General features: G+C 47.8%; 6 protein-coding genes across 14 annotated transcripts in view; 4 read left to right on the top strand and 2 right to left on the bottom strand.

The window, feature by feature from the left end:
- Positions 1-1,025, top strand: part of DKK4 (dickkopf WNT signaling pathway inhibitor 4) — an 8,748-nt gene extending 7,723 nt beyond the window's left edge. The window contains exon 4 of the mRNA XM_066639632.1: positions 775-1,025. Within this exon, the coding sequence (XP_066495729.1) occupies positions 775-1,025 (251 nt within the window). The remainder of the gene's footprint in view (positions 1-774) is intronic.
- Positions 1,026-4,451: 3,426 nt separating this feature from the next.
- Positions 4,452-32,778, bottom strand: POLB (DNA polymerase beta). The gene is made up of 14 exons (XM_066639335.1): positions 32,661-32,778; positions 28,976-29,033; positions 28,304-28,370; positions 26,968-27,042; positions 24,576-24,634; positions 23,714-23,763; positions 22,428-22,479; positions 20,949-21,003; positions 20,787-20,859; positions 20,078-20,148; positions 19,500-19,586; positions 10,405-10,469; positions 10,015-10,154; positions 4,452-4,659 (listed from the first exon to the last, which is right to left on the bottom strand). Exons 1-14 carry the CDS (start codon positions 32,719-32,721, stop codon positions 4,565-4,567), a joined length of 1,008 nt encoding a protein of 335 aa, XP_066495432.1. The 5' UTR covers positions 32,722-32,778; the 3' UTR covers positions 4,452-4,564.
- Positions 32,779-37,281: 4,503 nt separating this feature from the next.
- On the top strand, positions 37,282-50,207 carry UFM1 (ubiquitin fold modifier 1). 2 transcript variants are annotated; one of them, XM_066639819.1, is made up of 7 exons: positions 37,282-37,403; positions 37,476-37,532; positions 39,914-39,971; positions 40,182-40,221; positions 40,616-40,648; positions 41,311-41,420; positions 49,144-50,207. In XM_066639819.1, coding segments are annotated over exons 1-6 (297 nt in total). In that variant the 5' UTR covers positions 37,282-37,401; the 3' UTR covers positions 41,418-41,420; positions 49,144-50,207. The 2 variants fall into 2 exon arrangements, with proteins under 2 accessions (XP_066495916.1, XP_066495915.1); XM_066639818.1 differs by lacking the exon at positions 49,144-50,207 and having other exon boundaries at positions 41,311-42,234.
- On the bottom strand, positions 43,349-81,422 carry KANSL3 (KAT8 regulatory NSL complex subunit 3). Of its 6 annotated transcripts, none has more exons than XM_066639811.1 (25): positions 81,321-81,422; positions 79,731-79,867; positions 76,717-76,866; positions 75,661-75,942; positions 74,759-74,929; positions 72,037-72,127; positions 71,597-71,782; positions 70,483-70,614; positions 69,843-69,959; positions 68,978-69,079; positions 68,725-68,796; positions 67,762-67,836; positions 66,342-66,499; positions 65,159-65,222; positions 64,447-64,647; positions 63,191-63,347; positions 59,728-59,805; positions 54,435-54,641; positions 49,469-49,553; positions 48,507-48,664; positions 47,912-48,024; positions 46,391-46,616; positions 45,340-45,485; positions 44,604-44,772; positions 43,349-44,082 (listed from the first exon to the last, which is right to left on the bottom strand). In XM_066639811.1, exons 4-25 carry the CDS (start codon positions 75,876-75,878, stop codon positions 43,520-43,522), a joined length of 3,489 nt encoding a protein of 1,162 aa, XP_066495908.1. In that variant the 5' UTR covers positions 75,879-75,942; positions 76,717-76,866; positions 79,731-79,867; positions 81,321-81,422; the 3' UTR covers positions 43,349-43,519. The 6 variants fall into 6 exon arrangements, with proteins under 6 accessions (XP_066495908.1, XP_066495912.1, XP_066495909.1 ...); XM_066639815.1 differs by having other exon boundaries at positions 46,391-46,613; XM_066639812.1 differs by having other exon boundaries at positions 79,822-79,867.
- A 2,424-nt stretch (positions 81,423-83,846) lies between these two features.
- Positions 83,847-106,872, top strand: DUSP11 (dual specificity phosphatase 11). 3 transcript variants are annotated; one of them, XM_066639401.1, is made up of 10 exons: positions 83,847-83,961; positions 87,372-87,447; positions 88,405-88,536; positions 89,640-89,763; positions 90,366-90,426; positions 93,919-93,965; positions 95,090-95,165; positions 96,339-96,464; positions 103,274-103,498; positions 106,744-106,872. In XM_066639401.1, the coding sequence occupies exons 1-10, from the start codon at positions 83,930-83,932 to the stop codon at positions 106,805-106,807; spliced, it is 963 nt and encodes a 320-aa protein (XP_066495498.1). In that variant the 5' UTR covers positions 83,847-83,929; the 3' UTR covers positions 106,808-106,872. The 3 variants fall into 3 exon arrangements, with proteins under 3 accessions (XP_066495498.1, XP_066495500.1, XP_066495499.1); XM_066639403.1 differs by lacking the exon at positions 106,744-106,872 and adding an exon at positions 105,639-106,737; XM_066639402.1 differs by lacking the exon at positions 106,744-106,872 and having other exon boundaries at positions 103,274-104,858.
- Positions 106,873-111,312: 4,440 nt separating this feature from the next.
- STAMBP (STAM binding protein) lies at positions 111,313-134,202 on the top strand. Its single transcript, XM_066639340.1, has 10 exons — positions 111,313-111,391; positions 113,625-113,837; positions 121,497-121,572; positions 122,458-122,553; positions 125,078-125,438; positions 127,147-127,271; positions 129,234-129,371; positions 131,150-131,262; positions 131,463-131,562; positions 132,150-134,202. The coding sequence occupies exons 2-10, from the start codon at positions 113,635-113,637 to the stop codon at positions 132,204-132,206; spliced, it is 1,269 nt and encodes a 422-aa protein (XP_066495437.1). The 5' UTR covers positions 111,313-111,391; positions 113,625-113,634; the 3' UTR covers positions 132,207-134,202.
- Positions 134,203-140,854: the final 6,652 nt, after the last annotated feature.

Genomic DNA, 140,854 nt, shown 5'->3' with positions numbered 1-140,854 from the left:
CTTGATTATGTGTAACACAAAAATTGTTTATTTTGAAGTTTATTGTTTCGTCTATCAGAGGTGCTGATTCCAACCATCTTAAAATTTTATCCGTAAGTCTCCAACTGTTATCTTAAATTTTGTGTTTTTATCTATCCTGTGGCCTGATGCATTGTAATACACTTTGTACTAAACAACTGCATACCATAAATTGTGGCAAAACTATTGATGCTATGACAAAATAGCATTTTTGGAAATTCTTGCACCAAAATTAAGAAAAAAAATCAGGTAAACATAAAATTTTAGCAGTGTTATTTTTAATTCTACCTAAAATTAATGTTTTTAATGCTTCTTACCTGTTATGACTAGTATGAAGGGTTGTAAACCGCCTTGGGCATTTGCCTTGGCGTAGGAAAAGCAGGATATAAATTTATCAAATAAATAAAAAATAAATCTTCAAGTAAATTAAACCTGATACCATGACTCAGTAGAGATCATGGCCTCTGGACTAGGGTGGGAGGGAGGTTTAAGCAAGGCTCTCTTGGTGCCCCCCACCTTCCTGCTTTCTCCATCTGGGCCATAAAGATGCATCATAGGATATGGCTGTTGCTTTTATTGGGTCCTTGCCCCTCCAGCATGAGAGAGAGAAAGCAGTGACAGTTGCACAGAAGTGACATGGGTTGCTGTGCCAATTATATCAGACTTGGTGCTGGCCATATGATTTTGTAGCCCACCCCCCAGCCAAGGGGAAGGGTTTACAGCTGGAGTTAATGCTGAGCTGTCTGTCCTCCCCAGCTCAAGAAGGAGAAAACTGCCTGCGGACTTCGGACTGTGCCCCCGGCTTCTGCTGTGCTCGTCATTTCTGGGCCAAGATCTGCAAGCCAGTTCTGGCCGAGGGACAGATGTGCTCCAGGCGAGGACAGAAGGACGGAGCCCAAGGACCTGAGATTTTCCAGCGCTGTGACTGTGGCCCTGGTTTGACGTGCCAGGTGCCACTCAGCGGGGCGCCCCACTTGTCGCGCTTATGGGTCTGCCAGCGCAACTGAAAGAAGGATACATTGGCACCACTGAGGTACTTTCCAGACCCTCTTTAGACGATGAAAGTTCAGCAGTACAAGATGCACCCAGACCAAGAACAGGACAGCTGCGCGTCCTCGCTCATTGCTCTGCGCTCTCTCTACTGTGACCGGCCTACTAGGAACTAGTCGGGAGGGTGGAGTCACCCTCTTGGTTTCAGGTCTGCTGTCAAATGAAGTGCAAAAGCCCTCAACTCACGTCTCTCACTTGAGTGTTTGATACTTGAACAGCACAGGTTTTGAAGAAAGTAAAAACTCCTGCAGTGCTAATATGGGGTGGACAAGATGCATCAGTCTGAGGGTTTTGCCCCAAGCCAGCCCTCCCTGGAGAACTATTGGAGTGATCAATACAGGCAAAATGCACACGTGCTAAAGCACACCAGGAAAGGCAGGGCCATCGTGCTGTCTGCCTCTAGCCTGGGATAGAGATGCCTTTGGGAATCTGCCTTGGATGTAAGCCTCGTTGTGCATCTGCTCTCTTCATGCCAGGAGACTGCACGCTTACCAGAGGCATCACTAGGGTTTGTGGCACCCAGTACAAGAGCTCATTGTATCACCCCCATGGTGGAACTCCTCCCATACCAGACCAAACAGAATTAATTACAATTATCACATACACGGGCTAAATGCAGTGGAATCACAAGAATTGGTGCCACCCCTCCATTAACTTTATTTTATTCCAGGTCACTCAACAAATCAGCAACCAACCAAAAACCAACTTGATGACACTCAAAAACTGATTAGAAATTCTAGTATTAGCTCTGAGACACGGACACAAGAGCTGACTCATACTAACACCTTATTGGTTCTCTGCTGTGTCATAACAACACTGAATTGGCTCTCAGAACAATTAGTCTCATTGCTCAGTTTTGAGTGAAGGAAATTCACTTTTTGTTTCATAAGGAGTTGTGTTTTCCTTTGCCGGTTATTTGGCTGTAACTTTTCATAGTATGCAGATTTAACTGTGGTTTCTTTCATTGCATTTTGCATTAAATTACCTATTGAATGATATAACATGATGGTAGTATTCATAAATACCAAGGTTTTCACAATTTTGACCACTAGTTGTGTCAACCCTCCCCAGGTGTCACTTGCTGCAGTCCATACCCCCTAGTGATGCTACTGATGCTTGTGTCCCATAACTGCAATACCAGTATAGATGCAATGACATTGCCTGGGTGACCACACTGCCTGGGACAATATGCAAATATCCCAGCGTGCAGGCTGACAGCACACAAGCTAAGCCAGTCTCAATGGGGACAGAGGGGGACTGGAGCTCAGTGACAGAGTACATGTTTTGGGTATAGGTCCCAGGTCTAATTATAGTCCACATCTCCAGTTTAAGGGTCCAGGAGCAAGGGTCCAGAAAGACTGTCATCACTCAAGAGTAGGTAAGGATGCTTCCCCCACAAAAGGCAGCTTCAAATACTCATGTGGCAGGATGAGAGACTGGTTGGACACTCCACCTACACCACCCCCACAGAAATAGGTGGGAAATAGCCAGTGTGAAAAAGGCACTAGCCTTAATGTAAGGGCTCTGTCGGAATTAGTGAAAATGTACAGATGTCTCAGCATCTCACCCTTCATGCAACAATCACTAACAAGGTGTGCAGACACAGGACACCCCGCGTTAAACACAGATTTGCAGTGGTTCTATGTGACTGTTTGAAATAGCTTTATAATTTTCTCAGTACCTAAACAAGGCAGTTGCCATGTTATTATAGGTCTGCCCCCTCCCCATTTGCTTTGATCTACCATCTGCTCTCCAGACAGGAAGCAGGGCCAAGTCTACACTTGAACCTGCTGAGTCAGAGGGAAGGATACAGCCGCACCCGCTTACACCTCTCGGATTGACTTTGATTAATGAAGCTGACTTCTCTGCATGTTATCCAGGAGACCCAGAAGTGCTGTGGAAGCCTTAACTTTTCACTTGGGTTCAGTTACATCTCTTGAAACTGTTAAGCAGCAAAGAGTCATTATTTCTCAGAGTTGCTTCCTACTGTTTGAGTAGCTCATGCTTTATTGCAGATGCTGGGTTCCAGTCCATTTTATATTCACCTTCACAGCAACTCCAAACTAAATAATAGCCATGCACCTTGGAGAGAAGACAAAAAGGCACCACTTCTTAAAAACACTTTTAATTTTAAAATGATTTTTTTTAAATTGCTTCCAAAAACCAAATTGCCAAAAAACATGATTACACTGTCCCCTGTCCCAATTACACTGGACACACAAAAATAGCACACAGCTCTGCTGGAAGAAATAAAGGACCATGTAGGACAATTTTCAGATTGTTTTATTCACTGGATGGTTTAAAACTTTAGGGATTGGCAATTGGCAACTGAGGACTTGTGACTTGACTTAGAATTTTTCTTTTCCCAAATAAAATTTCTCCAGCTTCTGGTGATGTGCTGCCCACAGGCCCAGATCCCATGCTTCTCTTGCCAATCAGTAAATGTCCCAGGAAGATGATTAAAGTTTCATTGTGCAGAGGTTCACAGCAGCTCTGCCAAAAGCCCTCTGGGAGCAAGATTTATTTATTCCAGAGATGTTTTTACTGTTTTTCTGAACTCTAAAAAAGTTTCCTTCCAAGATAGTTCACCCCAATTAAAGTATTCAAATATAAAAGCAAAAATAAGCACAGAATCCTCCTCCTCCCAAGGCAATTCACGTTTCTGTGGTCACAGAGAGGTGCCTGTGCAGAGGGCATGTTAGTACTATTGGGGGGGGGGGCGTGGTAGCATGGAAACAGTGAGGACAAGACCTGATGGGGCCCAGGGTGGAAAATGGCATGAACCCAATGCAGCCACTGAGTTGAACATCACTGCTGGTGCACCAAGGTTTGTCCTTCCAAGGAAATAATGTGGCCTCCTGCAGCAGCCCTCTACCATCATCAAATAGAAGTACTACAATTTTCAAAGTTTTACTTTTCTTGGCACACTAACCTCTATGGTCTTTGCCTAGAGTGCTGTCACTTCTGGGAGACTCTTCCAGGTTCAGCAGCTCTAGAGCAAATGTCTTACAATTGTCTGTCCCTCATCCTCTGCCAGCTCTACCCACAGAGGAAGGCTCTGCTGGCAAAGGAAGAGGGACAGACAATTTGGTACTACAGACAGTGCCACAGAACCTGGAAGAGTTTTTCAGCATTTTTCAAACACTGTGCTCCAAACTCCTGCGGCAGGCCTGGGGACCTTCTGAGGCACATTGGTTGAAAAATTGCACATCCAGTACAAGGCTTGAGGTTCCTCTCTGCAGCCACTTTCTGCACTGGAAGGACATGCTCAAGTGAAGATAGGACACATCCACTAAGGAAAGGTGGGTCAGTTGCAAAAGCACACACCCCACAATACACCGAGTGGTTCTTTAATTATTACAGCACACATATCACTGAAGCACCAGTCACTTTCACGCCCCTCTTTCCAGGACAGAACCAAGCTGAAAGTGTGCTCCCCGGCCAGGCTGCTGCTGTCTCACCCCCATTTAGAGTGCCTGGCTTCTGAGGAGAGCTGTCATTCGCTCCGATCTTTGGGCTCTCGGTACTTCCACTGGATGTAGTCGAAGATGTCCTTCTCACTGTCCACAGGGAGGGGTTCCCCTGCGACTCCTGCAGAGACAGTGCAAAAGAGGAGGGTCACAGGAAGTCACAAAGGTCTGCACCTCCATTTAGGGGATGTCAGTCTTGGGGGGGGGGCTTTGTTGCAAACCCCTGCAAGAAGCCAGCAGTAGTGGGGTCCAACTGACACCTGGGGTGTCAACAGTGGTGCAGCGACATCACCCCCCTTCCCCAGCTTCCAGAAGGGCTCTGATTTGGAACCAATCAGAGCACAGGGTGGGGGGGGGGTGTCATGAATATGTACATGTTAGGCCTAGGTTGGCAGTGGAAGCCTGAGCCACACTAAGACAGTGTAACTGAGAAGCTGCTAGCAGTTCCTAGCTGCAACAATAAACAAAAAGATTGTTGTCTCTTCTTTGCTGGCCAGAAAGGACAGATAACTAGAATTGCAACCCACTGGAATGTTTAACACCTTAGTAGACAGAGAGGCACCTGATCAAGCTGATGGAGTGCAGCTGTGGAACTCCGGTTGGGAGGGGAAAAGAACTATGGGGGAAGGCCGACAGGAGCCGAGGGGCATCCGGTTCGGGACTCCTCATCCCTATGGGATGAGGATGGGGAGGTTAGAGAACAACAAGACAAAGGCAGGGTAGGAGAAGAAATTGGGAAAGGTAGGGAGATGGGATGTGATAGACAGTTTGGCACAATGAGAGGATGCAGGGACAAAGGAGCGAATAAGCAGCCCATCCTGGGGCATTCCGTGTATAAATGCTTTTATGCGAATGCCCGAAGTCTACGAGCAAAGGTGGGAGAACTGGAATGTCTGGTGACAAGGGAAAATATTGACATAGTGGGCATAACGGAAACCTGGTGGAATGCGGAGAATCAGTGGGATACCGCAATCCCGGGCTATAAACTCTACAGGAGGGACAGGCAGGGGCGTGTTGGAGGTGGGGTGGCCCTTTATGTTAAGGAAGGGATAGAATCCAGCAAAGTAGAGATTGAAGGTGGGTCCGACTCCACCGTAGAATCTCTGTGGGTTAAATTACCAGGCTTGAGCAGCGATGTAATACTGGGGGTGTGCTATCGTCCTCCAGACCAGAAATCTGATGGGGACCTTGAAATGAGGAAACAGATCAGGGAGGTGACAAGGAAGGACAGGGTTGTAATCATGGGGGACTTCAATTATCCTCATATTGACTGGGTCAATTTGTATTCTGGTCACGATAAGGAAACCGGATTTCTTGACGTGCTAAATGACTGTGGCTTAGATCAGCTAGTCACGGAGCCCACCAGAGGACAGGTGACTCTGGATTTAATTTTGTGCGGTACGCAGGACCTGGTTAGAGATGTAAACGTTACTGAGCCATTGGGGAACAGTGATCATGCTGCGATCCGTTTTGACGTGCACGTTGGGGGAAGAATACCAGGCAAATCTCTAACAAAAACCCTTGACTTCCGACGGGCGGACTTCCCTCAAATGAGGAGGCTGGTTAGAAGGAGGTTGAAAGGGAGGGTAAAAAGAGTCCAGTCTCTCCAGAGTGCATGGAGGCTGCTTAAAACAACAGTAATAGAGGCCCAGCAGAGGTGTATACCGCAAAGAAAGAAGGGTTCCACTAAATCCAGGAGAGTGCCCGCATGGCTAACCAGCCAAGTTAGAGAGGCCATAAAGGGCAAGGAAGCTTCCTTCCGTAAATGGAAGTCTTGCCCTAATGAAGAGAATAAAAAGGAACATAAACTGTGGCAAAAGAAATGTAAGAAGGTGATAGGGGAGGCCAAGCGAGACTATGAGGAACGCATGGCCAGCAACATTAAGGGGAATAATAAAAGCTTCTTCAAATATGTTAGAAGCAGGAAACCCGCCAGAGAAGCGGTTGGCCCTCTGGATGGTGAGGGAGGGAAAGGGGAGATAAAAGGAGACTTAGAGATGGCAGAGAAATTAAATGAGTTCTTTGCATCCGTCTTCACGGCAGAAGACCTCGGGCAGATACCGCTGCCCGAACGGCCCCTCCTAACCGAGGAGTTAAGTCAGATAGAGGTTAAAAGAGAAGATGTTTCAGACCTCATTGATAAATTAAAGATCAATAAGTCACCGGGCCCTGATGGCATCCACCCAAGGGTTATTAAGGAATTGAAGAACGAAGTTGCAGATCTCTTGACTAAGGTATGCAACTTGTCCCTCAAAACGGCCACGGTACCAGAAGATTGGAGGATAGCAAATGTCACGCCTATTTTTAAAAAGGGAAAGAGGGGGGACCCGGGAAACTATAGGCCGGTCAGCCTAACATCTATACCGGGTAAGATGGTGGAATGCCTCATCAAAGATAGGATCTCAAAACACATAGACGAACAGGCCTTGCTGAGGGAGAGTCAGCATGGCTTCTGTAAGGGTAAGTCTTGCCTCACAAACCTTATAGAATTCTTTGAAAAGGTCAACAGGCATGTGGATGCGGGAGAACCCGTGGACATTATATATCTGGACTTTCAGAAGGCGTTTAACACGGTCCCTCACCAAAGGCTACTGAAAAAACTCCACAGTCAGGGAATTAGAGGACAGGTCCTCTCCTGGATTGAGAACTGGTTGGAGGCCAGGAAGCAGAGAGTGGGTGTCAATGGGCAATTTTCACAATGGAGAGAGGTGAAAAGCGGTGTGCCCCAAGGATCTGTCCTGGGACCGGTGCTTTTCAACCTCTTCATAAATGACCTGGAGACAGGGTTGAGCAGTGAAGTGGCTAAGTTTGCAGACGACACCAAACTTTTCCGAGTGGTAAAGACCAGAAGTGATTGTGAGGAGCTCCAGAAGGATCTCTCCAGACTGGCAGAATGGGCAGCAAAATGGCAGATGCGCTTCAATGTCAGTAAGTGTAAAGTCATGCACATTGGGGCAAAAAATCAAAACTTTAGATATAGGCTGATGGGTTCTGAGCTGTCTGTGACAGATCAGGAGAGAGATCTTGGGGTGGTGGTGGACAGGTCGATGAAAGTGTCGACCCAATGTGCGGCGGCAGTGAAGAAGGCCAATTCTATGCTTGGGATCATTAGGAAGGGTATTGAGAACAAAACGGTTAGTATTATAATGCCGTTGTACAAATCGATGGTAAGGCCACACCTGGAGTATTGTGTCCAGTTCTGGTCGCCGCATCTCAAAAAAGACATAGTGGAAATGGAAAAGGTGCAAAAGAGAGCGACTAAGATGATTACGGGGCTGGGGCACCTTCCTTATGAGGAAAGGCTACGGCGTTTGGGCCTCTTCAGCCTAGAAAAGAGACGCTTGAGGGGGGACATGATTGAGACATACAAAATTATGCAGGGGATGGACAGAGTGGATAGGGAGATGCTCTTTACACTCTCACATAATACCAGAACCAGGGGACATCCACTAAAATTGAGTGTTGGGCGGGTTAGGACAGACAAAAGAAAATATTTCTTTACTCAGCGCGTGGTCGGTCTGTGGAACTCCTTGCCACAGGATGTGGTGCTGGCGTCTAGCCTAGACGCCTTTAAAAGGGGATTGGACGAGTTTCTGGAGGGAAAATCCATTATGGGGTACAAGCCATGATGTGTATGCGCAACCTCCTGATTTTAGGAATGGGTTAAGTCAGAATGCCAGATGTAGGGGAGAGCACCAGGACGAGGTCTCTTGTTATCTGGTGTGCTCCCTGGGGCATTTGGTGGGCCGCTGTGAGATACAGGAAGCTGGACTAGATGGGCCTATGGCCTGATCCAGTGGGGCTGTTCTTATGTTCTTATGTTCTTATGTTCTTATGAGGGGCTAGCAACCAGGTCAACTTTAAGAAGGTTCTGTCCTCAAAAGTTTCTGATTGGACAGTCTAAATAAGTATGAAGTCACCTCAATACTATTAGCATGAGAAGTATAATAATGAGTACCCAAGGGGTGTGTCCGGTTCCCTCTTGGACAGAGTTTTTGGGTGCACATCCTGCATGCTGTGAGCTCCATTGTCCACCATGGGCACCTGGCCTCATAGGTAGCCCTGGAGCTAAAAGATCTACAAGAGTAACTGACCCAGGTGAGAGATAGGGATGAATAGAGATAGCCAGCTAGCTTTATTATTTCATTGCTGGTATGTTTCCTAGATGTTTATGCCTCTAGCATTTGCTGCCTTACTGTAATCTCATGTAACCTTATGTACTTAGTAAACTAACATCTTTTACTAAGCTGTTTCATTGTCTGTTGGGGCAAAGGTTCAGAATCCTGCATAGCTGTTCAGCAAGCTACCAAGTACTCATTGAGGTCTAAGTAACTTGAGGACCAAAGCTTTAATTGGAAAAAGCGCTCAGTGCCTGCAAGGGATAGAATTAAGCCTAGAGAGTGTCCCTGGACTGAGGCACTGGCACATACAGGGTGGTGGCAGTCCTACTGAACAGAGGGGCCTTGAGGGCTTTAGGGTTCGAGAACCAAGAAGTCTGAGCACCCCAAACCCCCTAAGTCTGCAACAGAGAGCCATTGTGCTCAATGCTCCAAGCACTTGCCCGGCAAGTGTAGCACACATACACCCCTGAGGAGAGCCTGGAAAACCCCTGGAGCACCATAAGGGGGATAGGCTGCCCCAGCCACCCCCTTCAAGCTGTGCCACTACAAGACACAAGTTCTGTGAACAGATTATAGAGAGGGCATTTAGTGAGGGATCCTGCTTCAGGATTGTACTTTGGCCAGGGCTGCTAGGAGAGCTTTTGACCCATGAAGAGGAGACTTGCCTTGTATGGCAATGTTCTGCCAGTAGAGTAAGATGGGCAGACAATTCATTACTACGGACAGCTGCCCTAGAAACCGAGGTGAAGAACTCGAACCTGCAGGAGTTTTTCAGTGATTTTCAACCACTGTGCTTCAAACCCCCACGGCGCACCTGTGGACCTTTCACAGCACACTGGCTGAAAATCGCTGCTCACGGTTGTTCTAATCCCCTCCCTGCTGCAGCAGACGTCTGGGAAGAAGACCAAGGACAAGCCCGGGCTGTGGGTGAAACCCCGGCAAGCTACACAGTCGACATACAAGCAAAGCACTTTCCTTAGGGACACAAATGCCACGTGGCATTAGGAGAACTGGCGCCAATTCAGCAGCGGGTAGTGGCAGCCGTGTTCCACAGGGACACACTGAATTGCAAAAGAATGTAAAGGGAAAGAAGATGAGGCCAACATAATGCAGGCAGGCGGCAGCAGGAACCAGGAAGGGAGTCAGTCTGAGCATTGCCCAGGCCATGCCCCCCCAACATCTGGCCACTGTAAACCCATCTCTGCAATCCTGAGAACCAGCCAATTCTGAGGGAAGTTGTTCTTCCAGGGACTCTGAGAAAAGCCGGATCCCGGAACACACCAGGACTGCAGTCTGGCAGAAACGATCTGCCCCCCTCCACTGTGAAACTCCCCCTAAAAGGACAGAGCACTCACCCGTGACCCCCAGAGGCCGGATGGTGTATTCGTTGAGAGTGAAGCCCATCTCAAGGGCATGGGTGCGCATGTTCTTGTTGAAGATGTCGCTCCCAGTGAAGTACAGGACCCCGCAGTAATACTGATCCTTGGGAATCAATCTAGCCGGGAAGCAGAAGCAGGCGTTCAGAAGCAGTAGAAGTGCCTCCTCTCCCCCACTTTCTGACCACTGAAACATCCAGTGGCGCCTGCTCACAGGCGCACAACAATGAGAGGTGGCATCCAAAACTGCTGCTGCAGTAGCCTCTGCAAGCAGCAAAGGAAGGCAGAGGGAGCCAGAGGACAGCAGATCCAAGGTGCTCCAAAGGCCACCCACCTCCCTCCGGGCAAGCATCACAGCTTGAGATTTACCTGATATCAATTCTTCTGTAAGGGTAATCGGTTCCCTCCTCATTGCTTGGGAGTCGACACACTCCCTGCGAGGAAAGAAAGACCACAAACAAAGCAATCAAAACATCATAAGCAGAGCCTTGCTGGATCAGGTCAAAGGCCCACCTAGTCCAGCTTCCTGTGTCTCACAGTGGTCCACCAGATGCCTCAGGGAGCACACAAGGCAACAAGATGCCTATGTCCTGGTGCCATTCCCCTGCACCTGGTATTCAGAGACAGCCTACTTCTAAAGCCAGGAGGCTGCACATACCTATTGAGGCTTGTGACCTATAATGGACTTTTTCTCCAGAAATCTATCCAATCCGCATTTAAATGCATCTAGGCCAGGCACCATCCCCACATCCTAAGTCAGGGGTGCCCAAAACCCGGCCCTGGGGCCACATGCGGCCCTCAAGGCCTCTCAATGCGGCCCTCAGGGAGTCCCCAGTCTCCAATGAGCCTCTGGCCCTCTGGAGATTTGTTGAAGCCCGCACTGGCCCGACGCAACTGCTCTCAGAGTGAGGGTGACTGTTTGACCTCTCGTGTGAGCGGTGGGATGAGGGCTCCCTCCACTGCTTGCTGTTTCATGTCTGTGATGTAGTAGCGGCAGCAAAGGAAAGGCCAGTCTTGCTTTGTGCAAGACCTTTATAAACCTTGAGCTATTGCAAGACCTTCATTCATTCATATGTTAATCTTTAAACAGCCACCGGGTAGATGGGACTCGTCAGCCTAGGAAGGCAGCTCATCTAAGAGAAGGAAACTCTGATCCCAAACCTCCACTGCCTTGTGGCTACATCCAGTTCTGGAAAAGGCTTCAGGAGTCAACCTCGAGGCAAAATCAGGAGCCGGAGTCCCTTAGGCAGTTCATGGCTGAACACAGTCACGTTCTGGCAACTCCTGCGACGCCGCTGGAACCAACCGTATTGGCTTCTGCCTTTCCATTGGACCATTCCAGCGACGTGGAGAGGGGGGATTTGCTGCATGGGTAACAGCCTATCCTCCATACCTTCTTTACCCAGGCTTCGCGCACTGGAGAGGACACTCCAACTTCGCCATACGGCGTCGGCACAACACGGGAAGCAGCAGTTTACCGGTTATAAGTCTTTGCTCGATTGGCGTAGAGCATGACGCCAGGGGCTGCTTCCGACGGTGGGAGAGATCATTGCATCTCATTGGGCAGCTACCGCCCGCCTTAAGCTGGGCAGTCCCCAGCCAGTAAGGTGTTGCCTCGCCACGGTCCGTTAACCTCATGGGGTGCGTGGGGTTTAGGGTGAAAACCGACAAGCGGATCGACAACTCTGCACCATGCAACAGAAAACAGAAAACTACTGCCCTAAAGCTGGGCACCTGGAACGTTAGGACAATGACACCTGGCTTCTCTGATGACCTGCAAGAAATAGACGACGCACGCAAAACAGCTGTCATCGACATGGAGCTGAGCAGACTGCAGATGGACATCGTCGCCCTTCAAGAGACTAGGCTGCCAGATTCCGGATCTGTCAAGGAGAGAAATTTCTCATTTTTCTGGCAGGGAAAACCACCAAACGAAACCAGGGAACATGGCGTTGGCTTTGCGGTCAGAAATACCCTGCTGAAATCCATCATCCCACCTACTGTGGGAAGTGAAAGAATTTTGTCCCTGCAGCTCCAGTCATCAGCAGGACCTATCACTCTCATCAGTGCTTATGCACCGACTCTGTCGTCTCCAGCAGAAGCCAAAGACAAATTCTATGATGACCTGGCCACCACTGTCAAGAAAATCCCTGTAAAAGAGCCATTGTTCATCCTCGGCGATTTCAATGCTAGAGTTGGTGCTGATAACAGTTCATGGCCCACTTGCTTAGGTCAGTTTGGCACTGGGAGGATGAACGAAAATGGCCAACGCCTGCTAGAGTTTTGCTGTCATCACGGTCTCTGTGTCAGCAACACATTCTTCAACACAAAGCCCCAACATAGAGTCTCTTGGAGACATCCAAGATCAAAGCACTGGCACCAGCTCGACCTGATCCTCACCAGACGCTCCAGCCTTCCCAGCATCAAGATCACACGCAGTTATCATGGTGCTGCCTGCGACACTGACCACTCCCTGGTGTGCAGCAGAGTGAAACTGCAAACAAAGCGACTGTATCACACGAAAAAGGAAGGAAGACCTCGCATTGATACCAGCAAGACCCGGGATCAGAGAAAAGTGGAGGAATTTGCACAAGCGCTTGAGGAATCTCTTCCAGGCCCGGCCGACGCAAACGCATCCAGCAGATGGGAACATTTCAAGAATACCGTTTACAACACCGCCTTGTCCATATTCGGCAAGAAGACCAACAAGGCGGCAGACTGGTTTGAAGCCCACTCTGAGGAGTTGACACCAGTCATTGAGGAAAAGAGGAGAGCTCAAGCAGCATACAAGGTCTGTCCCAGTGAGCGCAACCTGCAGGTCCTCCGAACTGCTCGCAGCAAAGTCCAACAGACTGCCAGGAGATGTGCTAACGACTACTGGCTCCAGCTCTGTTCCGAGATACAGATAGCAGCTGACACGGGCAACATCAAGGGGATGTATGATGGTATCAAGCAGGCCCTAGGTCCAACACAGAAGAAAATTGCCCCTCTGAAGTCTGCCACAGGCGAGGTCATCCAGGATCGGGCGCAGCAAATGGAACGCTGGGTGCAGCACTACTCTGAGCTATATTCCAGAGAAAATGTAGTCACCGAAGAAGCACTGAACAACATTGAGTGCCTGCCTGTGCTGGAAGAGCTTGACAGTGAACCAACCCTAGAAGAACTTCACGTGGCCCTGGACTCCCTTGCCTTTGGCAAGGCACCTGGAAAAGACAGCATCCCTGCTGAAGTCCTAAAATGCTGCAAAGAGATCATCGTCACTGAGCTGCATGAAATCCTCTGTCTCTGCTGGAGAGAAGGTGGAGTACCTCAAGACATGAGGGATGCAAACATCATCACGCTGTACAAGAACAAAGGTGACAGGGGTGACTGCAACAACTACCGCGGCATCTCTCTCCTTAGCGTTGTAGGAAAGCTGTTTGCCCGAGTTGTACTAAAGAGGCTCCAGGTACTTGCAGAGAGCGTCTATCCAGAATCGCAGTGTGGATTCCGAGCCAACAGGTCCACCACTGATATGGTATTCTCCCTTAGACAACTGCAGGAGAAATGCAGGGAACAACGACAGCCACTCTTTATAGCCTTCATAGATCTCACAAAGGCTTTCGACCTGGTCAGCAGAGACGGCCTCTTCAAGATTCTCCCCAAGATTGGATGTCCACCCAGGCTCCTCAGCATCATCAGATCCTTCCACAAGGACATGAAGGGCACTGTTGTCTTCGATGGCTCCACATCAGACCCTTTTGACATCCGAAGCGGAGTGAAGCAGGGCTGTGTTCTTGCACCAACCTTGTTTGGGATTTTCTTCGCTGTCCTGCTGAAGCAGGCCTTTGGAACTGCAACAGAAGGCATCTATCTCCGGACCAGATCAGACGGAAAGCTCTTCAACCTCTCCAGACTGAGAGCAAAATCCAAAGTCCAGCTGAAATGTCTGCGTGACTTCCTCTTTGCCGACGATGCAGCTGTCACTACCCACTCTGCCAAAGATCTCCAGCAGCTCATGGATCGTTTTAGCAAGGCCTGCCAAGATTTTGGACTGACAATCAGCCTGAAGAAAACACAGGTCATGGTTCAGGATGTGGACTCACCTCCCTGCATTACAATCTCTGAGCATGAACTGGAGGTTGTCCATGACTTTGTGTACCTTGGCTCAACGATCTCCGACACTCATTCTCTCGATGCCGAGCTAAACAGGCGCATCGGTAAAGCAGCTACCACGTTTTCCAGACTCACAAAGAGAGTCTGGTCCAACAAGAAGCTGACGGAACATACCAAGATCCAGGTCTACAGAGCTTGCGTCCTGAGTACACTTCTGTACTGCAGCGAGTCATGGACTCTTCGCCCACAACAGGAGAGGAAACTGAGCGCTTTCCACATGCGCTGCCTCCGACGCATCCTCGGCATCACCTGGCAGGACAAAGTTCCAAACAACACAGTCCTGGAACGTGCTGGAATCCCTAGCATGTATTCACTGCTGAAACAGAGACGCCTGCGTTGGCTTGGTCATGTCGTGAGAATGGATGATGGCCGGATCCCAAAGGATCTCCTCTATGGAGAACTCATGCAAGGAAAGCGCCCTACAGGTAGACCACAGCTGCGATACAAGGACATCTGCAAGAGGGATCTGAAGGCCTTAGGGATGGACCTCAACAAGTGGGAAACCCTGGCCTCTGAGCGGCCCGCTTGGAGGCAGGCTGTGCAGCATGGCCTTTCCCAGTTTGAAGAGACACTTTGCCAACAGTCTGAGGCTAAGAGGCAAAGAAGGAAGGCCCATAGCCAGGGAGACAGACCAGGGACAGACTGCACTTGCTCCCGGTGTGGAAGGGATTGTCACTCCCGGATTGGCCTTTTCAGCCACACTAGACGCTGTGCCAGAACCACCTTTCAGAGCGCGATACCATAGTCTTTCGAGACTGAAGGTTGCCAATACAATTCATTTATGTAAACTTATGTAAATTTATTCAAATTTTAAATGTAAATTAATTCTTTTTTTTCTCCGGCCCTCGATACAGTGTCAGAGAGATTATGTGGCCCTCCTGCCAAAAACTTTGGACACCCCTGTCCTAAGTCAAGGAATTCCACAGATTAATGACACACTAGCTAAAGAAATATTTTCTTTTGTTTGTTCTAATGACAACACTTGCAGGGCAGTCCTATGTTGCAACAGCCCTGGCTAAGAGTGCCACTCCCAACAGCACAATGGGGCAGGGGCTGGCCAGCAGTTTCTTGAAAGCACAAGTACCAAGATGCAATTTATTTATCACAGATACAGGGCAGGGAAATGGGCTAGACTTAGGGATGGGTCTACACGGGTTACACATCAGGGTATTGGCCATGGATTACAACATGCATTCTTAAATAAAAAAACTGGAAAAGAAAAAAAATTATCCATGCAAATATTACCACATTTATCATTATAATATTTACTAATTTATCTAAACAATCAATATTATTTATCTAAGGCAGGGGTCTTCAAACCCTGGCCCGGGGGCCAGATGCAGCCCACAGCAAGCCTCTTTCCAGCCAACCTCTTGTCCCCTGGCCCACTCAACTGAACATAACCAGAACCGTGCTCTGATTGTGTCTAGAGGGTGTTCTGAGGGCCAGAGAGGTTGAATGAAAGAACCAATTCATTCAAGTTCCATCTCAAATTTATTTATATAAATTTTATATTTAAAACTTTTTTCCGGCCCTCAACACCATGCCAGATATTTGATGTGGCCCTCTGGCCAAAAAGTTTGGAGACCCCTGATCTAAGGTTATCTAGTCATAGGAGGGCTTCCAAAATGTTCTTATTCTACCTGGATCTCTTTCTTTCATTCTTTCTGTTAATACATCCATTTTTGCTATTTCATAAATCTTATCTATTAATTTTTCTCTAATCGGAACTTCTATAGATTTCCATACTTTCGCATATAATATTCTTGCCGCTGTACTAATATGTACAATAGGTATTACTTGTGTTGTTCTTTAATTTCTGATGTCACATTTAAGAGGAATATTTCTGGTTTGAATGGTACGACACAATTCAATATCTTTTGAAGAATTTTATGAATCAAATCATTTTCCAATATTTCTTAGCTTTTTCGCATGTCCACCACATATGATAAAAAGTTCCCTCAATCTCTTTACATTTACAACACTTGTTTGATGAACCTGAATACATTTTTGCTATTTTCTCTGAAGTCAAATGCCATCTATAAAACATTTTATATAAATTCTCTTTAAAGGATACCGCTTTAGGGCCTAATCCTATCCAATTCTGCAGGACTAGTGCAGTTGTGCCAATGGGGTGTGCACTGCATCCTGTGGTGGGGAGGCAGTCAGAGGCTTCTTCAAGGTATAGGAACATTTGTTCCCTTATCTTGGCGCTGCATTTCTGTTGCACCAGTGCTGGACAGTTGGATAGGATTGGGCCCTTAGTTATCTTAATATTTGTATTCCAAATTTGTTTCCAATCGTCAATCGGTATATTGTGAGGCTACCTTCCAAGAGACCATGTGAAACCTGGTCCCTGAGATAAGTTTTTACGCCCAAGGGAGTCAACCATGTCCCTCTGCTTCCTTTTACTCATGACCACCTCCCTCAAGAAATGGCACCTCTCTTCTCTCCCACCCTTCAACATTATGCCAACAACCACCTCATGAGCTAAAAACAGCATGCCAGTTAAGGAAGGTTTTGCAAAGGAAAGCAAACCTGTAACAATTTTATTCCGATACCAGCACTCACACTCTCTCAGTGCAAGATTTGAATGAGAGGAAATCTAACCACAACTGTTTTGTAGAACATAAGAACAGCCCCACTGGATCAGGCCATAGGCCCATCTAGTCCAGCTTCCTGTATCTCACAGCGGCCCACCAAATGCCCCAGGGAGCACACCAGATAACAAGAGACCTGCAAGGCTTCCTGGGAATTGTAGTTAAGAACATAAGAAGAGCCCCACTGGATCAGGCCATAGGCCCATCTAGTCCAGCTTCCTGTATCTCACAGCGGCCCGCCAAAAGCCCCAGGGAGCACACAAGACAGCAAGTGACCTCATCCTGGTGCCCTCCATTCCATCTGACATAGCCCATTTCTAAAATCAGGAGGTTGCGGATACACATCATGGCTTGTACCACGTAATGGATTTTTCCTCCAGAAACTTGTGCAATCCCCTTTTAAAGGCGTCCAGGCCAGATGCCGTCACCACCTCCTGTGGCAAGGAGTTCCACAGACCAACCACACGCTGAGTAAAGAAATATTTTCTCTTGTCTGTTCTAACTCTCCCAATACTCAATTTGTGATGTCCCCTGGTTCTGGTGTTACGTGAGAGCGTAAAGAGCATCTTCCTATCCACTCTGTCCATCCCCTGCATAATTTTGTATGTCTCAATCATGTCCCCCCTCAGGCGTCTCTTTTCTAGGCTCAAGAGGCCCAAATTGCAAACGTAGGCACTTGCAATTAGACTTTGAGAGCAAGAAGTGATTGTGAGGAGCTCCAGAAGGATCTCTCCAAACTGGCAGAATGGGCAGCAAAACGGCAGACGCGCTTCAATGTCAGTAAGTGTAAAGTCATGCACATTGGGGCAAAAAATCAAAACTTCACATATAGGCTGATGGGTTCTGAGCTGTCTGTGACAGATCAGGAGAGAGATCTTGGGGTGGTGGTGGACAGGTTGATGAAAGTGTCGACCCAATGTGCGGCAGCAGTGAAGAAGGCCAATTCTATGCTTGGGATAATTAGGAAAGGTATTCAGAACAAAATGGCTAATATTATAATACTATTGTACAAATCTATGGTAAGGCCACACCTGGAGTATTGTGTCCAGTTCTGATCGCCACATCTCAAAAAAGATATAGTGGAAATGGAAAAGGTGAAAGAGAGGGCAACTAAGATGATTACTGGGCTGGTGTACCTTTCTTATGAGGAAAGGCTACGGCTTTTGGGCCTCTTCAGTCTAGAAAAGAGACGCCTGAGGGGGGACATGATTGAGACATAAAAAATTATGCATGGGAAGGATAAAGTGGATACAGAGAGGCTCTTTACACTTTACACTTCACATAACACCAGAACCAGGAGACATCCACTCAAATTGAGTGTTGGGAGAGTTAGAACAGACAAGAGAAAATATTTCTTTACTCAGTGTGTGGAGGTCTGTGGAACTCCTTGCCACAGGATGTGGTGCTGGCGTCTAGCCTAGACGCCTTTAAAAGGGGATTGGACAAGTTTCTGGAGGAAAAATCCATTATGGGGTACAAGCCATGATGTGTATGCACAACCTCCTGATTTTAGAAATGGGTTATGTCAGAATGCCAGATGCAAGGGAGGGCACCAGGATGAGGTCTCGTTATCTGGTGTGCTCCCTGGGGCATTTGGTGGGCCGCTGTGAGATACAGGAAGCTGGACTAGACGGGCCTATGGCCTGATCCAGTAGGGCTGTTCTTAAGTTCTTAAGAATCTGAGGCTTGCAGAGACCTTCAAGGTGAAGCAGAAACACAACAAGCAAGCACACAGCAGCAGAATTATTCGGGTATACTCCTTCCAAATAATACTTCCCCTTGTTCTTTGCAGCCAAACCCACATCAAACAGAGATTAAGTGCCTGCATCCTGGCAAAGCCCTTTCTGCCGAAATGCAAAACCAGAGTCTCTCTATGGCCAAAGATGTCTTCTCTACCACCCCCCACGGTGGGATCCAGTGGGAATGTTTTAAGGGAACGCACTTCCTTCGGGGGTCAAACTTGAAAAGAGTTTTCTTTTACTTTGATTCAGAAGTGAAGATGCAGGCCCGCCAGCATTTCAAAGAGGAGGCAAGCCTGGGATTTGTTGCATCTGCCCTCAGAGGTCATAAGGCAGCTCCCAGTTTGCAAGAGAATGAGAAGAAGCACCAAGGCCACCAGAGGTGAGAACTTCATTGCATGGGGCTTTTGGACTCCTTCCTTCTCCAAATCTGGCTTTCTTCCAAGGCAAAGAGATAACAAATAGTCTTGCGGCATCATAAAGACAAATGAAATTGTTGTCACATAAGCTTTACAATTTTCATGTGGTTTGCTGCAAAAGGTGTGCAGGTGTGCCAGGGACGTTTCAAGCACAGTGGCTGAAAATCGCTGAAAAACTCTTCCAGGTTCTGTGGCTCTGTTTCTCAGGCAACTGTCTGTAGTAATGAATTGTCTGTCCATATTCCTCTGTGGGATCTGATATTTTTTGTTACTACAGAAAGTTGCCCCAGAAACAGTCAGAGAATCCAGAAGAGTTTCCTGGAAGCAGGAAGTGACATCACAAGAGCTGAAGATCACAGAGAAGACCACAGAGATTAGTGTGCCACGAGAAGAGAATAGCTGGTCAAGAACCCACTGGGCCCAATTTGTCACTGAGTCCATGCAAGTTTAACTGCAATACATTTGCTTGCCTTGCAGAAGCTGCAAGACACTCTGCTGCTTTTGCTGCAACCGAGATGCCCTGACCTGGGAGACGGAACAAGTGCACTCACCATGAACTTGGTATCTCCCTTGGACAACGTGTCTGTGACGAAGTGGATTTCTTCCAGCTGCTCCACCACTTGATGCAAAAGCTTTGGCTGGAGGAAGAAAAAGTATTGGCCGCAATCCAGAGGAAAATTAAACTCGTGTGCAAGTTGTGGGGACAGCAGTGCAGAGACTGTTTCCTCCTCTTGCACAGAGAACTTGGGCATGAGTGGGAGGGTGCTCCTCCAGGGCATTTGGGACAGCAACAACTACGGGTGGCTCAGCCAGAGCCTGGAGGTGGAAAATGAACAGCACCTCCCTACCTCCAACTCCTTGCTAGCCAGGCAGGGTCGCCACATGTGCAGGCTGCACACTGCACAAGGACGTGGTGTGATCTAAGGGGGCGCCATTCACATGGGAAAGAGGAAGAATTCTGGCACTGTCACTCCCAGTGAGAAAGAGGCACCTTTTTCTAATGTGCAGAGAGGTACCATATGTGCTTGTGGAGGCCCTGCTAGCCAGGGCTTTTGGAGAAGTCTGCAATCAAAGCACATGGATGCAGGCTGCTTTCCTCAAGCATGACACAGTCCAGGAAGCATCGCACCTGCTTGGAGGATTCTGAAGTGAAGTTTGGATGGGTAAGGAGGATGTCCATATCCCCGCTCGACTCTGCACCTATTAAAGCAAAGATTGCAGGACCAAAATTAATCCAATTAATGATTAAAGTCAAGTGGTTGAAAGTCAAGGTATTGCTGTATAGAATTGCACAGCTAGTCATCATGACTCATTAAACTTAGGCTACAAATCTCTGGTGACATGTTAAGACAGATCCATCATTAACTACAAACTTCCTTTATGTCTCTTCTGCTTTGCCACGATTTCAAAGCTTCTGCTCATGGTTTTAAGGGTACTAATTATGCTTCAATGAATCGGCTGAGCTAAGCCATTTCTACCCTTGTCCTGCCAGCTGAGTACCACAGAGATTGTGGCAGGAAGGGACTCTTCTCCTGCCCACCGTGGTCTCCTTACTTGGTCAGGCACCCAATTTTGGGAAGCTCCACTCTAAATAAAGCAGAGGGGACAAAGGTGACTCCAGGATGGGGTGGGAAAGAACCCTGTCCGAGGCCTGGAGAGCTGTTCAGCGCAGACAATGCTGAGCTAGAAGAACCCAGAGTGGCCTGACTTGGCAGAAAGTATTTTTCTAGGATCACAAGTTGCAGAGAATCACACCAGGCAGAATGAAGCCCAGGTTTCCAACTCTCAGTTGCAGCAATAGCTACAGGCTGGACATTAACACAATATGGAGCACCAACCTCTGCGGAAACTGCCACACACTGTTGCGATATATTTGGAGTCCACTTTCTTGACCTCGCGCAAAACTATTTCCTGTTGAGGCAAACACAAATCCTATCATGAGGTTTTGCTTTCATTGATTCTTGTGCTGCCCCCTAGTGAGAAAGGTGCCTTTTGCTGACCTGCATCTCCAACATTTCCACCCTTGGGATTCTCTTCTCAAAGTCTTCAAAGTACCTGTGCATGCAAGATAAAGGGGGCAAAGTTGCTAAATTGCAAAGGGTGAGGCCCAAAGCATGCCAATTTGCAGAAAGCTTTGTAGAAATCACATATGCATATTGACTCTTTCCAGAACTGGGTGGTAATAAATTGCTGTCCACTTATATGCAGTGGATACTCGGGCCCAACTGAAGCACTGCCTTTCACACACCACACCGGAATAGCCCTCGGGTCATGAAATAATGTTTGAATCCACTTTTAAGTCTGGATAAAACTGGTACTATGTAGATGCAGCACACAACAGCCTTTGTTCTTGCTGAGTACTTCTTCTAGCGGGCCAAGTGGACAGCAGTTCAGCCATACCAGTGACCAGGCCGCCGCATGGTGTGGCTATGGGTTCAACCCTGGTTGCATCTCTGGGCCAGGCTGGGAATTTATTTACTCCATTTATATCCCACTGTTCTCCCCATAGGACACCCAAAGTGGCTTCTGAACATAAAAACCGCATAATAGAATAAATAAAAACCACAAAAATAGTTTACATATTACCTTAAAACAACCTTAAAAATCATAATAAAACATAAAACCAGCAGTATTAAGAAAGGGCCAAGCCTATAAAGTCTAAACAGCCTGGAAATAAAAGACCCAGATAAAAAAAGCCATGAACTCAAGAGGGCTAACCTGAAAAGAAACATCTTTAGGCTCTGCCAGAAAACTTCTAAGGAAGGGGAACTTCTAAGTTCAATAACTGAATGGGAGAGAGTTTCATAAGGTTGGTACCACTACTGAGAAGGGCCTATTTCTTGTCTCCAGTGAGCTGCTGCCACTCAGTACTGGCAACACAGGACCCAGTGCCTGACTTTGGCTATGGCAGCTTCCTACACATCATCAATTTAGCATCAACAATACCCAGGAGTTGCTCCCAACATCCAGAGCATTTTAGCACCAGCCATTCAACAGGCCAACAGCCCAGCTGCCCCTACAGTGGACTCTTTCACCAGGACTGTCCAACCGAATGAGAAACGAGCATACCGTTTCTGTTAGTAACTTATGAAGTCAAGTCCAATTCTTGGGGTTGAACAGGGCTGGTGAAAACTCCTGGAGAATTCAGCTTTGGTAACAGACAAAAGTTTGATTTTTGTGCTGTTCTGGGATGAATTCTGAGAAGAGGTTCCTACCTCAAACCAGCCGTGGCACACGAATGGTCTGCAAGTGTGCCGAGGGGGTTTGGCGGAGAGTCATTTATGAGTAGGGTCATTAGGGATGTGAGCCCCCCACCAGCAGCATGGTGTGCCTTGCCAATTGTCCAAAACCGATGGTGTGCCTTAACAATTTTACTACCTTATCAGTGTGCTGTGAGACGAAAAAGGTTGAAAATCACTGCCCTAAACAAACACCACATGATCAAAGCATATAACTTAGATGGGGGAAACAGGGCTTACTTTAATCCAATGCGCTGATGATGGTTCAGTTTGGACTCATTTTGCTTTAGATCTAAAAGGGAGCAGAGACATGCAGTCAGTTTAGCCTTTGTGAAAAAGCCACATGGCAGGAACAGGCCAAGGACATATGGGCTGTTTATTGCACCGATAACACGAAAAGCAAAGAGCTGGACCACAAGACTGACTACTGCAGGCCTAGCACACATTGTTATGTGTCACAGCAACTAAGCTGACCTAAGGGATCCTCAATGAAAGGTTACTTTTGCACACATGTAATTGCCCAAAAATTAGCTCCTGTCAAATAAACACTAAGTGCCTAATCCTATCCAACTTTTCTACACTGATGCAACCGTGACAACAGGAAGTACCCTGCTTCCTGTGGTAGGAAGGCAGTCACGGAGGCCTCATAGTAAGGGAATGTTTGTTCCATTACATCAGGGCTGCATTGCAACTGCATTGGTGCAGGAAAGTTGGATAGAATTGGGCTCTAAGACAGACAAAAAAAGTCATCCAACCTGTATAAAACCAAACTGTAAGAAAGTCGCTTGAGGACAAGAGAGTCTTGAGACATGTTCCAAAGAGCAGAAGCCAGGAAGCAGCAATGATGAGAGAGAGAGAGAGAACCAGGTGGGAAAAGGTAGAACAGAGGTACAGAACTCAAGATACCTGGAAGCATCTGAGTTTAGGACTGGGAAAGGTAGACCATTTCGCAAAGCTGAGAGGCACTGCTGCAGCAAACAGAAATGGGGACTCTTGGGGTCATGTATTCAAAGGCATTTGGGAAATACAAGAATTCTTAAGGATGCCACCCTTGTAAGAACAAAGGATGATATTACATGCCATTGTCTGTATGTGCCCACACACCTACCACAAAATGGCAGCAAGAGAATGGGAAGTCAATAAGAAAAAAGTGCCAGGTTCCCAAAATATGTGTGAGTCATTTAGGGACATTCTGCCTAAGCACAGGGCATATATGCAGCACTACAGGTTCTGTATTGTTTGCTAGTCAATTTCACTCAGTTCATTCAATTGCAGGCTACAGACCTATACCAAAGTTGGCCACTAGATGGGGATGAAGGATTGCTTAATGATAGAATCACATCAATAGGGATTGAAGAACATATCCCTGCCATTAAGCAATGGACACCAGTATCCAACACCACTGGGAGGGCAGGGAGGCACAGCGATGGTCATAGCATCCCCCAAAATGTAGAAGCCAACTCATCAGTTTGATGGTAAGCAGTTTATTCTCCCACACCTAGAAAACCGATACACAGCGTACTCACCTTCTAGTGTTTTAATCCCTTCAGCCACAAGTTTCCGGGCAGCAGCAGGACTGCAAAATGACACAAGGTCAGCTCGTCTCCAGATTGGGCAGAATCTTAGCATAGCATCTCACGCTGATTTTGCCTTAACTGTGACACACGTGTGCTGTGGTACTGACAAACTGCAGACCCAAAGCAAAGAGGGCAGTGAATCGAGAAGAAGCTTGATGAAATGGCAGTCAGTCTTGTTGGGGGGGGGGGGGGAGGAAGTTGCAGCCTTCCAAAGGAGAAGAAAGTGCAGAGCACAGAGGCAGCAACAAAACAAAGGAAGTTGGGGAAGAGGAGAGACAGCAGTGACGGCTCACAAACAGCATTAGACTAGCAGTAACTGTGACACTGGAATGCTGGCTATAGAACCTTCAGAAAAAATATTTCAGCCTTTGCAAAGACTGCAGGACAATGCCCTGAACACTGTACACCCAACACCACTGCATACAACTGAAGGGAACAGACAAGGTCTTCTTCCAGAGCCAAGAGTGGACCTCAATCTCAGCCTGAAAATCCCAGTTCTCTCAGGAGACCCAACACACTTGTTTGTTTATCAGACAGTTTAGCTATCCAGATCAGGATGGTGTAATGGTTCGGGAGATGGTCTTAGACCAGGAAGACCCAGGTTCAAATCCCCGCTCAGCGATGAAGCTTCCTGGGTGACCTTGAACCAGTCACCATTCCTCAGCCTCACTTACCTCACAGGATTGTTGTGAGGACAAAAAGTGGGGAAGAACTATGTATACCACCCTGAGCTGCTTCGAGGAAGGACGGCATAGAAATGTGAAAAATAAATCATTCTCTACCCTCAGTTTTTCCTCACACACACTCTCACCCTATGCCACTAACTCTGGTCAGGAAATTGATTGAAGAGCTGGTGTCATCCTGACGAATCTACAGGGTGAAACCAAAAAGGGGCAGAATTACAATTCTCATCTGGTGCAAAAAAGATCACAAAAACACAAGATGAAAGCAAACTGTGACCAAACTGTGGTTGGGGAACATCTCTGAGAGGGCTTACAGGATTATTTCTCAGGATCCAAAATCCAGAGAGCCTCATCCCAAAGAAAGACTGGTGCTTGTGCTCTCCCTCCCCAGACAGATGGGAAGTGGTGGCACTGGAGGAAATGCTGTGAGAATCTCCAGAATGACCATTGGGGTCTTGAGACCAGGGCCTGTGAGATGGGGTGCATGGGGTTAAATTGTACACAGGCCTGGGATCAGAAAGGAGGCCCAGGAGACAAAGGAGGGAGCTTGAACATTCCTAGGGATCTGACATCTTCTGATCATGGACTATGTGCAGAGAACATAAGAACATAAGAACAGCCCCACTGGATCAGGCCATAGGCCCATCTAGTCCAGCTTCCTGTATCTCACAGCGGCCCACCAAATGCCCCAGGGAGCACACAAGACAGCAAGAGACCTCATCCTGGTGCCCTCCCTTGCATCTGGCATTCTGACATAACCCATTTCTAAAATCAGGAGGTTGCGCATACACATCATGGCTTGTACCCCGTAATGGATTTTTCCTCCAGAAGCTTGTCCAATCCCCTTTTAAAGGCGTCTAGGCTAGATGCCAGCACCACATCCTGTGGCAAGGAGTTCCACAGACCGACCACACGCTGAGTAAAGAAATATTTTCTTTTGTCTGTCCTAACCCGCCCAACACTCAATTTTAGTGGATGTCCCCTGGTTCTGGTGTTATGTGAGAGTGTAAAGAGCATCTCCCTATCCACTCTGTCCATCCCCTGCATAATTTTGTATGTCTCAATCATGTCCCCCCTCAGGCATCTCTTTTCTAGGCTGAAGAGGCCCAAACGCCGTAGCCTTTCCTCATAAGGAAGGTGCCCCAGCCCCGTAATCATCTTAGTCGCTCTCTTTTGCACCTTTTCCATTTCCACTATGTCTTTTTTGAGATGCGGCAACCAGAACTGGACACAATACTCCAGGTGTGGCCTTACCATAGATTTGTACAACGGCATTATAATACTAGCCGTTTTGTTCTCAATACCCTTCCTAATGATCCCAAGCATAGAATTGGCCTTCTTCACTGCCGCCGCACAGTGGGTCGACACTTTCATCGACCTGTCCACCACCACCGCAAGATCTCTCTCCTGATCTGTCACAGACAGCTCAGAACCCATCAGCCTATATCTAAAGTTTTGATTTTTTGCCCCAATGTGCATGACTTTACACTTACTGACATTGAAGCGCATCTGCCATTTTGCTGCCCATTCTGCCAGTCTGGAGAGATCCTTCTGGAGCTCCTCACAATCACTTCTGGTCTTCACCACTCGGAAAAGTTTGGTGTCGTCTGCAAACTTAGCCACTTCACTGCTCAACCCTGTCTCCAGGTCATTTATTTCCAGGTTGAAAAGCACCGGTCCCAGGACAGATCCTTGGGGCACACCGCTTTTCACCTCTCTCCATTGTGAAAATTGCCCATTGACACCCACTCTCTGCTTCCTGGCCTCCAACCAGTTCTCAATCCAGGAGAGGACCTGTCCTCTAATTCCCTGACTGTGGAGTTTTTTCAGTAGCCTTTGGTGAGGGACCGTGTCAAACGCCTTCTGAAAGTCCAGATATATAATGTCCACGGGTTCTCCCAAATCCACATGCCTATTGACCTTTTCAAAGAATTCTATAAGGTTCGTGAGGCAAGACTTACCCTTACAGAAGCCATGCTGACTCTCCCTCAGCAAGGCCTGTTCATCTATGTGTTTTGAGATCCTATCTTTGATGAGGCATTCCACCATCTTACCCAGTATGGATGTTAGGCTGACCGGCCTATAGTTTCCCGGGTCCCCCCTCTTTCCCTTTTTAAAAACAGCAGAGGAGATCCTTCCATGAAGCAATGCGAAGTGGTTGTCCAGAAGACTGATGGAGTACCATGGGAGTGCCATGAAGGTGGGAGGCAGATCTGACCTATGGGGCATAGTCCACAGGATGGACTGTATCTTAGCAAGTGGGTTTCCAAGCTCAAACACATTATGAAGTGTTTTGCAGCCCAGGACTATGTTCCGACTGGCAGTGGTTTTCCGAGGCCTCTGGCAGAGAGAGGCTTTTCTCTTCCAGCCCTGCTACTTGGTTTCTTTGATTCTGCAGATGCTGCCAGCGATCAGGTCTGAGACCTTTTGCAGAGACACTCTAGGCTTGGCTGTTCAGTTACAGCCTCTCCCCCAAGATTACATCTAAACACAGTTTAGAAGATAGTTCTAACATTTTACCTTTTCCAGCTTGCGTAGCTTTCCAGTGGATAAAAACTCATCAATCTTCTCAGCAATTTTAGCTCCAACCCCATCCTAAGAAGTGTGAGGAAAGAGGAAAAAGTTAAATGGAACTTCAGGACAAAGCATTTGTAGCATGAATCAAGGGCAGTGATTTTTCAACTAATGTGCTGTGAAAGGTACACAGGTGAGTCCTGGGAGTCTGGAGCACAGTGGTTGAAAATCACTTCCAGGTTCTAATCTCTCTAGACCAGGGGTGCCCAAACCCCGACCTGGGGGCCATTTGCAGCCCTCAGAGAGCTCCAATCTGGCCCGTGGGGAGCCCCCAGTCTCCAATGAGCCTCTGGCCCTCCAGAGACTTGCTGGAGCCCATGCTGGCCCGACGTGACTGCTTTCAACAAGAGGGTGACTGTTTGACCTCTTGCATGAGCTGTGGGTCGAGGGCTCTCTCCACTGCTTGCTGTTTCACATCTGTGAAGCAGCAGTGGCAGCAAAGGAAAAGCTGGTCTTACTTTGTGCAAGACCTTTTATAAGCCTTGAGCTGTTGACTTTCATTCATTCATGAAAGTTCTACCTCTAATATATTCATTTATGTAAACTTATGTAAGTTTATTCAAATTTGAATTGTAAATTAATTCTATTTTCCCAGCCCCCGACAGTGTCAGAGACATGATGTGGCCCTCCTGCCAAGAAGTTTGGACATCCCTGCTCTAGACCATCAATTTCCAACATTTTTCTACTCATGGCACACTGACCTCTATGGTCTTCTCTATGGTCTTCACCTCTTGTGATGTCACTTTGAGGAGACTCCTCTGGGTTCTGCGGCTCTGTTTCTAAAGGCAACAGTCTGTAGTAATGAATTGTCTGTCTCTCTTTCTCCACCAGCTCTGCTAGACAGACAGAACAAAAGAGACATCATAGGAGGCGAAGACTCAAGTGTGCCATGAGAAGAAAAATGTTGAAAATCACTGTTCTAGGGAAAACAGAGGTCAGACATTCCACAGAAAGTGTCTGGCAGCAGGCCTTAAGAAAAAAAGGATGGAGGGCATGGACTCTGCAAGAGAGCCAGTCTTGACCTGTGGGCTTATTGGACCACAGCTTGGGGCATCCCCTATGATCAAGCTCTCCTTGGGGAAGAGCAGCAGGACAAGAGTCTGACAGGTCTGTGCCCCTTGTCTTTTTTTCATGGCATTTCATGTTTCTGCTTTGCCAGCTTAGAAGTTACATTAGTCTAAATATTCTGCCAAAGAGCAGAGAGATGCACCAGAAAAGCTTGACAAAGTTGGAACTATTCAAAGGAAGAAAACCCATCCTCTCACTGGGCCACAGGACTTACCAGCTTCTTTGCTTCAGCTCCACTTTTTATCTTGCTTGGGTACTTGGATATTACTGAAGCTGCTTTCCTGCAAAAACAATGAGGATTGTGCAAGCCGATTCTGGCCAAAACAGCGTGTGACCCTTTACAAAAAATGTACATTGCAGTTACAGTGAGGAGCAGCACTCTTTCAGATACATAGAAAAAATATCAGACAGGGAGACCAAAGGCAGCTCTCTCTATTCCAAGGTTCAGTCGCGATACCCTTGACAGAAGTAATTTGTGAAAACCTTGAGTGGGCTAAAAAGCAGGGTCCCCTCTCAACTTAGCCACACACCACATCACTCTGCTTGAGCAAAGCCTGTTGGCAAAGGACTGCTACATCCACACATCATCTGGGCTCACTCCTCTGGGGCCTTATTTCCCAGACTTGCTACATAACAAGATGAGGTCAAGTTCCATCAGCTAAGCTGTCTCTGCCTGACAACTGAGGAGACCCAGCCCATTTGGTTTTTGACTGATGGTGAATCCCTCTGATGAAACTTAAAGTCTGGGGTGTCATTGAATAAGGCGCCATTGCATAAGAACCACAAGTGTATTTTTCAGTAAGGTACATAATGGAGCAATGACAGCCCTGATCAGAAGCCCCCAATGAGGTCAGAGTGCGATCGCAGCCCCAAAGGCTGGTCTTACCTGTAGGCATTGTATTTGTGGATGGCTCTGTTCACATTCCGCTCGTAGTTGGCCAGTTCTGAAAAGAGGATCAAATTTTGCAGTTGAGAAAACCAGAAGGAAAAACAGCATCACTGTAGCCAAAGATGCAAATGTCACCAACTTTAGCACCTGTTCAAACTCCAACAACCACCAAAATCCACAGGACCGTCAAGTGCTCAGCACAGATTGGCTAGTGCCAATGAAGATGCATTGAGCCAAATGAAAGTGGCTCAAACTGATAGACCAGAGGAAGGGCTGCTTCTATGGGTTCGCTTACCATTGGCCAGCCCCTGAGCCCATCTGGAGCTCTCCCCTCCAGAGGGTACAGCCTGGAACCCAGGCTGTGACAACAAACTGCCTGAAGACTTTCCAGACATACCTCCCCATGCCCTGAGTATGCTGTACTTTTTGTGGCTTTGAACTGCAAGCTGCTTCAGAAGCCTGTATTGGTTGAAAAAGTGGCACATAAATTGAATGAATAAAGGCAAGAGGAAGGAGGATATTAAACAAGCCAAGTCTTTGAATCAGACCCTGAGCAAATCAAAAACAAAACAGGAACACAGCTAAACACTTGTGCAGTATGCAAAAAATGTCAGGGCACAAAAACCCAGTAAGTGGAAGCCCTTTAGACTGACACCTGCACAAGAGAACAAACATCAAGCCCTTGCTGTTCAATTCTGAACACTCTTGCAGAATCAGCAGGCTATAAGCAGGCCTCATCTCCTTGTGTGGTGCGATTTTGATTTTTGTTTGTGTAAACCAAGCCCACCTCCAACCAGGAAAGAGAAGATGCATCATGGCAAAGGAAGAGGTCAAGCTGGAGAATGGTGCAAAACTATTGGAAAGAGCATTAAATGCTCATTATAGTTATAATGCTAATTAATTATCGTTAGCATTACTAAGCTAAGAACAATGTATTAATTATTTTCAAGTTTTATCTCTCACCTCTCCTCCCAGGAATTTTACAAATTATTAACACAGTATAATCATAAACACAGTTAACAGTGTTTATAGAATGCAACAGAGTTTCTTCCCCCTTTTCCCAAGCAGAGGCTCCTGCACTCAGAACCACTCCTGAGATCTTCTCTTCATTTCCCTGGTTTCTTTCGACAGCTGGTGCAATCATGACATTTAACAACCACACAACAGGCAAGGGGACTGGTCCAAGCTGCCCCCCATACACGGTGCCTGAGGCAGTGCATCAATTTACTGCCCCATTTTTCTGTGTGTAACCAGCTCCTACAAACTATTCATTTACTTAAAAGTTTTATATACCACTTTCCCCAGAGCTCAAAGCTGTGTACAATACAATGCTAAAATTAAAAAACACAAGTACAATAAAACAAAACAATTAAAAACAAAAACAATACAGGAGTGAGTTATAAAACCACCAATGCACCCACAAAAACAGCACAGAGTAAAACTTATCCATGCCAATGAAAGAAGAGGCCCCGAGGGGCAGCCCCTCCTTGAAAGCCAAGTGAAACAGACCTACTGTCCACCCAAGAGAACTCCAAGATCCCCAGCTGCCCCTCCTGCACACACTTCCTTGCCTGTTTACCTGCCTCTGCTGGGCTCTTTTATAAACTGGGGAGCAAGTGAGAAGAGGAGGCAGTGGCAGTCAGACTGAGGAAGGTCAGGAAGCAGAGGTGACAAGCAGGGAAAGGGTTACATGGTTGCTCTTGCTGATCCACCACTGCTCCACCCCATCTCACAAACAGGCCAGCCTTGGTGAGAGAGCGAGAAGGAGTTGTTCACCCAGCCAGGCAGCTCTGAGAGACCCAGAGCAGCCTGGCAGGCCAGGTTCAGGCCAAGCTGGGTGGTTATGAGGCATCACCTGCAGGCTGTTGATGTTAGCTCCATTCACCTCCTGCTGCCGGAACACTGAAGGGGAGGGGTACATGGGAGCCAGCACAGACCACAGGGAGCCAGGGGCTTGCTCTGGGCAAGCACAAGAGGGAGGCATTCAGACATCCCAAAGTAGCTGCAGCTCTAAGGAGAGCTGCCCTGTTCCCCTGCCCCAGTTGTGGCTCTGATGCCTTGCGGGAAATGCACGCCTGCAGAGCTGCCCTCTTGGCACAGGACTCTCTCTGCTCCTTCCACGGCTAAGCCTCAGCATTTCTCAACAGGTCCCAGAGCGAAGTCCCAGCTTGGAATTAGCCTCCAATACCAGCTGGGCAGACAAGATGCAGTGACAGCCACTGTCTTAGATGGCTTTCAAAGACAGATTGAGTGGGGGGGGGAGTAAGCTATGGTCAGTTATTTTGAGCACAAGCCTATGCAAGCCTACTAAGAAGTAAGGCCCATTGTGTTTCAGTGGGGCCTACTCTCTCAGGAGAGCATGCCTTGATAGGATTGCAGCCTCCATCTGCCCATTATGAAGGCTCAATGTCTCCAATTCTAGCTATTGGATATGAAGGCTAAAATAAGAACATTGGCCCTGGTGGATCATGACAAAGGGGGTCCATCAAGTCATCCTGGTGCCCTCCCTTGCACCAAGCATTGTGAGGTGGCCCACTACTAGAACCAGAAGGTTGCACATACCCATCATGGCTTGTAACCCATGATGGATTTTTCCTCCAGAAATTTGTCCAGTCCCCTTTTAAAGGCATCTAGGCCAGATACCATCACCATATCCTGTGGCAAGGAGTTCCACAGTGTAATCACATTGGAACTTAAGAAGAGCCTCACAGGATCGGATCAAGGGGGGCATCTAGCCCAGCTTCCTGCATCTCATAGTGGCCCACCAGATGCCTCAAGGAGTACCCAAGATGACAAGAGACCCACATCCTATTACCACTCTCTCACTTCTGGCATTCTGAGGTAGCCTACTTCTAAAATTAGGAAACTGTGTACCTGTTGTGGCTTGTAACCTGTAATGGACTTTTCCTCCAGAAATCTGTCCCTTTTAAAGGAATCTAAGCCAGATGCCATCACCACATCCTGTGGCAAGGAGTTCCACAGATTCCACATGCTGGGTAAAGACAGCTTTTCTTCTGCCTGTTCTAACTCTCCCACCACTCAATTCTAGTGAATGTCCCCTGATCCTGCTGTGGTGCAAAAGGGCCTCCATCACCAGCGGCACATCCTGTGGCAAGGAGTTCCACAGACCAATTGCACGCTGGATAAAGAACTACTTTCCTTTGTCTGCCCTGACAAGCGGCCCCTCCCTTTGGAGCCATTCCCAGCGGGGGGGGGCAAAACGGAGCCATATGGCTTTCTCCCTCCCCCCTACGGCTCAATCCCCCCCCAGCTGGGAATGGCTCCAAAGGGAGGGGCCGCTTGCCTGCCGCGCTGAGCCTCCCTGCCAGGCTAAGTGCTCTGCCCCCCTCAGCTACGCCACCGTCTCCCACCACTCCATTCCAGGGGTGTGCCTGGTCCTGGGGTGGTGTGAGAGGGAAAAGGGCCGGCCTCCCTCCCTCCCTCTGCCTGTCCAGAGAGCCTCCAGCTGCTGAGGCAGTCTACCTCTGTCTGCAGGAGGGGGGTTGTACGGCCTCCAACCCCTGCTTGCTAGGGGGCTCCTGGCCAGGCCCCCCCACTTGGAGAAGGAGGGGCTGTTGGGATGACCCCCACCTGGGGGCCTGATCCACACAAGAGGGCCCTGCAGGGGGCACGACCCCCAGGCCAGGCCAGCGCCCCACAAGGTCCTCAGGGGCAGACCCACCGCTGAGGAAGTCCGTGATGCCCTCGTTGGGGTTCTCCTGCGGCGCCTTCCGCTTGCTCATGGCGGGCCCGACGCTGCAGCCCGGACAGCGCCTCCCCCCAGGGAGCCCAGCACCAGCAGCCGCCTTCCGCTTCCGGTCCCGGCCCCGCTTCCGCTTCCGGATCGAGGCTGCCTCTCCCCCTGTGCAGGCAGGGCCAGGGGTGCGACCCCCGGCACAAGAGTGCGGCTGGGCAGTGTGCCTGGGACCCAATCCTGGGCAGCTCTACTCAGAAGTAAGCCCCTTCATAGCCAGTGCGGCTTACTCCTAGGTAAAGTGTGGAGAGGGGGCAGCCTCAGAGCCCAAGCCCACGCAGGTCTACTCAGAAGTAAATACCACTATAGTCAATGGGGCTTGCTCCCAGGTAAGTGTGGACAGGATGGCAGCCTGAGAGCCCATGCCTATGCATGTCTACTCAGAAGTAAGCCCCGTTATAGTCTATGGGATTTACTCCCAGGTCAGCATGGATAGGATTCTAGCCTGAAAGCCCATGGCTATGCATGTCTACTCATAAGTAAGCTCATTATAGTCAGTGGGGCTTACTCCAAGGTAAAGTGTGGATAGGACTGCAGCCCAACTCCGGATGGGGTTGGCTGGGCTGCAAATGTGGCTCACACACAATCCTAGGCATGTCTACTCAGAAGTAAATCCCACTGAGTTAAATGGAACTTACTCTCAGGAAGACTCTCAGGAAGACCGGGTAGATGGGACTCGTCAGCCTGGGAAGGCAGCTCATCTGAGAGAAGGAAAACTCTGATCCCAAACCTCCACTGCCTTGTGGCTACATCCAGTTATGGAAAAGGCTTCAGGAGTCAACCTCGAGGCAAAATCCGGAGCCAGAGTCCCTGAGGCAGTTCGTGGCTGAACACAGTCACGTTCTGGCAACTCCTGCGACGCCGCTGGAACCAACCGTATTGGCCTCTGCCTTTCCATTGGACAATTTCAGCGACGTGGAGAGGGGGGATTTGCTGCCTGGGTAACAGCCTATCTTCCATACCTATTTACCCAGGCTTCGCGCACTGGAGAGGACACTCTGTTCCAGAACCACCATTCAGAGTGTGACACCATAGTCTTCCGAGACTGAAGGATGCCAACAAGACTCTCAGGAAAATGTGCATGGGATTTTGCAGCCTCGAAGCCCAATCCTATGCATTACTGAGAAGTAAGTCCCATTAGTGTTAATGGGGCTTACTCCCTGGAAAGTGTGGATAGGATTGGGCTGTGAGTTTGCACCCTGCCTTTCCCGTTCCGCAAGGGACACTCAAGCAAGCTCACAACACATAAAAAAACACCCACAAGAAGACAAGCAACAGTTTGTAACAAAGGTTTTTTGGTTACAAAAATGCACCAAACAGCGTAGACACCAACACAAAGACTGGAAGCCGCACAGGCTGGACAGGACAGACTGGAGCAGCCCTGGGAGCAGCAGTGGCTTTGTGACATGGGGGGGAGGGAAGGAGCCCCTGGAAAGGAGCTCGCCCCAGAGGAGGGCCCTGTCATGGGTTACCATCGAACGTACCTCTGGCAGTGGACTTAGGAGACAGCAGGAACTAGAGGGAAGGCTGAAAAATCAAAATCAAGGAGGAGCCTTGTGGGGCCTTCTCACACATTTAGCGCTGGGAACCACGTTTTAGAATGTCAGGACCCGCTGGAAGTGATGTCATGACCAGAAGTGACATCATCAAGCAGGACAATTTTTAACAATCCTAGGCTGCAATCCTACCCACACTTACCCAGGAGTAAGTCCCATTGACTGTCACTGTTAAAAGAATATGCATAGTAGCTTGTTCAAAGTACAGGCTGTAACATTTCCCCAAATGCAGTAACAGACCAGGGTAGTATCAAGTCTAATATATGAAAAATAAAATATTGAAATGCATGAGGATCCACCTGAAATTGGTTTGTGACCCACAGTTTGAGAAACAGTACTCGGGAGTAAGGGCCCAATCCTATTCAATTTTCCAGCACTGGTGAAGCTGCAATGCAGCCCCAGGGCAAGTGAACAAATGTTCCCACTCCTGGAGGAGGCCCCTGTGCCTGCCCCCCACCACAGGGGAGTGAACGCCCCACCCACAGGAAAACTGGACAGTCCTAGGCCCTGACAATCCAGGCAAGTGTGTGTAGCAGTGTTTTTCCAGAATTGTCCCCATTGCAGCACTTCACGTGGTTCACCTATTGGAAGGACTGCCAGTAGTGTCATCGCCAGTCACTTCTGGATCGGGAAGCAGACACAGCGCAGTGAACACTGGGAAGAGGCTCAGGGCGGAGGGGAGAGCGTTTCTGAGCATGCAAAGAGTGCATGCTGGAGCGAGCCTTGACGGATGCTTCTACCACTGCATTGCAACACAAGGAGCTGCAGCAGCAGGATGCTCTGCTCCAGGGCAAAGCTCCAGTGTGTACGTCTTGTATGCTTGGAGGTGCTGCCAGGTGGGGAGTCTGGGTCCCACGTGGACCATCGGGCACCACCTCAAGTGCCACTGGCTGAGAAACACGGTGCACAGGATTGCAGCCGCTGCATGTCTGCTGGAAGTGGGGAAGACATTTCATGTCTGTGAGGAGCTCCAGAAGGATCTCTCCAGACTGGCAGAATGGGCAGCAAAATGGCAGATGCGCTTCAATGTCAGTAAGTGTAAAGTCATGCACATTGGGGCAAAAAATCAAAACTTTAGATATAGGCTGATGGGTTCTAAGCTGTCTGTGACAGATCAGGAGAGAGATCTTGGGGTGGTGGTGGACAGGTCGATGAAAGTGTCGACCCACTGTGCGGCGGCAGTGAAGAAGGCCAATTCTATGCTTGGGATCATTAGGAAGGGTATTGAGAACAAAACGGCTAGTATTATAATGCCGTTGTACAAATCTATGGTAAGGCCACACCTGGAGTATTGTGTCCAGTTCTGGTCGCCGCATCTCAAAAAAGACATAGTGGAAATGGAAAAGGTGCAAAAGAGAGCGACTAAGATGATTACGGGGCTGGGGCACCTTCCTTATGAGGAAAGGCTACGGCGTTTGGGCCTCTTCAGCCTAGAAAAGAGACGCTTGAGGGGGAACATGATTGAGACATTCAAAATTATGCAGGGGATGGACAGAGTGGATAGGGAGATGCTCTTTACACTCTCACATAACACCAGAACCAGGGGACATCCACTAAAATTGAGTGTTGGGCGGGTTAGGACAGACAAAAGAAAATATTTCTTTACTCAGCGCATGGTCGGTCTGTGGAACTCCTTGCCACAGGATGTGGTGCTGGCGTCTAGCCTAGACGCCTTTAAAAGGGGATTGGACGAGTTTCTGGAGGAAAAATCCATTATGGGTTACAAGCCATGATGTGTATGCGCAACCTCCTGATTTTAGAAATGGGCTATGCCAGATGCAAGGGAGGGCACCAGGATGAGGTCTCTTGTTATCTGGTGTGCTCCCTGGGGCATTTGGTGGGCCGCTGTGAGATACAGGAAGCTGGACTAGATGGGCCTATGGCCTGATCCAGTGGGGCTGTTCTTATGTTCTTAACTACAATTCCCAGGAAGCCTTGCAGGTCTCTTGTTATCTGGTGTGCTCCCTGGGGCATTTGGTGGGCCGCTGTGAGATACAGGAAGCTGGACTAGATGGGCCTATGGCCTGATCCAGTGGGGCTGTTCTTATGTTCTTAACTACAATTCCCAGGAAGCCTTGCAGGTCTCTTGTTATCTGGGGTGCTCCCTGGGGCATTTGGTGGGCCGCTGTGAGATACAGGAAGCTGGACTAGATGGGCCTATGGCCTGAGCCAGTGGGGCTGTTCTTATGTTCTTAACTACAATTCCCAGGAAGCCTTGCAGGTCTCTTGTTATCTGGCATGCTCCCTGGGGCATTTGGTGGGCCGCTGTGAGATACAGGAAGCTGGACTAGATGGGCCTATGGCCTGAGCCAGTGGGGCTGTTCTTATGTTCTTAACTACAATTCCCAGGAAGCCTTGCAGGTCTCTTGTTATCTGGCATGCTCCCTGGGGCATTTGGTGGGCCGCTGTGATACAGGAAGCTGGAGTAGATGGGCCTATGGCCTGAGCCAGTGGGGCTGTTCTTATGTTCTTATGTCTACCTGAAGTTCCAGTAGAGTCAATGGGGCTTGCTCCCAGGTAGTGGCGTAGCTGGAGGGGGGCGGCGCAGCCCCTCCGTTCGGATTCATTCCCGGCGGGGGGAGCAAAACGGAGCCGTACGGGCTCCAAAGGGAGGGGCTGCTCCGCCCCCCTCCAGCTATGCCACTGCTCCCAGGGAAGTGTGTGTGGGGGGTGGCAGACTCACAGCCCACTCCTGTCCACACTTTCCTGGGGGGAAGCCCCCTTGACTCTAGTGGGACTGACTCTTGAGTAGACCTGCGTGGCTGGGCTGCCAGTCCCTGCTGCACAGGCCTGGGGTCTGCTCGGAGACAGGGGGACGTGCTCCAGGCTCCTTCCTTGCTCCAGCCAGGCCAGCTCTCCAGGGAGGGAAGGACTGGACGGCGCCCCTTGAGCCAGGTCCTTTCCCGCGAGTAGGCCACTGAGTTCATGCAACGTGCCTCTAGCCTTCCTAGCTCTGTGGTGGTAGAGCCAGGAGAGCTAGAGGACCACGTGCGCGGTCGCAGAGGAGCCGAAAGTCCGGCCGCTCTCTTTTCTGCCGCGCCCCTCTGGCGTTCGGAAGTGACGTCGACGCGCCACCGGAAGCGGGAGCGTGCGAGGAGCTGCCGGAGGAGAGGATGTGAGTGCCGCCCCGCCGCCCCCCCGCTGTCCACACGCCCCCCCTCTAACGCCACTCTCTGTCTCCCCGCAGGGCCAAGGTCACCTTCAAGGTCACGCTCACGTCGGACCCGCGGCTGCCCTACAAAGTGTGAGTCCCGCCACCCGAGGGAGCGCCCTGCGGCCGGCCGGCTTCTGCGCATGGGCGCGAGGCGCCACGTCAGCTGCACTTCCCCGCACCGCCGCTGGGGGCGCCCGACAGACAGTCTGTTCTGTGATACTGCAGTCAGCGCCGGTGGCGTAGCCGGGGGGGCGGCGCGCTCAGATGGCGGGAGGCTCAGCGGGGCGGGCAAGTGGCCCCTCCCTTCGGAGCCATTCCCGGGGGGGGCAAAACGGAGTCATGGGGGGAGGGAGAAAGCCGTACAGCTCTGTTCCCCCCCCCCAATGGCTCCCTGCCAGCCTGGTGCTCCACCCCCTCCGGCTATGCCACTGCTCAGCACTCATATTTTAAAAAACATTTTTAAGTTTTTGGTAAAATTTTGTGATAAAACTATATATATATATATATATAGAGAGAGAGAGAGAGAGAGAGAACATGCCTTTATGTTTGTTTTTGCATGTACAGGTGTGCACCACTTAATTGGCATTGGGATCGCGCCACTTAATTGGGTGTGCGCCACTTCATTGGATTGGGATACGGTCTCCGATCCACGTTGTTATGCAGTGAGTTCATTAAGTGAACATTCAGCCCAGTCTAGTTCCTTTGTTGTGTCAGCAGACACTCCCTGCCAGACATTTGCTGGCTGCACAGGCTGCCTCTTCTTTGCATTAAGAGCCTCTCTGTTGGGTAAGCTGCAGGCTATGGAAGACCTGACTGCCTCATTAAGAGCCTCTTTGTTGTGCTATAAATGCATGCTGCTGTTGTTGGCATCCTTCAGTCTCGGATGACTATGGTATCGCGCTCTGAATGGTGGTTCTGGAACAGTGTTCTCTCCAGTGCGCAAAGCCTGGGTAAAGTAGATATGGAGGATAGACTGTTACCCATGCAGCAAATCCCCCCTCTCCACGTCGCTGAAATGGTCCAATGGAAAGGCAGAGGCCAATACGGTTGGTTCCAGCGGCGTCGCAGGAGTTGCCAGAACGTGACTGTGTTCAGCCATGAACTGCCTCAGGGACTCCGGCTCCGGATTTTGCCTCGAGGTTGACTCCTGAAGCCTTTCCCATAACTGGATGTAGCCACAAGGCAGGGGAGGTTTGGGACCAGAGTTTTCCTTCTCTCAGATGAGCTGCCTTCCCAGGCTAACGAGTCCCATCTACCCGGTGGCTGTTTAGTCGCCTCTTATGACAAGTACAGCCAAACTGAGGGCCTATTCTTATCCCCAGCCCCCAGCATGCCTCTTCCTGCCCTCTGCCCAGATAAGGTCACCCAAGGGTCAGCATAGAATCTACAGTGACCCAAGGGTCAGCGTAGAATCAAGAGGATTTCAGGATCCAGTGGAGCAAAGCTCCCTTCCCCCGCCCTGTTTCCACCCCAGCATACCTCTTCCTGCCCTCTCCCTGCCCTCTGCCCACCTCCCCCCACCCCAGAATGCCTCCTCCCCACCTCCCCCCACGCCCCTACCTATCTTTCTGTTGCCCAGCAATCTGTGTGACCATGGAGCAGTGGCAGTCCACCGGCACTGAGCTAGCACCAGCACTGGATCAGCACTGAGAACTGCAGACATGCCTTATGACACGTTTGCAACAGTGTGTGCCAGCAGTAAGCCAGTGTGCACTGTTTAGGATTGGGCCCTCAAGCCCCTCAGTCCTAGCACTTGGTTTGCGAGCCTTTTGGAACAGAGCTAGAGACTGATGAACTTGTTGCAGACTACCTGGAGCCCATGAGATAGGGCAAGTATGAATACAATTGTCCTGTAAATGTCTGTGGATATGATCTTGTAGCAAGGCAGAATGGAAATCTTTTTTTGTAAAGAAAAATGAAACATTGCCAGGCACAACAATATGTAACAATGTTCCTCTTTCCTGTCATGCTGGGGAGTGTTGCCTGCCTGGCTGCACAAGATAGTTGGGGAAGTTGGTTTCCCAATTGCTGGGATAGGCTCAACCGTCACCTTTCATGGAACAGTTCAGATTGGGGAGGAGGGAGTGCCAGTAGTTTCAAAACATTTCTGTTTAGCCTTGTGTGTGATGTCTGTCTGCCCCAGTGCCGCTGTATGCCCCCTTTTTGTTTTTATTTATTGTTTATATTGTGGTGTTTATGCATATTTGTTTTTGTTGAAGTCTAGTATTGTAAGCTGCCTTGGGCATCTGCTCAGGCAGAGGAAAGGTGGAGTATAAACCCTATAGATAGATCGATAGATCGATAGATCGATCGATCGATCGATCTTTTGTGCCTGACACCCAGGGTGACTTTTGGGAGAAGGTGGTGAAAAGCCACCCTCACTTTCCCAACTGCTCAGGCACATGTTTTGCTTGTAAACTTTACTCTCATCTAAGCTGGGTAACTTACTGATGACTTTCTGTCTGTCACAGGTTAAGTGTGCCTGAAAGTACACCTTTCACAGCTGTCTTGAAGTTTGCTGCTGAAGAAGTGAGTGTCTGGCAATGGCAAAATGGTGAAATTGCATTTCTTTTTGTATGTAAAAGTTTCATGGTTGCTTTTCAGTTAAATCATTCCCAAAATGGGGTAATAGAATTATGTAGTTCATCCTTGCAGAAGAGCATTTTTTGCACAAAGTCTAAAAGGGCTGTTGGGGTATTGTTCTGTTTGTTTAATGTGTCATACTTTTGTTTCATGTAGTTCAAAGTTCCTGCGGCGACAAGTGCCATTATAACAAATGGTGAGTGTCTTGTGCAATGACTGCCATTCTCAGACAGGCCAGTCTTGGTGGTCGCGTGATCCTGTGCCTGGGACAAAGTTCCACTGAGCAGAGTGGAACTTGCTTCTGAGTTTACATGCATAGAACTGTACTGGTGGTGTACTGGCTTGGTAGTGAATCTTGTCTACACCTTATTGACATATGGGAGTTGGAAAACATTCCCCTTATATTGCTTTCATGGGATTAATGGAAGAGAAATTCCCAGTGGTCTTAACCTGGAATGTTCGTTTCTCAGTGTTCAGTAGTCTTTTTGACTCTTAAAATGACAGCCTTGCGGCTCTCTCTTTAAGGGAGGGATGGCTAATATTTTTGGGTGTGAACTAAACTTTTTTTCCTGCTCTTCTCGTCCCTCTAGATGGAATAGGAATAAACCCTGCACAGACAGCTGGTAAGTAGCCATTTGAGGCTAATTTTTTTAAAATAAAAGCTGAGTATTTTCCTTGTAGGTTTTTAATTGTTCTCAAAAGGCTGTGTGCTGTGGGTCTGCCTTGCAAATCAGGGATGTACAGTGGTTGGGGAGGCAGGTGAAGCAGAGCCTCCCTACTGGAGTCCTTTAAAAAGCGCTGCCGTCGCATGAGGTGTGCAAGTGCACACAACCCATGCACTTTGTGTGTAGGTTGTGAGTGCTTGCACACCTCATACGGTGACGGTGCTTTTCAGTGGACTTCCCCCCTGCATGTCCCTGTTGCAAATTTCTTTCACAAATCTTGCCCAGGCCTCCAGCCAGCTCCCCACCAACTGGTTATTAGGTTCTTTCCCGTGTCTGTTTGCAAGGAAGGAAGCTGTTCTCACTGATGTGAAGGGAGAAGCTCTTCTCTTTCTCAGGCTGTTTGGAGGAATGGGGGAGGCTGCCAAGCCATGTGTAGGGATGCTTTAATGTAAAGTGAGTGTCCATATGCATTTCCTGCCATGGCTTCAAAAGCCAAGACAGATTCTCCACTTGCCTGTCACACACAGTGGCTTGTTCATATTTTAATGCAAGACTTCAGTAAAACAGTCCTGAATGTGCACTCTCGAGTGCTTGACTAGCTTTCTTCTTGTGCCCCCTAGGAAATGTCTTCCTGAAGCATGGTTCAGAATTACGGCTTATTCCCCGAGATCGTGTTGGGAGAAGTCGACCTGTGCAGAGTTCACTTGCAACTATAGAAGACAAATAGCAGGTTGGGTCAGGAAGTGTCCATGCCTGTGAATGAACCCTCCCTTACCTTAACAGTCTCCCTGTAAAGTCTTTGTGCAGCAACAGCAAACCCTGACTAAAAAGAATGGCTTTGGAGGTTGGATGGACTGTCTTGTGTCTGATGATCTGTTGGAAGTTTTACTGAATCACCTTCTGAAGAAGCTGAAATTTCTTCTTGGAAAAAGACTTCAGATATTAGAGATGAGCTTGTATTTAGACACAAATACAAAATTGTATTTGTATCTGGCTGACTTCTTGGAATTGTGAAACTGCCAAAGCTTCTCTCCACTTCTTTGCGTACAGCAGGAGTGCCTGCTCCATCCAGGGGTGTGTTCTGAGCTTTCTCCATTCAGGCAAATAGAGTCAGTCTAGTTATACTACTACTACTACTACTATAAAGTTACTACTACTTATGTAAGGTCATCTTATAGGCACTGGCCTGTCTTTGAGAGCCAAAGCTAAGATTTGTTCATCAGATATTCCAGCTTGAGATGATTGTACCTTGAGAGATCAGAATGTCTTTAAGAACAGTTTAAGTTCCACTCATGATGAAAGTGTCAAAATTAATTGAACCTGAACTCTACCTGCCCTTCCACCCCACTCTCAGATAAATTTTTGGATGTATAGCTACTGGGGATCTAAACTACATTCCAGTAAAACATATTTATTCATTGGAAGTCATGTTTCAATCTTGGGCAGCTGTCTAGAGAAATTACTGGTTCATAATGCCATGTATCTCACCAAGAAATATATTGCATTTGACTGTGGATAATAAATTATGGTATATATGATTGAAATTTGCCAAACCTGTTGCTGCTTCAGAGACAACAGACCCTGCTTTGAAAAGTACAAACACGAATCGTGGTAAATTTCAGAAATCAAAGAGCGGAGTGCCCCCTCCAGCTGGCTTTGGAAAGGGCTTAAGCACTGCTTTTCTATGTGCAACTACCTCCAGTGAGAGAGAAGCCAGCAGCACAGATAGGCAAAAGCCACTGGTTTGTCTTAACTTCCCATGATTGTCTGCCACAGAAGTTTGAGCACACTTGGTGTTTCTACTGCTGATGGGAACTGTGCACAGTATTTTTATGTATTCTGAGAGAGGAATAAATGTACCACAGTGCTAGCCTCCTTCTCAAGGTCTGGTCCCTTGGACAGAGGCTTGATCAGATTAACCACTAGCTCTAGGACAGTGTTACCCAAACTATGGGTAACTACCAGATTGTTGATGAGTTGTGAAACTGAGCCACACATGCTCACAGATAGGCAAACGTGCCTTAGCCATGAATGCAAGTCTCCCAAAATGGTCCCAATCCAATGACCAAACAACAAATGCTCCAAAAGGCACCCCCCCCACAGTAAAAAGGATAAGAGGCTTAAGCAGCTTGTAAAGTGAAACTTTTTTTTTTTAGTGTTGTGAAGCTGGGGGGCAGGCCCCAACAGGGTATCATTTTAGAAAGTAGGTCCTGCTGGTAAAATATTTGAGAACCACTGATCTAGGAGGAGAAACCTCCTAGTTGATGGTGGGTATTCCACATCCTACCTGCTGTGGAATAGACTAGGAGGAGGTCTCTTCCTAAGGGTGACAGGAAATTTCAGTGTTCAGCACCTGTTTTTTAATCAAGACAGTAGGCCAGTGTTCTGGTGCTGCCATCCTGAGCCATAAACCCCTCAATCATCTTTCTTCAGCTGTCAGGCCAATCTTCAGAAAAAATGCCACACCAACAGGATAGGTGTAGCTACTTATGTCAGTGAATTGCATGTTCCTCCCAGGTGACAAAGCGATGCCTCCCTTCTGCTGCGCACAACTCATTGTCTCCTTGCAAAGTTTCCGAGAAAGATCCTGCAAAAAACTAAGTGCCCGGCCCATTCAGGTTTGAGGACTGTTATCTCTCCTTTACACCCAGGCAATGATTAAAAAGCTACATACACAAAGAGTTTATTAAAAGTGACAAAGGAATAAACAGACTAAGTGTCCTCTCACCAAGCAGACAGGAATGAGGGAGCAACACCTCTGCTCTCCAAGGACATTTAATACATGCCAAAGCAAAGGCAAAATCAGTTTAACAGCCAGCCCACTGCTTGCTACGGCTTCTGGCTGAGGGCAGACCCAGCAGTAGCAATGAGGGAGGGGCTCCCCAGATTACTGCCCAGAGTAATGAGGGTGGTGCCACCCGCAGCAGGCAGCATGCCCTGTGGAAGCAAGTGCCGGTTAGCCACAGGCTCCCTGGTGTGGATGATGGCACTGCTGTCATCCACGACAGAAGGCACCCTGCCCAGAGTCTCCACTGCCCCAACCGGGTGGCCTTTGGTCAGGCTGGCCTTCTCTCCCCTCTGTCCCAGGGCCCGGTCCCCCTTCACAGCAGTCAGTGTGGAAGTCAGTATCACAGTCTTGGAGGTCGCCTGTAGAACAGGTCCAACTTTGGAATGCACCAGGCTGCAGGGTGGGCTGGTGGGTGTGGAGGGGGCAAAGGTCACAGCTCCCATAGAGGCAGTGGAGGCTGCTGAGGAGGAAGCAACTGCACCTGCCTGGACTCCAGCGGGCTTCAGTGACACAGAAGCAGCCTCTGCCATGACTGATTTTGTGAGCGCAGACAGTTTGGCGTCTGACATCACATACAGGGTCTTCATGGGGCTCGTGGTGGTCACTGCAGAGCAAGGAGAACAAACGGGGTCGTCACGGGAGGTGTCTAAAGTGCTTCTACATCTATCATGAAGCCATTTGCACCAGCAAGGCTTCTCTTGCCAGCTTGCATACCCAGTCTTTCCAGAGAAACCAGCCACCCCGTTACACTCTGAAAGCTAGCTTTGTAGACCCAGCCTGACCGCCAGTGCTGATGTTCAAGTTGACCAGGCCCTGAAGCCGGGTTCCTGAAGGTGCACGCACAAGGGAGACATGGGCAGGAAAGCACCTTGGGTGGGTGTGCACATGCATGCCTACAAACATACAGTGTGTCTTGTCTTCCCCCTGCATATTCTAGTGATTTTAGCTGGTTTTATATAAATTGAGATGCTAAAGAGCTTGACTACAAAAGCAATGAAGCCTATGGGTCAATGAGCCAAATTTCAAGCTCATCAGTGGCCTTGTTGGACCCAGTCAAAAGGCAGGTTTGTTCAGCCATAGGATTCCATCCCCTGCTCCTAGCCAGGTGACAGAACTATTTCTTACCCACAGGTGGTGGCGGCGCTGCTGCTGAGGTTGGTTGAGTCACTGGGTCAGCGGGAGGCATGTCCATGCCAGCCTGGGCTTTGCCAAGTTCCACCTGAGTCAGCAGTCTGGTGGGAGGTGTGGAGGTGGAGGTCAAGCTGCCCAAGTTCCCAACTGTGCTGTCCGGAACCTGGAAAAACAGAAACATTAAAAACACACACAAATGGAGGGCACTGAAAGGTCATTTTTGATCAACCGCAAAGCATCAGATGGATACTGGACAAGGGCCAAAGACACAGACACACTCTGGAATTCCTGCTTTCGGATTTCGGTTATGTACATCTTGCTAGAACTGAAAAAGGCCCCCCATCACCAAGGCAGAAAGGGTAGGCCCTGGAGAGGATCCTCTCACAACAATCCAGAAGAGAGGGTGGCGAGTGGATGGATGGAGAGAGAGAGGTGGAAGTGAGCTGCAGGCAGAAAAACAGGGAATGGCCTGTCCCTCACAGTGTGATGGAGGGGGGGAGCTCTGGTGGGCTCTTCCCAAAGCAGGCAATGCTGGAAATAGCAAGATACCTGGATGGATTCCAAACACACAGTAAACCACCCCTGGAAGCTGTTGCCGTGTCCACCAGGAAGTCAAAGCCTTGGCAGAAAGCCCTAGAGCGAGTGGATTCATTTCCAGCCTTGAGGACAGTTCCTGGATTCTTCCTCTCACACCTCACTTGAAAGCTGCAGCTTCAGCAGCCAAAATTACCTGGGACGAGGTCAGCAGCAGTTGCTGTGGCTGCTGCGACTCTTCCATCTGGGGCTGGACGGCTCCCATGGTTGCCTGGCTAAGGGTGGTGAGTCGGCTGGCTTGGCCTCGCAGGGTCACCGTGATGGTGGTTGGAGCCTTGAAGGCTGGAAGAGAGAAGGGAAACTTCACTGGCACACAAAGACCCCTTTTGGAAGTCAGGAGCTACAAAGCTCAAATTTTGCTCCTTCAGGCAAGATTTGGATGGCAACTTCACACAGGCTTCAGCCCAGGCGCAGTGGGGAAGGGCAGGCTCCAAGTTTTTACCATCCTGGAACACTGTATTTATATCTGTCCCAAGTGTCACACAACACAAACTCTGCACTGCAGGGGAGATTACTTTGCAAGCAGCCTACATTCTTGTTCAGCAGTTCTCAACCCTTTTAGCACTGGGACCCATTTTTAAAAAATGACACTATCAGGACCTGCCAAGACTTTAAGAAAAGATGATGTAGAATGAATATTCTTTATTTTTTACAAGTGATTCATTTCTTGTTAAGGCAGCCCTAATGAAGAGCCTCAAGGCTTGAGAGGCTTAGTTATGTGACCTAGAAGCCTTCACCTGCCCCCCACTACTCTCTACATTGACAGACTTAGAAAAAAAAAACACCCCAGAAAAGACGTTCAAACATTTGAACCCACCAGAAATCAGGTTCTAGTCCATAGTTTGAGAAATGCTGGTCTAGTTTTTAGGCCCTTGTTTGAACAGGCTTGAAGCAATACAGTATTGGCAACCTTCAGTCTCGAAAGACTATGGTATCGCGCTCTGAAAGGTGGTTCTGGCACAGCGTCTAGTGTGGCTGAAAAGGCCAATCCGGGAGTGACAATCCCTTCCACACCGGGAGCAAGTGCAGTCTGTCCCTGGTCTGTCTCCCTGGCTATGGGCCTTCCTTCTTTGCCTCTTTGCAATACTGCTGAGAAAACCACTAGTGCAGCACCCCCATTCAAGAAAAAGAGACTAGATGGAAGAGGAAAGAATTGCTCCCTGCGCCTCCACCAGTTCAACTCTTACCTGCCCCTTGACCAGAGATGTGAGCCAAGCCGGGAAGACTGCTTGCCAGTTTAGCAAGTCCCCCATTCGTGAGCAGCTGGTGGATTGTGGTGGGTTTGCCACCTGCTGAGGCCCCAAGAGACGACAGGGACGTGGCGACGGGGATGGTGCGCACAATGGTTCCTGTGGTTGTTGTGATGGTGCTCAGGTTCTGGAGAGGTGCTGAGGTCTTCAGGGCCGAGGTCTGCTGGGCACAAGAGAAAGAGGAACATGTCGCAACCGCAAGACAAGGAGATGCACCACTTGGCATGAGAACCGACAATCCCATCTCCCACCATCCTACTTGATGCCCATTGGCTGAACATAAAGGACGTCTAATTCTGTCACCCCAGCCTTGGTTTTGCCCTTATAGCCTGAAATTTAACCATGCTGCACTGGAAAGTACATACAGAGCCACTCCCTGGCTATATGACAAGCTCTCATTAATCCCTATCTCTTGTGTGCAGACACAGGCTTCCTTTTTCATGCTCCTCCTAGTCCAGCTAAAGCTCCCTATCCTCACAGAACATAGAAGTTGGAAGGTGTTCAATAGGTCATCTACTCCAACCCCCTTCAGCACAGGAAGACGGCCATCCAGCCTCTGCTCAAAAGCATCCAATGAGAGACAGCCAATGACTGCATGAGGCAAACTGTTTGAGTGCTGGACTACCAACAGGACATCCTTCTTCATGTCTGCTTCCCCGTAGTTTCAAACCCATTATTTCTAATCCTCCCCTACTGTATGTCAGCAATTCAGACACTGGGTGATCATCTCCCCCCTTAGCCTCCTCTTCTTCAAACTAAACACACCAAGTCCTTTTAAACCCAGTCCTCACAGGACTTGGTTTTCAGACCCCTCCCCATCTTCGCTGAACCCTCTCCAGTCTATCCATGTCCTCAAACTGTGGTGCCCAAAACTGGATGTTGTCAGTGAGGTCGGATGAGTGCTGAATAGTTAAGACTCTCTAACTGCAAACAGCAGTTTGTTCTACGGCCAAAATCAACTTGTCCCACTGCAGGGAGTTGCTTCTTGTCTACACTGTGATTATCGTTTCTCCCAATTTTGGAGGGCAGGAGGCAAGCCACTTCAAGGAAAATCATGCCTGTTCCTTCCCCTGCCCCCATCTGCCCAGTTTATGGCTGGGAGGCATGGGAATGAGCTATGCACACTTGCGTGTCCCCTTCACCTCTCACACATGCAGCTTCTTAATGGTCTGTTTTAATCAAAACAACAGTTTTCCATAAAATGTCCAAACTAACAGCAGTCTGCCTCAAACTAGTTTGCCAGTTCAGATGTCACAGCAAACATCCTGTTCAACTGCCACATGAACGTAAAGGGATGTGTGTGTGTGTGAGAGAGAGAGAGGGAGAGCGCACACAATGGCTTATTGCAGGTCCTCCAAATCCATGGATTAGACGACTGTGATTCCTGAAGCCCAACCATGTTCTATTCCGCTATGGGCCTGGGTCCCTCACATCCCCTATGCCACCAGAACTACCTACCTGCACAGACTGCGCTGCTGTGGCAACACTTGCCGGAAGAGCTGCTGGTTTGGTCCCAATGTCCTGAAGACTGAAACTCAGGCCCTGGAGGAGGCTGCTGGCTGAAGCTGTCCCTGAAGAGAAAAAGCCAAAGGGAGAAACTTAGCTGCCCTTCCTCGAAACAAATGCCAGGATTCAGGCAGACAATTCAGAGCAGAGAGCAAAAGACTAGGTCCCTTCTGTGTTCAGCAAGTCGTGCAACTGCAGGTCAAAAGCCACCCTGTGAAACTGAGGCCCAAATCCTTTCCAGCACTGACATAGCGGTGCCAATGGGATGTGTGCTGCGTCCTGCAGTTGGGTGGCACTCACAGAGGCCTCCTCAAAGTAAGGGAATGTTTGTTCCCTTACCTTGGAGCTGCATTGCCCTTATGTCAGTGCTAGACAGTGGGTTAGGATTGTGCCCTGAGAGAGGCAACTGGTTTGGCCTCTTGTCAATCCACCTTGCTGCTAAGGTAGTCCAAGTGCTACAGGAATTCTCAGAGGCCAAAGGCAGCCCTGAAGGACCACTGGCATTTTCTACACCCATCTCAAAGCTGGAGAGGCAACCAGTTGTTACCTTGGAGCGCGTTGCTGGGCTGGGCTTGTACGCAATGCGTGCCTCCACTGGCCACGAGTCTGTTCTGCAGAGCATGGAAAGCACTGGGGGTCGTACTGCTGGGGGCTGCAGCAGAGGGAGTGGGGCTGATCGAGGGGCTGCCTGCTACAGAGCTTGGCCTGGAAGAAATGCAAGAGACAGTCAGTTTAACAACAACAACAACAACTAAGTCACTGATCAAGGTGATCAAGGTGAGACACTGATCAAGGTGAGACACAGTCAGACACAATACCTCAATGCAGGTAAATGGGGAATGATCATCAAAGGATTGTGCTCATAAGTCGTGGTTGGTCCTTTGCAAACAGCACTGGAAGATGTTTCCTCTCTATCTACCCTCTCAGGTGTCCACTTCGTTTGTGACACAAAACAATCTAATTGAACACATTCATCCATGCTGTGCAAGCTGTAAGTCAGTTCACACACACATTTATATCACTTGATTTTCCACCACAGGAACTGTGAACTGATTTCCCACTGGTAAAGCAACTGAGAAGAACCAAGGCGACATGAACATTTTATCTCTGAGGTCTGACCTGTAATTGTTTGCTCACACATTTATTCTGCTTAAAATATTTATATCTCGTCCCTCCCAAAACAGATGTCAAGGTGACTGAACACTTACGGAACACACAACATTCAGAACAGAATAGCAACACAAATCAGAAACGGTGGCGCAAACAAGGAGGACCAGAGCACCTGCAGAGAACGGATGTGCTTCAGCTCAGGAAGAAGCAGGGAATTCCACCTATGTGGCACCACCATGGAGAAGGTGCTGCCAGTCAGTGCCAGATGGACCAATAGTCCGAATCCGCACAAAGCAACTTCTCGTGTTCACGTGGGAGCCCAGGTCATGGAGGCAACCAGCCTGCATGGACCTGAGCCCTGCACCTGACTGGCTGTTTCAAAGGTTGGCAGTTACTCACTTTGAGGTGGCGAGCAATCCTGTTACCTCCTTGATACCCAACGCAGACTGTCCCAAGGTCACAGCCAACGGCTTCCCTGCAGACACTGGAAAAGAAAAGAAATACGGGCGTCAGCTTCTCCTCAGTGCCACACTTAAGCAGCCCCCTCTAGCTTTATGCCTGAAGGCCTACAGAGATTCAGTATTCGCCTCCAGGATACCATAAATGGCCATTGCTGTGAAAGGTGGAAGAAATACCCCATCCTCACATGACTCACTCAGCATGTATAGCAGAGCGACCAAAACGACACAGATTCCAGACTCCGTTAGCTTCACAACTCGTAAGAGTCCAGGACAGTCCGTCATTGTCTTCAAAGCACTGGAAATCCAGGCCTGCGGCTTTGGAGGCAGTGAAGTGCCACTCCTGACAGCTTTTCTCACGTATCCTATTTCTAATCTCTCTTTCCCACTTCATAACCCTTATTTTTTTTCTCCCCACCAGCCAACTCAATCATAGCAGGCATGGTCTCAATGTGCTCAATTTAATTTTTATCTTCCGAAAACATTTATAAAATACACAGGAACGGAAGAGTGTTAAAAACTGTGTTGTTTATTGCAATTTTGGATACAAAATGAAAATCTGTCTTGAATACTCCTCCTGTCCCACGTATGGTAAGAGGGAATTCTTGCTTGGTGCAAGTTTACTTCTGCATTTCATTATTTTCTGTGAAAAGAAATAAAGTTTGGATAATTAAAAAGGAGAGACTTTCAAAGCTGATAATTTATGCTTCAGTACTTAAGCACAGGTTAGTTAATTTGTACAGCAGAATGCAACTATCGTTTACATTAACTACAGCAAGATTTACAAAAAGAGTTAATATTTTGCAGCTTTGGAAGTCTCTATTTCCCAGTGTTCTCAATGGGATACACTCAGGCCTCATCTGCTGAAAAGGGCGGTAACAACAACCATTCTAAAAGCCTCAGTAATGGCACTAAAAGAAGCTGGTTCATCCTTACTTGTGTATTAAGCTCTCTGTTGCACATATTTAGCTCTTGGTATTAACATGAATCATCACACAATTCTTGCAGTGATGCTTCTGTGCTACGCACTGATGATTGATGCAGTGGTGACAACAAAATCCACCACAATCATCCAAGTTCTTGGTCCCCACCTCATATGAGGGGACCACTCCACATATCATATGGTGGTTCACCAACACATGCACTGGAGAGTATACTCAGACAACCAATCTAAACTCCCTGGCCAGCGGACCGATATAAGACATGCATCTGCAAGTGTAGTCTGATAACACACTGAATGTGCATGCTCTAAAAGCAGTGTGTGAAGTAGCCTTTGAAAGGAAGAGACCAAACTGCTGATCACATCACTAGGTTCACCAGAGGCCCAGCAGGTAGAAATCCAGTATTTCACACCTAAAACCACTGTTGCATTTCAGGCCATAACAACGTCCCAACATTAAGATTGTGTCCCTTTGTAAACACAAAGGAAGTCTTCCCATGAAGCCAACATCAGAACCTTGGGGAGAACAAGGCCCCTAAAGAAGCATTTTGCGGCAGCTGTCTAACCCAGCAGTTCCCAAACCTACCACGGTCACGGAGCCCTTCTTTCAAGGCAGCCTCTTCTTCCCAGCTCTCCCGACTGTCGCCATCATGAACTGCACAATACAAGATGGCAGTGCCCAGGAGAGTTGGGAAGAAAAGACCACCAGGGACATCCCGTGGTGACCCTGTGAGTTTGCCACAGCGCCCTCAGGCACTGCGGTGCATTGTTTGGGAACCAGTAGTCTAACCTGTTCATTTCTGGAAGGCCAAAAACTGCCAGGACCCAAAGGCCAAGCAAGTCAAAGATGCTTATCTTGAAAACTGACCAGGCTAGTGCTTCCACTGAACCTCTCTGCATGTTCTAGGTTGGTCTCATGAAGCAGTTTTCTGCCTCCTGTCAACCAGAACCACCATGCAAGCAAAGGAACACCAATTTAATAGCTGAAAGAAAAAACCTGCAACAGGACAAGGGTGAAGCACAGCTCTGGAAGCAGCTTCTGCCAGTGTCAGCCAAGGGCTTTTCTGGGCCACAGAGGCTTGTCCAGCAAACTGTTCCAAGTAGTGTGTTGCTTCATTGCATTGTGGCCTGCAGAGAGGTTTGGCCAACACAATAGGGGCCAGTTGAAAGCAACCTGCCAGACACTTTGTGGATAAAATTGCTCGCGCCCATTGCTACATTCTCAGAATTCTCTTCAATGAGATGAAGGATCTGCTGCACCTGCTTATCCAGCTATTACACATTCTTTTCATCACGGAATGTGAACAGAATGTGCCTATGAATGTGAACAGGATTCGTAAGAGTGCACGGTGAACTAAGTATGTACCTGATCCTTGCCCACTCCTAGGACCCAATCCTATCCAATTTTCCAGTACTGGTGCAGCTGTGCCAATGGGGTGTGCACTGTATCCTGTGTTGGGAAGGCAGTCAAAGGTCTCATCAAAGTATGGGAAGATTTGTTCTCTTACCTCAGGGCTGCATTGTGGCTGCACAGGTGCTGGAAAGTTGGACAGGATTGGGCCCTCAGCTAATCAAAGCTGCCCGGTTAGGGGAGATGGACTGGCTGAATGAACAGGGTGTGCAAGTACAGGTCATACCTCATTATTCTGTTCCAGAACCCCCAGTGGATTAAAAAAAAAACAGTGGATACCAAATCAGTGGAAAAATAGCTTTAAAGACCCACTTCCAAGTTTCTTGCTCCTCCATTATCACCCCCAAATACATTGCTATAGATATTATATCGCATTCAGATGGGACGAATAATGGACTCTAGGAGAATGAAATTATAATTATGTAACAGCGTGAAGCTAGGAAATTAGATTTTGGTGCATTTAAAGGTGCATCCCAGTATTAGTGGAGAGTCAAATCAGTGGATACCAATGTCCCATCTGTAGCGCATCTTTGACAAGAGAGTGGTTCTATCATGCCTTAAAATGGTGGTGGTCTGTCCTCTCTTGCAGAAGCCAATTGCCAACCAGCCTCCAACCTCAACATTTTGGGGTAAGGGCCAAGAGCATGTAGTGGTAATCTTGGATTTCCTATCTAACCTAGCTCCTGGCTGGAGTTTCCGACGGAGACACTCTTGGGTTAATCTAGTGAATTATCGATGCTGCAAACAAGACAGGGGAAGTCCCTGCTGGTTCCAAAATCTGCTGAGAGGTCCTGTGGAATCAATGACCATGGTATTCTCCTGGTCTGCATGGCTAGAGTGGGACTCAGGGGAACTGTGCTGTGGTGGTTCCTGTTGTTCTGGAAGAGTAGGCTCCAAAAGGTGGTAAAGATGGGCTCCAGCTCAATGCTGGGACCTCCAGCAATTGGTGCACTGCAGAGTCCAATTCTGTCCCCCAGGCTCTTCCACATCTACATGAACCACTTGGGAAAGACTATCTGGGGGGTTGGGTGCTACCAGTACGCAGAGGACACCCAGGTCTACATCTCAGTCCCATCTGAGGCTGGGAAGACTGTGAAAGTCCTGAATCATTGTCTGGGATGAGGACTGGATAGGATGATTAAAAAAAAATGCTGTAGTTAAATCCAGATAAGATAGAGGTGCATTAATCAGGGAACATGCAATCTAGGTGATGGATAGCCAGCCTGGTCTGGATGGAACCTGGTCTGCACCTCCCTCTAAGTTCCATTTTGGGAGTACTCCTGAATCCCACATTGCTCCTGGTAGTCCGGGTGGTGGCTGTTGTAGGGGTGCTTTTGCCCAACTTAAGCAGGTGTGCCAATTGTACCCTTTTCCTGTCTCAAGCGTAGCTGGGATTATTCATGTGCTGGTTATATCAAAGGTAGACTACTGTAACACACTCTACTTGGAGCTGCTCTTGAAGACTGCATGAGAACTACAATTGGTGCAGAATGCTGCCACACAAGTCCTGACTGGCACCCAGTGACAAAACCATGTCATTACGCTACTGCAGCCATCACACTGGCTGCGTGTCCATTTCTGGCTGCAATTTAAGGCACTGGTCATTCCCTTTAAAGCTCTAAATAGCTTAGAACAGGGGTCTCCAAACTTTTTGGCAAGAGGGTTGCATCAAATATCTGGCATGGTGTTGAGGACTGGGAAAAAAATTTAAATATAAAATTTAAAAAAATAAATTAGAGATGGAACTTAGATGAGTGAATAAATGAATGCTCATTCATTCAACCTTTCTGGCCCTCAGAACACCCTCCAGACACTGTTGAGTTCAGTTCAGTTGAGTGGGCCAGAGGCTTTCAGGGGACAAGAGCCTGGCTGCGGGCTGGATAGAGGCTTGCTGCGGGCCGCATCTGGCCTCCAGGCCAGGGTTTGGAGACCCCTGGCTTAGAACCAAAGTACCTAAAAGAATACTTCCCCCATCCCGTAGGAAACAGCTCTGTGGTCTTCTAGGGGGGCTTCCTCCATACACCACTGCCAGTTAAGGTCAGTCGACTGCAGCAAGGGCGAGGGTCTTCTCCGTGGTGGCCCTTTGCATGTGGAACTCCTTCCCAGAAGATATCAGGTCAGTTCCCTCTGCCTCCCATCACTCCATTGTATATTGATACTGGAGTCATTACATCTTTATAAAATTGGGAGATACAGCATCTGTACTCTTGTTGGGATGCTTTTTACGTTGCCTTCTACAATATTTAAAGTGACACCTGGGGTGTCTCCTGACTGAAAGGGGAAAATAAATTATACATGGAATTTTCCTCCCTGGAACCAAGACGACAGCCAGCATCTTGCATTCCAGATAGGACAGGATGTCTGAGATGTGCTTCCACAACTAGCAGCTATCAGACCAAGACACCACACAAGTCTTGCACAAGCTTTAGTGCTCACTCTGTCAAGGCACAACTGGGTTAATCTACCCAGGACAGCAATCTACCCCGTGCGCTCCTCCCCCTTCTCATCTCCTGCACCCACAGGCCCCGACAGCTGCTTCTCATTCTTGGGACTCACTGTCCGGTGGGACATCCGTGGGCGCTCCATTCCCCGTGCCGGCGGTTTCCCCATGGGAGACGATGGTCACCTTGATCTTGGCTCGCTTGGAGGGTTTGTTGCAGTGAGTTGGGCTTGGGGTCTGGTGCCTCTTCAGTTGCATTCGCACATCTTCCTTCTCCCCTGTGTCGGGCTGCTGCTGCTCCTGCTGCTGTTGCTCTGAAGAGACTGGAATCAGACAAGACAAGGCTGCATGCTTGAAAATGGCAAGCAGAGGGTCTCTCCCTCCAGCTAGGGGGAGACGGGAGACAGCGTAAATCGGACATAGGCAACTTTGCAGTGTCCCTGTGCAAAGGAAATGCAGCCTTTCGCACCCCACGCTCTATCCTCAGAGCTCCTGATACTGTCACTTAGACAACCATCCATGTACATGGAAAAAAAATTCATAAACCTCAGGAAGTGCCAACAAGGCTAAGCTGTTCATTCTGGCTGAATACATAAGCAGGGAAAGGTGAAAAACTGCAAATGAGAATAGCCAAAAAAAAAATTAGAAGTGTGTTCTACATCAACTCTGCTAGGCTTCTGCAGGTCTGGGAGCTGGGAAGGCAGCAGGACTTGCGCTAGAGGAGGTGCCCTCTTGTAATGGTGAGAGTATGAGAATGGAAAGAATATGAGAAGGGAAAGGGGTCAGAGGCTTGTGGGATTTGGGAGGGGATAGTGGGTCAAAGGTAAAGGAAAGGTACTTGTGAGCTACACTCTTGAAGGCTGCAGCATTCACCAATTTCATACACTTGAGTGCAAATATTCCCAGTAGAAGGCCCAGCATCCACAGAATGGCTGCAACCTGATGTGTATTTGCTTGTGAACAAGTTGCACTGAAGTCAAGAGCCCAATTGCCATCATTATTTGAAGATGAATCTTATTGAACTCAGTGCAGCTTATTGATAAGCAAACAAGGTCAGGCACTGACTGCAAATCAGATTCTCCTTGCTAAGACCTACACTTTAATTCTTCAAGGCTCTTACATGCCAGCTGGGGTGTATTATACATGTGCTGAGCACAACACACCGGCTCAGAGACAAAGCAAAGATTTGTTCCAAGTCGCTAAAAGCCACACCATGAAGTCAGAATTCAGAACTCCATCTCCTGGTCAGACCAGGAGCATACATTGTCCTGGGCATACACCGTTCACGAACATCACCCCCAGGAGCCAAAGGAGAGCTGATGCATGTCTCCCAGCAATGGAGAAAATGTGTGAGCATTCCAAAGTGTGCATATGACACAAGGGAGACATGAAAGTCTTCCTTTATTTCAGTTTGACTAAATCCCGTGAAATGAGAACGGTTTGCCTGGGCGTGACTACAGCAAGGTGCCAAGCCGGTTTCCTCTCACACTGCTGATATAAGGACCCTCCTTTGGGGATTCTGCTAACAGCTGCCAAAGCTTTCCCTCCAGCTTCAGGAAGTTCCACTCTTCTAGTTCTCTTCTTCTGAACATTTGCAGCTTCTGCCTACCGAGTTAGACCCCTGGCCCACCTTGCACCCCAACACTGACTGACAGCAGCTCTCCAGGAGGTTAAGCAGGGGCTTTGCTCTACCCCACCTGGAGATGTTGCCAGGGATCAAATTTGGGACCTCCTCCATGCAGGGTGGGCTGAACTTCCTGCAACTGCAGCAGTCACAGGGCAAGTCAGGCACACTCACAGGCTAGGCCCTGGAATGCTCTGGATGACAAAGAAACCTCGGTAGTTAAATGAGAAACACTTTCTCTATGGAATATTAAACACTGGGCACCTATAGTTAATGACCGAACAGTGGACTATGCTCAAGTCCTGCATGTCCCACAGGGGAAACCTTGTACACTTTATGAACAAGCAGCACGCCATGGAGCCACATTCAGGAAATGCAGACCGGGTGATGAGCCAACTGTGCTTTTTCCTAAAGACAGGAAAGTTGGAACAAAGAACTGCAGCTCCGGGAAACATGGTCCAAGCTCTGCTCTAGACTCCATCAGGACAAGGGATCATTCAAAAATGTATTAATATCCACTTAATTTTCAAGGCTGGCTCTCTCCAGACAGACAACCACCAAGTATGGCCTGCTGTGGTAAAATAGTCTCTTGTCCACTCCTCTCACACTCCAGTGCCTAGTGCAAGGGTCTAGATCGGCACTAAAACAGCAATTTTCAACAGGTGTGCCACAAAAGGTCCACAAGTGTGCCAGGTGAGTTTGGAGCACAGTGTCGAAAATTGCTAAAAAACTCTTCTGGGTTCTGCAGCTGTTCCTAGGGTAACCGTCTAGTAAGGAACTGTCTGTCCCTCTTCCTCTACTGGCAGAGCCTGTAGCTCTTCTTCTGAATGACACATCCAAGGACACAAAAGACATTTGGCTTATAGTATCAGATGAAGGAAGTCCCAAGGACCCTGGAGCAGCCCTGCAGGTATCTGCCACAGTAGTCTGAGTGGCAAGGACTGCTGAAGTCACTGCTTTATGGGCCAAAGGTAAAACAGCACCCAAGGGTGCTCTGAGACCTGCCAATTCACTGGATACAGAAATACGTGCTCAGGGCCAACACCCCAAAGTCACCTGTCAGCTTTATTCTCTAGGAAGGTGGATAGAAGGGGAAAAAAGTATCTGATGAATAAACAGGACACCTCTCCCCTTGTCTGAGCACCAGTGGACAAATAACTTTCCAGACTGCCTATTAATGAACCAGCAGGATTCTTTTCTATATGCTGTGAATGCATCTAGGATCCGCAAACTGTTTCCCTGTTGGCTCAGGACTGCCTCAATGCTCAATGGTGTTGCGATGCACTTTAGCCAGCTTGGATTCAGATGGGAAAGAGAGCCCTTACTAGCAAGTCCTGCATTACTGGCAGCAGGTATGGAGGGGCGCATGCCATCTGACCTAGATCCACAAACCAAGGTCTTCTTGGCCAGGGGGCAGTGCCAGCACCCCTTCTGCCTTCTTAGTTCTGACCTCTGAGCAGCCTGATGGGAACAGCTGTAGACAAAAGGGATACACAGCAAACCTGTGGGCCACCTGGGACACGGCACACTTATGGCTCAGCCCCTTCACAAAGCTATGTGCTAAACAGGCTGTGCAAAGTTCTGGGTAACCAGCAAGAGAAACAAGCCCACCACTGGCAGTCTGAACTGCCAACAATGAAACAAAACATGTTATGTGCTGAGACTCGATGCCACCTGGTCTAAATGCTGACAGCTGGGTTAGTGTACCCCAGCACTGAAAATGCCTCTCAGAAGTTCCACCACCTAGGAACAGGTGTGCAGTTTGATCCAGATTTAAACGTGCCTTAGTAGCTGTGCTATTGGTTCATATCAGAATATGCTGCCTCCTCAAACCAGGGCTGGGTCTTCAGGACAGCCAGACGAATCACCTGAAGTTCCTGGTGCACACCCCTCTCCTGGGCCACCAACTTGCCACAGACGTCCCTTGGGCTGAAAGTATTACTGGTACCAGCCTGTATGATTCCCGAATGCCTTTAGAGAGGACTTCTGAGCTCCACCAGCTGTGGGGCTGCCTTGTTTTCACAAAAATTTGGACCAAAACAGCAGCAGTCACTGGAGTTGTGGTGAACGTAATCTGGCCCACAAAATGCATTCCCAAGAAGCTGCCATTGACCTCTGAAGACCTGCTGCTTGCAGGAGATCTGCTGATCTCCCTGGAATGGAGCAGCCACCTTCATGCAAATTTTCTTTGTGTTCTAGCATAAGAAACTCCAGCCCTTTCTGCAGGATGATCAGGGCTCTCAGATGTCAGTCATTAGCTTCCAGATGGGGGTCAGGAAGCTCTTCTGCTTGGTGACCACAATGCCCTTTCTGTGGAGAAACGGCAGTTCTGTTCTCATGTCTGTGACTCCCTTCTTTATGGAGCAGAAACTGATCAGAACAAGGTCTCCAGGGACAGGTAAAGGCTCGCCCTTTGGCAAGTGCAGCATAAGTGCCGCTATCAATCTGGTGAACATCCACGGTGCGGGCAAAAGCCCAAAAGGAGTACTCTGTAGTGGCAGCAATGCTGCCAGTAAGAAAACCTCAGGACTGCTGTGTGTGCCTAATGGATGGGCACCTGGAGGTCTGCTTTGGCAAGACTGTGCCTCTTTCTTTCTTTGGCACTGGTTCAATAGCTTGGATAACTGGAAGGACTGGTGGCCTGAGAGAGGCATCTGAGCATGCAGAACTCCGGTAGGAGGAGAAGTCAGAAATAATGGGAAAAGGCCTAGCAAGAGACAGGCACAGCCCTTTCCTAACGTTGCTGTCTGAAGCAAGACAGGACTGGAACGGGAGGGGTAACTACCTCCCTAGGCACCATGGGAAGCTCAAGAATGCATAGCCCTGTCTTTTGGAGCAAGGGGGAAGAACAGCCCCTGTGCCTCTTCCAGTGCAGGAGGGCTGCCTCCCTCCCATTCGTCTGCCTTCCCAAACCCCAACAAAGATGAACAAGCCTTACGACCCCCCTACTCCTCCAAGCACAGAGAGAGAGAGAGAGAGAGAGAGAGAGAGAGAGAAGGAAAGCTGCCACGCTGCCACTTCTGGATTTAAACTAAGCAAAACTTCCCACGGCATTTGAACTGGGCCATGGGGTCCAAAATCTACTGCCTTGGGCAGCCGCCTCCTGGCACAACTGCCTCTGGAAGGTCAGACAGTTCATCCGACTGCACCAGCATCCAGAACTGCTCTATCCAACTATTAAGCTACTATTACCCCTGCTAATTGGGTAAGAGGCACTTTTTCAAGTGGGTGCTCCTTTTTTTAGCAGGGGGAGAGTAACTGGCCCACCTCACCCCAGCACTGTCTGTTCTAGTGGCTGTCTGCTGGTATGCATTTGCATTTTTTTAGATTGTGAGCCCTTGGGACAGGGAGCCATTTAGTTATTTGATTTTTCTCTGTAAACCGCTTTGTGAACTTTTAGTTGAAAAGCGGTATATAAATACTGTTAATAATAATAAGCTCCCTTTTCAAACAAACACATACGTTTTTGGAGTGCTACAGAGCTAATGCAACAGCTCCAGCCTCTGACAAAAGCTGTGGCCACGACCCTGAAAGGATTTGAAGAGCTGCCAATGAACAGATGTCAAAAGGAATCTCTGCCTGCCACATACAGAGAGATGGGGAGAAGACGGCCCACATTTTCACCTTCCGTGTAGCAATGCTTTGCTTCAGCTCCCACGAGCAACACAAGGGGCAGGAGTGGGGGTTTCCAAACACCACCAAAACAGTGCAGGGCTGGGGAGAGGGAAGGAAGGGGACCCAGGAAAAAAAGAGGCAGCAGAGGCAGGAAGTGAGGAGATACTCACCAAAGAGACATGAAGAGGTGCCAGGAGGAAGAGATTTCCTCACCAGCATGTTTTGTTTCAGAAAGGCAGCAAACTGAGCTGAAATGAATCAGAGAGAATTACAGCATCACAGCTCACGTTTGAGGGGGCTCCCCCTTTACCCACCAGGAGAAGAGGAAAACACAGGGGAGCTGGCTGGAAGGCCTGATAAGCATCTCTCACGGGCATGGCTGCAGCCGCATCACCATCACTACCATCTCCACCGCCCCTGGCACTCTGGGGCCGCCCCCTCCACCCTGGTCAGACATACTGCAGGAGAGCACAAGGGGGAAGCTAGACTAGGTGGCAACATCCCATAGAGGAAGAATTTGCATACTGAGCTCACTGTGCTCTCTTAGGCAGAGTGGGAGGGTTGCTGCACCTTCAACTACCTACCAAGCAGGACACAAGACCTTGCGGTCATGTCAAACAGATGTTGACTTGCTATGCACAGACACAGATGGGTCAGCAAAGAGCAGTCGCTGGTGGCAATTATCTGGGATCAATACAACATTAACTACTACCTTTCCAGGGACAGAGGAATGCGCATACAGCACTGACCAATGGCCACATAGCAAAACAGCACTGTCTAGAAGGGCAGAGCCATTAAGGAAAGAAGGGCTCATACTGCAAGACACGTGCCCTGCTTTCTGCACTTGGGTCATCCTCCTGGTAGGAGCTGCATCTGCAGTTCAGGACAACAAAGGGTGATGCTGAGTTTGGAGGCTAGGGAACAGATAGTGCTACTTCTCTGCAGGCACAATGTCAAGGTCCTGACCCGAAACATACAGAATTCACCTCTGCTGAAAGCCAAGATGGCCTCCTGCAGAGAATGAGTTTCTACTCCAAGGTCCTAACAGCTGGGGTAGAGGCAGCTCATGTTTTGCAGCCCTTGGAAAATTGTAGCCCTTGGAGACCTCATGCAACATAGTGGGGAAGACTAATGGAGACGCAACTGGGACTTTGACAAGGATACACTGTCCAGCCAACCTCAAAATTAGCAAACTCCAGCTACGCAGCATCACGCAACTCAACAAGTTACCACCTGGACAACTCAACAAGCAACCTGGAGCAGCCCAGCCAAGACTGGACAAGGCTACCTACAGACCAAACCAGACTGCAGACCTATCTAGTTTGTACCAACTGGCCAGTTTTGTACTGTCTGTACTGCTACTGGCCAAGTTCCATGGAAGGAACCTGGGGACCTTCTGCATTACTTACAGCCATTGAGCCAGGACCCTAGGCAGGGACAACCCATATACAAGGGGGAGTTAAACAGCTGCTTCAAGCAGTGGCAACCCACACCTGCCTGCTGCCTCCTCCAATACATCATCCTGTGCTCTCATCCCCTTCTCGCTCATTGAGTGCAAGTGGGAGCAGGATCACGGCAAGGACTGAAAGAAGAGGAGGTTGCAACACTGGCAGGGCTAGAGGAGGAAGTGAATGGGGGGGGCTGCAGCAATCCTGCTCTGACTGTTTCTTTCCCAGGGCAGGAACTAAAACACACCTGCTCCCCTATCTCCTCCTTGCCTGTTTGCGCACTTCTTCAGAAGAGGCTGGGTGGAGCAGGAGTCTTCTGCCCCCAGAATGCTGCCCCCAGCCTATTTGGAAGTGGTGGTCAGGCAAGCCAGGAGGCAGTAGTGGAGGCCCAGGGTCAGGGTGCGCACACATTAATGCGCAAACAAAAACGGGAGGAACTGAAAATAAGGGTGCCATGACAGTGATGACACTGCTTTATTACGCTGCCTCTCTAGAAAGTGCACACTGGCTCAGTGATGTGCAATTGAAGTGAATTGAACAGCTGGGGAGGCACTTGCTGTGGGGCCACAAGGCATTCTGGGGGACACCCGGAAGCTGCAACACCTGCACAATCACAGCAGAGACTGAGCTCTTGTATACAGTAGCTCTAGTCTTTGTACAGGCACAGACTATAGCTGCAGCAAATGAGAGTTCAGCCTCCTCTGTGATCGCGCATCTACTCAGAAACTGGCTTGAGTGCACGCACAATATGATTCCTTGTGATTGCCCAAGCACTCCACCCAGTTTCTGAGTGGCTGCATGATCACTAGAGAGGCTGAGTTCTAGATTGCCACAGCTCTAGTCTAGCAGCAGCAAGAGCTCAGCCTACCATGCGATCTTACACTCCCTCGGAAAGCGGGTGCAGCACACATACAATAACAGGGGACACTGAGGATATTTTCCTTGGAGTATGACACGTGAGGCTCCTGACCACATGTCCCTGCACTGATTGTTCTGCACAGAACACCACTACCCAGCAGGCACACAGCAAAAAAGAGTCAAAGCTACAACATGATTTCAACAGCAAACGCACTAGGGCTAAAGGGAACAGTAGCGACAAATTAATTGGGGTGGAGGGGAAAGGAGTTCCACTCCACAGCAAGAAGGATATACTAGAAAGCTAGCACTGGGAGCTGGCAGGCCTCTTCAGCTGCACAGAGAAAGGGAGCACAGAGGGCACAACCTTCAGTGACCTCGAGGCTCCTCAAGGGAGTCACACTTCCTTGGTATGCTCATGGCAAAATCACTGCCCACAGGAAATCAATAAACATTCTGTTTTATGTTACCTAAAACAAAGGCCTACTCATGTTTTGTTGCCCTAAAAGTCAGACTCATATATTTGGGGTGTATCAAAAAATGGAATTAGTTTTGCCCAAATGGCTCTAGTTTTGGGGGTACAGCACAGCTGCCTTATATATAGGTACAAACCATTTCCTCGTAAGGAAGCCATTGGCATCTGCTTCCTCACAAGGAAGCTGCTTGAATCTATATATAAGGCGGCTATGCTGTACCCCCAAAACTAGAACCAATCAGGCAAAACTGATGCCATTTTTGGATTCAGTACCCTAAAATATCCCAAACTCATCCAGACATCCTTGGCAACTGAAAAGAAATGTGTTTTTTTTGTAGGCTTGTGTAATTATTTCATAGGCCAAATCAGGTAGAGCAGCAAGTATGGTAAAGGGAATGGACTATACAGAGCTCTCTCTCTCCTAGTGGTAACCATCTGCGCTTTTACCATGCTGTCCCCTTTCAACTTCCAAGTCAATCTCTTGTACTTTGGAGACGATACATCTCCCATACTCAGTTGACCGATGCCTGGGAGCACACACAAAGACCTGCACGTACACGACACAAGCCACAAAAGACAAATCAACCAGCCAGGAAGCAGGAAGGAAAGTAAGGTGCTAACTCCAAGGCCATAGAAGGCTCTGTGTCCGTGTCTGCACTTCCTGGACCCCTGTGCCCTTGCTAGGCGTGACTGTGCGCAGGGATTCTACTCTGGAGGAGGCGGCCCCATTCCAAAAGTTGCCTTGCTGGAGGAAGTTTGGAGACACAAGCAGAAGCTTTGCTTACAGATCAGGGCATAAGCACATCTTGGACGTGAGGAATCTTGACAGTCACAGAGACAAAGAGAAGCAGTTACCTTGAGCCTGCTTGTGTGTCAGCATCGCCTCCGTTCGCTGCACAGGCCTCTTCAGCAATTGGGCCACCCCAACCTGGCTGGATTTCTGCACAGACGCCACGGTGGCCATTTTAGCCTTGGGGCTAGAGGTGGGGCTACTGGACACGCTGGAGAGGTCCTGCCCAAGGGGAGGAAAACCCGCCCTACCATTAGGTGCGCAGTATAAGAAAGATGCACAGATCTTCATGGCCCTGAAATCCTCACAAAACTCCAAACACCTTCAGAGCCAAGGGCTCCCCACTCCTGATTCCCTCATGAAAATGGCCTCCATAGAGAATACAGCCCAACCTCAGCATCCGTGGGGGTTCTGCTCCTGAAACCCTGGTGGATGCTGAAAACCATAGATACATGAATCTGCAGTTGGGGCTTACCTGACCTCTAGATGTGACCAGAAGTGCCTTCCAGTCACATCCAGATGCTTTCTGAATGCCTCCCACAGGTGTCAGAAGGAAACTTCTGGTTTCCAGAAAAACTGGAAGTTCAAAACCTCCAGGGGCCTCAGAAAACCTCCCAGGCACAACCAGAGAAGTTGTGCCTGGGAGCTCCGGTTTGGATGTCCATGTTGGGTTTGGAACCCCTGATGAGTTAAATTTGTGGGTTCAAATCCCACACATAAACAGGGCGGACCTGTAGCGTGTCAAATTGCAGGCTGGCTACACAGCAGACATCTGCCTAAACATCCCCTGGGGCTTCATCTCATGCTCCATCCAAAAGTTCATGTTGTTTCAGTGAGAATGGCTGATAACAGCATTTTCTTTCATTGTTTAAGTCAGTAAACAAAAATCTTTTGCTTCTCCAACTTTGCAGCTACTTTTAATTCACAGGTCTGGCCAAGTTTCTTCTTCACTTCCAAGCTCAGACTACACAAAAGCAGGATTTGCTATGAGCGCAAAATCGAGCATCCTCAGGACTTTACATTTCATTTTCAGGAGTCCGGTCTCTAGCCTTTCCTCTCACCACAAGAGCAGCCCTGCTGGATCCATCCAGCCTTCAACAGTGGCCAGTCAGCTGCTTTTGGGTGCAAGATAAGCTTGAAAGCTACATGGGCAACACCGAGTAAAATCTAAGGCCACAGCAGAGGCTCCAGCATCATTCTTCCGAGTTATTAAAAACCTGCATCCTTGAACTTTAGGAATGCTTTTTACTCAGTCCATTGTCATTAATTACAAAGACTTGCCAGGCCCTTCCCCCTAATTGTGCTTCCCATCCAACCTCACCTCTGACCCTGAAGGTGAAGCTGGAATCTTGGTGGCAGGAGAGGCAGGCCGGCTGCTCCTCTCTGGCATGTCAAATGACAGATCCCTCCTAGCCGAATCACGCGTTTTCTTCTTCTTCTCAGTGTCTAGATCCCGAGGGTCAGAGCCGGAGTGGCTGTCAGCTCGGGTGAGCACTCCCGTCAGGAAGTCAGCTATTTCATCCTGCAGGGCCACAAGATGGATTTTAACACCGCACCTCCTCCCATATAGCACACCCCACTCCTGATCCCAGCAGGGCTTCTTGTAGTGCAACACAGAAAGCAGTATCAGGAATCCACACACATCAACACTGTGTACAACATCAACAACATCCACAACAACAACATCAGGATTTTCCCTGAGCTTCCCTTAGACTTTAATTTGCTGTCAAGTGTGATAAAGGGGACTCCAGAGGAATACAAAGGAACATATGATGGTGAGTGTAATACAAACAGAGAGATCAGACAACTTCCTGCTTGAGACAAGGGGGCAACTCGGAAGTCTGCTTCTCCATAGTGTGGTACTGCAGGCAATAACATTTACTGCTTCAAAAGGGTTCAGTGTGAGACTGCCACAGAGACCACACAGGAACTACAACCAGCAGTGTCCCACTAAAGTGCATCATGATAGGCACATAACCAGGCCACAATAACTTGGGATGCATATTCTAATCTCAGAATAATTTGGCACTTACCTGTATGCACCTGTCCACCATACTCTGTGTCAGGCCTTCTGACTTCTTTTTGGCTTTGCTTATCCTATTTTTTAAAAAAAAAAGACAGGTTGTCAAAAACATATTCTACCTTTTCCTTCCTTGTCAACCCCACCCCCACTGCTGCTGGTTTTTGGCACAATTCTCAACTTAGAAGTTTATGATAGCAGGTCAACCCTGAATTACAGAGGGCCCTCCTTATCCATAGGGGTTTGGTTCTGGAACCCTGCACAGATAACAAATTCTGCAGATGGTCAAGTTCCAGTAAGAAAAGTACATTAATATGCAGAAATTTGTGGAAATTGCGCAAATAATGCACATTGCCAAAAGTTATGTACACTGACATACGAATATCGCCTAGACACACTTTACTTTGGTGTTGTGGAGTGGGTGCGAGGTAAACGAATGCTGTGCAATGGTTGGACATGTGAACTTTTTAAAAATAATTTTTCAATCCACAGTTGGTCATTTCTGCTAATGCCAACCCTGCATATAAGGAGTGCCCACTGTAACCCCTCCATTCCACTCTAAGAACTAATCAGCTTGGATGTGTATGAAAGCGAGAAACCTCCTCCGCTAGCGAGAACTCTTACCAGCTTTGGAGGCAGGTGCTAAGAGACTTGCAGCCCAATCCTGTGCATGTCTATTCAGAAGAAAGTGGCATTCTAGTCTTACTAGGCTTACTCCCAGGTAAATGTGGATAGGATGGCAGCATAAGTTGGGCCCAAAGCCTTGTGCAATGATTACGAACTTCAAATTTCATCACATGCCTTGATCAGGATCATATGCGATCTAACTTTCCAGAACATTTACCAACTTTCCTGAAGTGTTATGGCAGTCGATTACAGGCTCCATCTTTGCAGGCAGGCAGGTCCCTGATTCAGCTTCTCGCACCTCCACTTAGGGAGATAGGGGTAAAAAAAGGGCCTCTGCTAGAGAACCCAATGAGCCAATGCCAATTCTGGGCTTGATGGACCAGTGGCCTTCCTCCATGCAAGTCAGATACATTTTTTTTTTGTTTCCCATCCATTCATACACACCAAAAGTTTAAACTGAGTTTCGCTTGAACTTGCTGTCTACAGGCTCAAGAGACAACCTACCATTTCAGATATGGAAACATTGTCTTTCAGAGGTCCCTGATGAACCTTGTTTTGAATGAGTATACCTGAGGTTATCATCAGCTCCTCCAACGACTACCAGGCTGTTTTCAGCTCGCAGCTTCTCCCGGAAGTCTTCCATGGCTTCGCTGTTGCACTGAAGGGCGTTCTGACCAATCACAAAGAGAACTGGAGTCTTCATGTCCAGAAGCGGATCGTCAACATCCTGCTCTCCAAAACAACAGAGATCAGACCACTGGGCCTATCCTATATGGATTCCAGGAGATGGGAGGGGGGCATGTTGCTGCAGATGGTGGGGAATACAAGAACTGAACACTTCTAACATTGTGTTGAACAACAAAATGGTCCCAAAGGGCTCAAGGAATGTGGTACGTCTGTTGTGTGTGGATGACTGCACTATATAACAAAATTTGAACAATTTGGAATGTCAATGTTTCTCTATTTTGGTGTGAGGATTTCAAAAATAGCTAAGCCACGATTTAAACAATGCAGCTGGTTGTACGATATAATGTGTATTACAGTGCAATAGGATACACAAGAACACAAAATTCAAAATAACTAAAAAAGATTCTGACGATACAAGAGAAGTAAGATTACCATTTGAATCAGCGCATCTGAATTGTAAGAACATAAGAACAGCCCCGCTGGATCAGGCCATAGGCCCATCTAGTCCAGCTTCCTGTATCTCACAGCGGCCCACCAAATGCCCCAGGGAGCACACCAGATAACAAGAGACCTGCATCCTGGTGCCCTCCCTTGCACTGGCATTCTGACATTGCCCATTTATTATTATTATTATTATTAACAGTATTTATATACCGCTTTTCAACTAAAAGTTCACAAAGCGGTTTACAGAGAAAAATCAAATAACTAAATGGCTCCCTGTCCCAAAAGGGCTCACAATCTAAAAAGATACAAATGAATACCAGCAGACAGCCACTAGAACAGACAGTGCTGGGGTGACGTGGCCCAGTTACTCTCCCCTTGCTAAAAAAAGGAGCACCTACTTGAAAAAGTGCCTCTTACCCAATTATTCAATCATTTCTAAAATCAGGGGGTTGCACGCACACATCATAGCCCACAACCCATAATGGATCCCTCCTCCAGAAATTTGTCCAATCCCTCTTCAAAGGGGATAGCCACATCCTGTGGCAAGGAGCTCCACAGACCAACCACACGCTGAGCAAAGAAACATTTTCCCCTGTCTGTCCCAACTCTCCCAACACTCAACCCCAGTGGATGTCCCCTGGCTCTGATGCTATGCGAGAGTGCAGAGAGCATCTCTCCATCCACCCTATCCCTCCCATGCACAATCTTGTAATGTCTAAGAAACGTTACAAATTCAACATAAACAATGTTTGTGTCACACCGTGTTGTGCTCAGCATTTAAGAGCACAGAAGTGTCCTGCTCAGAACGACTCCCTATGTACTGCTAATTAGTCCACTGTGTAGTCCAGAGACACTTACCCCTCTGGGTCCATCCACTGTTAAAAGAGGGAATCCAAGGCACACAACTGCAGTGACATCCTCCATCACTGAAACCTAGAGGTGGAAACAAGAAGGGACATCATGAAGAGCCAGGCAACCTCCAAGGCTCCTTCCAATGCCAGAAACTGCACCAAAATAAGCTACTACTACTGTATGGAGCACAGAGGTTCCTTCACCACTTCAGAGTCAGAGCCACACTTGTTTGGTACTTTCATCTACCAAGTATGGTAAACTCTTTATCTGCTTTGCCCTTTATCTAAATTCTATATTTGGCTTGCCCTCAAACATACAGCACTTAATGCTCTCACCAAAAAGGGGTTAAACAAGATATAGCAAGGTTACCCCAGGCCAAAAGGCCGCATCAAGGCTGACCAAGGGCTATTGCAGTGATTTTCAACCGGAGTGCTGCAAAAGGTCTGCAGGAGTTTGGCAGACAGTGGCTGAAAATTGCTGAAAAACTTTTGTGGGTTCTGTGGCTCTGTTTTTAGGGCAAGTGCCTGTAGGAATGAATTGTCCATCCCTCTTCCTCCACCAGCAGAGCCAGTGGAAAAAAAAGAACAGACAATTCTTTACTGTGAACACTTGCCCTAGAAACAGAGCTGTAGAACCCACATGAGTCTCTCAGAAGTGACCTCATAAGAGGTGAAGACCACAGAGAGTCAGTGTGCTATGAGAGGAAAAATGTTGAAAATAGCCAGGTTACTCAGTAGCCCTCACTGGTCCCCCTTCAGTATGTAAGCAGTCTATGCAGGTATGTAACCCTCTGTCACAATTTGAGGGTTTGCTTTGTTAACATACACAGCAAAGCAGGACAATGTCTAAGCCTTACACCAGGGGAGTCGGCCCTCCTGTGTTCTGTACGTCACCCACCATGCTGCTAGTGCCCTGCTACAGGACATCATCACAGTAACAATAAGAGAAAGAAGACAAAGAAGCACGTACGTGACAGGCCACCAAAGCTCCTGTGTTCCAGCCAATCAGGATGATGGGCTTGTGGGAGAAATGGTTGTGGATCTGGAAGAAGGAGAAAAGGAGAGAACTAGCCAAGAGGCAGGTGCCCAGAGTTCCGTGGCCCAGAACTAGCAAAAGCCATACAAGCATAAGAAGAGGAGGTGAGGGCCTTTGGGTACACAGGTCAGAGGAAAGTTCATGGGCACTCAGACCTGGGTACTCCAACAGATGCTCCAGTCCTTACCTCCAGCACTTTGCCTCTCACAGAGCCAATCATGTGTTCCAGGCACTGCAGCACTCCAACACCGCTGCCGTTATTCACCAAGTGAGTAGCAACTGGGATCACCTGCGAGGCCAGGGGAAGAGAATGCAGTAGGTTAAACAGAGACTCCAATTAATTTTGAAACTGCTCTGACATTCTCAAACACAATCAGTGAAAATACACACAAAGACTTAGCACTTTGCTCTCTTTATCCCAGGCACACAAATTTTTATGTGGTGTCAGGGATCCCACCTTGTTCCTAGACACCAAACATCTCCTAACTAACCCTAGAAGAGCCCTGATTGCCAAGGGCACCTCCTGAGAAGGCCACTGACATGCCCGCCTCATTTCCCTTTTCTGCAGATGGTTATTTTATGCTTTCTTTAAAGCAGTTTCTCAACTACTGGTACAGGCACCACCAGTGTTACTTGGGGTGGTGTCTGAGGGTACTCATGGGACCCCTGGATCCCTGCCGCCCGACAGTGAGACCAGGAATGCAACACAACAAACAGCTCAGCAGGCAGAGCTCCAAAGCATGTTTTCCTCACTCGAAAAAGCCTTCATCCTTAGCCTCTTATTGGCGTTTGTTGCATCACATCTGGCCTCCCAACCCAGAATTAACAGGCAATGATGTCACTGTCAGTTACTTCTAGTGGTACTTCAAATAGGTGGACCATGCAAATTAGTATAGTGGAGGACAAATGTTGAGAAACACCTGCCTTAAAACAAATCAAATCCAACAAAAAGAACTCAAATGCAAAGGTGACTCTAACCCTGGAGTTCTGCTGGAGGGGAAATACTCCTCACACGTGCACTGAAGAGGACAAGGTGAGGTGACAACACAAACCTTTCCCAAGCAAGAGAGCTGTGACTGCCAGAACCGGTGGCGACGAGAAGTGGGGAACATCGAATTAGAGGGTCCAGAGGATGCCAACAGGATGAGGGGAGAGCCAGGCAGCTTACTCTGGAAAAGACAAACACATTCCAGAAGATGAAGAGCAAAACCAAAAGTCGTGGATCACCTTAAAGGCCAGCCCACTTACTTAAGTGGAAGCTTAATGAACTAGAGACTGCTCCATCAGTGTGCAAGTTCTAATAAGCCTAAAAGACATTTGCAACTCCAGACCTCTGGCTGCCTCCCTGGCCATGTGAGATACAGCAGCGGCTGTTTTGGCACTGCTGTATAGTGGCATGGGTAGGATTGGGCTACCCGTTATCTAGCTCAGCACTGTTCTTGCAGTTCTGTTCCTGCTGCAAGCACGCAGCTCTCCAGGGCCTCTGGCAGCGAGAGGTCTTTACTAAACTCTATTAAGAGAAGATTCAAGGGACTGAACCTAGCAAGTTCTCTCCACCAAGCTACAAGCACTCACCAATATTTCATCCTAATTCACGGATTTGTCAATGCAGCAACCAAATAGCTTGTATGGGGGATGCAAGGGGTGTGTGTCTCTCTCCCCCCCCCCCACAAAGGCCTACAGCGCACTTACTGGTTTGTTATGTGAAAGGACACCAACAGCTGGATCCCAGGGTCTCTTTAGCAAGAGGGACAGTGCCTCAGCACCTGCGGCTCCTGTCTTTGCAGTTGACGATAATAGCATCCGATCGATCAGGGTGGGAATCTAAAATCCAGCAACAAAAACAGGTTGTGAAGCAGCATAAAATAAACATTGTCTCTGTATTCCATGTTGTAATCCCTGTAAAATTTCTTGTAAATAAAACTAGAAGCCCACTGCGAGTTGGCTAGACACATACTCCATGAGTTAGGAACACTTTTCACAAGGTGTTTGAAAGCCATCAGGGCAGTCCTAGGAGTTGCCCCTGAAAAGTCTATGGCAATGGGCTAGCCAGATCATAGCCTGAATTGCAACTTCACCTAAAATGTCATCTCGCCAAGCTAGCCTACTGAGAAATGAAATGGGAAAAGTGCCACCTACCAGCGATGTGGTTTACCCACAAAATTTTCCACCTTCCAAAACAGATTTAGCCAGTTAGACAAATTCAGTTAACACAATTTTTAAAAAAGTGTTTAGATGGAAAAATGTGTTAGTTTTACATGCTGCATAAATCTCAAATGTTTTTAAAATAGCCACCTTGAACCACTGGCACACCTGGGTGGGGCAAGCATTGCAAATGCCACAGGTGGCACTTGGCAAGGGACAGCGCAACAATGCATTCCCCCACCTGCACCTCTCTTCCAACTGCACTGATCTGAGGGGCACCCCCTTCTCCTCGCTTTTCTTTAAAGATGAAGAGAAGGGGCAGTCCTCTGATTGGCGCGAATCTGAGGGCTGCCCGTTCTCCTCTTTAAAGAAAGGGGAGGAGAAGAGGCATAATAATGGCACCAATAGTGGCTGCAAAATCACAGCCCCTGTCAGCATGATAACAGAAGTAACTGCGGTGATGTGGTGACATCAGGCTGATGACATCATCCTGCCGGAAGGCTGCAAGATGTACTCTAGGCAGCACATCCTGTCAAACTGCAACTGTCAGTGCCTGCTGGAATGGTATCGACAGGCAGATGCTTGGTCTTGCAGAAGAAATACGGAGAGGAGAGCCTGGAAAAAGCAACACAGAGACTTTGGAACTGCTCAGGCTTCGTACCTTTCCCTTAAGGGTCTGCAGGGCATCCAGGTAAGCAGCCAGCATCGGCAAACTGAGGGTCTCCACCAGAGTGGAGTGAAGCCACTGGATCAGCTTGGAATCCCAGCCGATGCTCGCCAGAGCCTGACGGACACGGCGAGCACATTTGTCTACTGCGATTCGCCTTAGCACGGGCTCGTTGCAAGCCTTTGAGATGCAAAAGGGAAACATCCACCATCATGTCAACACAATAAGCATCAAGGCCCCAGACTGAAGCTGCAACCACAGAACTCCTAGTGACACCTACACCACAAATTTATGAGATGAAACAGAAGGGACAAAACCCAGGCGTTAAAGAGGATCTGCACATTTTACAATCTTGGCTTAACCTGCCAGAGTGGCTGGAAGCCCAGGGGTGGGTTACTGCAAGACGGAGGAGAAGAGTCAGAGGAAGATCTTACCCCTTCATTGGCCAACCGGGCCAGCCTGTCAGACTGCAAGGCTTTGAGGATTTTATTGAAGAGCTTATTCTGGGCTCCGGTCCAGCCTGACCTGCCAAGGAAAAATCAAATTGGCAGTTCAGCATCTAAACTCACAAACTACAGCTGCAGGAACCCAACCATGCTGGTTCCTAACTCTGACTTAGAATACAAAGAACTGCTGCATTTTCATTTCAAACATACAATGCAGGCAAAGAAAAGAAGAATGAAAGCAAAGGCTGCTTCATATGTGATTTTTCCAAACAGCCAAATAGTAAAATTGTGGGCCAACTGAATGCGCACCAGACTGCACAGGTGAATAAATGAGTGCTCCATCACAAGTAATATACTTATTTTTCTTTTATTTATGGCACTTGTATCCCACTTTTCAGCTGACAAGGCTTCCATAGCGGGTTTCAGAATATCAATCAATCAATGTGAAAACAGAATAAGTATGTGGGGTGTGTGATGCCTCATAAACTTCTCTGCCTCTAAAGGGAGTTGATGATTCTATGGCTGCTGTGATGCGGAGGGGCCCATTCAGTTTCAAAAGCAGCAGTGTGTGGAAGAAATAAGGTACATTTCATGGAGAAATAAATAAACTTGAACTTGTCACACAACATGCAGTTTTCACATGAAGAGTGATGGCAATGCAAGAAATCATTATGCATGAAGCAGACGAGAGCTGCCCACCAACATTCTGTATGCGCAGTTTCACCAACACAAACACAGCAACCACACCTCCAAGGCCCCCAGATAACCCAAGATTCCTCCATGTTTCCCAAAAATCAGATTTCTCTATACCATTGTTTCTCAAACTGTGGGTCGGGACCCACTACATGGGCTGTGAGCCAATCTCAGGTGGGTCCCCATTCATTTCAATATTTTATTTTTAATATTTAGACTTGATGCTTCCATGATATGTGACTGCATTTGGGGAAATGTTACAGACCTGTATTTTGAACAAACTAATATGTACATTCTTTTAACAACAATAGTAAATGCGACTTACTCCTGGGCAAATGTAGGTAGGATTGCAGCTTAGGAATGTTAAAAATTTTCTGCTTGATGTCACATCTGGTGGGTCCTGACAGATTCTCATTCAAAAAAGTGAGTCCCGGTGCCAAATGTATGAGAACCACTGCTCTATACCTGAAAGCAGGGCTGGTCCTAGGACAATCTGACCAATTTGGCCTCGCACCTGGAGGGGCCCCACACTGGGAAAGTGAGCAAAGCACTCACAGCCACAGCCAGCACCTCATTCTGTAGTCGATGCCCTAGCATGGAATCTTCAATGCTGAGGCATCATGAGGAGCGCACGGTGAACGGAGCATTTCCGCGTGGACGGCCCTCCTGCTCTCCCGCCCCTGGGTACAATTGTCTTGAAACTGCCCCAACCTGGAAACAGTTGGTGGTGATGCTGCTTCTAGGTGCCTTGCTGCTACTGCTAATCCTTGGATTAACCCAGCAAAAATATTTTGCATTGGGCCCCTCAGCAACTCAGACCAGCCCTGCCCAAGAGAGCAGCTAAGTGCATGAATCCCATGGCTGATTTGGCTAGTTTATCCACAAATGCAAACTAGGTTGCCAGAATTTTCTCCCTAAAACATCATAAATTGAATAAAATTGAGCACAGTGGAGAGCCAAGAGCTAACTGGTATTTAAGCCTCATTTTCTACCTCTGCTCATCTTCAACCACATTCTCTGTTCCTGCTCCAGGACATCATCACTCAACTGGACAAACATGCAACTTGAAACATTTACACAAACTGAGCGAACTTGGAGGATGCAATTCAGTGAATTGAGGTGAATGGGCTTATATAATCTCCTTAAGGGAGAGATTATATAAGAGCCCAGAAACATGGTCAGGAAAATCCCAGCATGTTTTCAAGATCTTGCTTTTACAACCATGATGGATTGAAATGTGCCTTAAAAGGGAGGGAGGGAAATCCGCAAGCTAATGAATTTCTCACTAGATGCCACACTCTGCAAGGCAGCCAACCAGAGTCCTGACTGTTTTCAGACCTCCCTCCCCACACCACGATTTTATGGCAAAAGAATGCACAAAATAACTACATTCTAGAAACCTGAAAGTGACCAGACTGCCTGTTACATTTCATGGCATGACCATTTTCCTTCTTTATACAACAAGTTCTCACTTCAAGTCATTTTATTTTAAATCATTTTGTTATAAAGTTGATGAGAAAAATAATTGGTTCCCACTGGGTAGAGTTGATACGTTGTCCCCACATCTGTGCGGGTTTTCTCCGGCCTGGAAAGTTCACATTTATTTCAGTGTTTAATATTAAAAGTATTTCCAGTCTTTATCTAGAAGTTTGGTGATGTATTTGTGACCAGGAACATACTGCAGAAACTAACTCTTGTTTACGTACATCAATCAGCCTACAGTAATGCATTTCGCTTAAAGTTGCTGTTTACAAGAACCCATCCACAACTTGAAGTGAGGACGTGCTGTAACTACTAGAGACCTCTGCTAACTAGGAAAACTAGGCACCTTCTCTCTTCCTCTTAGCAATGGCTGTTGCTTGCTTGTGTCGAGTAGGAGACTGAACCTGGAGCCTTCTGCATGCAATGCAGGGATAATCAACGACCTACACTCCCTCCCCCACATAGCACCATCATGGCGGGGCAAAGATCCATGCCAAAAGTGCCCTTCAGCCTTCCCTTGACACTCATGTCCTACCTGTTCATATGCTCTTCCCAGTCATCAGGTGGAGGGGGCGTATCAGTATCTGTGCGGGCAAAAATAACATGGCGCTCACACTCGTTCATCACAGTGCGGGCTTTCTGGTTGTCGTAGAGGGGCACAGGCGTGGGGGTCACTGTTTCCACATCAATGGGAACATCTGCCTCTCTGAAAGCAGGTACAGGAAATTTACACAACAGAACATGCCATTTCCCTGTAGCATTCCTGCTAATCTTGAAAGAGGAAGAAATACCACCCACGAGACCATAAGCCAGAAAGGGAGTTCTGAAACATGGGATGGAAGAATCCACCATTAGCTCAGTCTAACATTAGCTCACTGTGTGTGCATGGAACACATACACTGACTCACATTCAGAGGAGGGAACAAATAAATCCAACAAGGGACACACCCTAGAACAGAAATTTTCAACTAGTGTGCTATGGAGCATTGGTGCGCCACAGGAGTTTGGAGCACAGCAGTTGAAATCACTGAAAAACTCTTCCAGGTTCTGTAGTTCTGCTTCTGTTTGTAGGGTAACTGTCTGCAGTAATGAACTGTCTGTCCCTCTTCCTCTGCCAGCTCTGCTAGCAGAGGAAGAGGGACAATTTGTTACTGCATGCTAACAGTTGCCTTACAAACAGGGCAACAAAACTAGAAGAGTATCTCGGAACCTGGAAGTGACATCACAAGAGGGGAAACTATAGAGGTCAGCAGTATGTGAGAAGAAAGACATTGAAAATTGCTGTTCTAGATTGTGAGGACAGAAACATTAGCATCCAGAAACAGTGCTTCAGATCCAGGTCTGCGAGACAGAACAGAATATAAACTTCTAAGCCATACATGCTTCAAAAGACTCCAGACGTGACTCTCCCACAGAAGAGAAGAGAGTGACACTCACACAGCACTGCTGTCTTGTTGTCTCCTGGGAGTGACAAACAGCAGGCGAGTGGGACGGGCACTGCTGGCATCCGGATGGGCACTCCATGGCTTGGCATAACTGTGGTCCAGGAAGACCAGGTCCAGTTCTCTCTCGTGGACTGACAGCTGAAACAGCAGAGAGGTCCCCATCCTCCGAGCTGAGGTCTGCAGGTCCCGCTCGTTGCCTCGGTAAGACATGTCTTGGTTAGACACATCCACTGCTAGCACTGGCACAAGCAGCTCTTACAGAGTCTCATATTTGCTGGCGGGGGGAGGGGGAAGAAAGAACAAGTCAGCATCATGAAGGAAGCCTGTCCATCCACTCTCCTGTGCATACATCCTCTCGCTCCCATCCAAACACTATAAATGCTACATGGGCAAATTCTTGGCATTGGCACAGGACCAACCCCCAAACTCTCCCCTCCTTTCTTTTCTAGCCACTACAACCAAACTAAGGTTTGCGCTCTATCACCCTGATGGTCTCTCCATAAACGATCTAAACCAGATCAAGCCAGAATGTTATACCCAACCCAGCCTTGCTTCCTTTATTTTCACTGCCACCCAACTTTTTCAGCACACCTCTCTACATACTTGTCAGCCTCCAACCCCAGGACAGATTCCATAGAATGAACTCGATCAGAATCACTTAGGGACATACAAAAGTATAAACTTCAAGCAATGTATTATTCACCTAAGTTTTTCAATGCAGTGCTGGCCACTTGTATTGTAGACTTTAAAAAATGACCAAATAATACTCTACTAGAAAAGGGACTAATCAACGGCTAGGAGCCCAATCCTATCATACTTTCCAGTGCTGCTGCAGCCACAATGCAGCCCCAAGATAAGGAAACAAACCCCTTACCTGTTGAGACCTCCATGAATACCCACCACCACCACCACAGGATGCACCACATGCCTTACTAGCACAGCTGCAACAGTGCTGGAAAGCTGGATAAGATTGGGCCCCAGGATGGCAATTTCATGTGCTGAGGTTACCACACAAGAAAGCAAGGCCACCACAACTCCACCTTCATACCTCCGAGTACCAGATGTCAGCTACGTGGTCATTGTGCTTTTCTTGTGTGCATGTAAAGATATCTGGCTGGCTACTGCCTAAGTGGTTCGTGGTCTGATCCAGCAAAGCAGTTCTTTGATTCTCAGTGAAAGCTCTCCAGGATAGAAATATCTTAAATAAAGAAATATAATAAACCTTTCAGTTCTTTGCAACACCTAACACATAGCTAGAACCACATAAAACACAATTTTTTAGAAGGCATGTTCTGTTTTTATTATTTTAAGTGACCAATGTCATCGTATTGTTAGTTAGCTTGAGCTTGGAATGTACAGGACATAAATTATTCATAAAAAATAATAAAATAAAATAATTAACAATATCTTCAGGGCTGCAGTTTACAACAGCTTCCAAGGTTCACTCAATCCCAATACTGCCACTGTCTCCAACAGCAATTCAGGCAAAACCTCATCACCATATGTCCTTCCCAGGGGGCAGTCCTGCCATTCTAGAACTTGTCAGAATCCCTGCCTCCTCTCTTGAGCCTGCTGCACAGAAGACCCTCCTTTAAGTCCCACTGCCATCAGATATAAAACCAGGTGAGGCCTTCAAGGCCACTGAGCCCAAGTTCTAGATCAGCCTCTTCAGAGGGTATGTGTTGGCCTGCCCCCCTCACAGGCAGCAAAGGTAACTTTATTTCAGCATTTCTCTCCCCCCCCCCCACACACACACAAGTGTATTATGCTGCTGTGAGTGTTTTGCAGTGAATCCTGAGCACATTTGCTAGGAAAGTCATCCTTCCCAGCTGCATTCTGCTTATTCCCAATCAAATGAATAGAACTGGAACCACAACCTGCTGTTTTAGCAATTCTCTATTTTAAGACACTTTGTAGCTCTTTGCACTATGGCATTTTTTTTTCATTAACAAAAAAGAAGAACCTCCAAGAAAAAAAAGCTCAGGCTAGAAAACTCATATGACAACCTACACCTGAGGAGATGCAAGAACTGAGGCAATGCAGCATTTATAAGACACACATAAACTACCCTCCTGCAATTTCTGTGCTTAAATCAGTGTTCTGGCGCAGAAGGGCCTTCAGTTGGAGGTCAATGGCAAACGACCAAAGGGCCGGCCGAAGCAGCGCTGGCTTGCCATGCTGCACGGCAACATTAAAATCACCCACCTACACCCAGACCAAGCCCACAATCGAGAGAAATGGCAACTCCGATCCAAAATAGCGGACCCTGTCACCACACGGAACAAACACTAAAGAAAAAGAAGAAATCAGTGTTCTTCAACCTTGGGGTTGGGCCCCCAATGGAGTCTTGAAGCCTCAGTTGTGGGGTCGCGGCAACTTACGAGAATAAAAAAAAGTTGAAGACCACTGGTCTAGAGCAGGGGTCTCCAAACCCCAGCCCAGGGGCCAGATGCAGCCCATGGCGAGCCTCTATCTGGCCTGTGGCCAGCATCTTGTCCCCTGAAAGCCCCTAGCCCACTTTGCCAAACATGACTGGAACTATGCTCTGGTTGCATCTGGAGGGTGTTCTAAGGGCTAGAGAGGTTGAATGAATGAGCCCATTCGTGCATTTATTGACACATCTAAGTTCCATTTATATTTAAATTTTTTTCAGCCCTCTAAATCGTGCCAGACATTTGATGAGGCCCTCTGGCCAAAAAGTTTGGAGAACCCTGGACTAGAGCACTACCAGGTACAGGGGGAGGCATCTGGTGCATCCTGTCAGGCACCAGGAGACTGTGTCCCAATCTATATTGCTATGATTATAATTTTGACAGCTACTAACAACAAAATCCAATGCATGCTTACTTCAAAGAACCACTGGGTTCAATGGGTTTTATTCTTGGCAAACTACACATACAATTGCAAGCTATTCCTTAAAGCAGTGTTCTTCAACCTTGGGGTTGTGAAACCTCAGTTGTGGGATAAGCAATGTATGGGAACAAAATAGGTTGAAAACCAATGGACTAGGGTACCACCAGGAAAAGGGGTAGGCATCTGGTGTGCCAGGCATCAGGTACCAGGAGATTGTGTCCTGCTCAGCTTTCACTGGCACCAAGATTCATAGTAACTTCTTCTGCTTTCTCTAATAAGAAAATTTGGTTACAGTGAACAGTGTTGGGGGGCATTGCAGGAGCAGGGGGTGGGATTGACTGTGGGGTCTCTAGTCTTATTGATTGGGGCCATAGCAGCAAAAAGGTTGAAGACCACTGACACAGAAAATAAAACAAGCAGCATGTGGGCTTGCAAACATTATTGCTGCCGCTGCTGTCATTAGCTTTGTGCCCATTTTGTGCTCCTGTGCCAGCTTTCAGACTGCAAGCCACTCAGGGCAGGAACCCATCCTCTCAGACATGTGTCATCAAAACATCAAAAGAGCCCTGCTGGATCAGGCCAAGGGCCCATCCAGTACAGCATTGTACCCCACAGTGGCCCATCAGCTGCCTCAGGGAACACACAAGGCAACAAGAGACCTGTATCTTGTTGCCACTCCATTGCACCTGGCATTCTGAGGCAACCTACTTTTGAAACCAGGAGGATACACATACCCATCATGGCTTGTAACCTACGAAGGACTTTTCCTCCATCAATCTCTCCAATCCACTTTGAAAGGCGTCAAGGCCATCACCACATCTTGTGGCAGGGAGTTCCACAGATTCATGATATACATAAGAACGTGTGTGTGGTATATACCCATCATGGCTCATAACCCACGATTGATGGACGTTTCCTCCATCAATCTGCCCCTCTTATAAAAGTCATCTAATGGCATCACCATGTCCTGTGGCAAAGTGTTCCACATATTATTTACACCCTGGGTAAACACATATTTTCTTTGGTCTGTTCCAAGACAAAACAAAATCCAAGAGCAAAACAAAACAATACTTATTGAGAGAAAAAGTTTAGAAACATCTAGGCCTTCAAGTGCCATTCCCACATCCTGTGGTAGGGAGTTCCACAGACTAATGACATGCTGGGTAAAGACCTGTTTTCAATGCGCCAGTGAACAGTAGATCCACCCACCCGAGCACAGGCAGAGCAACAGCCAAATAATGCCTGGAGGGAAGCCAACTGGTCAGGAAGAAGAGTTCCCCTGAGTATGTGCAGAACGAACCTTCAAAGAAGAGAAAGGAGTTCCCCTGAGCATGTGCAGAGTGTACCTGTAGAGAAGAGAAAGAAGTTCCTCTGAGCATGTGCAGAGTGTACCTGTGAAGAAAAGACTTCCCCTGAGCATGTACAGGGTGAACCTGAGAAGAGAAAGGAGTTCCCCTGAGCATGCGCAGAGTGAACCTGAGAAGAGAAAGGAGTTCCCCTGAGCATGCGCAGAGTGTACCTGTAGAGAAGAGAAAGAAGTTCCTCTGAGCATGTGCAGAGTGAACCTGAGAAGAGAGAGTTCCTCTGAGCATGTGCAGAGTGTGCCTGTAAAGAAGTGAAAGGAGTTCCCCTGAGCATATGCAGAGTGTACCTGTAAAGAAGAGAAAGGAGTTCCCCTGAGCATGCGCAGAGTGTACCTGTAAAGAAGAGAAAGGAGTTCCCCTGAGCATGCGCAGAGTGTACCTGTAGAGAAGAGAAAGAAGTTCCTCTGAGCATGTGCAGAATGAACCTGAGAAGAGAGAGTTCCTCTGAGCATGTGCAGAGTGTGCCTGTAAAGAAGCGAAAGGAGTTCCCCTGAGCATATGCAGTGTACCTGTAAAGAAGAGAAAGGAGTTTCCCTGAGCATGTGCAGAGTGTACCTGTAAAGAGAAAGGAGAAATGCCGTTGTACAAATCGATGGTAAGGCCACACCTGGAGTATTGTATCCAGTTCTGGTCGCCGCATCTCAAAAAAGACATAGTGGAAATGGAGAAGGTGCAAAAGAGAGCGACTAAGATGATTACGGGGCTGGGGCACCTTCCTTATGAGGAAAGGCTACGGCGTTTGGGCCTCTTCAGCCTAGAAAAGAGACGCTTGAGGGGGGACATGATTGAGACATACAAAATTATGCAGGGGATGGACAGAGTGGATAGGGAGATGCTCTTTACACTCTCACATAATACCAGAACCAGGGGACATCCACTAAAATTGAGTGTTGGGCGGGTTAGGACAGACAAAAGAAAATATTTCTTTACTCAGCGCGTGGTCAGTCTGTGGAACTCCTTGCCACAGGATGTGGTGCTGGCGTCTAGCCTAGACGCCTTTAAAAGTGGATTGGACGAGTTTCTGGAGGAAAAATCCATTATGGGGTACAAGCCATGATGTGTATGCGCAACCTCCTGATTTTAGGAATGGGTTAAGTCAGAATGCCAGATGTAGGGGAGAGCACCAGGATGAGGTCTCTTGTTATCTGGTGTGCTCCCTGGGGCATTTGGTGGGCCGCTGTGAGATACAGGAAGCTGGACTAGATGGGCCTATGGCCTGATCCAGTGGGGCTGTTCTTATGTTCTTATGTTCTTATGAGTTCCCCTGCGCATGTGCAGAGTGTACCTGTAAAGAGAAAAGGCTTCCCCTGAGCATGTGCAGAGCGCCTGCGAAGAAGAGTTCCCCAGGGCATATGCACCTGCCATAGAGGACCCGAAGGGCTCCCCAACGCCTCTCTTCCCCCCCTGCCAGATGAAGCCCCGCGGCCGATCCTACCACAGAGGGGCCCTCCACTCGGGCGCGAGCAACTGGAAGCGGCTCCGCTTCTCCCGAGGCGCGTCTAGGGCCAGCCGGAGCAGGCCCCAGCGCTTCCGCGCTCTGCGCATGCTCGGACTGGTCCCGAGCCGTCGGTAAGACGCGGAGCCGGGAGCACAGACGGTGGAGCGGCCGGGGCGCGCCGGCGGCGAGAAGGAAAACGCGGCGGCCGGAGCACTGCTGCCGCGGATCGGGGTTTCGCAAGCGTCCTAAGCGATGCGGTTAGAAAGGTCCTGCACGCACCTGGCCACGCCGCTTTTAGATGCGCGTGGGAATGCGGGCGACACGTGTCAGGCTGCAGGTTGCCACAAGGCAGATGCAGGGGGGAGCAATGGGGGGCTTGCTCCTGATTGAGCCTTCCTTCCCACGCTTGCACTGCTGTTGCATGCAGTCTTGCCCAGGGAGGTGCGGTGGGGGCAGGTGAGACAGAGCCTCCCCACGGGAGTCCTTTGGAAAGCGCCGCCGCCGTGGGTTGTGGGTGCTTGGGTGCCTCGCATGGCAGTGGTGCTTTTCGAAGGACTCCCGTGGGGAGGCTCTGCCTCACCTGCTTCCCCACCCACTGCACATCCCTGCCTATGTGCTCCTAGGCATGTCTGCTCAGAAGTTCAATTGAACTTACTCCCATGAAAGTGTGCATAGGATTGCAGCCAGACAGAATAAGGGCACAAGCCTAAGCAGGTCTACTCAGAAGTATGTCCCATTGTGTTCAATGAGACTTACTCCCAGGAAAGTGAGGTTAGGATTGTAACCCAGGGGTGTCCAAACATTTTGGCAGGAGGGCCACATCATCTCTCTGACTCTGTGTTGGGGGTGGGGGGGGAAAACTTGAATAAATTTTCATAAATGAATATACTTGAGATAGAACTTATATGAATGAAAGAATGTCTTGCAGTAGCTCAAGGCCTATAAAAAGCCTTGCACAAAGCAAGGCCACCTTTTCCTTCCCTGCCACTGCTGCATCACAGATGTGAAACAGCAAGTAGCTGAGGGAGCCCTTGTCCTACAGCTCAGGTGAGAGGTCAAACAGTCGTCCTCTTGCTGAGAACAGTTGTGTTCTCAGGCCAGCATGGGCTCCAGTAAGTCTCATCACATTGGAGGCTCATTGGAGACTGGGGGCTCCCTGAGGGCCTGATTGGGAGCCCCCGAGGGCTGCAAGTGGCCCCCGGGCCAGGGTTTGGGCACCCCTGTTGTAGTGTCACGTGAACACAGCCAACTTGGGTATGGGGCTGCAAGTCCTCTGCCGCAGACTTTTCTTTTTATGCGAGTAAGAGCATAAGAAGAGCCCTGCTGGATGAGGCCAAAGGCCCATCTGGTCCAGCTTCCTGTGTCTCACGTGGGCCCGACAGATGCTTCAGGGGGCACACAAGGCAGCAAAATACCAGCATCCTGTTTCCACCCCTTGCATCCAGCATTCTGAGTCAATCAAATTCCAGAACCAGGAGGCTGCACAGACCCATCAGGGCTTGCAACCTGCGATGGACCTTTCTTCAGAGTGGATAGAGAGATGCTCTTTACACTCTCACATAACACCAGAACCAGGGGACATCCACTAAAATTGAGTGTTGGGAGAGTTAGAACAGACAAAAGAAAATATTTCTTTACTCAGTGTGTGGTTGGTCTGTGGAACTCCTTGCCACAGGATCTGGTGATGGCGCCTGGCCTGGATGCCTTTAAAAGGGGATTGGACAAGTTTCTGGAGGATAAATCCATTACGGGTTACAAGCCATGATGTGCATGTACAACCTCCTGATTTTAGAAATGGGCTATGTCAGAATGCCAGATGCAAGGGAGGGCACCAGAATGAGATCTCTTTTTAGCTGGTGTGCTCCCTGGGGCATTTGGTGGGCCGCTGTGAGATACAGGAAGCTGGACTAGATGGGCCTATGGCCTGATCCAGTGGGGCTGTTCTTATGTTCTTAGTCTGTCCAATCCCTTTGAAAGGCAGGCGCCGTCACCACATCCAGTGGCAAGGTTATCAGGTTATCCACAGACTGGTTATCAGTTATCAGGTTATCAGGTTATCAGTTATCAGATTATCAGGTTATCCACAGACTGGTAACCTGCAATGAACTTTTCCTCCGTCAGTGTGTCCAATCCCCTGTGAAGCGCATCCACGCCAGGCTCCGTCACCGCATCCAGTGGCAAGGAGTTCCACAGACTACTTCTGAAACCAAGAGACTGCACTTACCCACTACAGCTTGTACCCTCGGATGGACCTTCCCACCATAAACTGTCCCAACCCCCTCTGAAGGCACCCAGGCCAGGCACCATCACACACCCAGTGGCAGGGGGTTTCACAGACCAGGTAGAGACACATGTCCTCAGGTCTGCCCCGACTCAGTGCGTGTCTCGCCTCCAGCCCGGCGGCCCTCCAGCCAGCAGGGGTCGCTGCCGGGAAGAGGCACTCGCAGCCACTCTAGACAGCCGCTCGTCTGTGGTGACGCGGAGCGTGGTGTCGTCATCGGTATGTGCCGTGCGTGAGGGCGTGTGACTGGGAAGGAGCCGGCTCGGAGGGAGGACGGCCGAACGGGCGTCGGGGGCTTCAGGTGTGGGCTGCCGCCGCCGCCAGCATGAGCAAGAGCAAGACCTCCCTGCCGGACAGGTGAGGCCTGGCCTGGCCTGGTCTGGTCTGGTCGCGTGGGGGGGGGGCGAAGCACTCAGCTGGCAGGGAGCCAGCAGGGTGGGCGAGCGGCCCCTTCCTTCGGAGCCATTCCCCCGTACGGCTCCGTTTTGCCTCCCCCCCGCGCCGGGAATGGCTCCGAAGGGAGGGGCCGCTCGCCCACCCTGCTGGCCTGGCCTGCCAAGAGGGAGCCTCAGCACCAGCCCTGAGGACAGCCCCTGAGATTGCTGGGAGGCCCGGCACAGGTGGCGCGTCCCAGGTTCTGTCTCCAGGTCTGTGGAACTCCCTGCCACAAGATGGCCTGCCACACTTCACAAGCCCTGGTGGGTCTGTGCGGCCTCCTGGTTCCAGAAGGTGCAGTCTCTGAGCGTCGTCTGCCAGGGATGAGCCCTGCAGTTCTCACGCTGTCGGCACCGGGACCCACTTTCTAGAAGGAGAATCTGGCAGGACCCACCAGAAGTGATGTCATGACTGGGAGTGACGGTGGCGTAGCTGGAGAGGGGCAGAGCACCTGGCCTGGCGGGGAGCCTCAGTGTGGCGGGCAAGCGGCCCCACACTTTGGAGCCATTCTCGGGGGGGGGGCAAAATGGAGCCATATGGCTTTCTCCCTCCCCTGTCTCCCCTCCAGTTCCGTTTTGCCCTCCCCACTGGGAATGGCTCCAAAAGGAAGGGCTGCTTGCCTGTCACGCTGAAGCTCCCTGCCAGGCCAGGTGCTCCACCCCCTCCAGCTATGCCACTGGGTAGTGACATCATCAAGCAGGAATCCTAGGCTGCACTCCTAGGCACACTTACCCAGGAGTAAACCCAATTTACTATAGTTGTTAAAAACATGGGCATAATAGCCTGTTAAAAGTACAGATCTGTAGCATGTCCCCAATGCAGTAGCATCATTGAGTAGCAACAAGTCTAAAAATAAAACATTGAAATGAGTGGGGACCCACCTGGAATTGGCTCGTGACCCACTGAGAACACACTGGATTCGGGTGTTGTGTTGTCCTGAACAGTCCCAGCAGCATCTGGTGGGCCACTGTGTGATGCACGAAGTTGGACTAGATGGGCCTGATCCAGCAGGATTTTTCTGGTGTTCTTGCATTCGTATGTACCCCACATGCGTGTGACTTTGTGTTTCATGGTAGAAGAAGAGGGGGCTGTAACTGAAATGGAGAAACACAGCAGGAAAACCAAGAATGGCAACCTGGCACTCAGCAGGTGGTTAAAAAAATGCAGCTCTGTTAATTAAAGGCTTGCCACACTAACCAGTTTTTTCATATGCAGGCTAAGAGTGTGTCCACTTGCCACCCACACCCAGAAGTGGAGGTTGTACTTCTTTAAATACTTCCATCCTGCCTTTCTCTGTCGAGAAATGTCCGAAGGACTTACAGTTGTTTTCTGCTATTTAGCAGACTGTATAAGGGAGGGGTTTGTCCTCTCCTTGCAGTGTTGCTGCTTCTCTGTGAGGGCAGCAGGGCACAGTTTAGCTCAGAGGTGATGAGCTTTGCCCTTTTCCCTTTTTGTTTTCTGTGAGAATGGAAGAGCTGCTAATGTCCTTTACAGAGCTACAAAATTGTGTACCAAAGAAACCCAACATTCTCCCGTGCAGGCTGAAAACTGTTTGCTGCCCTCAGACCAATCTGTGATTTCTCAAAGTGCATTCTAGTTCTGCTGAATCTTAAACTGACTTGACATTCTTTTTTTTCCTTTGTTAATAGGCTTTTCGATGTTCAGTGTTCATAACTCTCTGTGATATAAATGCTGTGGCATTCATGGCTGGTATTTATGACATAGAAATTAAAAACGTCTGTGTTTGCTTTAGACCCATTTCTGCCCAGCCCACAGGTGTACACATTTGATCCCTGTTGTGTAGATGCAATGTTGGGCAGAAATGGCCTAAAATTTATTCTGTTTCCAGTCTCAGCTACATGCTCTGCAGGGCTGATTTTTCAGCTTGTAACTGGCAGTACCTCTCATGTTTTGTTGTCCTTGTATTTAAATTCCTCATGGTGGTGCCAGTCCTGTTCACAACTACATGGGACCCCATGTACTCTTGCCATAGAGAGAGGATATCTTGTATCCTTAGCCGGTCACAGAGCCTGTCGTACTTTGATGGTGTGTTTATAAATTGGCCTGATGTTTACCTTTTCCAACAGAATCCCAATACAGTCTGTCACATTTCTAATTTAGGGGAGAAAGGCTTGAACTCTTGAAACAGGTTGTTCTGCATTTTGAGATCTGTTAAGCATGCTGTTCTCAAATTCTCAGGGAGTTTGAGGACCGCAGTAAGTCCTTGCAGGGGAGCAGGGAAGGCAGTGGGGGTGGGGGGAAGGCAGTGACATGATCCCCAGGATCGTGTCACTAAACGGACTGCAAGGACTGGCATTTACTTACCAGCCCCTGCTGCAACCTCCCAGGGGTACGGGAAGCCCTGCATGACTGTCTGCAGGGCTCCCCACTCTCCAGATGGTGAAAGTGGACCGCACTCTGGCTGCACAAAACTGGAAGTGGAGCACGATCGCTCCACTTTTGTTTTCTGATGGCTGGGGAGCCCTGTGGGCGGTCGCACAGGGCTTCCCACACCCCCAGAAGGCTGCAACAGGGACTGGTAAATAAATACCAGTCCTCGCAGCCCTGGATCGTCGCTGCCTTCCCCCTGCCCCCTCCCTTAAGAGGAAACAGTCCAGGGCCCTCAGGCTGGGGTGTCGCAACACCCTAGTTTGAGAAGCCCTGTGTTACTGATGGGGATGTATTGCGCTCTCAGTTTCCTGCATGGAATACCTATTGGGCCTTCAAGGCTCAGCAAAATTTGCCATTGTGGAGCACGTAGTTGAGACTGGGCACAGAATGGATTTTAAGTGAACACAGGCATTGTCCACTCCCAGTCATTTTCACACTCAGATTTATAGAGATTTATAAACATCAGATCAACCTGAGCAGAAGGGTGATGTTGAGTGCAAATGACTCATTGTTCCCAGCACTCAAAAATACAAGTATCTGGGACTTTAAGAATTGTGATAGAACAATAGGTATGTGGGACTTTAAGATGAGAACATCAGTTACATCAGTTATACTGGATAGTTTGGAGAGCTACTAGGTGTAGCTTTGTCCTCTGAGAATGCCTACCAAAGTAGTAAGTGAAACATTAGGTGAGAACAGCTTTATTTGTCGGCGGCCTATCAGCCCTAACATTGTTCATTTCAGTGTCATAACTGTTGGCAAAAAGTCAATCTGTAACCTGTTGAGGTTCCATTTGTAAAACATACCTCATGATCTGTCTAGTTCATGTGATCATGCATGGCTTTGGTCCAGAGACCCTCTTTTCCTGCATCAACGAATTCCCCCTCCTTCCTAATGTTATCGTATTTCTAAAGAACTAAATTGTAAACTCTCTTTTCTAGATGGATCCATTACTTGCCTCTTGGAAAAAGAATACCTGGCACACGCTTTATTGCGTTTAAAGTTCCTCTTAAGGAGGTAGGTATAGTGTGGTAGATAATGGTTACTTCAGTGTTTTCCATTTCATGTTTTATTTTATTGGTGCCCTTGTAGGAGTTGGTATTGGCAGTGTAAAATGAACTTGTCTAGCATAACCAGATACAGCCTTGATTTTGCCAGGAACAGGGAAGCTGGTGGGTTTTGTAGAATGTCAGCTGGTGTAACTTCTGTGTGTATTTTTATCTCTGTGTATGTGGGAGAAGGGAATATAAGCAAGACCGTGTTTGGAGGGCATGATGGAGGCTGCAGGCCAAAGCTATGCCTGTGACCCACAACATTGGGTCACAGGGTGGATGTGTGCCTGAAGAACACTTGGGGAAGCTCTGCATGTCTGCTTTGCTTTGTGTAGCCTAACCGATGATCATATTCAGCATTGGTAACTCCCTATCTCTTTCTTAGGTTAGGCTTCCTATCAACCTTTTTAATTTTTGGATGTGAAAAACTTTCTGACAAGTTCTCTGGATGATTTAGGCATCTTGTTTATTCCTCTTCTGTTTGCATTGTGAGATCATCCAGAGGCCTTGTTTTCATTTGTGTGGGGCAGTTGTGGGTAGGCTTGCATTCACAAGATTCAAAGCAAACTTTCTTGGTCTGTGTCCTGCTGAAAGGGTGGACATCTTATGGATTGGGTTCTTATGAAAGGGTTCTTATGGATTGCCAGCCTGAAATAGTAAGTTCCCTATAGGGATCAGATGTTTTCCTTTCTAGGTAATTTGCCAGCTGTGTGCTTTGAGTGTTTCTGGTTGTAGAAACTTCTCCAACTGTGTGATGTATTCAAGAAATACAAGGGTATACAAATGTAACAATGTTGTGCTTGGCTATAAAATCGTGGAAGGGGTCTTCAGTGTCCTGTACTTCAGCCTCCTGCTGTGTCATGGAATCTAGCTAATAACAGCTACCTAGAACAGAAAACTGAGTCATGTCTCTTGTTTTCAGAGCTTTGAATGGAGACTTTCCCCAAAGGAGCGCTTCTCTCCTCTGGATCTCGTTAACCAAGTCAGAGAGCAGCAGGAAGAACTTGGCTTGATTATTGATTTGACGTACACCACTCGCTATTATGAACCAACGGTCAGTTTATCTGCTCCGCTTACCGAATTTGCCTTGAAGGATTGAGTCCTTAGCAGTGATCTTCACAAGGAAACGCTGCCTGCTTCTCATTTTTTTTGAAAAATGCATTTGTGTTGCTCAGGACTGTATACAAAGCTGTGTGTGTTGCTTCCAAAAGAATAAGTAAGCTGAGTGTGGGGCTCAGCTTACAGATGGCATGTATTTTGGGTCAGAATGGGTAGAGCTCTTTGATATGTGTTCTTTCAGCTTTCTGACATAGAACCCTTCCTCGTGGCATGATATTTGTCAGCCCTGTAGTGCAAGTTCACTGCTGGGAAGACCAGGGTTGCTTTTAGGGCTTCACACATAGCAAGTTTCTAAGACAGCAATTTTCAGTGTTTTGATTCTCGCAGCATATTGGCTTCTATAGTCTTTTCTTTTGTGATGTCACTTCCAAGGGACTCTTCTGGGTTCTTCAGCTATGTTTGTAGAGCAGCTACAGACAGTTGCCCTAGAAACAGAGCGGCAGAACCCAGAAGAGTTTTTCAGCTTTTACAACGCTGCACTCCAAACTCCTGCAGCACACCAGTTGAAAATCACTGTTCTAAAAGATTTGAACATCAAGTCAGTTTTGGTGGTGTTTATATGATGCAGCTGTGTGAGATTGACCTACAAAGCTTAGTGCAAAGCTTATTCAGCCACTGCAACTCAACCAGATGAATCACTAGAGTCACAGAACTATGATGTGATTCAGTCACTGACCTGCAGTGACTGACCTCCAGTTATTGACCTCTACTGTTTGAGTTGGCTTTAGGAATGGGCAGGGCCAGACAAGGGGTGTAAAACAGACAAAGATTCTCTGGGAAAATTCTTCAGCCAAGGAGGAATTCCATTCTTGGCTACTTAGGCCTTCAGTCAACCTGAAGAAGAGATGACAGTGAAGTAGTTGGGCTCCTGTTCGAAGTCCCTTTGCTCCACAGCATTCTAAGCAGAAAGGAAGGCTTGTAAACAATGGGATTTGTAAGGTGAACATCACAATTTGGATTTGTTCTCTTCCACAGCTAAACTTGGGAATGGTTCCTCACAGTGGCTTTGCTTAATGTTTGTTCAATGTTTCTTTGCAGGAGCTACCAGCCACATTGCAATATTGTAAGATTTTGACTGTCGGACATGAAGTGCCAAGTAAAAAAACAATTTCTAAATTCAAAAATGCCGTGGCGAAGTTCCTGTTGGAGAACCAACATAATGGTGAGCATGGTCAGACTTGACTTGAGGTCTGTCCTTCTCCCGTCCCATCCCCCTGTATATAAGAGCAGTTATGAACATGGCTGCTGCTAATGCTGGCCACTCCTTGTTAAATTGAGTTCTGCTAGGTTACTTTCTGTGAACGCTTGGCCTTTGGCTGTCAATGCAGCACTGTCCCTATCCTTGTTGTAAGCAAACAGGCTCCTGCCCCAAGGATCTTTCAATCTTAAACTTTGTATTGGGAAGGGAAGGAAGAACTCTGGGAGCAGCAAAGGGCAATTCTTGCTATCATTGAACAGGTCTGCCCACAGTTAAGTGACTGCTTTTGATGATTTTGAACAGTTATATATTTATTTATTTTTCTCCTGCAAGGCTTCACCCTGCATTAGTTTGTGTTTTGCCAAGGAATGACCTCTGTGCATGATCCTCCTGTGGAATATACAAGCCTGGTATCATCTTACAAATAACTTTATTCTTTGTGTCCTTTTAAAAAACCTGTAGAGAAATTTGGCTTTGTTGGATATTCTTGTGTTACAAGCAAGTTGACAAAGATTTGTCTTGGCACCAGAGCACAAAACCCATTATGCACCTTTCTTGTCCCCTAGACAAACTTATTGGTGTCCATTGCACGCATGGCCTGAATCGAACGGGTTATCTTGTTTGCCGGTAAGTTGTCCTGGAAACAACTGCTGGTCAGCTGTCTGATTCAAGAGAGTTTATGCATGATTCAAAAGAGAACTGCACACTTGCTACACAGGAGTCCCTGTTGAACAGTCAGGAAATCCTCCTGTACTAAAACCGTATGTGGTTATAAAATGAGTTTCTTTGCATGTATTAGTCCACTTGTCTTCAACCAAAATGGGATGCCAGCTTGATCTAAGGTGGGTTGTACCAGCATCCCTGTTGTTTTTATGTTGCTCTAATATTTTTATTAAGAGAAAGGGAAGAGGGAGAGTAGTGAATTTGGAAAAATATGAAAAGGGTCTCTTATTGCTGGCTGAGCCTTTAAGTGGACTCCTGAATTCTGAAAGGTTTGAGGCCACAGTCATAGGTAACTATATAAAGTTTATCTGTCTATTAGAAGCATTGAGTTATTATGTGACTTGGGGGTATTGCTTGATAAATGCTGGAGAGCTGATGGTGATGATGATGATGATGATTACCATTGTTAACAGTATTTTCAGTGAAAAGTTCACAAGGCGGTTTACAGAGGAAATGAAATAACTAATGACTCCCTATCCCAAAAGGTCTCACAATCTAAAAAGATGCAAGAGAACATCAGCAGTCAGCCAATAGAAAAGATACTGCTGGGATGAGGAGAGCCAGTTACTTTCCCCCTGCTAAATAAAAGAGGAGCACCCACTTGAAAAAGCTCCTCTTACCCAGTTAGCAGAGGTTAATGATGAACTATCCCTTGTCATGGGAGGCAGAGCTCTGAATTTTGGCTTGGGCCATGTTATCAAGGATCATGAAACCAGTTCCTGAGCTGCTGGTGGACCGTTCTTGGTATTATCCTTTGTGGCTTCTGAGTTCCTTTGAATGGGGATGACAGAGATGAGAGGAATGTGGATGTTTTCAGAAACTGGAAGTGTTAAGCAAACTTTATTAAATGCTTTTCTAACCTAGCGAAGCACCTTTACTTTAGCAATTCTCTAGCCAAGTAGCTGAACTCTGTTTTCAAGTAAATACAGATAAGGCTGTTGAAAGTCTGTTTGTTACAATAAGTTTGTTAACCTTTTAAGGCAGCCATTTTCAACCACTGTGCCATGGCACACTGATGTGCCACGAATGGTCCCCAGGTGTGCCACGGGAATTTGGAAGAAAGTCATTTATCAATAGGACCATTGGGGGATGTGAGCTTTGTCACTTGTCAAAAAGCTGATGGTGTGCCTTGACCATTTTAGTGCCTTGCCGCAAGATGAAAAAGGTTGAAAATCACTGTTTTAAGGTAACAAGACTTTTCACTGCAAGAGCATAAGACAGCCCTCCCTCTTAGGAAGTTTCAAATGTTGCTTTCCTTGCCTTGAAGTTTTTTGTTTTGTTTACTGCTATGGAATATGTATTTATACCCCTCTGCCCATTGATTACGGGGCACGAAAGGCAGCTTACAAAATTCATAAAATCAGAATAGCAGCTGTACAAAAATTGAAAAAGTAAAAATAACAAGCATTAATTATATATTTCACATCTTGCAAAATAGCCCAAAAACCAAGCCAGGAGAACTAAGAAGGCAGAACTAAGACTATAAAATAATGGAATAAAGTCAGTATGAACATGAAAAACTATAGAAGTAGCTTAAGAAAATACATTTTGCCCACCTTCCTGTTGGTTCACAGTAAACTGAGGACTAGTGTTGCAGTAAGAAACGTTCTGGCTTCTTGGCTATGGTCTGTATGAAGATTTTCATTTCCTATGATGGACATTTCTTCCACAACTATGATGGACATTTTCAAAGGACTAGAGGTGAGATAGTGTGTAGTACTCACCCCAGGATACTGTAAATTCAAATGTGACAAATTTATTTTCAGTCATGTGCTGCTTAATAACGGGGATGCAGATAAACTTGACACTATGCAAAACCTCCGAAGGCAAGAGGGAACTCCGCTCTGCTCACTGTGAACGCTTTTTGAATCTCCCAGAGTCTCTACAAGGCACAGAATGCCCAAATCGCGCAAGAGACGCAACATCCGGTTTCCTCCGCTTCGGAGGCTTGGGGGGATACGACCTGACCAGCAGTGGCTGTTGCATATATAACCTGTCCCTGGCCAGAAGATTAAGAAGTGCACACCTGTTTTTATTTAATTTAAGGGATTTTTATACCACCTTACTCAAGATTTCTCAAGATGCAAGGCGGTTATTAAGGTTGATTGAATCGGTTGTGGTTGAACACATGGGATAGACAGGCTTTAGGATGAATTTCCAACACACACAAATATTCTCTACAACTACCCAGTACCACACTCAAATTTACAGGGAAGCGAAAGAGATACAAAAACACCATAACAATACAAACAGGAAGGAGGAGACTTTGAGCATCAGCGATGCTTGGCTACCAGCCCTTAGAAATGCTGGGATCCAGGAATTTGGAACAGGAAAAGAACTGGGTTGCTGAAAGAAAGCGCATAGTCCTTTAAGGAACACACGGTGAGCAAGATCAGTGGACAGTTACTGTCTTTTGCTTTGGGGTGAGACGAACAGTTCTCACCTCTAGTCCTTTGGAAATGCCCACATAATTGTGGGCAAAATGTTGGGAAATGAAAATCTGCAAAGTCCAGGGCCCTCCAGACTCCTGCCCGCAGGCCAGATTAGACACCCTTCCAAAGCCCTCCCCCGCATGAACTGTGATTACTGTTCTGTGGGGGAGCCACAACAAAGAGCCTCGGTTTGCCCCCATTCCTCCTTGCATCCAGCGACTTCCAGTGTCCCAGCAAGCTTTGTACCCAGATATCAGGGCAGAAGCAGCTAGACGTGAGGAGGAATGGGGGTGAATAGAGGCACTTTGTCACAGCTCCCTGTGGAATGGTAAGTGCCATCTGCTCTGGGGAAGCCTTTGCATTTATTTATTTATTTATTTACTTACTTACTTACTTTATTTATAAAGGGACCCAAGGCAGCTTACAACCATGGTTAAAAACACAATTAAAAACATGATTTTAAAAAAATATGTAAAAACATATTTACAACAAACATCTTAAAAACAGCAATCAGATAAAAAGGTGTAAAAAGAGCAAACAGCAACAGTTTCTAAAAGGACCCAAGCCTGTAACCAGATGTTAAAACGTGGGAACTCAGAAGCCTTGTCTAAAAAGGCTTGAAACTGGAAAGTTTCAAGAGAGGGAGCAGTTTGTAAATCAAGGGGGAGGGAATTCCGTAGTGTTGGTGCCACTACTGAGAAGGCCCTATTTCTTGCCACTGCCCCACATACCTCCCTGGGTGGCGGCACTTGTAACTGCTAGCATAGATCATGGCCAATAAGCCCAAACAGTTCTTACCGCAACACTAATAGTACTGGCCATGAAAGCCTTAGATTATATATCAATCTGAGAGATACTTTCTGAGTGTTTCATATATCATTTGCCTTAAAAATCCTCATATTGTCCTTTGTTCTTATAAATATTCTGTTTTTCTACAACAATCTTATCTTGCTGTTGTGTTAAGGTATCTAATTGATGTTGAAGGAATGGATCCAAATTGGGCCATAGAATGTAAGTGTTGCACCCTTTTTTTCAGTGGGTAGTTGTAGGGTGGGGAAATTTGATTCCATTAAAAAAAAAGATCTCTGACTTCAAGAAGGAAATGTGTTTGGCATCATTCTGTGTCAGCTAAAGTAAGGGACACGGTGGCTCAATGGGTTAAACTGCTGAGTCGATAAGCCTGTTGACTGCAAGATTGGCAGTTCAAATCTGCGTGGTGGTGTGAGCTGCTGTCGCTTGCCAACTCCTGCCAACCTAGCAGTTGAAAGCATGTAAAAATGCAAGTAGATAAATAGGCACCACCTCAGTGGGAGGGTAACTGTGTTCCGTGTGCTTAGGCATTTAGTCATGACCACAGAATATCTACAGACGACACCGGCTCTTCGACTTAGAAACAGATGAGCACCGCACCTAGAGTCGGAAACGACTAGGCTTAATGCGCCATTTCAGGCGTAAACTTGCTCAGTGACTTAATACAAACTGCAGCTGTCCTGGTGCACATACTCCTGTCAAATTTGTCATACAGAGGCAATACTAATCACCTTTCAAAGTTGTTGGAGGGGCTTCTATAATGCAGTGTTTCTCAGTTGCTTGTTTTTTAGGGAACCATTTCCAGATCAGTTCTTCTGTGCAATTCACCCAGAAATCCTGCGCATTGCAGGGAACATGTCCAATTTATGCAGGGTGCTGGTTGTGTTTGTTGGGCCTCTGTCATTCCGAGTAAGTGTGGAATGCTTTTTGAACATTGGTTGGCAATCTTCAGTCTTGAAAGACTATGGTATAAGCCTACAGCACCCAAGATTCCCAGACGGTCTCCCATCCAAGTACTGACCAGGCCTGACCCTGCTTAGCTTCCGAGATCAGATGAGATCTGGCATGCGCAGGGTAACAGTTGCTGTATCAGGCCCCTTTAGAATTTCCTGCATGTTGCTAGCAGTGGGAGAGGCCAGTGGGTTTCATTTTGAAACCAGAAGGTTCCCTGAAACAGAATTTGAGTGCATGGCTTCAGTGCCTATGGAGCATGTAGAGAATTTGCTCTTAACTGTTTAGGTACTGGCAGGTTGCTGCAGCAGCTTCAAGTGCCTCAAAGGAAGGAGTGTCCTCCCAAATGACTCTCTAAGCTCGTTTTCTCCCAGTGTTTAATAGAAGCAGAGGGCATTCGATTGAGAGGCAGAACTATATTGAAGATCTTAAGGGACGATCCGGCCAAAGGTGAGATGCTTTCTCTGTTATGCCTTTTTAGCTGGTACGAAGAAGGCGTGAGTTGCGGTGGGGGAATTATGGTGTTTTCCATCAAATGGGCAGAGTTTCAAGCTAAGACTAAACCGGGGGCTCTGAAGCCCGGCAGACACTTTGCCATTGCGACCTTTACAGTTCCATCTTGTCTTGATGCACAGCTAAAGAGTGGGTCTCAAGTACATCCTGCATACCAGAGATAACTTGTGCACATGAGCTCTAGGGGAAGGCAGGAGGTCTGGTCTAGAGGGTAGAGCCTCCGTTTGCCTGAAGATAACATCCGAAGGTTGCCAGACCGGCACCGTGAATGGCGAGACCTTGAAGCAGCTGACAAGCCTAGCCTAGCCGAGTTATTCCACCTGCTCTTTGGCCGCTGTCAACCTGTGTGGGAGGAAAATGGAGGCCAGAATGTGATACCAGATCCTTCTTCAATTGTAAAAATCCCTATGATTTAGTATAGCCTGGCTATGTAAACCGCCTTGAATGAAAGTCTGAGGAGAAATCTGACGACCAAGAAAGGCGGTATAGAAATACCTGTAAAAACGGGGGGGGGGGGGGGAGAAGAGATGCAACCTTTCCCATAGTTCTGTTGGGTGGGGGGTGGGGCCTTTTGGAATGTTCAGAGAGCTCCTCTAAAAGGGGAAGCCTGTCTAGTTGGCAGTTGGAGGAATCAGTTGGTCAACCAGGGAGAGTTAGAGAGGGAGCAGAGAGACTTATTGGGTCCTGGGGAGGAGGAGGAGGTTTGTTGCTGTGAAGAAGGGGTTTTTTTTTTTGCTTACTTACCTGTGTAGCTACCTTTTCCATGCCTTTCCCTTTGCCTTTCTCCTAGTTCCTTGGTTTGGTTCGATTAAAAATATTTTATGATTTTTATGTTTCAACTGCTGAAACTTTCTGTTTTTTTTTCTGGTCAGGCCGGCTGGGGCTCTCTCTCTAGCATGCAATGGGCCAGTCTTTCAGAGGCTACCAGTGTGCTGCAGTTCCTGATAAAACATGCCCAGTTTTGAAATGGACACAGTTTCCAAATCCTACATCACTTGTCACCTCTCCACTTGCTGAGGGATTGTATTAATGGCCTCTCCTTGGCTGCTTGTTCTTGCCTTAAATATAACGTCTGATTCCTTTGATTTTTTTCTCTCTCTCTCTTTACAGGAATCCTCGTGCAGGTTCAGGATGTGACTGGATTAATGGGCATGTTGGTCCTGCCCACCATTCTGGTGTTCAGGTGTTTGACTATTATCCACAAAAGCTGCAGCAGTTCTCATGGGAAGCACCAAGGTTTTTTTCTTTTTTCTTTTCTAGCTAATTTAGTCTGGTGAAATGAAAATGGAACCTTATGAGGGTTCTCTGGAAGCCAGAGAATTTATATCAGTTTCAAGAAGGATAATTGTTGGAGTGGTTGAAAAGCGGAGCGCAGGGACACGGAGAGAAGCAAGTGCCTCTTGTGATCAATAATGATGTACTACCATCAGGCTGCTCGGAACTAAGACAAAATGATGCACATAAGGAATAAAAACTGAGGCTGAGGTTAAAGATCAAACAAATACTTCACTTATAGTTCCTAAATACTTGTTTGTATATCGTCTGGTTTAGGATCAGAGATTCTAACAGTTTTGAACGCATAAACTATAACGTAGTTGGTCTCTCATGGTTTGAGAGTACTAACTGTTGAAAAGAGCTCAACAAAGCATGACTGTCTCTAGAAGTTCAGGTAATGGAGAGATTCGAACTTACCTGTGAATTCCCCTTCTCAATGGTCTCCATGGCAGGGTCAGTCCTTGATATCTGGGAAGTTCCTCTCAGGCAGGCAGGTCAGGTTACAAAGTCTTCCTGGAGGGAGGGCCTCCCTCGATTCCCCAGACCAGGGATGCTCAAACCCTGGCCTGGGGTCCACTCGTGGCCCTCTGGGACTCCCAATCTGGCCCTCGGGGAGCCCCCAGTCTCCAATGAGCTTCTGGACCTCCAGATACTTGCTGGAGCCCGTGCTGGCCTGATGCAACTGCTCTCAGCGTGAGGGTGAGTGTTCAACCTCTCGTGTGAGCTGCGGGCTGAGGGCTCCCTCGGCTGCTTGCTATTTCACACCTGTGAAGCAGCAGCAAAAGGAAAAGCCGGCCTTGCTTTGCGTAAGGCCTTTTATAGGCATTGAGCTATTGCAAGACCTTCATTCTCTCATATAAGTTCCATCTCTAATATATTCATTTATGTAAATTTATTCAGATTTTAAATGTAAATTAATTCCTTTTTTATCCTGGCCCCTGACACAGTGACAGAGAGATAATGTGGCCCTCCTGCCAAAAATTTTGGACACCCCTGCCCCAGACTACAAAAGCCTCAATAGCCCCTCCCCAGATCAGTTCTGTCTTGGACTTGCTCAAGTAGATATCCATCCTTGAAGTCCAGTGTGTTGAAAAGCTATCCAGATGAACGCCGACGAGCTAAATGTCATCATTCTGAATCAAGAAAGACTAGGACCATACTGCACTCCAGTTCAGGGACCTAATGAGGACCTGTGAGGGATGTTTTGTTCTTATTTTCTACCATACCATTATTTTGTGTTTGCTGTCTTTTTTTAAATAAACTTCAGGCTATGAGGGTGGGTAGACTGACCCTGCTGTACCCTGTTTTCTGCCCCAACACGGATGCCAGTCAAGGGAGCTCAGGTAGGATGGGTGCAGTCTTTTAACGGTAAAAGAAGGGGCCCAAACCCCGGGGGGGGGGGAACAACAGGTAAGCTGACCAAGAAAAAACCCAACCTATTGTGCCTAGAGGCAAGGTCAGTCTGGGGAATTGAGGGAGCCCCTCCCCTCAGGAAGACTTTGTAACCTGACCTGCCTGCCTGAGAGGGGGGAACTTGCCAGATGTCAAGGACTGACCCTGACATGGAGATTCCATGGGAGAAAGACAGTTAAACTGTCACAGATGATTGACAGGTTAACTGCTTCTTAGAACAGTCCTGCCCATGGAATGTTATGTCACTCTCTGCAGCCGATGTTGCCCTTATTTCTAACACCCCTTCTCAACAGATGCAGGAATCCACTAGACTTAGGTTTTCTTGCAGACTCAGAAAATATTCTTTTGGCAAAGGTTTGGTCGTAATGTTGGCCACCATGGGTTATGTTGGGCAATAATAAATCCTTGTTGGGGCATGTCATGCACAAAATGGTATTTGATGTCTGTGTTTGATTTGAATTATGACCTTCGAACTGTGCCAGCCTTATACAACTCTGGTTGTCTTCTTTGAGCTCTATTGGCTTTTCTTCTATTCCAATATCCTTCAATAACTGATACGTCCATTTAACTTCTCTACAAACCTCAGACACGGAGATATTTTCTACCTCTGTTGTGGACCAAGCAACTGTTGCTTGCTGATTCCCCCACCACTGTATGTGAACAAGTGTCCCCGAGTAGACTTAGTGGCCTGAATTATCCTCAGCCCAGTCTGTCAGTATAACACAGGGGTGTCCAAAATTTTTGACAGGAGAGCAACATCATCTCTCTGACACTGTGTTGGGGACCAGGAAAAAAAGAATTAATTTACATTTAAAATTTGAATAATTTACTTAAATTGACGTAAATGAATGTATTAGAGATGGTACTTATATGAATGAATGAAAGTCTCAGGATAGCTCAAGGCCTATAAAAGGCCTTGCACAAAGCAAGGCCGGCCTTTCCTTCTGCTGCTGCTTCACAGGTGTGAAACAGCAAGCAACCGAGGGAGCCCTCAGCCCATGTGAGTGGTCAAACCGTTGGTCCTCATGCCGAGAGTAGTTGTGTTGCGCCTGCGTGGGCTCCAGAAAGTTTCTAGAGGGCCAGAAGGGAGCAAGAAAGGGGGCAGGATCCTGCGACAGACCTTATCATACTAGGGAGAGAGGACGGAGAGGATCCAGAGGGGACCAGCGAACCTTTATAAGGCAGTCGCAGACCAGGGATGAAGGAGAGTGATGGTAAGGAAGCTGGCTGGGCTGTGAGTCTAAAAGGAACCATGAGCAGGGAGAAGGATAAGGGTGAAGCAACTCCCTTCCCCCATAGCCTGTCTGAGGCCTATAGTTCTGGATGTTCAAAGGGGGGGTCTGTCCCCTTTGCCTGACAGCCATGACCCCTTATGGACCCCATTGACCCTGACACCCCTGGAGTAGAAGGTGCCCCACCTAGGGCTAGACACTAGGCAACAGTTCACTTTCTCCCTGTGTGGGGAAAAATTTGTCTTGATAGGTGTTGCCAATGGGTGTGCTTCTTTCAGTCCTAGCGTTTCTACTATGTCCAATGTTTTTGTTCTTTGACTAAGGAGACAGCTTCCATCTCCATCCCTTTCAGTTTATGTGCTCCGATAATAGCTTGCGTCTCCTAATTCCTTTATCTCTACCCCTTTCTTTAGATGATATACTATGTTTTTATAATCCTTGCCACTTTCAGAACAAAGTAATGTCATGAACATAAATGAAGAAATAAAATCATCTACCGTCTCTGTACTGGCATACAGATGCTGATCCGCCACTCTTTTTTTTTTTAATAATGCTTTATTTATTTATTACAGATACAGGTAAGGAAAATTGGATAGACTTAGGGCTAGGACTACATAGGTTACACACGAGGGTGGTGGCCATCGATTACAACAAACATTAATCCAAATGAAATTAATAATCAATACAAAAATTATCATATTCTTTAACCCAACTGGTTAATACTTTAACATTCCATATTTTTCCTCTAACCTTATCTATCCCATCATAATAAAAAAAAAAACAGTTCAAACTTTTACTTATATACTCTTCTTACCACTAAACTAGTCTCTAAAATAAAATCTTTCCTATCTAATTCTTAATTTCTAATATAACATCTAAAAAAGAAGTCTCTGATTACAATGGTATTACCTCTTTCAATATCTCTTATAACATTATACATCATTTTCCATTACTATCCAATCAAAAAAGGCTTCAAATTTTTACTTATAGACTCTTCTTACCACTAAACTAACCTCTAAAATACAATCTCTTATCTAATTCTTAATTTCTAATATCACATCTAAAAACAAATATCTCCAATTACAATAATATTATACTTCGCTTATCCACAATACTTATATTCCAAAATTGCAATTCCATCTAATTTATTTCATATATTTACCACTTTAATTTTCACGATACTTATATTCCAAATTCCCTTTTCATCCACTTTAATTTAATCTAATTAATAAAATATTATATCTTAATACCACTTAATTTCCGCAATATTTATATTTCAAATTTTCATTTACATCTATTTTAATTTAATATATTTAAAAAAAAATTCTATTTATTATTCAACCATTTTGCCCTTCTTCTTATTGTTTACTTTGTACTCTATCTTATTGGTGTTCCCTCTTAGTCCTCCTACTGGTTCTTCCACTTCTTCTTTTTCTTCTTTTTCTTCTTAAGTCCCCCCCCCGTTTTTCTTTCTTCTTTTTCATTCTGTTATTCTTGAATTCAATCCACAAATTCTTCGTCTTCTTGAGACAGCTTGCTCTCTGAACATTTTGTCTTTTTTCTTCCTTAAGATTCTCAGTTATTATGACATGTGCATCTTCCATCTCGTGTCCCATTTCAAAATACTCCACTTCTTTAACCTCACCCGACATCTGATCCATTCTTTTTTCTTCTCTATTGTTTATAATCTGTTCCTGCGAGTTTACAAGGGAGGAGCTTATTTGCCCAATTTGTTCAGAGAGTTCTCTGACTTGTTGCTCCATTTCTCTTCTAAAATCCATCAGAAAGTCCACCAACAAGGCCTGGCTTTCACGATCATCTTTTAGATTTTCAAAAGCCATTTTTATCAACACCAACTCGAGCCACTTCCTGCAGGGCTACTTTCTAACTTTGTATCCAGGGCTACTTTCCAAATTTTTATATCAAAAAAAAAATCAATCAAATCCACAATCAAATTAGGTTAGTATGCCTTTAAATGACCAAAAAAAAAAAAATTCAAGCCTCTTGCTGAAAAACCGAAACCGAAAGTAGCAGAGTCCAGGCTTAAATAAAGGCTTTCTACTGGGAAAATGAAGGTAGACTTTATTTCCTTCGTTGAAGATTACTTATTTATTTCTCTTCAGTACATACCATTAAAAAAAATATAATCTTGTACTTACTCCAGCAGGGGAAATACCAATTCACCTATTCCCCCCCTGGGTGGCTAACGGCCAGCGTGAATAATCTTGAATTATCTCCTCCTCCTCCAGACTTCTTACTTACAGTTCTCAATAAAACTTTTTAACAAGCCAAGTTCACTCACTCTTAATAGCTTTTTTCGCTGCGATGTTGTTGTATCTAGGCCGTGGGAGGACAGGTTTTCAGCTCTCCGAGCTTCTCAAAGATGGCTCCCGGGATAGATATGCTTCAGCGCAGAGCAAAACAGAGAGAAATCCTTGAAATTGCCTGTTTCTAAGGACCCCCCCGTTCAAGCTCTCAGCTCTTCGTACCGTCTTCCTGGCACCGAAGCGTGCCTTAGTTGTTTAGGCACATGAAAACATATCTATTTCGCAGTCTCTTCGGGAACCCCCAAAGTTCACTGCAACTTCGCTGAAAGTTAGCTCCCGCTGATCCGCCACTCTTATCTGAACGCTTTTTGTACCGGCATCTTACCCGATTTGTTGTTCCAGGCTCCAGCTGCTTGTTTCAAACCACACAGACCTTTCTGGAATCTGCGCACTAGATGCGCTCCTTTACTGTTTATAAAACTCTGGCGGTGGTTGTATATAATACATTTCTTCTGTGATGTCACCATGCAGAAAGGCAGTCTAGACATCTATGTGTTTGACACACATTAGGCAAGAAGCAACTACTCTTAGTAGCAATCTTATGGTGGAATGCTTCACCACTGGGGCAAAAGTCTTTTCATAATCTCCCCTGTTGTTTTTTTTAATAAAAAAGATATTACAAGTTGTATGGCAAGTGCGGAAATCTCATGGACCACAGGTGGTCCATGAGACCCTGAGAAGTGGTCTGCGAGGTCTCAGGAAAAAAATTTGCTTTTGATCACTTCCAGCATCTCTCTGAGCAAGCAGTCCCCCATGGACCACCAGAAAGGGCGGAAAACAGACCGTCTGAGCTGGAAGCAAAAGCAGCAAACCACAAATCTTCTCTATAAACAATAAATCTCTAATAAATCTTTCCTAATTACAGACAGTCCACATTATCTGTAGGTTTGATACCTGCGGAATTCTTCATCTGCAGGTCTCCGAACCCGTGGCTTGGGCCAAACGAGAACCTCCAGAGGTAATGGGAGCTGTGCTCCTCTTGCTGCCAGAGGCTCTTCTGAAGCCTGTGGAAGCTATGCGTGTCCACCCACGGGCTCTGTGGGCTTCAGAAAAGCCTCTAGACCAGGGATCTCCACAAACTTTTTGGCCAGAGCACCATATCAAATATCTGTCGTGGTGTGGAGGACTGGAAAAAAAAAATTTAAATATAAAATTTAAATAAATACATTAGAGATGGAACATAGATGAGTGAATAAATGAATGAATGGGCTCATTTATTCAACCTCTCTGGCCCTCAGAAGACCCTCCAGACACAATCAGAGCACAGTTCTGGTCATGTTCAGTTGAGTGGGCCAGAGCCTTTCAGAGGACAAGAGTTTGGCTGTGGGCTGGAAAGAGGCTTGCTGCGGGCTGCATCTGGCCCCTGGGCCGAGGTTTGGAGATCCCTGCTCTAGACTGATGACCTCAACTCAGCAGGTTTCAAATACCTACTGCTTTCCTTATCCCTATGGATAATGAGGGCTGCCTGTATTACAAATTTAAATGTATTTTTGTGTGGGGGTGGAAGATTGCATGTGGTCCCCAACAATTCCAATTTTGGCCTAAGTGGTCTGCAGTCTCCTAAAGATTGGGAACCACTGCACTGTGTAATGTGAAAATATAATGTTTTTTATGCCTTATTATTTGATGTTTCTACCTGTGGCTATACTTTGTACTTGATTATAAAACTTTGTTAGCTGCATTGGGCATTTGCTTTGGCATGGGAAAGGCAGGATATACATTTCTTAAATAAATAAATATTGCAAGCTCTGGGGTGACAGTCTGGCTCAGCTCTGAAATCTTGTCTCTTCTCTTTCAGAAGACACCATCAGAACACAAACCTTATCACATGTTATGACCACAGTCAGTCAGTTTGTGGTCCTTGGCATCCTCCTACAGCTGACATCTCCAGTCAGAGATGGGATCATCCTGTAAGACCTAAGCAAGAGCCTGTGCTGTGCTCGCCGTACCAGCAGCAGTTGTCACATTACGAAGGAGCCAACTTTCCAGGGCACAATCCTCATTACCAACGACACCCTGGAAGGTATAAAATAGACAGACGACCCAATCAAAAGCCTTATTAACAGGAAACCTCACAGTGGAGGGAGGACATCGGCTCAAATTCATGTAAGAGCCAACCAGGCAAGAGTGAATTTCTGTCTGCTGAGCAGATGAGACCCTGTAGCTGCTCTTGAGGCTACAAATCCTTAAGTGTCTCTATACAAAGATTGTGTTGCTCTTCCAAAATGCATTTCCTCTGAAGCCCTCTTTGGGACACACAAGCGTTGCCTGTTGCAGAAGTTGCTTCTATTTACTGTTTGACACAAAATTTGTATAAGAATTACCTTCTCCTAATTAATAATGTTTAAGCACAGTATCCCATGATGTCCCTAACAGATAAGCTGACTTGATCCTTCCTTGTTGATCAGTCTGACTTCGGGGGCTTGTTCATGTTGCCTTTGTAGCCTGGGACCTCCTTCTGTAGGGTGGGCTGTTCCCTGGGTGGAAGCAGAAGTTGTATGTACTTTTCAGCAAAATGATGGTGACATTGTGTCAGTCATGCAGGGTTTCTCTTTCCATATCCACAGGACAGGGTGGTGGTACATGGAGCTCCAGCCCTGCAGAAGGTCACAGGGATGTTTTATGTATATGATTGGAATTTTCCTTAACCCATTTCTATCCAAGCCCACAGGTGTACACATTTGATCCCCTGTTGCATTTTTGCAACATTGGGCAGAAATGGCTTAAACAGACTTAGCTGCTAACTCAGGATTTTATTTTATATTTATTTTGCCTGTTGCTGTAAGCAGACTGGGCCTCATTTGCCTGGCTTGGCTACAGTCGGTTCTTTGCGGATACTCTAATTTCTGCTCTCTCTGGGGGGAGGGAGAGAAGGGTGTGAGGAAGAAAAGTATGAAAGTGGACTTCCTATAATTTGTAGCAAAGTTGTATTGTATTGGGTACCATTAAGGGCAGCAATGTAGAAGGCAAACAGGACTGACCTGCTGGCGCAGTTTTGTTTATGTAAGCTTTCTGAATGAAGAATTTGTTTCAATGATGCTTATACAGGAGAATGTCCACCAGTTAAGTGGCATTTCTCCCTGTTAATTAATAGCTGTCCAGTTCCTGATTCGAGAGCATGAGAATTCCCTTGCAGCCTGTAGTCTATGAGCCGTGGTTCAAGAATATAATTAAGGAAAAGCAGCATATAAGTATTAAATGCTCAAAGCAGCATACAAGTAAAAGTAAACACAAAGCCATTAAAAAAATATATATAATACTGTAATATTATTTATCACAGAAACCTGAATAGCAACTTTCACAATCATTGTTCCCTGAGGGGAATGAACTGCCTGTCTAAACAAAACAGTCTTGACCAGGTAGCAAAACAGCCCGGGGGGGGGGGGGATGTGAATGCAAACTTTATATAGATGATGTGCAAATGAGGCCAATCAGTGGAAGTGAAATTTGCAACATTTGTGCATGCCATGTGTGTCCCAGGTGAGCAGGCTATCCTGTTTTCCTAATTTTAGTAGTTAACCCATTTTTTACCCAGCCCACAGGTTGTACGCTTTTGGTCCCTGTTGTGTGTATGCAATGTTAGGCAGAAATGGCTTAAGTATAGGGACTGCAAAGCCTAAGTAATGAAACATTCTGATTAACAAGGTGTCCTGAAGTGTTTGTGTTAAAGTCAGCATTTTATTAAAGTGTTGAATTCTTGGCACAGTATTTAACAGCTGCTCTGCTGTCAGAGAAAATACCTGTTTTGTACATCTTCTAAAAATAAAGTACCTAGATTTCTTCTGCCAATTCAGACAATGGTGAGAGTTTTCATTAATTGACGAAGATGGGCCCCTCTGCTGCAGGGTGCTGCAAGAAACACCCCTTCTTTGGATGGTGTGTGCACCAGAAGGTGTGTGTGTGCACGCGATATGTAGTCACATCGTCCTCACTGCCTGACCCTCTGTAGCTTGGCTTGGCTTGGCTTGGCACAGTGGTCTTCAACCTTTTTTTATCCTATGACCCCAATAATAAAATATGAGGTTGGGATCCGACTGTTGATCCCTCTCCCCAGTCTGCCCATCCCTGCCTCCACTCACTTCTTGCCCCCAAAGGCTTGGCTCTTTTTGAACTTGGCACAGTTTACTAATCAGGATAATATATCCCCTTAACTTTTATATCAGTGCTGGACAGGCTACTGCAGTGTAGCAGAGAATGGCATGCAGCAGAGAGCAACATCTAACAGTGGAACAAGGCTCAGCAACAATCCCATGTATGCAAGCAGTGTGCGAATACTTCTACGTGTGGAATACTGGCTCCTATGCAACCCTCTGCCCTCATATTGCACCCTGCCACTGCAACAATATGACTTGGCATGATTGGCAGCCATTTTGGTTCCCCTAACTTGTCACCCCAATGTGGAAGAACACTGTCTTAGAATGTACGAATAGCTTTGTGGATGAAACCCCGAGTCAGTGCCCAAGTTCTTGACACATGTGACGAGTCCATACGAGTTGCGAAAAACACGTGTTTTCGAGTTCAAGTCATCCAAGTCACAGCTCATCCCCGGTTCTTGTAAAGACAAGGTCAAGATAATGTCAAGCACTTTATAAATGTTAAACTTGAACATTACCAGCCCCCATGACTGTTCACCCTGCTTTTCCTAGACCAGGGGTCTCCAAACCCTGGCCCGGGGGCCAGATGCGGCCCACAGCAAGCCTCTTTCCAGCCCACAGCCAACCTCTTGTCCCCTGAAAGCCTCTGTTCCACTCAACTGAACATGACCAGAACTGTGCTTTGATTGTGTCTGGAGGGTCTTCTGAGGGCCAGAGAGGTTGAATGAATGAGCCCGTTCACAGCCCAATCCTAGGCAAGTCTACTCAGAAGTAAGCCCCATCAGAGTCAATGGGGCTTACTCCCAGGAAAGTGTGGATAGGATTGGGCTGTCATTCATTTATTCACTCATCTAAGTTCCATCTCTTATTTATTTAAATTTTATATTTAATTTTTTTTTCTGGTCCTCCACACCATGCCAGATATTTGATGCAGCCCTCTGGCCGAAAAGCTTGGAGACCCCTGTCCTAGACTCTCATGTACTTCATCATGGCTGGAATTGTTTTTTCCCCTATTCACTGCCCTGTGCAGTGCTCTTTGATCGGCACTAAAATTTTTCCATTGTGTGATTCACATGTTTCCTGCCCACCTTCTTGCACTAAGTAATATCAAGGTGGATAATTGTGAAATGGATGGATGACCATCAGTAAACTAAGCAAGGTCATTTGCTTTTAGACAGGTGTGCTGGACAGTAAGCGGTAGCCATGACTTTCCAAGTACAAAGGCTGGAAACTTCTGAGCAGAACAGAAGAACAGTTATTTTTTGTGACATGGAAGGTCAGTGTCTGTAGTGTCTGAACAATAATGGTGGTTTACCATATTAAATAAAATATGTGAACAACTGTGTCTTGTATATCATACTCTCATCTCTTCTCCCCCATCCCAGTTGCTTATGACCCTAATGAGCAGTAACTCCTAATATATATATTAGGTAGCTGCTATAATGGTAGCTGCTATACTCTGTACCAGACCCTGATCTGCATTGCCCTTTTCCATTTTTATTTGGCTTTCAAAACCATAGGTGAAGAATTCTGAAGGTGTAAAATTTGCCAAAGGCAAGCATTATGCATAATTATCTATTTTTGAGGGCTGTAACAGGCCCACCAGGAGAGCAGTTCTATCCCCAAATCTTCAGTTGGCCTCATGGGTTGGCTGGCCCTTACAACATGTTGCAGGTGGATGCTATCTTGCAGACTGTTCTCCCACAGAAAACCAAACTGATACATGTGAAAGCTGCCCTAGTAGCATCCTAACTAGGTCCTTGTTGGGTGAGCTTTCTACCTGGAGTTTGGTGTGCAAAGTGGCAGGTGATTCCCCTACCTGCAGTTGAGAATGGAACAATCCATTCTGCACCTCATTCTGCTGCACGTGTAAACCAGGCTTCAAATCTCACTAAACTGCAGCCTCGAATCTCCCTGCTGATCCAAAGCAATCAAAGCAGTTGTGCTTTGCCTCCACTTGCAGCAGCAAATGACTAAATTCCAATTGAAAAGGTAAATCAGCTGTTGTGTGTAATGCTCTCTATGCCCGTATTCTGTCCCATGGTTCCTCTGTGGTGAAACCCCTCTATACTTTGCCAGTTCCGCTTTTAGCAGGAAGGGTCTCCTAGCCCTGCCCCCCTGAGCCAGGGGGCTGCTCTTCCATGGGTGCACCTGGCAGGTTGGAAAGCTAGGAAAAGGCTAGACTGACAGTCCAACTGGTCCAATCCTGGAACAGAGGGACATGACAAGATAACCATTGCTAACAATATGAACAAGAAGAAGACTGAGCATCAGCGATGCTTGGCTACCAGCCCTTAGAAATGCTGGGATCCAGGAATTGGGAGCAAGAAAACCTGGTTGCAGAAAGAAAGTGTGTGGTCCTTTAAGGAACACACAATGAGCAAGGTCAGCGGACAGTTATTGTCAGTTGCTTTAGGGTGAGATGAACAGTTCTCACCTCTAGTCCTTTGGAAGTGCCCACCACAATTGTGAGCGAAATGTTGAGAAATGAAAATCTGCCTAGACCAGGGCCCAGTTCTTGCTGCAACACTAATAGTACCAGCTGTGAAATCTTTAGATCAGTGCTTCTCAAACTGTGGGTTGGGACCCACTAGGTGGGTCGCAAGCCTATTTCAGGTGGGTCCCCATTCATTTCAATATTTTATTTTTAGTATATTAGACTTGATGCTACCATGGTATGCAATTGCATTTGGGGAACTGTTACAGACTTGTACATTGAACAGGCTACTCTGTATATGCTTTAAACAACGATAGTAGATGAACTTACTGCTAAGAACATAAGAAGAGCCCCACTGGATCAGGCCATAGTCCCATCTAGTCCAGCTTCCTGTATCTCACAGCAGCCCACCAAATGCCCCAGGGAGCACACCAGATAACAAGAGACCTGCATCTCCCTGGTTAAATGTGGATAGGATTGCAGCCTAGGATTGTTAAAAATTTCCCTCCTTGATGATGTCACTTCCGGTCCCAACATAACTGCTGGTGGGTCCTGACAGATTCTCATTCTAAACAAGTGGGTCCTGGTGCTAAACATGTGAGAACTACTGCTTTAGATTATATGTCAATTCTGGAACAGTTTGATAACTGGGAGGGGGGACTGAACCCATCCCAGGAAATGAAACCTCCTCTAGCAAACCCGTTTGCTTGTCTATGTACTGCCGCCTTTTGGGAAGGGGCTGAACATGCTGCTGCCACTCAGAGCTGCTCCATGAATCTGGATCTCTCCTGATTTCTAGGGATTGCTTTCACTGGGAGCGCAAAAAAGAAAGGAACTCCAGTTCGTGTGCCAGTCAAAGCCTGCCTGCCTGCCTTCATTTTCTTACCCTGCCTTTCTCCCCAAACGGCACCCAAGGCGGCTAACAACCAATTAAAATACTTAGAACAGTATTTCTCAACCAGTGGTAAGTATCACTGGTGGTACTTGAGATGGTGTCTGATGGTAGGTATAGGAATCCTGGACAGCTGCCACCTGGCAGGGAGACCATCATTTGATGCATCAAACAGCAGTAGGAGGCTCTTCTGCCTAAGAGGTTAAAAGAGAAGAAGTTTCAGACCTAATTGATTAAGATCAATAAGTCACCGGGCCCTGATGGCATCCACCCAAGAGTTATTAAGGAATTGAAGAATGAAGTAGCCGATCTCTTGACTAAAATATGCAACTAGTCCCTCGAAACGGCCACGGTGCCAGAGGATTGGAGGATAGCAAATGTCACGCCTATCTTTAAAAAGGGAAAGGGGGGGGGACCCGGGAAACTATAGGCCGGTCAGCCTAACATCTATACCAGGTAAGATGGTGGAATGCCTCATCAAAGATGGAATCTCAAAACACATAGACGAACAGGCCTTGCTGAGGGAGAATCAGCCTGGCTTCTGTAAGGGTAAGTCTTGCCTCATGAACATTTTAGAATTCTTTGAAAATGTCAACAGGCATGTGGATGCAGGAGAACCCGTGGACATTATGTATCTGGACTTTCAGAAGGTGTTTGACATGGTCCCTCACCAAAGGCTACTGAGAAAACTCCAGTCAGGGAATTAGAGGGCAGGTCCTAACCTGGATTGAGATCTGGTTGAAGACCAGGAAACAGAGAGTGGGTGTCAATGGGCAATTTTCACAATGAAGAGAGGTGAAAAGCGGTGTACCCCAAGGATCTGTCCTGGGACCGGTGCTTTTCAACCTCTTCATAAATGACCTGGAGACAGGGTTGAGCAGTGAGGTGGCAAAGTTTGCGGACGACAACAAACTTTTCCGAGTGGTGAAGACCAGAAGTGATTGTGAGGAGCTCCAGAAGGATCTCTCCAGACTGGCAGAATGGGCAGCAAAATGGCAGATGCATTTCAATGTCAGTAAGTGTAAAGTCGTGCACATTGGGGCAAATAAATCAAAACTTCACATATAGGCTGATGGGTTCTGAGCTGTCTGTGACAGATCAGGAGAGAGATCTTGGGGTGGTGGTGGACAGGTCGATGAAAGTGTCAACCCAATGTGCGGCGGCAGTGAAGAAGGCCAATTCTATGCTTGGGATCATTAGAAAAGGTACTGAGAACAAAACAGCTAATATGCCGTTGTGTGTAATGCCACACGTGGAGTATTGTGTCCAGTTCTGGTTGCCGCATCCCAAAAAAGACATAGTGGAAATGGAAAAGGTACAAAAGAGATTACAAAGGTACAAAAGATGATTACGGGGCTGGGGCACCTTCCTTATGAGGAAAGGCTACGGCGTTTGGGCCTCTTCAGCCTGAGGGGGGGACATGATTGAGACATACAAAATTATGCAGGGGATGGACAGAGTGGACATCCGCTAAAATTGAGTGTTGGAAGAGTTAGAACAGACAAAAGAAAATATTTCTTTACTCAGCGTGTGGCTGGTCTGTGATCCCCTGGGGGCTGGGGATAAGAATAGGCCCTCAGTTTGGCTGTACTTGTCGTAAGAGGCGACTAAACAGCCACTGGGTAGATGGGAATCGTCAGCCTGGGAAGGCAGCTCATCTGAGAGAAGGAGAACTCTGATCCCAAACCTCCACTGCCTTGTGGCTACATCCAGTTATGGAAAAGGCTTCAGGAGTCAACCTCGAGGCAAAATCCGGAGCCGGAGTCCCTGAGGCAGTTCATGGCTGAACACAGTCACGTTCTCGCAACTCCTGCGACGCTGCTGGAACCAACCGTATTGGCTTCTGCCTTTCCATTGGACCATTTCAGCGACGTGGAGAGGGGGGATTTGCTGCATGGGTAACAGCCTATCCTCCACACCTACTTTACCCAGGCTTCGCGCACTGGAGAGGACACTCTGTTCCAGAACCACCATTCAGAGCGTGACACCATGGTCTTCCGAGACTGAAGGATTCCAACAACATGGTTGGTCTGTGGAACTCCTTGCCACATGATGTGGTGATGGCATCTGGCCTGGACACCTTTAAAAGGCTTAGTGATTTGATAAATTAATAATTAATTTTAACTAATAATTAAAAATAGTTATTTGATAAATTAATAACTAATAATTAAATAATTGAAAAATCAGATAGTTTTCAATCAGTCATTAGCTGAACTCCTAGCAAGCCCTTGAGGCTGAGCCATTCCCACTCCTGCGGGGGGGAGGGGGAGGTGTGGGGTGGAGAGAAAGCCCAGAAGGGTCTTTGCAAAGCTAACCCGGAAGTCATCACCACTTGTGTGAGTCTAGCTATGCTGAAGTCTACAAAACTAGAGAGGCGGGGCCAATCTCCACTTCCGGCTAGCGTGTTTCCGTTGGGCGGGGCGGGACAGAGAAGCCGGAAACAGCTGCTGCTGGGTGCGGGTCGGGGCTGGGCTGAGTGTCCTCGTGTGGCAGGTGAGGGCCAGGCCGGGGCTGTGCCTTTCCCGCTCCCGGAGGGCGCTGGGCGGGGGCAGAGCCGAGAGGGGCCTTCCCTTCCCTGGGGCTACTGCGGGCTCCCCAGGGGGCCTCAGGTGCACCTGGCTGGCCTCACCTGGGTGCCTGTGACAGCCTGCAGGCAGCGGACCCTGCCTGCCCCCACCAGTGGCATTCCCAGAGGGGGCGCCTCAGCCTCTGCTCCTGCTCTCTGGGCTGCCCACAGGTGGGGAGATGGGGTGCTCTAGCCTGCCCCGTTCTGCCCAAGGGGGCTCCCCCACCAGTGGCGTTCCCAGAGGGGGCACTCAGCCCCTACTCCTGCTCTCTGGCCTGCTCAAGGGCAAGGCTGGGGGTGGGGTGGAGTGCCCCAGCCTCCCTCCCTCCGCCCTGGGAAAAGTAGAGGGCGACAGGTGTCTCCAGCCCTGTTCTATTAATTATTATTATTAACAGTATTTATATACCAATTTTCAACTAAAAGTTCACAAAGCAGTTTACAGAGAAAAATCAAATAACTAAATGGCTCCTGTCCCAAAAGGGCTCACAATAAAAAAAAAATGCAAAAGAATACCAGCAGCCAGCCACTAGAACAGTGCTGGGGTGAGGTGGGCCAGTTACTCTCCCCCTGCTAAAAAAAGGAGCGCCCACTTGAAAAAGTGCCTGTTACCCAATTAGCAGGGGTTAGGGTTAGGGTTAGCTGTTCTACCTGAGCTGTGGGCTCCTCCAGGCAGCCTCTTGGACAGGTTGGCCCTGCCTATGGAAGAAGAGCAGCTCTGGTGGAACAGACCTGTCATTCTGGTGCTTGCGAGTGGGGGGCACTTCAGCCAGTGTCTTGGCTGCAGCAACAGCAGGACTGGACTGCTTCACTCGCTGCACCATCAGGCAAAACAGGGCTGCTTGAAAACAGTGCTGAGTCATGGCAGAACCCCAGGTGTCGTAGCTAAACATGGTGGAACTTAAACATTGTCTTCATTTGCCACAAGCTGAGACCCACCTCAAACCCTAATCTGCACCATGGGACCTGCCTTCCAGAGTGCTTACACTTCTTGGCAAAACCCAGTGACCTTCAGGATAATTGGGCACCAGCAGCACTGCCGCAACCTCCAGCACGCAGCCCCAAGGGGCCTCTGTTAAATTACTTCCTGGAGGTTTTTAGATGGAGGGACCATTTGGATGCTAGTGACTTCACTACAAAAAGGCATGTTGATAGAGAGCGATGATTTGGCCAACAGCATTTCCTCATTGCTGCTTTGAAAACAGACCAGAAAGACAGGCTTGCTATGTTCTTTGAGGTCCTTGGAGTCAGGGAAATAGAGGTGTCTGGCGCAGAGAGATGTAGCTCTTTGGGCCAGAATGAGGTGTAGGAAATGGAGGTGCTTATAGCTTTGCAACTGCCTGCACTTCTTTAGGGTGTGCTACCCCAACACAGAGTGAGGCATGTCTTTTCTGAAGAACGAGAAGCCAAGGGCAAGTTAAGAGAAGGGTTGACATACACAGGCCAATTGCTTAGGCAGGGTTCTTTGCTATTTCTCAGGAGCTGACTAAGGGTCAGTGACCTTTTCTGCTGCTGTAAACATTGCCCTGAATATCATGACTTGTCTTGTGAAAGCTAAGTTTAGTTTAATATTAATATGGCCGTAGACCAGCATGTATCACAAAACAGTAACATTCCACACACACACACACACACACACACACACACACACACACACACACACACACGATACGATACAATCATTCATGGTCCATGGTTGTCTTGTGTGTCTTGCAGGACTCTGCAACAAGCAGGTTGCAATGTGAGGAAAATGTATTTGTTGACCGTATGAGGAATGAGGCTTTATTTATTGACCGTATGAGGAATGAGGGGTAATAAGAAAGCTTCCACTTAAAACTTCCTTGCTGATTGTTTGTCATACCCTTATGAGCTGGTGTCTCCCGAGAGGAGTGTGTGGATGGGCCCATCCATGTCTGCTTCCTTGGGTATTTTGAGATGTGACTGATTGCAGAAAACCCGGAAGGGAGTGTTAGGTTCAGGCTGACTGAAGTGTTTTCACCAGCAGCCTTCAGTTACCCAATTATCAGATCAAATGTTTCTGAATCCACACAGATGTGTGAGTGTTGATATCCTCTGAAGTCCCTTGATAGCCACTCGAGGTTTGTGGGGCGAGCATTTCTGAACACCCAACTTCAATATGGGCCATCTCTCTTCTGCCTACAGACCGACCCCTATGCCTGACCACACAGATGTCAGCCTGCCCCCAGAGGACCGAGTCAGGGGTCTCATCCAGATGGGGAGCAGCGTAGAGGTGAACGAAGATGTCCCGCCACGGAGGTACTACCGTTCCGGGGTTGAAATCATACGGATGGCGACAATCTATTCTGAGGAAGGCAACACTGAGTATGCCTTCATACTATACAACAAGTACATCACGTAAGACATTTGCATTGCTCAGTTAAGACGCAAGAGCCTTTTTTTCTTGTTGATTGCTCAGGTTGCTTGTGTGACAATTCAGCTGGCTCACCCAGAGCTCCATTGGATTGTGACTCAAGTACTTCTTCCTTTGATCAAGTTTTCTTAGTTGCTCAAATTCTGGTTAAGTAATTCCTCTGTTTTTAATTGTAAGAGACAGCTGGGTATTGCCTTGACTGGTGAAAACAAAGAAAGTTCCCGCCGAGAGTCTAAGGATGGATCCAAGCAACGGGTCAAAATATTTCCCAAATGCATTTTAACCTTTGTAGGGAGTTCTGAGAGTATTGATTCAGGGGCCATGACGAGTAGAAATCGTGCACATTGGGATTCTGGGGTTGGGGAGCATTCTTGTGGGTGCCTTATCTTTTTTCTTTGATGCAGAAGAAATGGAATTCTTTGCTGGAGAGGGGATGTGCATAGTCTTTGTAGAACTGGGAAAAGGTGGAAAGTTTCTTAATCTGTCCAGGAAGTGACCTGGGTGGTTAGCGCTTGTGCTGTGGAGGGAGTTCAAGTTCAGCCTTGAACGTTTTCCTCCAAGCAGTTCTTTACATACTGCACAATGTGGCACAGGTGTGGGAAGGTGAGTTCACTCTTGGTGTTGTAGGCACAGTCAGAGAGAGGCCTGTAGCAACTTGATGCTCACAGTAGCTCAGAGATTTTCAACTGGTGTGCTGCAGCAGGTCTGCAGGTGTGCTGCGAGAGTTTGGAGCACAGTGGTTGAAAATTGTCAGAAAACTCTTCCAGGTTCTGTGGCTCTATTTCTACAGCAATCATCTGTAGTAACGAATTCCTTCCACCAGCAGAGGAAGAGGGACAGGCAGTTCTCCCGGAAGGGACATCCCAAGAGGTGCAGACCAATGGGTTCAGTGTGCCATGAGAAGAAAAATATTGAAAATTGCTGCAATAGCTATTAGTGTGCTAGCAGGGGAAAACTTGCATTCTGAGCCCTGGAGCAAAGAGGATTTCAGCAGCAAAATATTGCCAGACCAGATTTCTCTCTTACAAAACCCAAACTCAATGAAATTCTCCTTGAGGGCAGAGGGAGTGACCGCCTGCCAAATCAGACTCTATGTAGCTTATATTCAGCACTGTCTGGCAGTGGTTGTCTAGGACAGGGGTGTCCAAAGTTTTTGGCAGGAGGGCCACATCAGCAGGGGAGAAAAAAGAAATAAGTTACATTAAAAATTTGAATAAATTTGCATAAGTTTACATAAATGAATATATTAAAGATGAACTTATATGACTGAATGAAGGTCTTGCAATAGCTCAAGGCCTATAAAAAGACTGCACAAAGCAAGGCTGGCCTTTCCTTTGCTGCTGCTGCATCACAGACATGAAACAGCAAGCAGTGGAGGGAGCCCTCATCCCACAGCTCACGCAAGAGGTCAAACAGTCGCCCTCACGCTGAGAGCAGTTGCATCGGGCCAGTGTGGGCTCCAACAAATCTTCGGAGGGCCAGAGGCTCCTTGGAGACTAGGGGCTCTCTGAAGGCCGCATTGAGAGGCCTCGAGGGCAGCAAGTGGCCCCAGGGCTGGGGTTTGGGCACCCCTGGTCTAGGATATCAGGCAGGAATTTCTCTCTGGCTTCCCTGGAGATGCTGCCAAGGACTGAATCAGGGAGCAACCAGAGAAAAAAGAAACCCTAGGTAAAGTGGCTATTGGATTATCTGCTAGCGGGCTCTAAAGGCCCCAGACTGTAGCACCCAGACTGCAAAAGCATCTCTCCCGTATCAGGTTGTAATTTTTGTTCCTTGTTCAGCTTGGCTGATTTCTTTCTAGGCCAAGAAAACACTTCCCTGGGTATGTTTGCTTGTCAGTGTATTAATCCCTGTTGAAGTGAATTGGTTAATAACCCACCTTGTGTGTGTTTCCCCTCCAGTCTCTGGGTGACAGGCTGGCTCCAAGCCTTGATCCCATCAGTGAAAAGTATTGCGGACCTGTCACCCACAGCTTCAGTGAGCTTCCTCAGAGACTGCAGTTTTTAGTGGCTCCCTCAAGTGCTGGAGCCCAGTGCTCCTCTGTAGGTTCAAATAATTACCCATTGCATTGAGAGCCTCATTATCAACTGTCAACTGAATGACAGTTGATAATGCATTCCTGTAATGAATTCCTTACTCTCCGTGTAGTAACATTCTTCAGGGGCAGTAACCTTGCATCACTTACTCTCATGGTCTCTTCTGTTTTGTTCATATTTTGGTGTTTGTATATTTCTGTTGTCTCTATACAAGCGTGAAGGCTACTGAACAGTGTTAGACAGCACTTCATTTTGTTCGAAGTCCACCTTTTGTCAGTGAATATTCTGCAATTGCTGATTTCTCAATTTGTTTCAGGTGACAAGTCTTTGGTGTTCCCTTATTCGAGTATCTATGCCTCTTTTTGTTGTGCCAATATAAACCATTCCTTCCCCTGGGGGCTGGGGATAAGAATAGGCCCTCAGTTTGGCTGTACTTGTCGTAAAAGGCGACTAAGCAGCCACCGGGTAGATGGGGCTCGTCAACCTGGGAAGGCAGCTCATCTGAGAGAAGGAAAACTCTGATCCCAAACCTCCACTGCCTTGTGGCTACATCCAGTTATGGAAAAGGCTTCAGGAGTCAACCTCGAGGCAAAATCCGGAGCCGGAGTCCCTGAGGCAGTTCATGGCTGAACACAGTCACGTTCTGGCAACTCCTGCGACGCCGCTGGAACCAACCGTATTGGCCTCTGCCTTTCCGTTGGACCATTTCAGCGACGTGGAGAGGGGGGATTTGCTGCATGGGTAACAGCCTATCCTCCATACCTACTTTACCCAGGCTTCGCGCACTGGAGAGGACACTCTGTTCCAGAACCACCATTCAGAGCGTGACACCATAGTCTTCCGAGACTGAAGGATGCCAACTCAATAAACCATTCCACAGCAACATGGGATCCGTTATACCCCTGTTTGCAGATGTGGGTAGTTGCAGGTTGCAGGTGGGTAGTTGCAACTACTTTTGGTAGTTGCAGGTTCTGTTGCAATTTTATTGTTTGTTTGTAGATTGTCTTAATGTTTACTATCTGAAGCAGTTTGCCAATGCAATCCATATTGTCTGTAATATAGGAGAGGAAAGACCTTGCTTTTGGAACAGGTGGTTCCCCTTCTTTTTGAGATTTGTTCAACCCTCTCTGTTGGAAGGCTCTTTTAGTCTCCTGCCTTGAGTAGCCATTAGCTTGCAAGATCCAAATGAAGCATCTCCTCTTGCGGGTACTGTGGCTCTGAGATTCATCTGGCTCTATCCATTAATGTATTTATTACCTCCCCCTCTGCTGGATGGTGGACACCTGGATGGTGATTGGACACCTTATTTAAATATCTGTTTGCATGCTTGCACACCAGGGAGTGGGCGGTGTCGCAGGCAGCACCCTGATAGCTGCGTGTGATCTTGATGCTGGGAAGGCTGGAGCGTCTGGTGAGAATCGGGTCGAGCTGGTGCCAGTGCTTTGATCTTGGGTGTCTCCAAGAGACTCTATGTTGGGGCTTCATGTTGAAGAACGTGTTGCTGACACAGAGACCGTGATGATAGCAAAACTCTAGCAGGCGTTGGCCATTTTCGTTCATCTTCCCAGTGCCGAACTGACCTAAGCGAGTGGGCCACGAACTGTTATCAGCACCAACTCTAGCACTGAAGTCGCCGAGGATGAACAATGGCTCTTTTATGGGGATCTTCTTGATAGTGGTGGCCAGGTCATCATAGAATTTGTCTTTGGCTTCTGCTGGAGACGACAGAGTCGGTGCATAAGCACTGATGAGAGTGACATGTCCTGCTGATGACTGGAGCTGCAGGGACAAAATTCTTTCACTTCCCACAGTAGGTGGGATGATGGATTTCAGCAGGGTATTTCTGACCGCAAAGCCAACACTATGTTCCCTGGTTTCGATCCAGGTCTACAGAGCTTCCATGTTCCCTAGTTTTGATCCAGGTCTACAGAGCAGATCCAGGTCTACAGAGCTCGCGTCCTGAGTACACTTCTGTACTGCAGCGAGTCATGGACTCTTCACTCACAACAGGAGAGGAAACTGAATGCTTTCCACATGCGCTGCCTCCGACGCATTCTCTGCATCACCTGGCAGGACAAAGTTCCAAACAACACAGTCCTGGAACGTGCTGGAATCCCTAGCATGTACGCACTGCTGAAACAGAGACGCCTGCGTTGGCTCGATCATGTCGTGAGAATGGATGGTGGCCGGATCCCAAAGGATCTCCTCTATGGAGAACTCATGCAAGGAAAGCGCCCTACAGGTAGACCACAGCTGCGATACAAGGACATCTGCAAGAGGGATCTGAAGGCCTTAGGAGTGGACCTCAACCAGTGGGAAACCCTGGCCTCTGAGCGGCCTGCTTGGAGGCAGGCTGTGCAGCATGGCCTTTCCCAGTTTGAAGAGATACTTGGCCAACAGTCTGAGGCTAAGAGGCAAAGAAGGAAGGCCCATAGCCAGGGAGACAGACCAGGGACAGACTGCACTTGCTCCCAGTGTGGAAGGGATTGTCACTCCCAAATTGGCCTTTTCAGCCACACTAGACGCTGTTCCAGATCCACCTTTCAGAGCACGATACCATAGTCTTTCGAGACTGAAGGTTGCCAAGTAAGTTGTATGCTTAGGTTTTCTATATATTTTATGCCTCAATGTTCCATTCTCCTTTCTAATAATTAAGAGATCTAAGTGGTTGCTGGCCCTGAAGAATGTTACTATGTGCAGAGTAAAGAATCAGTTACAGTTGATAGTGAGGTTCTCAATGCAGTGGGTAATCATTCTGAGTCTGCAGAAGAACAACTGAGCACTGGACTCCAGTGCTTGAGGATGTCACTAAAAACTGCAGCCTCTGAGGAAGCCCACCGAAGCAGTGGGTGAAACGCTAGGATTTTGTTCAAAATTCAGACCACGGCACTTTGCCTGAAGTACTTCTCACGGTTTTAACATGGATGCCAGCTGTGAAAGGCTTAGTATGTTTACTCATCCCTTAAGTTAGCTGATCAAAAACCCATTCTGGTGACTTGTTGAGGTGCTCTGTATGTCAGTCTTAACAGTATTTCTAGGTTGGCGGTACAGGGGGGGGGGAAAAGGAAGCTGGGGATGGAAAAATACCCCAAACTCCTCGTAGGGGGCAGTAGCAGACTTTTAGCAAGCCAGGCCCTTGGGATTTTGCCAGTCCTTTGCATAGTGTTTCTGTTAACAATTCCAACCAGCATTAGCAGCTCCTTCTGTGGTGCATCCCCAGGGAGCTCCCTCCTGTGATCATGATGGCACATAGTCCCCTTTCTTCCTGCAGAAGAGCATGATGCTTGCCCAGGGAATCTCCCATGGGGCTATTCGCTTACAGAATCTTCACTTTAAATTGGGCTTTAAGAAAAATGCCTTTACTATCTTGGGAATAGATGGGGTCAGCCGGCCAGCCATCTTAGTCTAGTGCCTTACATTTGACCCACTCTTCTCCATACAAGAGCTGCTCTGTGTGCAAGCTAGTTTCCTATGTGCATCTGCTCAGAAGTAGGTCCCACTGGGTTTTTATTGGGGCTTCTCTGAAGTGGGTGTACTTTGGCTTGTATCCTGACAGTTGACGATACTGTTGAAGCTCATGAATGTATTGGAAGTCGCCTTCCCAGCTTGTTTCAGAAATGTTCTGTGCGAAGGTTGGGTGCTTGGTTGTTGCAATGGGAGGTGGCTCGTTGGTTCAGTCCACCTCTCCCCTCCAGGCTGCTACTGTCCCCAGCCTCTCTTGTGTGCACATTTTCCCGCCCAGCCTTGTTGCATTCAGTACATTTTTTCCTGATTAGCATTGCTTTCAGCCTCCTTGGGCTCCTGGTGCTTCCTCCACTTTTATGGGCATCACTATGGAAGGAAAACCAGCCAAGGGGCCTGCAAAGTGTAAAACGCCATGAAGCCTTCCCAGCTCCCTTCCCTGCTGGCTGGCAGCCCCTGTAGCTCTCTTGAACTCAACCAGTGCTCTCACTGCAGCTCTGCCATCACAGTCAGCAACACAGAGTGGAGGGAGCAGCTCCGCGACTGGCTTGTTAGACCAGTGGGGTTTCTGTTCCAGGCCTGATGTGTGCGAGTGTCCTGGCAGTGAGGGGGGAAGTGTGGTACAGGACACGCTCAGTCACGTTTGGCCACCTTCTGTGTTCTTGGGAGACTGCTCTGTTCTCTGGCCATCAGGCGGGGGGGGGGGGGGTACAGCAATCCAGTCCTGGAAAATCTGGGGTGGGCATGCATGCTGAGAATTTATTCAGATTTTTATACTGCCCTTCCTCCAAAGAGCTCAGGGTGGTATATAAGGTTTCCTCCTTTTTTCCTCACAACAACCCTGTGAAGTAGGTGAGGCTGAGAGAGAGAGAGTGACTGGCTTAAGGTCATTCAGGAAGCTTCATAGCTCAGTGAGAATTTGAACCTGAATCTCCCGGGTCCAAGTCCAACTCCTGCACGTTATCTCCAAAAGTCCTCTCATTGCAGCGAAGCTTGTACCAGAACGAAACAGCAAGCAGCCTTTGAGGAGGAGAGCTTGGCTGCAGTGGGAAGCTGGCTACTCATTTGAGGGGCTAGACCAGTCCTGTGGGCTCCGAAGTGGCCGTTTCTGGCCTCAGCGGCCATCAGAATGAAAGTAGATTTTGGTTTGCTGAGGTGGCTGCCTCTCTGTTGTGGCTGCAAACTGGGTTGTTGGTTATCTGCAGGAAGTGGAACTGTGTTTGTGGGAATGAGTGTCCCAAATGACTTGGCCTGTGCTTTGGTGATGTGGGGCAGGCCGGTTCATGCAGTGGGGCTGGGAATAGCAGAAGCCTCCTGGGCAACCACTACAGCTGTGGCTTAGGGCCTATTGTGCTAGGGAGGACCAAACTTCCGGAGAGCAGTGGGTGGGTTTTCAGTAAAACTACCTGAGCAACATGAATGTCATTCTTAAGAGCATCAGAAGAGCCCTTCTAGATCAGGCCAAACTTCCTGGTCCAACTCCTGAACCACTGCACATTATCTCCGAAAGTCCTCTCATTGCAGCGAAGCTTACTTTTGGTCCAACTTCCTGTATCTCACAGTGGCCCGCCAGATGCCACAGTGAGCGCACAAGGCAACAAGATCCTAGCATTTTCTTGCCACTTCCTTGCATCTGGCATTCAGAGATAGGCTACTTCGAGAACCAGGATTACTTATCATGGCTTGTAACCTGTGATGGACTTCTAGAAATCAGTCAGTCTCCTCTTAAAGGCATCTGGGCCAGATGTCATCTTATGGCAAGAAGTTCCACAGACTAATTTCATGCTGGGTAAAGAAATATTTCCTTTTGTCTATCCCAACACTCACCTTTCGATGCTCTTTGTGTGCTGTCATCAAACCCAGAAATGTGTGACTTCTGGGTTCATGTACAGGGGCAGTGCATTTGCTGGGTTTGACACACTTCTCTGACACACCTCGCACTTCTGGGTTTGACAGCAGCACACAAAGAGCATCAAAAGGAGCATCTTTTTTGTTTGTTTTATAGGGAAGAGCTGGCATTCAGGATATCACCACCTCTGGGCATATGAATGTGCTACCAAAGCACCACCATTGTTCTCTTTCCTGCATTTCAGCAGTCACCTGTCTTTTTCTTTCCTTCACTTTCTCCCTGCTGTCTGCTCTCAGGCTTTTCATTGAGAAACTCCCAAAGCATCGAGATTACAAAACGGCTGTCATCCCAGAGAAAAGAGACACCGTGAAAGTAAGTAGCATCTTTTGGGGGGAAAAAATGTCTGCCATCATTGTTGTCACTGGGTTCTGCTGGGTTCTGCTGGGGGGAAGAAACTGCTGATGTTCCTCTCAGCTGTTGGCAGTGAGATGAAGGGGGCTGAGCTGCCAAGCTGTACAAAATTAAATCAACAAACTCTTGTGCACTGAACTGCAGAGTGGCAGGAATTTTAGTTCAGAAATGATGCCATTGGCTTCTCTGTCTTGATAGCCAGATTGAAAATATTGTTGGGGGGAATTGGGTGTCAGCTGTCTTCTTTCTTTCTCTCTCCCTCCCCCCCACCCTGGTATTTTTCATTCTGCTGCTTGCATATCTTCCTTCTAGAGTATTCAAAATACTTGGTTCATCTCCTGTTTTCAAGGTCTGAATGGACAATGCTGCTTCATGCAAAATCAGACCTTTGGCCCATCTTACCCAATTGTCTTCTCTGACCAGCTGGAGCGCTTGGAGGCCGAAGGTCTTTGCTGGCCCTGTGACCCAAGCTGCTCCTAAGTGTGGGTGAGGGGACTTGATTTTGGGTCATTCTATATGTCTACCATGGGCTGTGTTGAAAGGGGGCACATACCTTTGCCTTCTCAGAGGCCAAACTTGTGCCTTTCCAATTGCGTGGCTGACACACGACATGCACACTGAGGCAGTTCATTGCCTGACATCTAATGTCTCTGCACTGGGCTGCTGCTCACTGTGGTGATCTTGCACAACTTCTCAGTGGGTTTTCTGCAGGAGAAAGTCCTAGTAAAATATGCCCTGTAGCTTTGCACCCTTAACAGTGTCTCAAAGATCTCTCAGCTTTGGCTGTGTTGCTGCTCCCAGCTTCTGTTCTTGTCCTGAAGACCTTTGATCTTTTCCCCACTCCAGAAACTGAAAGAAGTCGCCTTCCCCAGAGCAGAAGAGCTGAAGAAGGAGCTCTTGGAAAGATACAACCGGGAATATGCAGAGTACAACAAGCGGAAGGTCAGTAATGGGTGTGTGTGTGTGAAATCTGAGCTCCCCATAAAAGAAACTTCCCTGGCTTAGTTTTTAGGTTTACGAGGCAGTAGAGTGGGATACTTTGGAGTTCTTTAGGTGTCAGGATAGTTTTTTATGCTCTGGAGAAAGCCTGACACAGCCGGGGCAAAACGTCAGGAAACTTTTAGACTTCTTGCACGTGGCCTGACAACCCACAAATGGATTTCTCTTTTAGTGACAATTCTGGCCACAGAAGCCTCAGTTTGTACATTAAATCTAGTTCTGCTGCAGTAGTGGAGTAGTGGTGGTGGGGAGCATCTTTGCCTCCCTCAAGACATCCATCAGAAGTCTCCTGTGCTGCTTTTTCTCCCCCCCCCCCATTAAAAGTCAGGTGTAATGTGAGCACACCCCATTCTCCCCTGAGCAAGGTTAGAGAATAGAGGCTGGAAAGGGACTGTGTTTGGGGTGAGGCTGGAAGGGGACTGTAGTGGAAGGGGAAGGCAGAGAGGAAGCAGCCAGGAGGGAGATGGGACATCCAGAGGGACACACTGGTGTTTGTCCTGCTAGCCCCTGGCAAAAGGCCCCATGTTGCTTCATTTGCCTCTTCTGGGTGAAAGAGAAGCCCACTGTGTTGGGTCTCCCTCCCCACAATGTGAGAGAGTGACTAGGGGAGGGGGTTGTGGGCCCCTGGGGCTCAGTAGAAAGAACTCCTATGTGACTTACCTCCTGCTCCCCCATATTCTTCTGCTTCAGTAGAACAATGCCTGCCTCTCTGCTTTCATGCAGGATAAAGTGACCCTTTGCTTGCCGAGAAGCATAAGAACAGCCCCACTGGATCAGGCCATAGGCCCATCTAGTCCAGCTTCCTGTATCTCACAGCGGCCCACCAAATGCCCCAGGAGCACACCTGATAACAAGACCTGCAATGCCTCCTGGGAATTGTAGTTTAAGAACATAGGAACAGCCCCACTGGATCAGGCCATAGGCCCATCTAGTCCAGCTTCCTGTATCTCACAGCGGCCCACCAAATGCCCCAGGGAGCACACCTGATAACAAGAGACCTGCCCCCTTGCATCTGACATAGCCCATTTCTAAAATCAGGAGGTTACACATACACATCATGGCTTGTAAACGCTAATGGATTTTTCCTCCAGAAACTTGTCCAATCCCCTTTTAAAGGCATCCAGGCCAGATGCCGTCACCACATCCTGCGGCAAGGAATTACACAGACCGACCACATGCCAAGTAAAGAAATATTTTCTTTTATCTGTCCTAACCCTCCCAACACTCAATTTTAGTGGATGTCCCCTGGTTCTGGTGTTATGTGAGAGTGTAAAGAGCATCTCTCTATCCACTTTATCCTTCCCATGCATAATTTTGTGTGTCTCAATCATGTCCCCCCTCAGGCGCCTCTTTTCTAGGCTGAAGAGGCCCAAACACCGTAGCCTTTCCTCATAAGGAAGGTGCCCAAGCCCAGTAATCATCTTAGTCACTCTCTTTTGCACCTTTTCCATTTCCACTATGTCCTTTTTGAGATGCGGTGACCAGAACTGGACACAATACTCCAGGTGTGGCCTTACCATCGATTTGTTCAACAGCATTATAATATTAGCCGTTTTGTTCTCAATACCTTTTCTAATGATCCCAAGCATAGAATTGGCCTTCTTCACTGCTGCCGCACATTGGGTCGACACTTTCATCGACCTGTCCACCACCACCCCAAGATCTCTCTCCTGATCTGTCACAGACCGCTCAGAACCCATTAGCTTATATGTGAAGTTTTGATTTTTTGCCTGATGGGACTTATGTTCCCAGGAAGAAAGGCACAATTCCCAGTCATTCTACTTTCTCCCACACTTACCTATTTGGGACTTGAACTTGCTCCATTCCCTTGTGCTTAAGGCATCCTCTGCAGTCATTCAACCCCAAGAGGCAATAGCTCTTGCCTAAGTTGGGATAGGGCAGTGGTCCTAAGCCCTTCCTAGTGAACTCTGTGGTAATGCTTAGGGGAGATAATTTAATTCAGTAATTTTCAGCTGTTTTCTTTTCATGGCACTCTGACAACTGTGATCTTTGCCTCTTGTGTTATCACTTCCTGGAGACTCTTCAGAGGTTCTGGAGGCTCTTCAGAGGTTCTGATGCTCTGTTTCTAGGGCAACTGTCTGTAGTAATGGATTCTGTTCCTCTTCCTCTGCTAACAGACAATTTATTACTACAGACAGTTGCCCTAGAAACAGAGCCTCAGAACCCAGAAGAGTTTCTCAGCAATTTTCAACTGCTTTGCTTCAAACTCCCACAGTACACCTGCGGACCTTTCACAGCCACCAATGTGTCATGGCACTCTGGTTGAAAATAGATGGTTTTAGTAGAAATTTGAAGCTGAGACCAGAGGCCTGAAGAGTGTCTGCTCACTCCCTCTTAGCTTGGCCCCCTTCCTGAATAGTGAAATCTGCTTTTGCCCACTGTGGAGAGGGGATTGCTTGTTGCCTGCTCCCCCCCCCCACTTACCTGCCTACTGCCTCCCTTGCAGAAGAAGCAGGAGGAGGAGTTTACACGCAGTCTGGCCCTGCAGCGGCAGCTGGAAGAGGAGAGGCAGAGAGTGGCACTGATGAAGCAGCAGCAGGCCGAGCAGGAGCAGTTCCATGCCTTCGAGGAGATGATCCGGCGCCGGGAGCTGGAGAAGGAGCGCCTGAAGATTGTGCAGGAGTTCGGGAAGCCGGAGCCCAGTACTGACCCCTTAGCAGGCCCCTTGGTACCTGGGGTGGTGGAGCCCCCCACCGACCCCAAGACGTTCATCTCTCCAGCACCACCCTCGAGTCCCAGCAGAGGAACTGCGCCACCCACCGTGGACCGGTCTCTGAAGCCAGCAGCTTTTGGGAGCTCCAAAAGCAGTTAGTATCTCTTGAAATTAGCTTGATCCACCTTATTATATCTGGTGGCTGTTAATTGGTACCCTAAAGAATTTGCAGAAAAACCACTTCCCTCCTCAAACCTTTACTGCATTTTGAAATATTGTGACACTTTGAACAATTGAAAACCTGCCTGGTTCCACCAGACTAGAATGTTCTCAGCACATTCAAATGTTGCTATTTTACCATCTGATGCTCATTCTTCATCAGCATTGAGACTGCCCAGAAATTTTTCATCCCAGTTAGTTATTTTGTCTTCCACCACCACCACCACCACCACCACCACCACCCCCTGGCCAACAACCATCAGAGTCATGCTCTGTAGCTAGGGTCGAGCCCAGAGGCTCCTTCCGTTACACTGGGAGAAGTGAGTCTAACCAGGGCCCACGACGGTCTGAATACAGAATGATCAGAGCCCAGGAAGGTCTCAAGTTGCCAGTGGAGAAGCCCACCCTCTTCCTTCCACTTGCGCCCTCAGAATTTGATGCTCCGGATTGACCCAGAGCAGGCAGGCTTGGAGGACTGGTTCTCAAGGAATCGAGAAGCTTGAGCTGTTGATTGGGGGAGCCTGGGGGTGGGCCCTGCCATTAACTTCCTGTTTTTTGCTTTTTTTATCTGGGCTCTAAAAATATTTACAGTTCTCCCTTAAAGCATCTCTGAGCCTGAGAAGATACTCTCAGAATGAAACATTTTTTTGTAATTGGGCTGTTAATAATTTATTCTTTAAAACAGAGTGCTGAAAAAGAAGGGCCTGAAAATGGAGGAAACTGTGCAACACATCAAAAGATGTTTGAAACTGTTGAAGGAACAGACTGTAGAATCATGGAACCGGAAGGGGCCTTCAAGGTCGTCTTTCCCCGTTCCAACAGGAGTGGGGAGTAAGGTCTCATTCTGAAATAACTGTCCCTTTTAAGTACAGGCTGAGACTTATTCATGTGGGTTCCCTTCCAAGCATTCACCTGGATGGCAAAAAATGCACTATAGCAAATCAATTTAACAAACAAAGTTTCTTTGCTCCAGTGATTTAAAAACAGCCTTGCTGACCTTTTGACTCTAAGATAAGAGTCATTAAGAAGACAATCCATCAATCAGTCTTCCTCCAACCAATTCACTTAGCCCCTCCCTGCACCAATGCAAACTCTGCTCAGGGGGAAGGGAGGGGCCGCTGGAGAGAGAAGGATTGATGGATTGTCAGCCAGCTGCCCTCTCTCTCTCTCTCTCTCTCTCTCTCATTAAGGAGCCTATTGTTAAAGGACTGTTCAGTTTTTTTAACTGATTTTAAAGGGGTGCATTTTTCCCCTTCTCCAGGGATCAGCACATTTCTTCTCATTTGCAGGGGCCATTTGTGTTGAGTCAAATCCATGTATAAAAAATCAGTGTATAAATAGGCTGGACCTGTATACCTCTGAAAGTGACCTTTTTCTTTAGCTTCACAAGCACCCATGTGCTCTGCTAAGCCTGTGAATAGGCCAGCGATTTTCAGTGTTTTTTACTCATGGCGCACTGGCCTCTGTTGTTGTCACCTCCTTATGATGTCACTTCCAGCTGACTCTTCTGGGTTCTGCAGCTCTGTTTCTAGGGCAACTGTCTGTAGTAACAGATTGTCTGTCCCTCTTCCTCGATGGGCTCTGCCCATAGAGGGAGACTCTGCGCGTGGCTTTGCTCACCCAAACCTCCTCCATCTCTGCAGACACGCCTGTTGATGGACTTCGCCACGTCATCATCCCCAGGGAGCTCTGCCACAGATTTCTGCAGCTGGCAGACGCAAACACGGCCAGGGAAGTGGAAACCTGCGGAATCCTCTGTGGGAAGTTGGTAAGTAGACTTTCTGGGTAAGCCTGTGTCGTTATCTGGCTGCTTCAAGACTCCTGCATTAGTGATTTGATTCTAGGACAGTGTTGCTCAAGGTTTGTCCTCCACTGTACCATTTCACATGCCCACCTATTCAAAGTGCAACTGGAAGTAACTGGTGATGACATCATTGCGTTATTTCCAGATTGGGAGGCCAGATGCTATGCGACAAACACAGGTAAGAGGCTTAGGGCAGACGGGAGAGCTTTCTTGAGTGCAGAAGCTCTGCTCTGCTCACTGAGCCAAGCCTCTTACTGCTGTTTGTTGTATCGTGTTCCTGATCTCACTGTCAGGCAGCAGGTGTTCAGGGTCCCACAAGTACCACCAGACACCACCTCAAGTACCACTGGTGGTACTCGTACCACAGGTTGAGAAACACTGTTCTAGGATTCAGCTTTTTTTTCGTCCCTTAGTGAATGCTATATCTCAAAGCTATTTTGCATGTTTGTAAGAAGAAAAAACTGGCTATGCTGATGTGATGTCTTGGAATATTCATGAATATTCCAACTGCTCGGGTGAAAGGATTGCCTCCAAATGCTATCTATTTTTTATCAGATTTGTATCCCCCCTTTACACCACTTAGAATAAAGTTTGGAATAAGGTTTTTTTTTTCCAGCCTACTCGAGGTGAGCTTCCAAATAGAGCCAACTTGGAACAAAGCAATAGACTCCCTTGCCCTGTGGCTGATGTCTAGTGATGCTTCAGTAAGGGCAAAAAACAATCTGTCCCTGAAATCCCTGCCCTCAGTTCAGGAACAGAGCAGAGAACTGTGACTGTGTTGGGAGTGGTCCGTCCATATACTTACTTCCAGAGGCAGTGGGTTTGAGGGCATTTGGAGTCCCACACCAGGGGGCCTTGATGGAGGTGTCATCTTCCCTCACCGTGTTCTGTGCCTGTGCCAGCCGTAGTGGTGGTGCAAAGAACCAGCCCACCTCAGAAGCACCAGATCTATCTGGGCAGAGCAGCTGCCAACATCTGAGTTGAGACAGCTTTGTTGAAGGAGTAGAAGCAAACGCCTCATGAAGACCAAAAAGTGCATGTCCTGGATATTCAGCAGGACTGGAAAACTGCTAGGTCATAGAGAGGGAAGCCTGGTGTCAGTGGACAGACTAGTGCAGTGCTGCGTAAAGAGGCAGGAAGTTGTGGGGGAAGATTGTTCTGGAGAGTCTTGTGAAATTGGGAGGGAGAGAAATAGGACCATGTGATGCTGAGGGTAGATAGGACAGGCAAGAAAACTTTGGAATCTCGGGAGCAAGGGACCAGGGAGACAAAGGGGGCAAAATCAGTCCAAACTGCTCAGGTTCTCTAGCTCAGTGGTTCTCAAACTGGTGAGTCACGACCCACCAGTTCATGTAACGCTTCCCTGTCCCTTTAAGGGGTGGGGGAAGGGGAGGGAGGCAGCAACGCGATCCCCATTGCTGAGGGGGGTGCTTTGCACTTAATTTCAGAAGGCAGGGCTGCAGGAGGTGCAGGCGGCCCTGCGCAGCGCTCCCCGAGGCTTGGAGCATTCACTAAAAGCGGGCGCAAATCACTTCCGTTATGCAGGAAATTCTTCGCGCCCACTTTTAGCGAATGTTCCAAGCCTCGGGGAGCGCTGCGCAGGGCCGCCTGCACCTCCTGCAGCCCTGCCTTCTGAAAGTGCAAAGCACCCGTCCTCGCCCCCTTAGCAACCCGATCCTGGGGATCGCGTCGCTGCCCTAGCCCCTTCCCCACAAGAACTTACTGAGGGAGTAAAGCTCCCTCAAAGTTTGAGAACCACTGCTCTAGCTAGTTAGGTGATGCTAAAGCACTGAAGATTGAAGATTTTGGAGCATGAAGTTTGGTCCTCTTGGTGAAGTCATCAGGACCGTGCCTGGTGCTTGTACAGGGGTTGTCTGTCTTGCTGCTGTTTTGAGAAGTGCTGATTCATATCCTGCTCTCTCCCAGATGAGGAACGAATTCACGATCACGCACGTAATCATTCCCAAGCAGCACGGAGGCCCCGACTATTGCAACACGGAGAACGAAGAGGAGCTCTTCCTGATCCAGGACCAGCACGGCCTCATCACTCTGGGCTGGATTCATGTAAGCCTTTGTTACAGGCATTCCGGGCACCAGAGCCCATGGGCGAGTTGGGTTCTGGGGGGGTTTATGGCGATGGTCCTACGCTTGCCCCGGAGGGTTGGCAACTTGGAATTTGGATTCCCAGAAGATCCCGAGGCAGCCGTGGCAGAACCTTGTGTGCAGCCACTGTTGATGTCTTTGGGATGCGTGCTGAAGAGTGTCCCTTTGGATTGTCACAGTAGTGGCAGAGAGACGACGTTGTGTGGATTATTTTGCCAGTGGGCCAGAACGTCTCACACAGTCCCGAAGCTGCTTGTTGCATTTCCTCTCTGCCCCTGGTTTGGTGTGACCACAGTCTGTGCCAGTGCTTTTGTGCCTTTCTCCTTTGTATCGGGGTCTTGTACAGGAAAACATCCCTGTGAGTTGTTTTCTGCTTTAGTCAGTGAATATATTTAGGTAGGGCAGCAATTTTCAACCGGTGTGGCATGAAAGATCTACAGGTATGGCATGGGAGTTTGAAGCCAGCAGTTGAAAATTGCTGAAGGCGGCAAGAAATAGGGCCTTCTGAGTAGTGGCACCAACGTTATGGAACTCCCTTCCCCTTGACTTGAGAATAGCTCCCTCCCTCGAGACCTTTCGGCGAGGCCTGAAGACCTTGTTGTTTACACAAGCCTTCTGACTCTATGGCCTTTTTAACATCTTTTATACATCTTTTAGTTTCTTACAGGCGTGATTCCTCCTTGAACTGCTGTTTTATGCTCTTTTATTCTGACTTTTATCTGATTACTGTTTTTATGGTTTCTCTTAATGTGTTTTTAATGTTTTTATCTGTTAAATTATGTTTTAATCTTTTTTTTTTTGTTTTTTTTTAATATGTTATAAGCCGCCCTGGGTCCCTTTGGGGAGAAGGGCGGGATAAAAATAAAGTTTTTATTATTATTATTATTATTATTATTATTATTATTATTATTATTATTATTATTATTATTATTAAAATCTCTTCCATGTTCTGTGACTCTGTTACAGAAGGTAACAGACCTTAGGTAGAGGTCCTTTCAGTATGAGGGCCACATTGTATATTTTACACATTTTCACAGGGCAGAAAAAAAATCAGTTTTATGAATGAATGAAAGAAATTTAAATGAACGAATAAATTTGACTTTGATCTTTTTTTTAATCAGCATGGGACTCAGAAAGAGAAGGCAAAACTTGATACTTACAAAGAAACAATGCCGTGCTTTAACGGAGAAATGATATCATGAGTAAAAATACCAAACATTAGCAAATGCTCTGGCAAAAAAACACAAGTCGTTGTGGTCTGGATAAAACCTTGTGGGCCAGATTTGGCTCCTGGACTATAGTTTAGAGACCTAGGGCTTCCATCTGTACAAATCAGGGTCAGCTGGCAAAGGAGGAGGGACAGACAATTCGTTATTGCAGGCGGTTGCCCTAGAAACAGAGTCGCAGAACCTGGAAGAATCTCCCAGAAGCTGGAATTGACACCACAAGAGGCGAAGACCAGAGAGTTCGGTGCCATGAGAAGAAAAAGATCACAGGAGGGTGTTGGAACTTTTCTTTTCAGCCCTTAAGCTTTTGGGGGCTAGTGTTGGATTTGGCTGTCATCATATGCACAGCACTGAAACTACCCAGCCATCCTGCAAGTGTTTGTGATTTTGCACCTGGGAGATTTTGCACAATAGGGAGCCTGTTGTCAAATATCCCCCCCATCCAAGGATAAACTGCACCTTGGTTGGTGGCAGCCAGTTCTTAACAGTCGTCTTCTCTTCCTCCTCATTTAGACGCATCCAACTCAAACCGCCTTCCTCTCCAGCGTAGATCTGCACACGCACTGCTCCTACCAGATGATGCTGCCAGAGTCTGTGGCCATTGTTTGTTCGCCAAAGTACCAGGAGTAAGTGTCTGGTTGCACATTAGCACAGTGAGTTCTGCTTCTGCATCCCACCAGTGGAGTGAACTTTGGCTAAGGCTGGGGAGGAAAGTGAAAGCAAATCCCTGTTAAACCTGGAGTGAAGAACGATCCCAGTTCAAAGGGATCAATGGATGGCCATGGCTGCCCTCTTGTAGACCTTGAACTGTGCTTACTTTTTCCAGGACAGGTTTCTTTAAATTGACGGACCACGGCATGGATGAGATCTCCTCCTGTCGGCAGAAAGGGTTCCATCCGCACTGCAAAGATCCCCCTCTCTTCACTGTAAGTGTCTAAGCAGCAGAGCCCTGGAGGGCTTTCTGTGATCGCCACAGAAACAACAGAGGCTAAGTGGGCAGCAGAAGGCCCAAAGAGGGACTACTGATCGAGCTTTTTTTCATGGGCCTTCCATGCCCAGGGAGGCTTCTCCCTACCCTGTATTGCCCTGGTATTTCTCCCCCCCCCCCCCCCCCCGTGAAGTGTCAGGACCTGCCCTGGAAACCGGATGGGTTGGATTTGCCTCCCAGCTCAAAAAATGTGAAAAACCCCTCTCACAAATCTGTATGAGAGAATCCCAGGTGCAGGGGAGCGGCAGCAGGATACAGTCTCTTGTCCTGGGTGCTCCCTGAGACATCTGGTGGGTCACTGTGAGATGCAGAAAGCTGGACTAGACAGGCCTTTGGCCTGATCCAGGAGAGCTGATTTTCTTATGGATGAGAGATGGCTTCCCCTTTTCAGCTCTCCAGCAGTCTAGTGGTGCTGACAAGCTGCCCAGAACATTGCCATCTTTCCTGAGCTTCTGCATGGTGGCAGTGGGCAGGGAGAGTTGGTTGTAGTTGCTCTGACCTTCCTTTCCTTCCTCTTCTTTCCAGACCTGCAGCCATGCAACTGTCCTGGAGCGGGAGATCACAATGCTGGATCTCCGGTAAAGCCGACGCCTTCCTCATGCCTTCGTCAGCAGCTAACAGTCCCTCATCTAGATTAATTTGTGGTAGCTCACTAATTACCTCCCCTCTATGCGATGATTCCCAAGACTTGCCCTGTGACAACACAGAGGATTTTGCCTTCTTTTTGATCTCACACAGTTGTTCAATATGGCAGTGATAGAGGGGCAGGGGATAATAAAGGATTTTTTTCTTTTTTTAGAAGCCAAAATTAACACTAAACGTGATTTAACTAGTGTTTGGTTGCATACTGAGCTTCTGGCTTCCACTCCATCGGATCATCGCCCAGTAACAAGAAGACAGGATCAAGCAAATCAAACTGTTTTTCTTCCCCTCAGTGTCCCTAATCAAGTAGCAAAGACAGAACCTTTTTCACAAGCACTGATGCAAGTCTCTGCGGTGGTCTTCCCGAGCGAATCTGGTATCCTGGTCCTCGACTGTGCCACAGTCCAACTTGCAGTTTGCAGCCCTGCAGAAGTGAAGTAACGTTTATAGTGGGAAGAAATAAGCCTGTACAAGGAAGGGGGAGGTGGTCAGAGTCTCAGTGAAAACCAACCTGTTCTTTCAGACTTTCTTTTTGGGGGGAGGCAGCAGCGGTGATGGTGGTGCTCGTGGATGAAGAGGCTAAATTCCTTAGAGTGCCTCAGTTGCATTTTTGCCCAAGGCCTACTAAAGGGTAAATCAGTGTGCGATTGTGCTTCAAACTTTTCCCTTCCCAGTAAGTGCCAATATAGACTGAGTGTGGGATTTTTTAGATTCTCAGCTGAGACCCTAAAATGGACTTCACTGAATCCTACACTTTTCCTTTAAATTTTAAAGCCCGTTGCAGTTGCAGACTAGCCTAAAGGTCAGCTGCAATACTGAGAGTGTTCTTAAGAAAGATGCAGTTTTAGAACTGTCCCCCACTCTACATCTGTCATAACAGGAGGAGGGATGGAACGGTGGTGTTGATGCCGGCAGCCCCACCTTGGGATTTTACATCTGCAAGTGCCTCTTCTGGTCCCTGAAATGAAAATGGCAGAGAAACATCTCCTCAGGCGAAGTCCCACTGCTAGAATTGGCCATCCAAGCGAGTGGTGGGGGCTGCTTTGTGTGCGGCAATGAGGGCAGGGTGTTGGAGCCGCCCCTGAGAACTGCTTCAGGCAATTCCGAGCATGTGTTTGTGGTCTCTAGCAAAAGCCCGCTGGGCTGAATGGTTGTCCTTGCATCCTCTGTGAATTTGGGTGGGAGTTTGCTCGGCCTCTTCTTTATAGTGTCCTTTACCCTCTGCTGTTGGCCAGATGGATCATTCTTTCACCACCCTGCGAGGTTGATGCCCTACCTCTTTGCAGGAGCCGCTGCCCTTGAGCCAAACAGAAATGGCACCTGCACCCTAAGTTGCTTCTCAGCAGTGGCAGATACCAAAAGGGACCTGTCCTCTTCCTTTTCCCCAGACGGTTCATGCTTGTGGGACTGCTGAAAGAGCAATCTGTGCCAGGAATTCCTTCTCTCTCACTTTCTCTTCCATCTACAGATCTTGTGCACAGGGCAGTTTTTAGTCTCTGGTTCAAGAGTACGACACCACATTTAAAATCTTTGTTCTTGGTTAGATGTGACCATTCTAGACCTAATTCTCTTTGAAGAAAATTGCCCTTTTCTCTTGCCAAAGAGGTCTCTGTGTGCTGTTGTTGCAGGGTGTCTGCCCCCCCTTGTTCAAGCTGGCAAAGCCAAGGTCGCACGCTTGGACATAAATTGGCAATACCTACTTTAGACCAATAACCATCATGCTGTTTTATGTAAGCGAGACATTTTTTGTTCCGAGGCTCCCATTAAAGCATGGTGGGAACTGGTGGCCAATAACGTTTTTCCATATTCTGTTTTTATATGAAGGAAATTGGGTTGCAAATGCAGGTGGCACCAGCCCCCTGGCCAGCCTTGCCTTACACTTGTGTGCAAGAAAAGCCTCTGGCATGTTGAAATAAACACCTGTAGTGATCATGTAGCAGATGTGTGGTTTTATCCCCCTCCCCCTCAGTTCCTGGTGCAAACCACCTCAGTGTAGGAGCAGACCGGCCCCCCAGGCCTGTCAAAATGAGGGCTGCTCATGAGGTCAACTTACAGAGTGCAGTGCCCAGATTGAAGTGAGACCACCAGAAAACTCTTGGCAGCTTCTTGGGAGTTTCTCAGCTGGGGCAGACAAGGAGCTTTTGGGGAAGACTGCTCGGTCCCACAGATTTCTCCTCAGGCTGTTGTAACTCTTAGCGAGGTGGGGGTGAAACTCAACAGTGTGCGTGCGTGTGTGTTCACATCCACATGCGCTCTATAGAGCATGTCCCAGAATCCCCGGTATCTTGTGGGGTTCTACAAGATCACCCGCCTGACAAGAGTTTTGGAGAATGCAGAAGCTTGCTGAAGATTTCTTGTGTGCGTTTGGTTGGTCCAACCACAGGTATTGCCAGACTGGGACACTTGAGTTCCCACCACTGTGGAAGTGGTTTCCCTAGAGGGAGAAAGTGTCAGCTGATGCGGGGCTGCCTGTCCGGGCCAAGCACTTCAATGATGTTCAGCAAGAAGATGTGTGGGATTCCTGGGAGGCCCCTAACACCGTGTGCTGCTGCTGTTGGGCAGGGATCGGGATTCCATCCCAGCAACGGAAAGGTTCCCAACCAGTGCTAGTGGGCTTGAGAACTCAATTGGCTGCCCAGTCCTTATTAGGCTGCCGCGGAGAAGAGGGCTGCAGCCTTAGGGGCTTGAAGTGGAGGAGTTGGTGCTTTAAAGGCAAGTACCAAAGAGCTTACAGTGGAGGATTCCCTGCTCTTCCTGACCTGAGCTGGCCTTAAGGTCTTAGAGCTGGTGTAGATGAGAGAACGGCTTGAGAGCAAGCTGGCTCCTTGTAGTAGTTGCAAATGGAGAGGAGAACTGGTGGAGCTGTGTGTGCTCTGCAAGAGATCACTTGATGGGCAGAGGAACCTCAGGAACCCCAGCTTCTTGTATGAAATTGGGCTCTCCAGCTGGTCCTACTGCTGCTACTGCCTTTTTGCTGAGATCAGGCCCTTGTTAAAACTCGAAGGGGGCAGGAGGCTGAATGTTCATCCATGGGTCCCTTTTCCGTTCACCGCACCGTGTGCCAGGGTCATGTGTTTGATAAACTCTCCCTTTCCACTGCCAAGCAGGCCAGAGTCCTTTGACTGGCCACCTCCCTGCCTGCTCTGCACCTCACTGTGGCCCCACCAGCCTGCAAGGCTCACATTTTGAGCTGTGGATATTTCAGCTTCCAGTGCAGAGCAGGATCCAGCAGTGCTCCACTTCCACCCAGCCGCTGCTGCCACCTCTGGTGCAAGGCTCCTTTCTTCTACCTCCATCGTCATATATGGCCACTGTCTCTTGCAGTGACCTCATCCCTGGCTGTGGTTCAAAACACATCCTGGCACGGGCAAAGGGGGTTGTGGTTGTCCCAACAGCTCTGAATGATGAATTTTGTGCTGGTTCCAGCCAAGGGGAAAGTCTTCAGAGTTCAGGGGGAATATTGTTGGGCTGCTGAAACCTCTGTGGGGCCTCCCAGCTGCAGGACGAGAAGCAGCCAGGCTTGTTTGACTGTATTTAGTCTTGTGGGCGTGGAATGGAACTCATGGGTTGGGAACCTCTCAAGACAAGGCACAGTTCGCAGGTGAAATGATGTCTCTCCATTTGGGCATTTGATGTTCATTGCATGAGCTTCACTTGTCCCCAGTAACCTGAGAAATAGATTTGTGGAGCTGGAAACGGCTTTCAAGGTCAGCTAGTCCAACCCCCTGCTAGGAAACAGGAAAATCTCTAGAGCATCTCTGAAAGATGATGGTCAAGCTTCTGCTTTGACCATGGAACAGATTGGTGGATTCTCCCTTACTGGAGTTAATTAACAGTATTTATATACCGCTTTTCAACTAAAAGTTCACAAAGCGGTTTACAGAGAAAAATCAAACAACTAGTGGCTCCCTGTCCCAAAAGGGCTCACAATCTAAAAAGATGCAAAAGAACACCAGCAGACAGTCACTAGAAAAGACACTGCTGGGGTGAGGTGCGCAGAGGCTCAAGCAGAGGCTTAGTTCTTCAAGCAGAGGCTCGAAAGGCACCTGCTGGAGATGGTCTAGGAGATTTACCTGCTACAGGCAGGGGGCTGGCCTAGATGACCTTGTAACTCTTTGATTCTAAGACCTCCAGCAAGGGAGAACCAGCCCTTTCCCTTGGTAATCAGTCCCAGTGTCTGCTCTGAACTGTTTAAAACATCTTGATATCTAACCCAAATCTACCCTCCTGCAGCTGATGCCCCCTAGATCTAGTCCTACTCTCTGGGGCAGCAGAGAACAAATCTTGGACTCTTTGACAGCCTTGCAGAAATTTGAAGAGCACAATCATTCCCCCCCCCCCCCAGCCTTCTCCACGTTCAGCATACTGGGTTATCTCATCCTTTCCTCATAGGCCTTGTTTTCTAGACTGCTAACCACCCTCATTGTCCTTCTCTGAGTCTGTTTAGTTTGGTTGCATCCTTTTGAAAAATGCTGTGCCTAGAATTAGGCATAAGAGTCTGGCTGAGGTCTGACTAGCATGAAGTGGAACCGCTGCTTCTTGTGACTGCGGGGGCTAAGGTTTTGCTAATGCCACCTGAAATTGCATTAGCTGTCTTTGTATCCAAGTCACACTGCTGGCTGAAGTTCAGCTTGTGATCCATTCACTTCAAGATCCCTTTGGTGTGTGGTGCTGCCAAGCCAAATACTGCCCATTCTGTATCTGTGATTTTTTTTTTTAATTTTTGCTGAAGGGCAAAACCTTGCATTTGTCTCTGGTTAACTTCATGCTGTTAATTTCAGCCTCATACAGTATTTCATTCCATTGAGGTCCTTCTCCTACTATCTCTGTGGCGTCGACTTTTCTTTTCGGTATAGTATCTCTGCAAATTTGATCAGGATTCTTTTTATCTCTTTGACTATGAGGGTTGATAAAGATGTTAAAGAGCACCTCAGGGCACCTGACTGAGCCCTGAGGTGCAAAGCAATAAGTTTTGTAGGGAGAGGGAGGGGCTGCTTGCATACTACAGTGAGGATCCCTGCAGAACTTTGTGCTTTGCACCCCCTCTAGCTACACCACTGTCTAAGTTAGCATACAGTGCACAGTTCAGTATTTCACATTACAGAGCAATTACACTTCTCTGGTATATTGTTGCTCTCTTGCTCAAGCACCCCCTGCTTGTAACTTGGCACAAGACAACTGTTGCACAGCAAATGAACATGTACAGATTCAAAGAGACTTTGGCAACGGCAAGGGATGGGTGAGGTGGGATTTTATTTTTTATTTTAATCCCATTTTTCTTCTACCCTTCCTCCAGGGACCTTTGGGTGTATATAGTTCCCTTCTTTTGTCCTCACAACAACCCCATAAGGTTGGTGAGGCTGAGAGTGAGTGAGACTGGCCCAAGTCCATCCTGAAAGCTTTGTGGCTGAGCAGGGATTTGAACCTGGTTCTTCCAGGTCTGAGTCCAATTCCAGAACCACGACACCATCTTGGCGCAGAGAGAGAGGCGAGAGGTCTGTTGCAGCGGTCAGACCATGATACTGAGCATGAGAACCCTGCAGGATGCCAGTTGGTTACAGAGTTATGTTCTGAATATGCACCCGTGAGACAGTGTACAGGAAGGAGAGAGGACAGTGGCCTTTTTTGCAGATTTGACGTGGTCACGAACATTAGCTGTTGGAAACCAGGCATTCTAACTGTAGAGCTGAGGAAGACACATAAGAACAGCCCCACTGGATCGGGCCATAGGCCCACCTAGTCCAGCTTCCTGTATCTCACAGCGGCCCACCAAATGCCCCAGGGAGCACACAAGACAGCAAGAGACCTGCATCCTGGTGCAATGGCCACACCCAGCGTGACCACTGGGAACCTGGAACTACACTCCAGGGCAGCGATTTTCAACCGGTATCCCATGGCACACTGCTGTGCTATGAAAAGTCCCCAGGTGTGCTGCAGGAGTTGTGCACAGAGGTGTGCACAGAGGTTGAAAATCGCCAAAAAAACTCTTCTGGGTTCTGCAGCTCTGTTTCTAGGGCCACAGTCTAGTAATAATGGTCTGTCCCGCTTCCTCCACTGGTGCTACTACAGCTCCTTACTAGAGACAGTGGCTCTAGAAACAGAGCTTTAGGAACCCCAAAGAATCTCCTAGAAGTTGGAAGTGACATCACAGGAGGTGAAGACCAGAGAGGTCAGTGTACCATGAGAAGAAAAACATTGAAAAATCACTGCTCTTGCAGCTGGGAGGACAAGTTGGTACGTCAGAGACTTGGACCCATTGCTCATGGTTGCCAAATGCCCATTTTCTTGCCTCAGCCATCTGTCGGCCTTCTCAGTTATCTGGCCAAGAGGACAGCTGAACACGTCTCCCCTCACCACCACAAGCCACTTCTCCTTGTCGCTGCAGATCACCCACTTCTCTGGGCAGCTCCAGCAGCCTCCCTGTTTCCTGGCTGCCGCCTCGCAGGAATCTCTGTCTTGCTACTGTGTACATTTATTTCCCTTAAAAAGGCAGCGGGGAGTTTCTCCGCCTCTGGTTGGATCTTTTGAATGCATCTGTTCTTCGTTCGGATTCTGCTCAGGCCTCTCTGGAGTTGCAGCTGGAGAAGCAGCCAAGGGAGCCTTGTCCGAGCCATAACGTCAGTGTCCTCAGAGCGACCCTGCCAGGAGGGGAGGCGAAGCAGAGCTGGGCCTCTGTGATGGGCAGCAAAGTGAGAAGGAAGATCTCTGGTCCCTCCGGCACAAACCACTGGGCTGCTCTGCCTGAGCCCCCTTGCAATGGACAGCAGCTGAACAGGAGCCCTTCTTCATTTCCCCCAAAAGGTGCTTCCTGCTGAGTTTGCCCCTTGGTCCAGTCTTCTCAGTCCTGACTGGCAGCCACCCTCCAGGCAAGGATTTTTCTCTGTCTTGCTGAACACAATGATCTGAGAAAAGTAAAAAAAATGCCTCTACTTATGGCCCCTCCCTCTTTAGCAAACACATTAATGAGATTTGTGCAGGAAGACGTTCCACCAGATTGTGACTCACATGAATGAGTGGAAGAAGCAGTTTTTTAGATTCCACATTTTTGCATCGGCCTTCTTCCAGAGAGATCAGGGTCATGTACATGGTTCCTCCCCTCCTGTGGTCCTTACAACCCTGTGAGGTAGGTGAGGTTCACTGGCCTAAGGTCACCCAGGAAGCTCATGGCTGAATGAGGATTTGAACATGGATCTTCCAGGTCTAACTCCTGAAGCACTACACTGCACCTTCCTGACTTCTTTCTTCCTCTTCTTCAAACAGAGCCAGATGCTGCGAGGACAAGGTGCCTACATCTTTAACCATTGTAGAGAAGAGGGAATTTTGGCAGGTGCAGCTTTTAAAAACCCTTCCATGTTGAGCAGCTTCTTCTTGATTTCATATCTCTTTGAAGTTGTTCTTTGAGAGGACTGTTCTCTCAAAATCTGCTGCAGTCACATTGGGGACTGAAGCATTCCCTCACTGTTGCTTGCATGTCTCCATTTCTGATGTCAGTTGTGCGTCCGCTTGTCCTTTTGCCCGTTTGCCTGACGTAGACAGCAGAAGGACGAGGTCAGCAAAGAAAGATTTGCTCCTGGAAAACAGCCAGAGGAGTGGGCCTTTGCAGTAGATGCCAGCCCAGTGACTGACCCAAGCAGTGCTCCCTCTGATAGTTTCATATGCTATCACATGTGATAGTTCCACGTTCTCCTGGCAGGCAGGTCACATGATGCAGTTGTGATTGGCACAGGTGTGGCGTTGCAACCCCCACAGAGTGCCATCTGTGAGCACAGTACCCCCCCACCCCCCTCAGCCATGCCACTGTGACAGAGACTGACAAGGGGGCTCAAGCGCTGCTGATACCACCTAATTCAGCCTGGCCAAGCCCCAGCTCAACAACCACCAGTCCTCTCACCACCGCTCACTTGCAGTGCAGACCACCTTTCTTGCACTGCATAGGGCTTCCATTACAGCTGTGCAGCTGTGCTCATGCGTAGCTTGCAGCCTAACTGAACAGGATAAATCCTTGATGTGATTAAGAATCATTATTAAGAACATTTAGGGCCTAATCCTATCCAGCTTCCCAGCACTGATGCAACCATGCCAATAAAACATGTGCTGCATCCTGTGGTTCGGGGGCAGTCATGAAGGCCTCCTCAAGGCAAGGGAACACATGCTCCCTTACCTCAGGGCTGCACTGGGGCTGTGTCAGCACTGGAAAGTTGGATAGGATTGGGTCCTTATATCCTGCTTTTCAACCAAAAGTAGTTCACAAAGGAGTTGACGTAGCTAAACAAATCAAGCAATGGTTCCCTGTCCCCAGAGGGCTCACAATCCAAAAAAGATGTGAAGAGACACCAGGAAGAGGTCCTGAGAAAATTACCACGCTGGAGTCAAGAGGGACAGTTTCCCCCAGCTTCAAATGTTCCGTTGCACGACTTGGAAAGATGTCTCTTTGCCTAGTTAACAGAGCTATGTAACCGCACCAGAGACGACAATTGCACAGTCAATAAGAAGACTCAGCAGAAGAAATAAAAGCAGCCACCTCACCTGGGAGGTCTGGAGCGAATCCAAAGGCCTTCCCCAGCTCAGGAAAGGCATCAAGGCCGGTC

Source organism: Tiliqua scincoides, chromosome 11, assembly GCF_035046505.1.
Source record: "Tiliqua scincoides isolate rTilSci1 chromosome 11, rTilSci1.hap2, whole genome shotgun sequence".
NCBI lineage: Eukaryota > Metazoa > Chordata > Lepidosauria > Squamata > Scincidae > Tiliqua > Tiliqua scincoides.
This window is presented reverse-complemented; position numbering and strand designations above follow the sequence as displayed.

Coding starts and splice junctions, on each gene's coding strand:
- POLB (XM_066639335.1), bottom strand. CDS start 32,721: ATGAGCAAGCGGAAGGCGCCGCAGGAGAACCCCAACGAGGGCATCACG. Junction 29,034..32,660: donor CATCACGGACTTCCTCAGCG/GTGGGTCTGCCC, acceptor TCCTCTTTTCAG/AACTGGCCAACTACGAGCGG. Junction 24,635..26,967: donor AGCTACGCAAGCTGGAAAAG/GTAAAATGTTAG, acceptor TTCACCCTGTAG/ATTCGTCAGGATGACACCAG.
- UFM1 (XM_066639819.1), top strand. Junction 40,222..40,615: donor AAGTGCCATTATAACAAATG/GTGAGTGTCTTG, acceptor TCGTCCCTCTAG/ATGGAATAGGAATAAACCCT. Junction 40,649..41,310: donor AAACCCTGCACAGACAGCTG/GTAAGTAGCCAT, acceptor TGTGCCCCCTAG/GAAATGTCTTCCTGAAGCAT.
- KANSL3 (XM_066639811.1), bottom strand. CDS start 75,878: ATGTCTTACCGAGGCAACGAGCGGGACCTGCAGACCTCAGCTCGGAGG. Junction 64,648..65,158: donor TGGTGGACAGGTGCATACAG/GTAAGTGCCAAA, acceptor GTGGCCCTGCAG/GATGAAATAGCTGACTTCCT. Junction 44,773..45,339: donor TGCTGCTGACCTCGTCCCAG/GTAATTTTGGCT, acceptor CTGTTTTTCCAG/GTTCCGGACAGCACAGTTGG.
- DUSP11 (XM_066639401.1), top strand. CDS start 83,930: ATGAGCAAGAGCAAGACCTCCCTGCCGGACAG. Junction 96,465..103,273: donor TTCTCATGGGAAGCACCAAG/GTTTTTTTCTTT, acceptor CTTCTCTTTCAG/AAGACACCATCAGAACACAA. Junction 103,499..106,743: donor TACCAACGACACCCTGGAAG/GTATAAAATAGA, acceptor ATTTGCTTTTAG/ACAGGTGTGCTGGACAGTAA.
- STAMBP (XM_066639340.1), top strand. CDS start 113,635: ATGCCTGACCACACAGATGTCAGCCTGCCCCCAGAGGACCGAGTCAGG. Junction 113,838..121,496: donor CTATACAACAAGTACATCAC/GTAAGACATTTG, acceptor GTCTGCTCTCAG/GCTTTTCATTGAGAAACTCC. Junction 122,554..125,077: donor CAGAGTACAACAAGCGGAAG/GTCAGTAATGGG, acceptor CCTCCCTTGCAG/AAGAAGCAGGAGGAGGAGTT.